Below are 106802 nucleotides of genomic sequence, written 5' to 3'. Positions count from 1 at the left end.
AAAAGCATCTATCTTTTTGACCCACATCCAAATTAGCACTCATATCTTCTTCTTCAACAATATATATCTTGTCATCCCCATTTTTATACATTAGCATCTCCGATTTTCATATTTTTGTACTCATTGAAAGGGGCTAAACTCTATAAACCTCAGAAAATCTTCATCTAGACTATTCGCATTTACGTCTATTGGGGGAGGCTTGACACCCCCTTGTCTCCGTCACTGTCGATAGATATACTATATATTAGTCCTGTTGACTAAATCAATCATTAGATTTAATTTAGAGAAAAATACATTTTTCATCCCTCAACTTGACAGCTTTTGTAAATAATGTACTAAAGTGAAGAAATAACACTCGTAGTCCCGGAACTTATCAATTATTCACATTTATTACTCTGCGAGAAATCGCTGTCTATTTGAACTGTTAAATGAGGGGCAAATTCGTCATTACACTATGTTCACCTTCTATAACACATTCTTCTTTTTCTTAGTTTTCCTTTTCAAATTTAACACACTAAAACCAAAAACTAAAACAAAAAATTGTAACGGACTCTAATAATAATAACAAAACCAAACCAAATCATATCTATTCATGTATATAACATGACTAAAAAAAAACAAACACTTCAACCATCGAAATTGATCGATAGATGCACATATCTACAAATCAATATTTATATATTAATATTAATATCATGTATTTTACATATATTTGGAAAGAAATCAAAAGGAAAAAATTTACCAAGTCTGTACAAAAAAACAAATCAAAATCTCTACAAAAGAAATCAAACTCAAATTCATATGATATTATTCGTTAAAAAACAGGGGTTACAAAAAGTCTAGATCATCAGACTCCAACAACCATCATCGTGATTCGTAACCATTCGACCACTACGCTAGGAACCTTCATCCGACCAGCACGCAACCACCACACCGGCAACCACCATCTCACCACTGTGACCATCGAACTCTTTCTCCAACAACTGTTTTTTCCAAAATTCGACCATCGAACTCAGATCTATATACATGAACACACGAATTGTAGATCTTTGTTACTGCAGATGTCAAAATGGAAAAATACCTTTTTGATCTCACCCAAAGGGTGATATATAACATTAGGAGCATCGATAAGTTTTATCGGCATGTATTCCGGCAATAGAAGCCAAGAAAAACTTAGATCTAGCCTCAAAATCGAAAACCCCTAAATATTCCAGTTAGGTTTCCGGTGAAGACGAAAGATTGGCACAAGAAAAAAAAAACGGTCACAAGTACACGCTCCCAACGTTCACAAGGATCAGCCAAAACATGCCGATATATATAGTCAAAACTAGCCGATTAAACTTGCCAAAACTAGGCGATGCATGTGCTATAGGTTTACCAAAGAGCCGATGCAAACCGATGGTTTTTGCCGATATATCTAGTCGACTACACCCTTTCCCTAACATACACTACACTTCCATTTAGATGACACTGAAAAATCAAAATTTTGGAGGTAGATTTTTTTTTACAAATAGACTATCACTGAAACATCTTGTTTAGTTACAATCGATGGAATATTTGTCTATTTCTTGTTTTAAATTTTAAGGCCAATGTTTTGACTATGTCATCTTTTTGGTTTGGTCATTCTAGATTTAGATTTTTTGGTTTGTATGTTTTTTCTTTTTACCTTCTGTTAGCTTTCATTGAAAATTTCATTGTTGGTCTTAAACTTTTAAAGAAAACCTTATATTTTCTTTAAAGTTTTTTGCAATATTATTACTTTTTAAACGAGTAACTATTCTACCATTATATTATACGAATGCTTTGATGGAATTCAAGATTTCAAAAAAACTCTCCCAACAAGCGATCGATATAAATGTAGGAAATGAGACTTGAACTTTGATAGAATAAACTCAAGGTCAAAAAATAAATTATATATATTCTAAAAAGCAATATGCAATGTACAACTTTTGAAGCTTAATGTACGACATCTTTTTAACTTTTAACAACTTTCATTTTACACCCTAAACTTTTAACATTTTCAATTTTAAGGCTTTAACATCACCTTGGTCTATTTTCATTTGCACCCCCTAAAAAGTTTTTATTTCAAACTTTTGCCCACATCAAAGTTTTCGTTTTCAAACTTTTGACACAAAACTTTTGGGTTCTATATTTCTATCAAACAACTTTTACATATTTGCATTTTTACCTTTAAACATTTGGTTTTGATGATTTTTTTTTCGTTCCGCTATATATAATTGTATTTAATATATAACAATTTAATCATTGTTACGCTTTATGTTAATTTAACATTTAAAGTAAGATACTTTATTACATCACCGTCGTCATATTTTCATTATTTGCATTAACATAGTTATTTTGTGTGTGTTTTTTTTTCTTTAATACATCTTATTATTCATACTGTTTTTATATGTTTTATTTTCTTTATAACAACGATTACAAGTTATGTTTATTGATGACTTTATCATGTTTATATCCAACACTTTATCGTCAGAAAACCATGTCCCTAAGCAACGCGAGGGCAAATTTACTAATATATTCTATAAACCAATGTGGGTGAAATAAAAGATTTGGTTTTAATAACACACCATAAAATTGTTCATACATAAAAATAACCATTTCCTGAAATTAATTTTCCACTACAATTTCATAATTCACAAAGTCAAGCTACATGAAGTTATGTTAAATTAGTAGGTTCTCTACAACTTCATAATTCAAAAAAAAAAAAGATAATAATATTATTTTAGTAGATTCTTTACAACTTCATAATTCGAAAGGTCCAGCCACATGACAAACTTGTTCACCTGCAGTAGAAATTTTTGATGAAGATAAGACAACTTAGTAAAGCATTTTACACAATTTAGTCAAAAATACAGGGGAAATGCGTACCATTCATTAGCTAACTTTATTTTCCTATATAAATGTATGTTCTTTTGTTACATCTCTTTAATATCATATGCCCTGCTGCATCAGAAATTTCAGCGAACCACTTAGGTCTTCCGGATGACAACATCAGAAATCCAAATAGGGCTCCACATCTGTATCCTATCATCACCCATATCCATGTAAAGCCGCTCTCCTCCTCATCGCTATCAACTTCAACCTGTGGTTCATGTGGATTCGGGTTGCACATTTTGTGTTTGTGCACCGAATCCGAGGTTAGAGTGGTGGTTGATTTAAGGTGAATAAGGTTGTTTATTGGCGATTCCCAAGTGGTAGAGTTTTGCCTCTTTACGCCAAATGAGCTTATTCGTGATTTGTGTATGGTCTTTTATGCCTTTAGTGGGCTCCGTAACCCTCTTTATATAGAGGAAGATATTCTTGGAAAACAAGTAGGCGACTTAGGGTTTCCTAAGTCTTAGGCTGGAGATATAATTTCCTTAGTTATTGACTGAAAATGATAAGGCCAAATCCCGAATTTGTAGAAGAATGATCCTTATCTTGTTATGTTATTTGTAAAAGCCTTCGTGACGGATAACCCTTCGTACCATACAGTTAGGTCCTCCATACCGCTGGGAGGGTACCATACAGGGTATGCACTATGGTCTTTTGTCTTCTGACACTCCATTATCTTCAAAAGCTCATTTAAGCACCATGAAGAGGATGCATAGTTGTTAGAAAAAACTATGAGGTACAATCTTGAGTCTTAGAATGGATTGTAAGAGTTCGTCATTGATCCTTTTTCCTTTCTCGAGTCTCTGGTCATCCTTAAAAGTGCGAATGCCTTGTCGGTCAAGAGCGACATAAAGATGATCAACAAAAGTCCGACGTGTGTCTTCACTGTAGAGTTTAATTTTTTTTTTTGACCTTTTTCGTTTTGAATGGCAAGAGACAGAGTTTAAATTATTTTTTTTTACTTTTCTTTAAAAGTAATTTTTCTTTTTTCTATTAACAAAACAAATACAACGGAACATGATAGTAACGCATACGAAAAATATAAACAAAATTTATAATTAGTTACTGTATTAAACACATGCAATAAATAATTGTTGTCATAAAATTTTGGTTAAAAATAAATAGTACATCGTCCAATTTGAAGTATAAAAATACAATATTATAATAATGTATTTTAATGTAAACTTATTTATTATAGGAATAAATGTATTTTAATCCTCTCTAATTAACAATTTTTAAATCATGGGGATTGTGACCTGAGAATGTACTTAACAATGTCAAAATGTCTATGTTTTGTAACTAACCAAAAAAACGTTTATGTAATGTAACAAACTAACCATTTGCGTCTATAGTGTGTAAGTTACCGGTTACAATTGAAAAGTAACCGGTTGTCCCTAATATTATCCATCTCAGCCGCCATGTAATACATAATATTGCTAATAAAATCAGTATTTCCCTCCTTTTTCACACAATTATTCTTCCGCATGTTTCTCTCTCTTTGCCCGCCCCCTTTCCCCTCCCTTCCCTCCATTTTCTACTTTCTCCCTCCTTCAATGGCTGCTTCATCTTCTTCCATTAACAAGGCTGTTTCGTATATGTATTGTAAATGTGGTGAGAAGATGCCCATCCTCACATCTTAGACTAGGAAAAATCCTGGTAGGATATTTGTAAAATGCCCTAAAGTAAGTATTTTCCTTTAATATTATGTTTTTGTAATCATAATTGAAAACACTAACTGGTTTTAGTATTACTAACCGATTCAGGTGAAAAGTGCGTCTTGTACAAGTTTTTTCTTTATTGATGAAGAGATAACAAGTGTATACTATAAGGATTTGTTGTTTAATCTCACTCACAAGGAAATCGGTTGGGTTTTGAAGAATCTGATTCAAGCAATGAAATGTTTCAAGTGAAGAATGAGTTGTTTGGTTACAAGAATGAGTTGTTTGGTTTGAAGTCAAAATTGAATGTCTTTGATAAAGTCTTTTATTTGTTGATTGGAGTTTTCGCATCGCTATGTGTAGTAATGATGGAAGAAAATTGTGTAGAAAAAAACCAATTGAAATTGACTTCTTTTTGTCACTTGTGGTCAATAATTGTTTTTAAACGTAAGATTTTGGTTGTAAAGTCTTTTCTAGTACCATTATTGGTTATCTTTAATTTCGTTTAAAGCCAAACCCCAATTGTTCAATTGATCAGCCAAGTCAAGACATCCATTTCAAAACCATCCACCGTGATGACACATTTAATAAAACGTTTATGCCTAAAATAACCTTCTTTTCAGAATAATTTTCCCCTGCAACTTCATAATTCAAAAGGTCTACTTACATGAAATTATTTTAATTCAGTAGGATCTCTACAACTTCATAATTCAAAAGAAAATAATAATATCAATTCAGTATGTTCTCTAAAACTTCATAATTCAAAAAGTCCATCCACATGACAAACTTGTTTACCTGCAGCATAAGTTTTTTAAGAAGATAAGACAACAGAGTAAGCATTCGGCGGTCTGCACAATTTAGTCAGAGATATAGGAAGAAATGCTTACCATTCGTCAGCAAATTTCATCTTCCTATATAAATGTATCTTTGTTTGCTACGCCTCTTCAAGATCATATGCTCTGCTGCATCAGAAATTTCAGTGAACCACTTTGGTCTTCCGAATGATAACATCAGAAATCCTGCTAGCAATCCGAATAGGGTTCCACATGCGTATCCTATCATCACCGACCTCCATGTAAAGCCACTCTCCTCCTCATCACTATCAACTTCAACGAGTGGTTCACGTGGATGCGGGTCGCACATTTTGGGCAATGGATGGCCACAAAGTCCCGAATTCCCTCCAAATGAGTTTTCAAACGACCCGAACTGTGTTCCTTCTGGAATACGTCCCACAAGATGGTTTTGTGAAAGGTTTAAAACTGAAAGAGCAGTTATTCCTGCAAGACTTTGAGGGATCTCTCCAGTGAGTTGGTTCCAAGATAGGTCTAATGATTCCATCTCCGAAAGATTTCCAAGAGAATACGGAATTCGACCGTTGAGGCTGTTGTGAGATAAGTTGAGTGTTATCAGTGACTTAAGAGTACCAATAACGTTCGGAATATCTCCTGTAAATTTGTTATTGGATAGATCAACAATCATGTAGTCATCCAAAATTTTTGTAAATTGGAGATCATAACCTTTCACTGTAACAATGATAGTGTAAAAATATAATCCATAGAAGCTCAAGTATTCCGGATATGTTTTCTCTTTTGGAACATCTTTCATGGAATTAAAATTCTGAAAATAAATATCGGGGAGATGACCTTCAAACGTGTTGTGAGATAAGTCAAAGACTATTAGACTTGGAAAAGGAAGTTTAACTTTCGAAGGGATTTCAATGCGACCATGAAAATTATTTGATTTCAATATAAGAACCTGGAGGTTCACAAGACCTCCTAACCAACCGGGGAATGTGCCATTTAGGTGGTTGTTTCCAACATCAAGTATTTCCAACGATTCACAGCTGGACAAAGAAGTGGGAAGCGCTCCTTGTAATCGATTTCCATTCAAGAATAGCCCACCTATAACATTGTGATTCTCACAAAAACTGGGAATGGTGCCATGAAAATGATTGGTCCTTAGATCTATGACCTGAAGACTGCTGATATCTCTCAAACAGTGCGGAATACTTCCACCAATGCTATTATTCGACATATCTAAGCAATGTAAATGACTCATGTTGCAAACTGATAGAGGGAATGTTCCTTGAATCATGTTGGACTGTAGGTATAGATCTTCTAATCGATTCCACTGAAATTGGGGTAAGCTTGTTATGGAGTTATGTGAAAGATTTAAATGAGACAGTGCATTTCCTCCTATCTCTCCTGCCCAATCAGGAACGTCGCCATGGATCTCGTTATTAGATAAATCTAGATATGCAACATTTATCATGGCTCGTAAGGACTTTGGAAATATTGTAAGGTTGCAAGATGCCAAACCTAAGTGGGTAAAAGCAGGGTTCGCGTACCAATTAGAATTATTGGACATTACAGATAAGCCACTGTACGAGAGATCGAGATATCTAAGGTTTGGTATGCTTAAAAACAACGTATCCAAATCCCATATACCTATGAACTTGTTATATGAAAGGTCAAGGACAGAGAGGTTGATGAGTTGGGTAAAGGATGGTGGTATAGTGGAGCCTTGATTAACCTCGCCATCAAACTGATTTCCACTAAGGGTTAATGTCCGTAATGATTGAAGGTAGAGCCAATTTGATGGCAAGCCTCCAGTAAACATGTTGTAATGAAGGTGAATGTTTTCTAGTGAGGGAAAGGTAAACAACCATGAAGGCAAGGTTCCGCTAAGCATGTTATAACTTAAATCTATCGTAATAAGGTGTGTTAGGTTTGCTAGGGATTCCGGAAGGGATCCCACCAAGGAAAAGTTAGACAAAGCCAAGTAATTTATAGACTTGAGATGACGAGTTGAATTGAAGATCTCTCCTGACAATCCTGTGGACGACAGATCTAACCACTTGAGAGGGTTGTTGTCGGTGCTCGTCATTATGGGTAATTGACCAGTGAGGTTATAGTTATTTGACAAGTCAAGTTTTTCCAAACGTGGAAGATTAAAGATGTTATCAGGTAATTTCCCTAGTAAACCCGTTGTACTAAGATCGAGTGATTCTAGAGAAGAAGATATATTAAGGTAAGCCGGTAAAACCAAAGAGATATTAACATACCACATCACGAGCTCTCTCAAACGACTACAGTTTTGTAGTAGATTATTGAAAGCATTAGGTTGAATTTGGAAACCAGGCAAATTGTTAGAGAGATCAATGGAAACCAGTTTAGAGAGAAATGAGATCTCTGACGGCATCTGGCCCGTAAATATACAATCAGAGATGTTGAGATGTGTTAGACTATGAGAAAACCTCGGGATTTCACTTGGAAATTGGGAAGCAACAAAAGCATTGTGCGCTATGTTAAGTGTTTGGAGGCGAGGAAGATTAAAAAGGGTAGTGTTAGGGTGTATGATACCTTGTAGCATGCCACAGCTAAGATCAAGACCTATTATGTCACCTGTGGAGTGGTCGCATTCGACACCGTCCCAGTTGCAGCAATCTATATCTTTGTTCCAGTTCTTCGTAATCGGATCATATCCAGAACCGGGACACATGTCACGATAATAACTATAGTATGTGTTATTGATGGCGAGGACGGAAATGTTTTGTTTGAAGAGAAGCAAATCAAGGGTCTGTTGAGCTGAGCATTTGTGAGTAGTTAAGCTGGTATTTGAATAAAAGGATGAAGAAACAAAAGAGATTTGAAAAGATAAGAAAAGAGAAACAAAGTAAACCATCTTTGAATTACTCATTTTCTTTATCTGCATTGTACCGAGTCTGTTTAATAATGATCTGGATATATATATATAGAGAGAGAACTCACTATATATGCAATATATATTACAAGAATTTGCTTTTGCAACTTTACTTCTTTCTCATTAATTTGTGGTCAATACTCAATAATCGTTTCTAAACGTAACATTTGGGTTCCATGTAAAGTCATAGTCCAACTGTGCAAAATTTCCAACTTTTAATTGACATGTACCAATAAAGTTTCAATATTTCTGTGTGGAACATTAAAACATTAAAGTTCCAATAATGCCAATCTCCAATTGTCGAACTGCTCAGCCAAGTGATCGATACATCCATTTCAAAACCCCACCGTGCCATTCACCGTATAAGTTTATGAGCTTTGTTATGATCGATATTCCTATTCCAAAACCAATACGCTAAACGCCTTTTGATCTGTTGATCATGACAGAATTTGACGTATTTGATTACATTCAATTTGATGTTTTCTTACAATCGTCCCTAATAAAAAAAAAACTTCATGTGAATTTGCATTTTGCATCCTTATTTTAAGTTTGTTCCGAATGTAACACACATTCATAACTTTAGCAGTAATCTCTAGACATTCAAAAATGACCCTTATGCCTTTGAACACAATCTTTATGCTTGCAAAACCTTAAGAATATCAACTGAAATATATATATAAATACATCGTGATTTGTTTAAGTTTTGTATTTGAAATAGTGAAATCAAACTAAAAAGCCATCATTGAATAGAGCTAATAATAATAATAATCATCTCTTAATATGCACACAAATACTGAAATTGTCAAATATCTAAATTCTAATCCTATAATGTGAGTCGTAAACGAATTCCAAAAGAAAACAAAACCACACGCTTAATATTAAAGTAGTGTTCTAAAATATAGAACAAAAAACGTGGTCCACCAAAATGCGTAAATACTTATTTTGATGGTGATAAAGTAGTGTATATATATTTTTAATTTAAAAAAATGATCTTGCGTTCTGCGTCGTTCTGTAACCATAACGGCACAAAACTGATAAAATGGTGAAAGCTGATGTGGCTTTGAAATAATATTCTGGATGGTTCTGTGTGAGGCAACCATACCTAATGCTCTAATATTCCACCTCAAATTAGATGATATGGAAAATTTGAAATAGGTGGATTTTTGATATATGTTTATCTATTTATTGGTTGTTTTATTGTTTAAGTTTTAAGGTTTTATTTGGTTATGTGATGTTTTTTGTTTTGGTAGTTCAGATTAAATTTCTTGATTTGTATAAAATCTTGAATGAAGATCCTCTAAAGTTGTTTTTCAACTTAATAGGTAAAGTTGAACTGAATTTTGGATTAAAATCAAAGGTCAAGATTTAAATATCATTTTTGAATTTTGGCTCTTGATTTTAATCCAATGGTCAAGATACCAACTTTACCAATAAAGTTGAGTTTTAACTTTAGAGAATCTCAATCTTAAAATTTCATGTTAGTTCTGAGTTAGCTTTCAAGGAAAAATTTCATTTTTGATGTGTAAAAAAAATGTAAATAATTATTATTTGTAAGGAAAATTTCATTGATGATGTTACAAAAATTTAATGTAAATTAAAACATTTTGTTATTGAAATACTAACTCAATCAAATATAACCAACTACTATTAAACCTTTTCCGTAAAATAATTTTGATTTATTTAATAGTATTAACTAATTTAATTAGTAAAAAAATAATACTCGTAATGGCATAAACCAACGTGGTCCAGCAAAGATGATATAACTCGATAATAAATTACTACGGAGTACTAATAATAATCGATAATATGAACAACAGGTAATCAGGTATCATTATCATCATCATCTTCATCATCATATACACATATAATATTTCAATTCAATTCAATTCTTGTAAGCACAATTCTTGTGTCTTCTTATCCTCATTTTAGCTCTTTTTGGTTTATCTCTCATATCAAAAACAATCCCAAAACTAACATTCATTCATTCACTCAATTAATTAATTAGTTGAACATTTTGATCAGTTAAAATAATCTAATAATTTACTGTTAATCATTCTTAAAAATACTTCCTAAGTAATTATAAAAATAGCAAAATTAAAAAATGGGGGAAGCAGCACCAAAGAAGATAATCATAGACACTGATCCTGGTATTGGTATACTCTCTCCCTATCTCTTTTTATTATTATTTTTTTTTAATTTGATCTTAGTGATATTCATAGATGTAAAACTATTTGATCCTTTATATACCCAACATTTTATTTTATTTTATTTTATTTTATTTTTTTTGAGTTTTCGCAAAATACCCATGAAAATTGCAAACCATGGCTTTTGCAATTTTGATGGGTATCTTGTGAAAAATGAAAAACGTTGGATATTATCGTATTTATTTACGATGAATTTTGGTTATTTTGGTCTTTTTAATGAGCTATAGAAAATGATGAACAGATGATGCAATGGCAATATTTCTGGCTTTAAGGTCACCAGAAGTTAATGTTATTGGTCTTACTACTATTTTCGGCAATGTTTACACCACTCTTTCCACCCGAAATGCTTTACATTTGGTAACTCCAATTTTCTTTCTTTCTTTCTTTCTTTTGTTTAGTACATGTTACTGGTGAATTTTTGTTGGTTTTCGGCTTTTTTATACCTCTTAAAGTATGTTTTGTGAACTTATATATAGTTGGAGTTTGCTGGAAGATCAGATATTCCTGTTGCTGAAGGATCTCATGTTAGTTATACGGTACAACATTCGTTCTTCTATCTATTTTACGCCTACTTTCCCTTTGAAGCTCTGAATAACTCGCGAACAAGACAACATTAAAAATCATTATTAAAATTTACAAAGGGAATTAATCCAAGAGGGATGGGATCCCTGTTTAGACTATCCGGGAAAGTCGGGCTTTTGGTTCTCATAGCTTTTGGTTCTCATGTATGCCGCCTAACTGGTATGCCAGTGGCCGTTTCCATCACTTTTTACTTGGTGAACCTTAATCTCTTCCGAGACCTTCAGGATCCCTTGGAGATGGTATGAACATTTAAGCAAAAGAAATTTCACCGCTTTCTTATTATACTATATTAAACATTTAACCCAATTAAATACAAACTGTTGAACTCTTTATTATGCTTCACAAGTATCTCATACCAACTTTTTCGTGTCCAATGAATATATATGAATCAATGATATATGTGTCCAAATTGCGTAACATTGATGTCTTTTGGATTTTGTGGTCATAAAAGAAGTCCCCCTTTTACTCTTCATGCCTGTTTGCATTTTTCTTTTTGGAGGAAATATTTTAGCTTATCCCTGCGTGTTTCTTCTATTTATTTCTTTTTTTCTCTCTTTGCCAAGAAAGCAACAAAGCTTCGAGTTGCAGACTTTGTCCATGGGGTGGACGGGCTTGGAAACCAGAACTTCCCTCAGCCAAATTCAAAACCAATAGATAAGTCAGCAGCCGAATATTTGGTTGAGCAGGCCAATCTTTATCCTGGAGAAGTTACTGTGGTAGCATTGGGTCCCCTTACCAACATTGCCTTGGTCGCGTCTCTAACCTTTGTTATTTTTCGTATATGGATGTATCAGTTTATGGAAACGCCTGTAATTTGACTTCTGATTGATGTAGGCTATTGAACTAGACCCTGCATTCATCAAAAACGTAGCACAAATTGTTCTTCTAGGTGGTGCTTTTGCAGTGAACGGGAATGTGAATCCAGCTTCCGAGGCTAATGTAAGCAACTCACTTTGAAAACCATATAGGCTCCTGTCCACTGTATATATCTAACTTCTAAGAACGATACCTATAACTAAAAAATGTACTAGTATTGCAGTTTGACATATCATGTTCAATTAGTAGATGGATGTGTATATTCCATGTCTCGAAGTCATTTGGTGGATCTGATTACGTATCTGTATCTTCTGTTGGACTGGAATGCAGATTTTTGGTGACCCAGAAGCTGCTGACGTTGTGTTTACTAGTGGAGCTGATGTTTTGGCTGTTGGGCTTAATGTTACTCATCAAGTTATTTTGACAGGTTATTTTTGTTTTCATGTTCTCAATGCTGTTGTAAAATTGTAAATATAATATATACATGTATGCATCCTGTATCATGCTAATATTCCGATACATATATTCTTGTCACATAGATACCAAGCAGAGAAGTAGTGCTTTAGGAAGTGTCCTCTGCATGCATAAGCTACCCAAGAGGTTAAGTTGTGTAGGCACTATTTTGTTTGTGTGTGGGTGTGTGAAAGGTGGAGGTGGTTCCTTAGCTGATAATGCACAACTTTGCTAGGATTAGTCTAACATCTCAGCTCAAGTACAAAAATCGTCCTTTAAGATGGAGTTCAGTTTTTGTGTTTATATTTGAACTGAGACAAAGAATTTCACTAACAAAGGCATAAGTGATTATGATACAGTAGTATTGGGATAAAGTTTGTGGAGATAACAAATGCACCCAAGATTTTAGAATTAATCGAAAGTAGTAGGGTGTCAGGGAAAAAGATTTGGTGAATGTTTATTTGAAACAGGGATGACCTGACGTTCATGCGAAAGATGACACGTAAATCATGATACCTTATGTGATAAGCTCTATAGCAACAGATTTATTCAGTTTTTTCAAATAATTATATAGACCAAGTCTCAGTTAATTTTATTCCAAAAGTATAAGTTTCAAATTCGACTTACAGCATATAATAGAGGCATTTGGTGGAATGAGACAAATTTTGCAGTGATATATATGCTTTGAAAAGGATACAGTTGCTTCTCTGCTTGTTTAAATGACTTATAATTGTTCCATCAGCACTATTACATAGAAATAATTGGTACCCCCGAAGTTGAGATAGATCAGTTGGCTAAAATAAGTAAAATTTGAGAAATTGGACTTGTGATTTTTTAGTTCTTCTACATTTTAGTTGGTAAGTTGATGCGACAAGTTTAGAGTTGTTGATGTACCAAGTATATAACATTAGGGGTATATGATTCAGTTCAAAGCCAAAATACTATTTCTCTTTAGTTGATTAGGTCAACAATAAAGCTCATTAATTTAGGAAAACTATTGTCATTTAGGATGGTCTAACAAGTGCTGGGGTACTTACATCAATCTTTAAGTTATAAGGTAAACCTGGCTATTTTCACGTAATTGGGAATCTATATCTGCTTTCTTAGGTATTGAGTTTATTGGATAAAAAAGCTTCTCAGATTGATTAGCAATAAATTACATCTAGGTGTTCATATATTCCACTCCATCAAAGGCCAATTGTGTATATCCTGTATATCCTAGAGCATACGATTGTTATTTATATTTGTTCCATGCTTTTTTTATGCTACCGAAGATTTATTGGACAATCTTTTAGCTTTAATCTTTGGATGATTTCATTTCACATTCTTAACTCAAGCAACGATAATAGACTATCTGATAGAATCTATATTAGGTATATTTTCTGTTAAATATGTCTTCATAGTTTTGATATCCATACACCCATTTACAGTAGCTAATATGTTTGTAGATCATCAGCGTGACATCTTGGCAGAGTCAGATGGAATATTTGCGAAGTATTTAAGCAAGATCCTGGAATTCTACTTTTCTTATCATCGTGATGCATACAGCATGAAAGGTATATGTTTGAGATAACCAGATTGTTAAACTCTGGTCTCTGGGTTGCTCATGTCATCTATTAATCTTGTTAATGATTGAAAGAAAGCCATTTCTTGGTCATCTGCTTCTGATGCTAGTGCTGGGACATTTTTATAGGTGTTTACCTTCATGATCCAACAACGATTCTTGCAGCTGTTAATCCTTCACTTATGACATACACTGAAGGTGTTGTCAGAGTCCAGACATCTGGCATCACAAGGGGCCTAACATTGTTTTACAACAAACAGAAAAGGTACACAAGTTTTATTTCATGCCTCAGTAATTCATTTTCGTAGTTCCCATTTAAAAAACTACCCGACAGGGCAGCATGATCAGTACTGAATTTGTTATTAGGTTGTTTTTATTGAAAGTAAAAGTTTTTAGACAGAGCGAGGATTACATCTGTTGACATAGGCTTGTTCAGATTAGGACTCAATTACAAAGAATACATACACACTTGTTGGGTATGGCTTAAAAGATAGAATTAGGATTAGAGTAGTTGGGTAAATATTTAGTCTGTTTTCCTGGAGACTACTAAATATTACTTTGTTATTATATTAGTTCAATAGTTATATAATGTTCTGAACAAGCTGGATTAAGAGGTTTTATGCATTAAATATACAATCGTATGGCATCTCCTATGACCTATTTTTTTCAAGTTATACTCTTATGTAACCCATTTGACCCGCCAGAGAATAAACATAACCTGAATCAACCCATTTTGTAAGATAACGTCTGGAAATTGTATGATAATGGCTTCGCTTCTCATTTTGTCACTTTTTCCAGTTTTGAAAATGTTTTGCTTGTGTAATTGAAATGACTGATCTTTTTTTTTTCCATGTTGAGGAGTTATGTAATATTAATATTGGTTATAAGCAATTAATGGTACATTTGACTATTCAACTATAGTTGTATGTTGGCCACATAATTGTATGCCTTTCAAAAAAACAGTATAGCGGCCATTATGAATTTCATGATGGGGATCCAATGTGGTTCCAGGGACAGGGTGCCCTACTTTACCTTTTTTCTTCTCCATATTTTCCAATTCCAAAAATTTACATCATATAATTATGTAGCCAACATACAGGTAAAATGGAAGTTGCAAAATGCACAGCCAGACAGTTGGGTAAATAGGTGGGGTCAGGTCGAGTTAACCTGAAGCCACTTTTTGTTAATTTTTAAATAATACTCGTAGAAATTTAGAGTGTGTCAAATATGATTACAAAAACTTTATCATTAATTAAATTTTCAAATCTCTTTGGAGAAAGTGATGTATGGTTTAAACACCCGTTGGTCGACTTTTAATCCATTTAATCTTTTCCTTTTCGCCTATTTTTTGAGTTATTAATTTGACCCTTTAGAGATAAAACATAACATAGAATGACACATTCATGATAAAATGTTTGGAAACTGCCTCGTCTTAGAAAAACATAAATGTCGTCCCCGTAAGATTTGCCAGTCTTCCTAAAATTACGTTTAGAAACATTAACACAGTTGTTCAAATACTTCAAACCAATTTTTGACTGAGGTACGACGATTTTTGACCGAGTTTGAGTGAATTTTGGCGAATACTGGTTTTTTGGCTGGTTCGCACAACTCTCCTAGGTCACTGACCTTCTAGCGAGTAATCTCCTATTACCAACTCGGCGGAGTCTCTCAGTGTTTTTTTAAAAACATTTATTGTGCATTGTTTGCTTTGTAGATTTCACAAATTTGACGGTATCTGGTCTTGTATTTTTACTCCACTTATTTTTTCAAGGCATGCATGTTTTTGACATGTATATTGGATTTTTATATTGCAAGGTTTCATGAGGAGACCGAATGGTGTAACAAGCCAACGGTTAAAGTAGCAGTTACTGTGGATGCTCCTGCGATGGTGAAACTGGTGATGGAACGCCTCATGTATTGACAACCTGCTTGTTAATTTGTTACATTGTTTACTTAATGTGAAATAACAAACAATTCTATTTCAATGGCGAATGATTTATCTGTCCTAAAACTTTGTTTCGTGTATCTTGGTTATTCAGGTTTTGGGCAACCACCAAAATATGAATAGGGGTTTGGGTTATTTTGGCAGGTTTCTCTTTACTATATAAGAGGGGTTTGAAAATGGAGCGTTTTGTACTCTTGTTGGTTGATTGATATTGGGTAATGGGGTTTCTGGTTGAACAAGAAGTTGATGGACTAACAAGAAATATTTGCATCAATTGTTGCTCGATCATACCGATTCAACACTTCAATATAAGTTACATTCAAGATAACCACCATTTGGTTTCAGAATAAAACTAAAATCATGTAACCAGGCCAACAATTATAGACAACACCAAAGATTTTAGAACCAATCCATATTCGTTGATGCTCACAATAGAAGCGGTTATGGTTCAAGGTTTAAATGTTTACAAAGGTGTTTGGTTCTTGGTAGTTGTTTTCTCTCTAAATTCAAATAATTATGCCATATTCTCCGAGGTCATATTCCTTCAAATATAACGCGACTTTGATGCTACGACCGATAGCAATAAGGGAAACCTGAATCAACATAAATTTTGTTAGCACATGTTACATAAATAATGCATTTTAGTCAATAAATGTCATAATTCATAGCTGAGGGACTAGTATTATAAAATAGGGAGCGGTTATTTTTCTTATTTGAATAGTCAAAGGCTATATAAGCCTAATGTTAGTGATGTATCATATATCAAATATCAATTTCTCTCCCAAATTCTCTCTATTCTGAATTCCAGTCGTATCAATGGTATCAGAGACATTGCTGCTCTCTCTCTCTCTTCAATCGGCGAGCTCATGATTCCGGTTATCAATTCCGGTGAATCCTTCTTCTCCGGCATCAATTTCATATAAAAAAACCCTAAAATCAACAAAATCATCAAGTTTCTTTCAAATCCACTTCAATTCAATGACTACTACTCGCAATCAAGCTTCTGATATGGAACGTATGCAGAAGGAATTAGCATCAGCTCAAGAGACGATTATCAATTTGAAAGCATTTGTGGATACTTTGACAAAGAATATGGCGACATTTGATAAGCAGAAACAGTTAATTACTCGTGGAGAAGATGAATACATCCATACACATCGTCTAGCTAAGCTTGATTTCCCTAAATTCGACGGTGATGACATGGAGGGCTGGAACTATCGATGTGATCATTTTTTCACCATTGATGATACTCCAGAGCATAAGAAGGTTCGCTATGCAGCAATTCACATGGAAGGAAGAGCACTCGAGTGGCATTTGGCATATCTTCGATCCAGTGGTTCTACAATTGATGATATCGGCTGGCCAGAATACTCACGCGCCATCACGGCCAGATTTGCACAAACTCTGGTTGAGGACGCCATGGGAGCACCGAAAGCTCTTACGCAAACAGGTGATCTCCATGCTTATTGTGATAACTTTGATGCATTATTAAATAAGGTCACTATTCCAGAAAAATATTCTATTAGTTTATTCATACAAGGCTTGAAGCCAGAAATTAAGTGTGTGATCCGTATGTTTAGGCCTAAGACATTGAAAGACACATATACTTTAGCTAAATTGCAAAATCGGGCCAATCAAGCTATAGGATGAGCACTAGTTTTACTAGTTACACTGGATATAAACCTGCCAGTAGTAGAACTAATACTCTTACGAGCAATGCTAAGCAACCTCTATTATCTAATCCTGTGAACTCAAACACTTCTGCATTAGTACCTAAGAGAGTGACAAATAGGTTCATGGAGGAGAAAAGAGCAAAGGAAGAATATTTCTATTGTAATGAAAATTTTGTGGCTGGGCATAATAAGGTGTGTAAAGGTAAAAGGCAATTGTTTTTGGTAGAAATTGAGGACTGTACAGAAGAGGAGGAGAATAAGGAGAATATAGAGGTGGTTGAAAGAGCACCAGAATTGTTGACTGTGCAAGGAGCTCCATCGTATCATACTATGCAAATTGTAGGAACTTTTGGTACTAGAACCTTGCACATTCTGATAGAGAGTGGTTCTACTCATAATTTTATGAGTAGAAGATGGCAGAAAAGCTCAACTGTGCAATTGTTCATATACCAAATGTACTAGTCATTGTGGCAGATGGAAATAGCATGGATTGTGCTAATATTTGTAGAGCATTTCAGTGGAGTATGCAGGGCAACCACTATAAGGCAGATATGTTAGTCATTGATCTAAACAACTATGACATTGTCTTGGGAGTGTAGTGGTTAGCTCCATTGGGGGATATCAATTGGAATTTCACAAATCTCACAATGAAATTCACATTAGAAGGGCAAGAGTGTGTTGAAAGGTGCTCAGCAACAAGGTGTGAGTGTTTGTTCTATGGAGAAGATGAATTCTTTGTTAGGAGTCCAAAAAGAAGTAGTTCAAGCTCAGTTATTTGCTATTCAGGACTAATCACATAATCATAGTGTATTTCACCCCATAGTTGACACTCCTGCATCTAATGTAGAGCAAAAAAAGGATTTGGAGATATTATTAGAGTTGTTTTCTGATGTTTTTGAGTTACCAAAGGGTCTGCCTCCCAAAAGAACTATTGATCATAGGATTCATTTGAAAGAAGGCACCAAAGATTTAAACCTCAAACCTTATAGATATCCCATGGTGCAGAAAGATGTTATTGAGAAAATGACCCAAGAATTATTAGATTCTGGAGTAATCAGAAATAGAACAAGTTCTTTTGCTTCCCCAGTGGTTTTGGTGAAAAAGAAGGATGGAAGTTGGAGGTTATGCATTGATTACAGAAAACTGAATGATGCTACCATCACAGATGTATTTCCTATACCACTCATTAAGGAACTCTTGGATGAGCTACAAGGTTTTGTGGTTTTTTCTAAATTTGATTTGAGATCTGGATATCATCAAATCAGAATGCATGAGGAAGATATATACAAGACTGCCTTTAAAACTCATCAGGGGCACTTTGAGTTTCTAGTTTTACCATTTGGTCTTACTAATGCCCCTGCAACTTTCCAATCACTCATGAATCACACATTTAAAGAAGTATCAAGGAGATGTGCACTTGTTTTCTTTGATGATATCTTGGTGTACAGCACTAGTTTTTTGGTGTACAGCACTAGTTGGAATCAACACCTGTTGGACTTGCAAATTGTCTTACAACTGATGAGAACCAACTCATTGAAAGCCAAAAAGTCTAAATGCTCATTTGCAGGAGAGAGTGTAGAATATTTAGGTCACATTATTACCAAAGATGGTGTTGCTACTGATCCTGCCAAGGTGCAATCCATTCAAGAATAGCCAGTTCCTGTCACAATTAAGCAACTGAAGGGTTTCTTAGGCCTAGCAGGCTATTATAGAAGGTTTGTGAGGAATGGCATTATTGCTAAGCCTCTCACTGAATTGTTAGAAAAGGATAGTTTTAAATGGAGGCAAGAGGCACAAACTGCTTTTGAACAGTTGAAACAAGTATTGAGTTCTCCTCCAGTGCTTAAATTGCCTAATTTTGACAAAATATTTGTCATTGAGACTGATGCTTCATCTAAAGGAATGGGAGTTGTATTAATGCAAGAAGGTCATCCCCTGGCCTATATCAGTAAGGCCTAGTCTCCTAGGCAACAAGGGTGGTCTGTTTATGAGAAGGAGTTACTAGCCATTATCTTTGCAGTCAAACAGTGGCACCATTATCTAGCATCTACTCATTTTATGATCAAAACTGACCATAAAAGCTTGAAGTTCTTACTTGAACAGAAGATAGTCACTCCTCTGCAACAAAAGTGGCTTTCCAAATTACTTGGGTATGATTATAAAATTAGTTACAAGAAGGGGGTAGACAACATTGTGGTTGTGTCAAGAGTACCTAGTGTAGAAGTTTTGCAGATGGGAGTTAGCTCTATTAATGATTTGTTGTGGGGCAGAATTCAAGATTCGTGGCAGGCAGATAAAGATACTCAATCTTTGATCACTAGGTTGACACAAGGTGAGATAATTCCCCATAGATCATGGGATGGCAAATCCTTAAAAAGGAAAAATAAACTTCTTATAGCAAAAGATATGCAATTAAGAAATGATATCATTTCTTATTTCCACTCATCTCCGACGATTGGCCGAGCGAATAAGTCAACTTCTATATTTTCTTTTTCAAGGAAGGCGCGACAAAGCAGAATAGAAAAGCACGGACGAGCCACATGTAGGGAAACTTGCATGTATGGTTCTGGCCGGGGACCGCCTTACCCGTCATTGAAACACAAGCTGGAGACGTATCAACCTATACTTGGTTACCCAGAGCTTTCGATCAAGATGTTCTCGCCTCCCCCGTTTGGGATCATGGAGGAGGGCATTCTTGGGTCATTCCAACATTGGCTAAGTTAAAGGAATTATTTTATTAGAAGCGGTGTCATAAACATGTCCATAAATTCATCAAAGAGTGTTCAATATGTCAGAGGGCAAAGTATGAAACTGTACCATACCCTGGGTTGTTGCAGCCTTTGCCAGTGCCACAGTCACTATTTTCTGATATATCCATGGATTTTGTGTCTGGTTTGCCAAAAGTAAGTGGTAAGGATACTGTTCTGGTGGTGGTGGACAACTTATCAAAATATTGGCATTTTATTCCACTTAGTCACCCATATACTGCAGTCACGGTGGCTAAAGTTGTGCTTGATAATATCTTTAAGTTGCATGGATGTCCTTCTATAATTGTGAGTGATAGGGATCCTATTTTCTTGAGTCATTTTTGGAAAGAATATATGAGGCTACAAGGTGTGGATTTAGCCATCTCTTCTGCCTATCATCCCCAAACTGATGGGCAGACTGAAGTGCTCAATAGATGCTTGGAATCTTACCTAAGAACCATGTGCATGGACAACCCTTTGCAGTAGATAAAGTGGATTCCTTTAGCACAATGGTGGTATAATACTTCTTGGCACTCTGCCATTAAGATGTCACCTCATGAGGCACTGTATAGGGTTAAACCCAATATCCATATTCCATACATTCCTGGAGATACTGCTGTGATGGTTGTGGAGGAGATTCATAGAAATAGAGAAGCAATGATAAGGAAGCTGAAAGCTAATTTGGAAGCAAATAGAAGTAGAATGAAGCAATTGGCAGATGGGAAGAGGAGTGATAGAGAATTTAAGAAAGGAGATTGGGTCTATGTGAAGTTGCATCCCTTTGCACAACATTCACTCAGAGCTCATCATAATAGGAAGCTATCCCCAAAGTATTTTGGTCCTTTTCTGGTTTTAAAGAAAATTGGACATGTGGCTTATCAATTGGATTTGCTAGATTCTGCACAGATTCATCATACATTCCATGTGTCACTCTTTAAGAAGGCTAATGGTTCTCTGCAATAGAGTGTTCCCCTGCCAACTGGACCTCGTTTTTTGTTGCAACCCAGAGCTGTGATTGACAAGAACATTGTGAAGAGGAAGGGTAAGGTTGTTGTTCAAGTGCTTGTTCATTGGGAGGGACTACCATTAGAAGACGCTTCATGGGAGTTCCTGGATGACATGAAATGCAGATTTCCTACTTATGATTTTTGAGGCAAAAATCTTACAAGGGGGAAGTATTGTTACATAAATAATGCATTTTAGTCAATAAGTGTCATAATTCATAGCTGAGGGACTAGTATTGTAAAATAAGGAGCGGTTATTTTTCTTATTTGAATAGTCAAAGGCTTATAAGCCTAATGTTAGTGATGTATCATATATCATATATCAAATATCAATTTCTCTCCCAAATTCTCTCTATTTTGAATTCCGATTATATCAGCACATAACAGTATAAAAAGTGCAACATAGATTGACAATTAAAAACATGCTTGGATGCTAAATCAAATATCAAACCCTTAGGCCCTATCTAACAAATCAAACCAGAAACCTACTTGACATTAATTACTTCGGATCCATATCTTAAGTGCTGATCCATCTGGTTTTGGAAGATCAACTCCGTCTACCATATAAGTTTGATTCGGAAACAGATCACTTCCCTCTACCTGGACTTGCAGTTCCACAACCAGCAGTCTGAGCCTGTAGAAACAGCAAATGATCCTTAGCAAACAGCAATCAGAACAAGTAAAAAAGATTAACTATTTCACTTAAAGATACTCTTAAATAACTTGGACTTGACCTAGTGGATACTCTTGACAACAAATATGCACGCATGACTTGTAATAACATCAAGTAGAACAAAAATGTACCGGAGAAATTGGTGTGTGCATATCTCCACTAAACAGTAAACACGGAAAATAGGTTCAGTTCATAGAGACACCCAAATTCTCAAATATGATGCATATTGTAATAAGTAAAAACTCAATCGATTCGACATTGTCATTATGTGTGAGTTTGTTTTGAGTTTGTGTTAGAAATTTATTAATTTTAGTGTCATTGTCCGTTTTATGTATTTGTCATTGACTAAGGGATTGTTTGTTTTTTTAACCAATAATTGAACGAATTGATAAATAACCTCTGTACGGATTAAATCAATACAGTTGCTTTTTTGTTTATTAAGTAAAAAACAAACACTTTTGATGACTTAATGAATTAAGATTTTTTAACTAAATCATAATTGAGTTTATTAAGTCGTAAATAAACACTACCTAAAAGACCAGGGGATTTTGGGTTAAGCATAATTACGAATTATGAGTTAGGAGGGTGTGGAGTACACACTCATTTAACTAGACGCACTAAAATAAAATGAAGCGTTTATGACTCTGATTTTTCACTAAAAGACACAGCTCATCATGAAAAGACACAATTATTCATGTATAAACATTTTTTCTTTATAATTATTATGTAAATAAAATCTTATTCAATTTCATGGAACTCTATTTAAAAAATATGTTTACCCAATTCAGCGGTGAAGCTAGTTTTCCAAACTTATAACCAGCACAATATTGGCTATTTTAGTAGTATCAAATTGAAAGTTTAAATTCGATGTTGGTCTTAATTCCAGTTTAGTAGTTAATTATTTCAAAATTTAAGGTCTGTCTACATCTTAACCTCCCTCATACACCGTTGAGGTATTGAGGTTCAAAAACCTACAAAAATAGTGAGCAGTCCTTTCTTTCTTTCCTTTCAAAATTAGAAGGAAAAAAAAAAGAATCCTTTTACAATTTTCTTCTATCTTTTTAACGGCAGAATCCTTTTAATTCAATGTTTCTAACCACTCTAATAAGTAATAACCCTTGTGTTGTCTTGATATATAAATGCTGGCATAGTATTCGTATTATTATTTAGTGAATTATTGACTATTGGTCTTGAGTTTGGACCTCACATGATTATAATAATCTAAATACTCGTAATAAGATCCTTAAAGTATTGATACTGGTATTCTTTAATCAAAACGTTTTGTGTGCATATGGTGATATGGATGAATGCGTGTATCAAAACAAGCTAGAAAGATAATTTTTTAATGGAGTCACTTAACTTTTTATATGGTTGGTGGATTGTGTTATATACATATGGTCAAAACTTTTGAGAGATTGATTCTTATGAACACAATAATAAATGATAGTATTGAATTAAATAAATTTGTATTCCAAAAAACTGAGAACAATTCTTCTAATTGAATACAACCTTACACCCGGTACCTATTTTTACAACATAGAAACAACGAACATATTACCCAAAAAAAATAAATAAAATTAAAGAGCATAGAGTTTTAGATCTTTTTTTGAGAAACTACATAAAGTAATAATATAATAACTATAGAATTTTTTAACTGTTTATTAATTTATAAATTTATGCTTATTTTTTGTCTAGATAATGTTGATAAGCCCTAAAAGTGTTATTACATTGTCAATCTAGAATTTTCCTATATAAATATATTTTTTTTTCAGAATTTACTACATAATGTATATGTCATATTTGTATGCAGTTAATTTTACCTTAGTCCCTTAGTTTTTTTATAATTATAATGTTAAATACATTTAAATCCACAAATTTTAAAATATTATTTGAAAGATATAATCCACACAGTGTTACGGTGGTGTTGGAGGCGACGGTGTAGTGATGGAGTTGTCACCCGGTGGTGGTGGGATGACTAGTAATGGCAATACCGGCGACGAGTAATTAAGTAATTTACGTTAAATAAATTAATGTTAAAGGAGTTTCACATTAAAGGTATAGGTTAAAATATGATAGTGGTATTAAGTAAAAATATTATACTATACGTGTTTAAAACTTTTAAAAGTAAAAACGCAAGAAATCATTATAAAGGTCTATAAAGGAGTGGTTAACACTTCAATAATTCACTCCATATAAAAGTTGGAGATCATTTTCTACCATTTAGATAAAAGTTGAGACAGCCTCACTATCTTAGTAAAACTGTCTACATTTTAACTCTCTTTATATACCGTCAAGGTATTAAGACCCAAAACCCATAAAAAACGAAAACTGTGTTACATTTCATTACATTTAATCACTAATCATCATGTATTTTCTTTAAATACTGTTTCATTTGTGTTGGATATGATCCACACAAATCTACATTGAATCAGTATTACTTGTGGCTTGACCAAGTTGCAAACTCAGTCAACATTCTGCTTTAATATTCTCTAGCCACATGCCTTCCAATCATTTCTAGTTGTAATATTCATATTCATCCCACTCTTATTATAGCTAGACTAATAATCTAAATAAAGACAAGTGAACCAGAAGCAGTTGGTAACATTTTCTAAACAGTCCAAAAATGGACACATTGTAAATTACAAATCTTAAAGTCATAATCATCGATCTGAAAACAGTTTGGCTAATACTAAATTGAACAAATTAGTTAAAGAAGGTAGCCATGTGCTTTAGGAATCAAACCTACTCTAATTATGTATTACCAATATATATACTTATGGGACTATTCTATATATATATAAGCATGTTTCAACAAGACTAGAGTATAGTATATGCTATTGTAGTTGAAAAATATGGGCTTTCATGAATTGGTCGAAAAATATCAAAACAATGGCTACAAGAAGCTAACTATGGGTAAGAAGCCCGCGGGGACGCCTAAAAAGGGTGGAACGATGAAGAAAGTGAATAGAAGATTTAAGGGGTTTAGGTTAATGACGTCACGAAAACTCAAGTGGAGGAGTTTTTGGATGGCAATGATGCCGATAAGGAGAACGTTGAGCATATGTTGTGACATGTTGAATAGGCTGAAGGTGGATGGTTCGTATCCGGCCATTGTGTTCACTTCTCAATGGGGACTTCCTGTGCTAGCTCATCCTGCTCCAAACAGAAGTAATTCTAATGTTTCCTTTTATAGAAAGCCTGGTAATATCAGCCATAATGTTGTATTTGCTTAATTAGTACTCTTATAATATATAAATACACAACTTTGCAAGATGAACACACCATCAACCTTGTATAGCATTGGAATGTTTCTTGATCAAATTATAATCTATTTACCAGAATTGTTTTGTTCACCATATGATATGTTAATTAGTGGTTGTTTATTCAATTTAATATAGTGTATTAGTGTATACACTTGAATCATCTTATAAATATATATCAAATAAATTGTATCTCAAAGCTTGGTTTGTTATTTGTTCTGAAATATACAAATAAAGCTTGTTCATCTCCAATTCTGGTCAATTCATTAGAAGACGTATGAATATATGTTTCCTTAGACATGGGGAAAGAAAGGCAATAAAAAAACTTATTTTGAAAGAATTGTAAATATTGGACGACCCAAAGCTCCTCTCGATACACCCAAACCTCCGACGTCAATACACCCATACGACGTTGATGCACCCATACCTGATGGACGACCCCAAAGTTGAATGCCGGCCTTGTAATGGTTAACACCACCACCGACATCATAAGCTTCGACGATGACTACCCCAGCACCAATACAAACGCTCTAACTTTATTATAAATTTTAGTCTCGTGTATACACACTATTAGCTCACCAGCCTCCGGTTCCTAAGAGATTTTCTGGGTTCAAGTTTTACTAAACGCAAACTTGAAATATCAGGAGATTATTGAGTTGCTGAGATTCATCTATACACTAGTGAGATTAAAGGGTACAAAATGGTCCATGAGATCAAAGGGTTCTCATCCAATTACTTTTTTAGAATAATTTTATACTACTCCCTCCGTCCCAATTTAAATGTCCAAGTCAATCTTTCGCAATTTTGACCATTAATATTATTATGTGTGTTTAATAATACTTGGTGAAAATTATATGATTATAAAATACATTTAAAACCTAATTGATTCATATATATTATATCAAGTATACATAATATAAATAAAAATCTAGACGGTCACAGTAAAACAAGAAAGACCCAAAATGTCAAACTATGACATTTAAATTGGGACGGAGTAGTATTTATGCGTATACGTTCTATGATGACTTACATTTCGATGACATTTATAGATTAAGAATATCATTGGCAACATAAATCATTTGATGTTTAAAATAATTTATTATTATTTTTTTCCTTGCTTGGTTGAGTCCTCTTCAAGCATTTGTGGTATTTTGATATGATATAAAATCTATTGTTCCAAAAAATTAATTGTAATTATCAATAAATAAAATAAAATATATAAGATGAGGAAATAAAAAACTTATGTTCCCCTAGTTAAAAAATGGAAGAAGCTTTGATGAAAGTGAGAAAATATATATTTTATTTATTAAAAAAAAATTGAAAACGAAAAGCTAGTGTTGAAATAATAATTGTTGAGCCCATTTGAAGGGGCATCCAAAAATTGACGGGCAAGCCCACCTAAAGTAGAGCAGGCTTACTCGCCTTATTAGGTTTTGTGTTCGTTAGTCTTGGTGTTGGCACGACCCACCGTCTCTATTCGATCATTGACAGGTCGCCCCTCACCCTGACAGGACGGGTTAATCTCTATTACATTACTCACCCATCCTTATTTATTCTTCACACTCCCCACCCACTTTTCCTACGCTGGCCGATGTGGGAACAAAATCCAGCCTACAACAAACTTACAATTAAATATATGAAATGATTGATTTTTCACCCTCTCACCATACATGTAAACAAACAAATTGTCTTTTAACTTTCGTTTTAGTTCTTCTTTTTCTCTTTTGTTAATACTTTTTGTTTCATCGGAAAAAATGTAACAATAGTGAATACAATTTGTAATGCGATTTTTTTTTATTCGAAAAGAATAACACCACAAATCAAACTGAAAGATGAGTTTTTGTAAAATTGTCTAACTATTAGGAATACTAAAATTATAATGAATGCTAAAATCAATTTAATCTATGTATTTTTGAACGTCAAATTGAAATCACTAACTGACCCTTAACCTATCTGATCATCTCCACTCCCGACAAGTAAGAAACCTACTTCATGTTAGAGGAAACCACATGAACCGAGGACAAATGTAAAACCACATGATCCAACACAAACTCTCAAGTTTTTCATAACCATAATCTCCTCAAATATTAAAGCCAATTGGTAACTCATATCATTATATCAACCACTTGGATTGAGGTGTTAATATTTTGAGACGGTAAGGAATCCCCTAGAAAAAAACTCTCTGTTCTCTATCCGGAAGTTTATTACACGTACAAGGATTTGTAAGGAGGGAGACCTAACATAGGTGTTGCTACTAGCACACATGTTATTTCCTAATATAGATCCAAACAATTCCATAAACATTTACGGAATGTCCACCATAAAACTACAACCCACAACTTATAGGTAGGAAAAAAAATTGCATTCTTTTGGTTCAACATAAGCACAAGACACATTGAAAATGGAAACTCTTCGAGGCCTGGTTGTTGAGACTATAACATCCAACATTCCAACTCCACATACTGTTCCTTCATGAGTACTTCAAATCAATTTATTTGTAATTACCATTAACATCTAAGGATAGGCTATTTTAGAAAAAAAGGAGATCATAGACATGATATAACCTTTGAGAACATCATGTTGCAAAAAGCCATGAAAAGAAAAACAACATCAATTACAGATTAACTTCAAATAAGTTGACATGGATTCTCTTGGTAGGCAGAAAAAAAGCCAATATCTCCCCTCGTTCAAGGCTCAAAGGTCATATTCTCAGCCTCTTTTCGCACTGACTCAAACAGTACAGAAGACAAGTATCGCTCTCCAAAACTTGGGAAGATGACCTGCAATTAATTGCACATAAGATCTTGTCAGCTGATTAGATAGCGAAGATAGCATAACTAGCCGACAATACAGAACTTGATGGAACAAAAAAACTGATTTCTCATTCTGTGTTTCATTGATTGTTATATATTCCTAAGCCAAGTCAGATGAGCTTTACCTTACATTCATGACGGTGAAATAAATGTAACACATTTTTTTCAACCATGTCAAAAGACTTTCCAGTGGTATTTACACTTGTGACATCATCATCTAGATGATACTTAAATAAATCTACGTAAAATAAATCACTAGTAACATATAAGACTATTATTTCATTTCTGGCTTACTTCTTCCCTTCACACAATTCGCTTAGATTGACCATTTATGTTTATTCAATTAAAAGGGGATAAATGATATAACTTATATTATAATGAGAGCATATATATGTAACCGGTAATCTTCTGTATGAGCATGGTGTTACATTTCTATTTTTACGTCTACAAATAGTTAACTTCTGTAATAACCTTAAGAAGGAGCCCATTCCAAATTCAAGACCCATGAAGAAACATTGCAACAAAAGGGCATTTGGTCTACTGGTATTGGATGAACAACAATCAAGAGTTTGTGTTTTCAAGTCTTAGTTGAGACATAAAGTAAATAATAGCCTAATAGGTGGCTACGCCTTAGTGGTTCAGCGGTCGTCATTCAAAGAAAGCAAACTAATTACATAAGAAACATTCCAAATATTTCAAGTAGAAGCTAACTGCACGTTTAATACGGAGCTGAAAGATCCATTGGCATATCATGCATTTAGCCCTGAAAACAATCTAGAGAAGTGGGAGAAAATAAGAGAACAAACTTACCACAATCAGCTTCCCAGCATTCTCCGGCCTCTTAGCAATCTTGATTGCAGCTGCAGCTGCAGCACCAGATGATATTCCTACCTGCAACAGATGAGGCAGATATCAAAACATCAATTATAAAATGGGTTAGTAATTATCAACACCATGAATCATATATGTGATCCCATATATTAAAGATGGCAAAAGAAGCAGGCTGGTTAACAGGTTTGGCTAGAGACTTTGTTTTAACCTTTTGATCCAGGTTACCCTGACTCGAGATACTTCGTTTTAACCTTTTGATTATCTTATATAAAATATTAGTGGTAGATACAAGAACCGGATTATTATAACATTAATCTAATCTTTAGCATAAACTTACGAGGTTGTATACATTAAAAGTACACTTTCAGCGACTTTCAACCTGCCTAATTTGACTTCATGCCCATTATAGATATTCTTAGCTTTGACCCCGTGTGAGAGATAAAACATTAGGGCAAATAAACATGTTCCGAGATGCATATGATGAAAAACTTTACAACTTACCAGTAATCCTTCTTTAAGGGCAAGAAGCTTTGCTGTTTCGATGGCTTCATCACTTGATACCTGAACGGGAGACATATAAATATCACTTTGATTAGAACAAGCAATGGTGGACAAGATATGCCCAGATATGAGTTGTGGAACATGATAAAACCCACAAGGGAACCCTTACAAGACAGATGGAGAAGGAAAGAGGGATTGCGCTTACCTGAACAACTTCATCAATAAGATCAACTTCCAAAACACCGGGAATAAAGCCAGCACCAATCCCTTGGATTTTATGAGGGCCTAAGGCAATAAACATGATCAGTAAAGCAGAAATTCTGAACAAGAAGTTTAGCTTATGTATGTATCCATTGAATAAGCCTCATCTAGATGGTGCCTCTTGCTTTTGAAATTCCTGTAGCCTGTGATAATTACCTTTAGGTATTCGGGCTGATTTTGTGGGCTAGTTTATAATGCAAGCATAATACTAAATGTCTGATAGTCAATTATTATATATTTAGATTTATTCCAGAAGATGATAGAATCCTAGGATAGATGACAGAGATGAAATAGATAATGGACCATAGTCTCTGAAAACAAGATGTTGGGAGTGCATTTATAATGATTTTGGAAGGCAATAAGTTATAAAGTTGGAGCTAATCACCACAAGCAAGCATAGTGGGAAAAGACTTTCTTCATCTTAAACTGTTCTATAACAGTTCCAAAATGCATGTCTGATATGTTTCTTTCAAGGTTAGGAATGATAATGTGCATATATCCTTAGTATAAAAGCGTAAACCATCAATGCAAGGGCAAAAATTTAACTAAACTTAATACACATGTAGCTTACCGGGCTTTCCTCCAGATAGAATAGGACTTTCAGTAGGCTCAACACCAATAAGCTGACGCCAAGAAATAAACAAATTAATTAGAGGTATCCACAACAGGAGGAGAAACACATGCATTAAGCAACAAACGTGTAGTGTTACAAAAGTCCGGGCAATGCCAAGTGAGAAGGTCGGCCATTTGCATGGGTAAGTAGAATTGATAAACCCAGCTTCTATTTTATTGGTAAAGGGTCAAATCAGTAGCGCAAATAGTTGGGGTAGGTGTGGGTCTGTGTGGGTGTTTGGGGGGGTAATACATTATTATTTAAACAAAAAAAATTTAATACTAAAAGTTTACATAAAAGGAATACACCAAAGGGTGTTGGGTCAGCCCAAAACTCGTTTTGACTCACATATCATAGTAACCCATTTTGACCCTTTATGCAACCTGACCCAACTCATATTTCCACCTCTAATGCTGAAGCTCAAATTATCAAATTAGGTCTAACGAAGTAAAAGTAATCAAACCTTTATGTTAGGGTTTTGCTCTTTAAGATATTTCCCTGCACCTGTGATCGTACCGCCAGTGCCAATGCCAGAAACAAAAGCATCAATTTTCCCATCTGAACCTTTCCAAAGTTCTGGTCCAGTTGTTTCGTAATGGATCTAGGAAGTACAATAAGCAAAATTAGAGTTGTAACATAAGTTGAGACAACCAAAAAAGTTAAAGAAAGCTACCTTTGGATTGGCAGGGTTCTCAAATTGCTGAAGAATGTAAGAATTTGGTGTTTTGGCCATTATTTCCTCGGCCTTTGCAACAGCACCTTTCATTCCTTTGGCAGGGTCAGTAAGGACCAGCTCAGCACCAAAAGCACGGAGAATGATTCGTCTCTCCAGACTCATGGAAGCAGGCATGGTGATGATCAGCTTGTAACCCTTTGCTGCAGCCATGAAGGCTAGTCCAATGCCGGTGTTACCACTTGTTGGTTCGATAAGGACACTCTTTACCAACGAGACAACAACAGAATGTAAGAAGAAGTTGAATTTTGACACTTACTATGATAAAACAGCATTAAACAAATATCACAGCTATTATCACTAAAGTTCATAAATAGCAAAAGACTAAATAAAAAGTTGTAAATATGGAATTATAGATGCCTGAGAAGTAACTATTTAAAACAAAAACAGACAATCACACTACTCGGAAAATAAGATAAGATTTTCTTGAACCATTTTTTTTCAAATCTCATTTCCACTTTATGCTGCTTATTCTATATTGCAAAAATTGTGTACATCAGTATCAGTAAGTGTCATATACAAAAAGGATTTGCAAAATGGAACAACATGTGGTTAGCAAATCAACTACTAGTCTGCACCAGTCTAAAATTTCATCATCAATATCTAGTGTGTCAGCTAAATCATGTCGATATAACGTTTGGCCACGGAATATAGAATGCTTACTTATGGCTGCTTGAGTGGACGGCCATCCATTAAGCATCAAAAGAAACATGGACAACCGAGAAGCTAATTCTACCTATTATTTCCTTCACTAACTGTTGACTTAAAAATATTCAAAACAGTATAAAAGAGCTAATAAGTTTTCTGTCCATTAATCAAATTCTCCAAGGGATATAAACAATCCAACACTAGGCGTGTTTGATATGCTTATGTAGACTACTTACATGCCTGGTCCCAGTAAACATAGATACACAATTTATAGTAACACCATGAATCGCCCTTGAATAATCAACCATTGATGGTAACGAACCTGTCCTGGTGTAATGAGCCCCTTAGCCTCGGCATCTGTGATCATACTATAACCAATCCTGCACACCGTAATCAAACACAACATCCATAAACCCAACTATATATATATATATATATTCATATACGCACAAACAATGCTATAAACAAATCACTTTCTAAAGAGAAACAAACATCAAGATTATATATTATTAGAAATATATACATAAATCCAGAATATAAAACTCTGATCAAGTAGCATAACAAAAACAAAAACAACACCTGTCTTTAACACTAGAACAAGGTTCCATCATTTCGAGTTTAGCCGCAACACGCCCAGCACATCCTTCCACAACACTGTTCAGATACACCAAAGGTGTGTTTCCAATCAACTGCACACACACATACATACATACATACATACATCACATACATACATCAGATTACTAATAAACCACCTCCAAGTTAGTTTAAGATTTATCAAAAGATAAAAAAGTAAGTAAGTTCTAGTTTCTAAAAGGCCCTCCAACCTTTGCATGAGATGAGGATCGAACCCATGACGGCAAGGGTGTTTACCACTGATCCAACCATGCTGCTTATAAAAGATACCCGAGTCAAAATCTTTTGACTCGGGCATATTGATCATGTTCAAAAATGATCATTTGCTTGAACACTAAAAAAACCTCCCCCTTTTACCCATTTGCTTCTAATTATAAGTTAAAAAACCATAAAAAAATAAAAAAAAAATAAAAAAAAAGAAACATAAAAACTTACTTCAGTAACATCTTTAGCAATTGCAATCTTTCCTTCAGCCATAATTTACAACTGTAATTCAAATACACACTTTCTTTTAACTTTATATATATATATAATTCTTCAAAATATAAAAAGAAAAAAACAGCACACAGTAAAATATTTATGCAGGGGCCTGCATAATATCTGTACAAGTGATCATTGGAAAATATATATATATATATATATATATATAATATTAGCCACGGGTTCCTTGACATTAATGATATCTTTATTTTTTTAATTATTACTTTCAAAGATAACGATCTTCATATATTTTATTTTATTAAAAATTAAAATATAAAATTAAGATTAGAAATGATACCTCCGCCCACTGTACTGTAATTACAAGAACTTGCTTCGTTATATAAAGGTATATATAGATATAGATATATATATAGATATAGATATATAGATATAGATATATTTGAGGAAATGAAAATGGAATTTGGTGAGCTTGAAGAGTCAAACCTTGTTGGAACAGTCTAGAATGTTACATAAATGGTCTTTCAAGTTTTATTAGAGATATATTTGGTCCTTTAGAAAGAAGAAAACAAATGTGTGTTGAAAGAGACTTATTTGTGAATGTAGACTTAGATTAGGAAAGCGTACATATTTTGCATAGTCAAGCTTGACAAAGCCTTTGAAAATGACGATATTTTGGTATTATACTAGGTTCTTTAAGATCGTTGATGGTGGCGGAAAGAGGGAGGTTGTAGACAAAGAAAGTAGTGGTGGTAGAGGTGTTTAAATTTGTATTGATAATGTATTATGATTGATAGATAATTCAGTTGATAGATTAGCACGTGAATTTTAATTAATATCAATCATTGTCACTATAACGCCCAAAATTATTATAACAAAAGTATCACAAAAATATACCTTTAAAATCGAATATTTTGGATCAACCTTATACTTAGAAAAATTTTACAAATTTTCAACAAAAATAAAAGTAATCAAATTTGAATTAAAAATAACAATTGGAACCTTTAATATAAACATATTTTAGAAGTATCGGACCTTAGAAACGTCAAACGAAGCTCGAAATTTTTTTGCTCGAGAACAGAAGAACTGCGGCCGCAAGCACAGTCGACCATGCTTTGCGCCCGTGCTCTCAGAAATCTGAACATTAAAACAAAATACTGCAGACGCTGAGCACGGTCAGCCGTGTCTGCGTTTGTACTCTTACTGCACAAACTAAATCATAAATTCACTATCATTTGAATTCAAACACTTATACCATTTCAAAACATAACCATCTTCAAACCAAAAATCACCAAAACACTTACATTTAAATCATTAATCCATGTAGAACAAAATGACCATAACAAATGTTTAGTATTACCCATATTACATCAAAATGACATATGAAGCGTTTGACTATTTACCATACCATACTACCCACTTGAGTTTTAAAAATCGAACAACCCAATTACAATACATTTGAACAACAAATGCTTATGACAACAAGAGACATGTTTAAGGATAAATTTGGGCACTTGGGAGCATGTGGGTCATTGGGTCAACTAAACACCAAAGATAACTACATAGCAACATATCATACTCAAAAGCTTTGCACTATAGCCAACTTCTACTTAGCCGTTTCCTTTCCTCGAGAACTGCCTTCACCTATAAAATGTTAAACTACTAAAATATAAGCAAAACGCGCTTAGTGAATGCATATACATATAATCAAAATCAAGTTACCAAAATATCAAAGCAACATATATAGCCTATCTTTTGATAGTCATTTCATTCATACCTATCAAAAACACAAAATCATCACAAATCATTTTCAACATGGTCATGGATAGTGCTAGTAGAACTCTACTCACCTGCTAGTCTTTATCAAACAACTATGCTAGTAGGAATTTAACCACCTACTAACTTTCATAATCAAACATCAAATATGCTAATAGGAATTTACCCACCTACTAGCTTTCTTAATCAACAAACATATGGGTCATAGGAATTTACCCACCTATGACCTCTATTAACAAGAACATGATCATATGCATATACACTTACCTTAATTTTTGGCTATTAGGCTCTACTTGACTACTAGGTACAATTACACAATCTTCTCCACCACCTAAACAAATTCATATATCACGTAAGTTCTATAACTCTAACTCTTTATCTTTTAATAAACCCAATTCACAAATAACCAAGCCATTAGAGTGTTTAGATACATAATGCATTTCAAAACCTTTTTTATAATAAAATTTTATATCAACAATCATTAGCCAAACATCAAAATACAGTATTATGATCATGGGGTTTTTTCATCATCAAAATACTCATTTGCATTAACCCCCAATTTCTCATTTAAATTCACTAGGGTTCTTCATTATAATTCCTCAAATAACAAAACTCTCAAATTTCATAGGTAAGAACCATAATTAATTATAACAATGATTTCTAGGTTAAATTCTTACCTTCAAGTAATGACAAGACTAAATGAATTGAAACTCCAAATTCCTCTCTTTTCTTCTTGTGGAATTAAACCCACACCAAGCCACATTCAAAACCCTTGATTTGATTTTTAATTAGATGAATTAAATTGGGTGAATTTTATGGATTGAGATCCTCTAAAGTTAAAACCCAACTTCATAGGTAAAGTTGGTATCTAGACCATTGAATTAAAATCAAAGGTCAATATTCAGAAACCATATTTGAATCTTGACCTTTGGTTTTAATCCAAAGGTCAAGATATTCTCAACTTCACCTATGAAAATGAAAACAACTTTAGAGAATCTCTATCCGAATTTTATGGAGGAAGATCACACACAAAACTTTGCTAGAAGAATTTGGAAGATTTGAGAAGCAAGGATTGAAATTTGGAAATGGATTTGTGTTAGTGGAGTTGATGACAGGAATACACATGGCTGGCTTCCCTTATATTGCCACGTTTTTCTTCCAAAACAAAAGGGTATTATACCCGCTAGCCACTAAAGTTCAAACTAAATTAACCCTATATCTCAAAACAAAATACTAGGAAACTATTTTAATGTCAAACTACAATAAGGGTTAATTTTATTTACCTTTAAAATATTGGGGTGTTACAATCATCATCATTAGGATAAAATTTAGGATTTAATATGTCACATGGAAGATAATAAAAAAAAAACGATACATACATAATATACGATGATTGATAGTTAAAACAATTAAGTTGATGTAAAACAATATTATATTAATTTTGGCGTTGAGGTTGTGGTTGTGGGATAATATGATGTCTGTGTGTATTTAACTGGGAAAAATTCATAAAAAGGTAACCTATTTACATGAATTTCCTATTAAAGGTAACCTATTTTGTTTTCGTCTATTTAAAGGATCCTATTTTCAAAAGAATAAAGGGTATCTCGTTAGTTTTTGATAGACGGAGCTCGTTAAGAGCCACGTCATCGATGTCACGTCATCAGTTTGCTGACGTGACACTTTGACTTTTACGTGGCACTTGACTTGACTTGACTTTGACCAATCAAAGTCAAGTGTCACGTCAGCAAAACTGATGATGTGGCATCGATGATGTGGCACTTAACGAGTTCCGTCTGTCAAAAACTAACGAGATACCCTTTATTAGGATTTTTCTGAAAATTGGATCCTTTAAATAGACGTAAACAAAATAGGTTACCTTTAATAGAAAATTCGTGTAAATAGGTTACCTTTTTATGGATTTAACCCTATTTAATTAAATGTTTGCAAGAAAAATGGATATGTTATTATTGTGAATATAATTATAAGTTATTCATATCAATAAAATTTCTTTTTTAGTGTTAAAAAAAAATTATAAGTAATTTGTAAGAAAAGTGTATCGATGTTAATATGACATGGTGATTAGATATAACAACCAAAATTGGTTCAAAATCACATATGGACTAAGAGATCTGCGATGAAATTAGCTTTGAGTCCAATCTAAGTAGCTAGATCATTTTCCCAGCTAAGAAATAAGTAGAACACATAAACTAAATTTCTTATTTAACCATAAAAATGAGGTTATGGGAAGGGATTCTGATCTGAGTTTCCAAAAACTCCTGACTCTCCTACTCTCTTCTGAAACTAAGTCACGAGTTTCTCAACCTCAATTTTTGTAACATTCATACCTTTTCAAAATCAAGCGATTCTCTTCAAGTCGAGACATGACATATTTATATAAAAAAATGTAAGACATACCATAGTTATAAATTTTCTGATATACATTTGCTTCCAAATATTTCATACACAAACAATATATACTAGTTATTGATTCCGCACGTTGCCGCGGAGAACATTTTTTATACAATAATGTTTTGGCAAATTTATGTCAAACATTCGAAACCAAACTTTAATAATGACAACTAACTATCTAGCAATAACATTAAAAATATAGTAAAGGAATAATAAGTCGTACAAAAACATAAACAACAATTATATTAATGCTTTAAATTTTTCATGAATGTAACGTAAGCATAATGAAAATTATTATATTTTTAAAACGTTATATATATGTATAAAAACGAAAGAAAGTAATCAAAAAATCGAATTTTTAAAAGTAAAACAATAATTGTGTGCAAATTGTATAATGAAAACATGAGAACCCAAAAATTTAGTGTCAATAAAAATGAAAACGGAAATTTTAATTTGGGATACAAGTTAAAAGATGAAAACTTTCATTAAAAAAATAGCTAAACATGTAGCAATACAATAAAAATAATGTAAAAGAGTATTAAGATGTGTAAAAACATAAACAATAACTATATTAATGAATTAAATGTAACATGAACGTAAGACGTACACGAAAATGAAAATGAAAACTTTGATGTGGAGTAAAAGTTAAATAATAGAAATATTAAGGGGTTAAAAAGAAATTTGGTTAAAATTTAGGGGTTAAAACGAAACTTGGTTAAAATTAATATATGTTTTAAAAGCTTGTACATTACACGCATAAAATACTTATACATTTACATAAGTTTTTGAGTATATATATAATGTGTGATGAGAATACGAGGGTTTTGATTGTATAATTGATAGAGTGAAAATCACTGAAGGAAGAATTTAGAGGAGAAGAAGGAATTTTATCAATTTCATATCCTTTACATACGTATCTATATATGTTGTGTATAACCGACTCCAACACACCTAGTTTCTAACTTGACTTATGTAAAGGAATATAGGCGGATATGAAATTGATAAAAAAAAAAAAAAAATTGATACGAACCCATCCAACAATAGGCTCGCATCATACCATAAGCTAAGTGTAGAACTCACTCCCAAAAGCTAGCTCAAAGGAGGAGGGACACCTAGGCTTATAAACCACCAACCAATCCCATACGTGGTCGATGTGGGATCATATCAATACCCCATCCTTTGAGAAGCCAACGTCCTCGTTGGTTACGGCTATGTTGGTCACAGTTGACACCCTTCTCCTTGGGTCCAAGCCACCACTCCAAGTGTTAGAACCTCAAAAGGTAGGGCTGACTCTGATACCAATTGATAAAATGAAAATCTCTCAAGGAAGAATTTCGAGAAGAAAAAGGAATTTTATCAATTTCATATCTGCCTATATTCCTTTACATACGTATCTATATATGTTGTGTATAACCGACTCCAACACACCTAGTTTCTTACTAGACACTTTAAGCCGTCCTAAGATTGATTATTACATTTATAGACTATTACTATTCTTATTCATAACGATAATGTTTAAATTTTTAAAGTTATATATGTTGTGATCGAAACAACATAGCTTAATAGGTTGAAAATCAGAGAACATATGTAAGCTTTTGGATGTACTATTATGTAAGGTTAACATTGTAAAAATAAAATACACAGATGGTTATATAGTCACCTGACATATTATGAAATGAAACACACATAAAAAACTGATAGCTCATTCGTTCTCCCTCATAATTAGAAAACCACCACCAACAATGTGTACAAATCAAAATCGTCACTTTTCTACCTCATCTTCATCATGAATCAAGAGTTTTCAACCATGGAACCCTAAAATATTAACAGCAAATATATGAAGTTAATGAAAATGAATCTATGACTTTTGCTATGTTAATTCTAAATTTAGTACATGATAATCGAATATATATATATATAGAGAGAGATAAAAACGTGATTATATCTATAATAACATTTGAAATGGTGCGATTTTATTGCTATCCAACTAAATTTGTTTTTTTTATACAATTTGCCTACATGTTTGATGAAATATTTAAACCATAGTTTATGTAATGCATCACATTGTAATTGTAGATTTCTATCACAAACGGAATGAATGACCACAATCGTCTAATCTACTCCAGCGAATCATAAGTCGTAGTCCAACTCTTTTTGTTACATGAAGGATTTGTTTAATTTCTTTTTCTTTCATATTTAGCCTTGTATTCCTTCCAAAGTTGTTCCACGGATTTCCCTGTTATTTATTTAAAGAAAGAAACATCATATTTCGTCCTAATCTTTTTGTTAAGCTTTGCCACAAAACCTGGAACGACCCCGTCACAATATTCTAGAAACCGACAATTGATACTAGACCCTTGGTCCCAACTATTACCTTCTCCGGGCTTTGTATAGTTCGGCACTACATAGTTTGCTTTTAATTCCGTATATTCCGCAATGCCTTGTTTCAGACTACCGGGTAATATATCCTTGTTCCATTGAAGAAGGTGGGTCACTTCGTGATACATAGCGCCTGTGAAGTGCCATTTCAGGTCATCCCCTTTAAACTCTTGTATATATTTAGAGTTAATATTAATTTTGTTGTTTCCCCATGGTATACCTAGTGATCCTCCAACTTTCATTTGATCACTTATGAACACTTCTATAGCATCTAAGGGCTTTCGATCTGACAGATTGTTTTGTTGGAAGATAATGGACCATATGAAGTTTGTGATTTTAGGTAATAATTCTTGTGTATAGGAAATTCCAATTTCTTCTGTGAACTTGATGCCACCGGGAGTTTTTGGAACACCATTAATCACTTTGTACTTGATGCTGTCACTCGAGGAGATTCCATGGAAAGATAATAACAAGGTATACATAAACAAGAATAATTTAGGAGCCATGAAAACGTTTATCGATTTAAGAAGAATGAGTGTATGCATAGATACATTATCATTTCCTAATCTTATACATATAAGCCAAATTTACTTACGTGTAACTTTCTAACTCTTATTACTACGTGTGCGTATGTAATCCTAAAAAAATTATAAATTGTAAAGAACTTATCATATGCCCCAACACATGTGCATATATAGTTTATTACTAAAAAAATAAATGGGAGTATGAAAGATACACCTACAACCTATCACATTGGGGAATTCAAGTAAAAAATAGTTGGGAGAACAAAACTATAAATGTACACAATCACCGATTTTGAAGTGTATTGCTAGTTTTTCTGTTTTCCAAATACTTTTTTTTTTTTGATTATTGACGTGTTAAACTAGTATGTTAGGTAAGCCAAACATTTTTTTAACAACTAAACCAAACATGGAGCTTAGGCATATATAGGACGAGGTGGGCGACCGCGCAGGTTCCGGTTTTTTAAGGGCTCCGTGTTTTATAAAATTATATGTATATATATGTAAATTATATATATACACATTATTATATTAGCATAGGGCCTTTTTCTTTCGACTCGTCCCAGACCCAAAATTCGTTAGGTATGGCCCTGTAACCAAACATATTTAATCAGTAAACTATTGGATTGTGATTTCGTATATCACTATTTACCATATATATATACATATACATATATATATATATATATATATGGAAATAAGTGAATATAAAGTCGTCATACATCTAACTTAATTTATGAAACCCCTTATATGTTCTTGTTTTAATATATTTACAAAATAAATAAATGGTTTTTGGTTTTTTGTTTTCAATTGATTTTAATAGTAACATATGAGGGGTTTTTAATCCAAATCACATTCTCACTTGTTCATATAAATATATATGGAAAAAGTGAAGGTGGGGTTGCCTTGTAACACCCCAACTTAGCGGAATCATAGGATGTCACGAGAAAAGTATAGCGCGACATAGAAAATTAAGTACAGACAATACTACATGCAAATAAGGATTTGGGCAATCCATAAATTAGGTTCAAATACGAGTACAAGTACAACAAGGGATCACAAGATGCATAAGGAGCACATAACCATCAAATGTTACAAAAGACACAATCCAAAATGATGGCCATTAATCCTAAGCATAACCCGTCAAAAAAGGATTAATGAATCACGGATCCAATAGTCAAGCCCAAATCCTAGCAAAGTCATGCAATCATCCATTTCGTCTGTGATTAACTTGATTACCTAAAAAGTGTACTAAAACGCATCAACATAATGTTGGTGAGTTCGTAGGTTTTAACGTTAAAGTCGTAGTGTCGGGATAACAACCGTTACATTACAACCAATCATTCATACACAATATACACGTTAAACAATATCGTTATCAGCAATGTTATGCCACAAATGTGGACTTACTCGTTATGCCATCAACATGGACTTTACGTTATGCCACTAATCGTTGGCTTACTCGTTATTACAATCATTCATCACAACAAGCATTCAATAGCACCTTTATGGAAAACAAGCATTTATGTTCAACAAATCATTACTAGTATCAACCATTTCAAATAAATCATCAAAATGTTTAAGTAAACCGAGTACACTTTTCACCCCAAAATGTAAGAGAAAATAGGGCTACGAAACTCACCTTGTTTTCCAAGCAAAACGACAAGTAAAAATCGGGTTATAAATGTTCAACGATCACCACGTGTCCAAAACCTATCAATGTACATCACATTACAATCAATTTCAACTCTAATAACCTTCCCGAGTATAAACAAGACACTTAGACTCAATATTTTTAGAAATCTAGGAAGATTTATCCCACATGAATATTATCACAAGAAACTAGACTCTCTTACGATTCCAACAATAGGTCATATGACTCACTTGGACTTACGGATCAAAAGTTATAAGTATATATATGTATATAGTTTGAGTTAAAATCTCAAGTTTGGTTCCAAAAGTGACTCATGACTTTGAACGAATCGTTTGTCATGTTTAGGGCACCAATAAGGTCATAAAAGTACATTCTGGAAAGGTCGGGACAGTCCTAGGACGTTAGAAATGAAGCTAGGAAAATATCCGGGCTGAAGGGGTCCCACTGCGTCGCATCAATAAGACTGCGCCGCAGTTTCAAAACAGGAACTTTAACTGCTTCGCAGCTAGTTTTGCTGTGTCACAGCCCAATTCAGCTAAGCCCCACTGCGTAGCAGCCTCCATGACTGCGTCGCAGTCAGCCCAGATCAGCTTCAGCAACAAGGACGAGCCAAACACACCTCAACTCCGACCCAAAACACAATTTTGACTTGTAAAATCAATTATGGAAGCTACAATACTCATTTTTAAGTGTAACAAACATGTGAAAACAAAACCCACAACAAAAATCCATCCATAACATCATACAAATCCGAATTCACCTCAAATTCAACCAAAAACCTAATCGAAACCCTAATTCGACTCAAATCCGGTTTTGACTCGATTCATGGCACAAAAACGTTTAGATTTGAGTAGAGACACGTTCAACAACATAAAGTTGGTTAATATGAGATAATTTTAACTTACCAAATATTCCAAAAGCCTTTAAATCCGAAATTGAACTAGAAATGGAGATTTCTTGCACTTGGAAACTTGATCTTTCGATATGATGTTTAGTTGATGATGAAGAAGAATTTATTACAACTCTAGCTTAGATGACATTAATTAACTCAAGAATTTAAAGAGAGTGAGGAGATGTGTTGGGTGCATTTAGTGAGAGAGAGGATAAGAGAGTAAATGTGGGTGAGAGTGTAAGAGTTTTGGGGGAAATGGGTAGGGTTGTGTCATATGGATCAAATGGGTCGAGCAAATGGATCAACGGGTCGACCCAAATTTCGTTTCTAGCCAAAAAGCAAGTCGTCTTATGTCACCAATAAACTCACACGACAATCAAGTCTCGTCAAGCATATTGCACGTTATTAAACCGTCAAATAAAACAGCAAGTAAGTTGACTAACTAAATTGGCTAGTCATCATCACGAAATAGTCAACGAGTCAAAGTAAATGGAATTTCATAAATCGTGAAATTAATATAGCATTTAGTCACGTTTAAACACGTCAAATACAAGTCAAATTAACTAGTTAAAGATCGCGAATGTTACATGCCTCACACCCAACTTAGGTGAAAAACCCCTCATCTTGATTTTTTATTCATTAAAAACTATGGAGGTCTAATCATTTACTCATTAAAAAAAAAAAAGAAGAATAGTATATGAGAGATTTTCAACCACATATGTACACTTTGGAGATAAGTAGGTTAATGTTTCTTTTATGATGTAAATTCCGTAAATTTAGAATTTTTCAACCAAGATCCAAGTAGCACCACAATGCACCAAAAAAAATACGAATTTCACATGGTTTCGGTTTTTTTCCAGAAAAAGTCAAGAATAAAGAGATTAACACAATTCTGAAACTTTTTAATCTTGTTCTTTAATTGATGGAAGGATGTGGTTTAATGGGTGAAAGAACAGAGAAAATGGTGGATTTTAATTATATTTTGTTTAGAATTTGCAAAAGGGTGGATGATATTGGTGTTTCGAGGGAAGAGAAAGAAAAAATGATGGGTCGGGTGGAGACAAGTCGAATGTACAGGGGATAAGTACATGATGAGCTCTGATTAGTTGCATTAATCCATGGGGTATATAGTCAAAACAGTGTCGGCTTAAGCTTTTTTAAAGCGAGATTAATGTTCGAGACCTAGATGAAAATATACAAATTAAAGTAAACCAAAAAAGAAGAAAAAAAATGGTAATTCATCTTATATACCTACTGTTGCTATGTGAAAAGAAAGGGAAAAAAAACAAAATTCTGAGAGAGTCTTTCATAGATTTAACCACTAACTCGTTGGAAATCTTTTTTTGAGAGCAAAAAATTGGCTGTCAAACTTTTCGATTTGCTAACGGGTTGTTTTTTTACTAGTAACATCTAACCTAAAAGTTTAAAGTCTAAAACACTAAATTCAAAATGAGAGATGCTAGAGTTACTAACAAATTACAAACAAAAACTTACAAACTCATGTATAACCAATAGAACATGGAGAGAGAAACATTAAAGAGAAAAAACAAATTATTTTTATTGGTTCATATCATTTGACAAGTTAGTTTGTAAATATTTGTTTGTAATTTATTTGTATCTTTAGCATTTTTCATTTAGAATATAAAAATTAGAGACCTTTGTATTTTGGGGGTCTTAGGCCCATGCCTAACCCATATATATGATAAAGCCGTCTCTGAGTAAAAAAGACACGATATTGTGTCTAAATTTGAAAGTTTGAAAAATTATGTTTGTTTTGTAAAGTACCCTTTTTTTTATATATATTCAAGTAATAAACTTTTTCTATATGCCATAAATTTATTTTGCTATCATAAAGAACAAAGGAGTGAAAAAAGAAAAGGTGTAGGGAATTCAAAGTAAGCCGTCAAAAAATGATATCATAAAGATTGTGGCCAACCATTTTAGATTCAGTTTGTTTAATGTGGTCAAGGACCACGGACAAAAAAATCGACCAACATGTGCATGTCTTTGTCTTTAGAGCATCCTTGTGCGTAACAGAAAAAGCACGTTAAGCTCCAGTTATGGTTCATCAGGGAGGCCGCCGTGGTTCCATGTGGTTAAAAGCAACTATTTTGATTAGTAAATATCAATGCGATTTATAAGAGAGATACGTGCTTTTTAAATTTTAATGTCGTATTCAAATAGGATAGTTATCTCTGTATGGGCTTTTCCCATTGTTAAGAATGCGCTATTAGATGTATACACCTTTTCAATGCTAATTAGGTCACCCTTGATCTTCACATTGAACTACATTGAACTTGGTTGTAAAGCTCAATTTTTCATAACTTTTCATACATAACATTTTACCTCCAAAAACCTAATTTTTAAATCATCATTAGTTATTATTTAAATAAGACTCTTTAAACTAAATTAAAAAACACATTTCATTAATAAAAATACATTGATAAAACTAAAAATATAATATTAATTTATTTTTTGTTGGAAAAAACATAAATTTGGACTAAATATAAATATATGAAATGTTCATTTGAAAACTAAATTTTTTTTAAAAGCTATAAAACTGACAAAAACATATTGTGATATGAATTTAACACAATGTGTTTTTGATAGCGCGTGAAAATCAGATAACTGTTCAAACACACTGTGATATGAACATAACACAATGTATTTTTTAAAAACACATTATGTTAAATTCAAATCACAGTGTGTTTTGATCAGTTTTCCAGTTTTCAAAAAAAATTTAATTTTCAAATGAACAATATAAATATATAAACTAATTAATATGTCGTCTATGTAACTTTCAAAAAAATATATGTTATGTATGTTTATATAGGAAGAAGAAGATATCCCAATCCATATACAGCATCATCATGTATATTTCAGTATTTCACCACGAACCCATTCACTTCTACTTCCGCGCCTACCCTCCAATGGCATTCACACCAGCCATAGCGCAAAGGGCATTCACGCCATTTTCGTGGTGACCACTTGAGACGGGTACAAGTTACAACAGTCAGACCTGGCACTTGATGTTACATAAATCCACGCTCTATAGATCATGATGGGAATTTGATGTATTTTGTATATTATTAGAAAGGGAGAGAGAAAGCTCTAATACAATGTGTACAAGGTATGATAACTTAGAACAAAATGAAATAAAAGAGGGGTTAGCTCCCCTTTTAGAAGCTCATTTGTTAACTGGTCGTTGACTCCGATAACCATGTGTTGACCTCAGTGCTATCCATGATATGATACATTCATCCTCAGCTATCAACCTCCCCTATCTAAAGGAGACTACACGGATAATGCTGTCGTCATACATGGTTTAAAAAAATGTTGCTAAAAAGAATGAGAAAATTTTCAGACATCAATGGCGTCTACCGGAAGGGAAGTAGCCCTGTGAAGATGTTGAGGAAGCAATTCCTTTGTGCATAAACTCTTTTCAGTGGACATACGACCACTTAATGTCTCCCTATCGTTTTTATCTTCAACATGTAGTTTTTTATCCAAAGAGAAACCGATGGATGACTTTGATCCATGTCCTAGCTGTTGATCTCTAAGCTCCCTTAGCTGCATCTGATATTTTGCCTTAAGCCATCTCAATTCCTGGGTAATCTCGTTTTCATAATCATCTTTTAAATCATGACCTTCTATTTGGTCAGATTCATGTTCCGGACGATGATGGTGCACCCAAATATCAGAATAGTGTAAGCCATCTGATTGGCTTGACCCTGCTGGCGGACCATCTGTGATACATTGGTCTGAAACATCAATTTGATACGTTATGTCTTCAAAACGGCCATGAATGGCAGGAGAATGGTGTCTTGATAGGCTAAGTGCTTCAAACTTCTTTTCTAAGTGATGACTTTCTTCTAAATTGCCTAATCCTCTTTGCCATTCTGGCACCAAGCAAGAGATTTCACCATCAATCATGTCGGCTATCTTATGGACATCTTGATTTGCTATATCCAAGTCCGAGACCATTTCATTTGCAACACTAAATGCTGTGTCAGCTTCAATGTCGAACCGAAAGTAAATGTTGCGAACACGACCTGCAATATTTATTGATTCATAAACACCTTTTTTTTTCCATAAGAACAATTCGTTGGTAATTACTCCACGCAGCACAAAACTATTAATATACAAAAAAATAATCTAAATTTGTTGATAAAATAATTTCAGAAGGTGTAGAAATGAAAATACTATTCGGGCATATTTCAACCTGTTTGATTCAGTTGACCCATTCCTTTTTAAGTCGCCCAAACATCTGTCATCCATTTCTTAAGAATACAATGATTTATTTTTTAATTATTACACATAACTGCATTAGTACTTTAATAATTTAAATTTTAGAATAAAACGACGAAGGAGATATTATACGTTAAAAATACACAGTAGGCAACTTTCAACACAGTCATTCTATTTCTCCTTCTAGCTAAACTTTATTTGTATGACCCGTATGAGATATAACATAACCCAAATCAGCCATAATTGGTCCAAATTGCCTAAACTAGTTGTAAAAAATAAACCTAGAAAAAAGGCAATACCTTCTTTATCGGCAATTCGTAGCCTCAATACTATATCATCATCATCACTTCTCCTTCCCTTGATAGAAATGTTGATATCTCTAAGATGGTCGTCTTCATGACTTGTAGATAGTACATTTTCATTTGCTTCAAATCTAATTTGATGATTATCCAAGTCTGTTTCCCATTCATACCCAAAATCATTTGAATCGTTGTCAATGTGATAGCCATTACTATGATGATTATTTGTAAGTTCCATTCCATCGAACTCTCTCCAATAATCTATTGATCTCAGATCATAGCCGTAACCATCAGTACGGAGAAAAGGGTCTTTAAGTAACTCTATTGCCGGAAGTCTGCGAGAAACTGTAACAAGACATTTCTCGACAAATTGTCGCACCTCAGGATCTTTAACTTTATAAAGAGCATCTGGCTTTTTCCCCTATTTAGGAGAAAATAATGTCAGTGGAATCTACGTACCGTAGAGGTGGCAGTTTCAAGTTTTCAACCGACTATGATTTACCTAAAACTGTGTGAATTCGGTCTGTTTTCTTTCCTATGGGTGATCAGTAACTTTTAATAAATTTGCTAGATATGTAAACATGATAAATGGGTTGAAAATTTCTCAAAGTGACAAAGTGTATGCAAATGCTTACAACCTTATAATCCTCTATATTTCGTAAGAATTCCTTGTAAATCGATAGACTAAAAAGTGTTGGTGGGTCAACACTACCCAAACCATATCAAACTTTTTAACTATTTTGACCAACCCCTCCACTTTAACACCTCAGATATCTTGACTTCGTATCGAGTTATTACAAAAAGGAAGCTACAAGTTCATACCGAAATAACTTTCTTGTATATCTGAGCAGGATGGGTGCATTCACTATAAGGATATTCAAAGGTAACCATTTCGAGAATGCACATTCCAAATGCATAAATATCAACCAGTTCATTATATTCCTCGGCATAAACCTCAGGAGCCATAAACTCTGGTGTTCCTGGCAGGAAACAAGATAATCAGTATCTAGCGAATTATTACAAGTATGAACCAATATCAGCACTAGCTTCTATAACTTGCAATCTTGCCAAATGTGTCGATTCCTAATGAAACATGCTAATAAAGGCAATTTTAAAACCATAAACGAAATTTAGGGAAAGTTGATGCATCTCCATAGTAGCGTTAGTATTTCCATAATTAATTAACCTCATAATAGGGTTTTATGTTTGGTTCCTACTGGTAGACTTGTTTGGTTCCATAACAACCTTATCATAATATTCCAGGTTAGAACATAATTCATTTATGTCCAAAAGAGACAAGGTGTCATGTGAGAGCGGGTGGGTGTATCAACATCAGGGTGCACATAACTTTTTGCAACAATTAAAGGTGGCAAAATATGGTGGATCTGTGGATATTAAAACAGTTAGCTTTTAGAACGAGATGCTTTGAACTAACCCTCAAACATTGTTCTCTTTTCCTAATGTTATAGAGTAAATAATAAACAGTGGATATATAAAAAAAATGATTCCGTAATTTTCTAATCAAATTAATTTAGAAGGTTGTAAACACATTTTGTCATGAGTGGTTTTAACGAATTGGCCGTTTAACCAACTTACCTTCTAGCTGTTTTATAGTTTACCCACTTTACCCGTCAGCAATTATAGTAGATATAACTGATATGACCAGCACAAACATTCTAGCTACACTTAACACATGTCCGATACTCCGATACTTGTTACAAGGTTGAAATACTATACCACTAAAAATGCTATACAAAACAGCATTAAACAATCTAATTTAAAGATATAATGAAACATAACCAGCTATATATTGGATCATTGAAATCTAAGTGCAAACCTTAAAAAGATTTAAGTTATGTCTAGGGTGCAAATTTCATAAATGTAGCACAGGTAAGAGACGTACCAACACAGCGAGCGGCATGAGATTTGTGAAGGATAGCTGCTAGACCCAAATCACCTATCTTGACTTCTCCTTGATTTCCATTAACAAAAATATTATCACACTTAAGATCTCTGTGAATCACAGGTGGATCATGGCTATGAAGGTAGAGTAAGCCTTTCAAGATCTGCCTACACCAATGCTTGATTGCATTTATATTAACCCTCTTGTGCTTTTGCCTATACCTAATGAGATCATTAAAGTTAAGCAGCATTAGAACATAAGATGTGGCAATCAGGTATCAAGCAATTAACCAGTATGGATTCCATCATTTAGATAATAGGTGCCGTTTGGTATAAAGGAATGGAAGAGGGTAAATAGAATAGCAGAATTTTCACTAGTTAGTATGAAAGCAATTATGGAGATAAAATCTCCATTTTCTTTCCCACTTACCCATTCTAGGCAAAATGTGATTACATTCTCCTAAAGCATAGCCTGATTAAACAGGCAAAGCATAGCGTTATTAAATTCTCTCTATTCCACATGTATGATTCTATGTTAGTATCTCCTAAGGAAATATTAGGGTATAATAGACAAAGGTTTGTGTATCCAAAAGAAGTTCTCTAGCTATTGAAAGTATTCTAGCCGTCCTTTAAACTTATTTAGTCTCCACCGCTCTCTTTAGCTATCGGATGTCTTCTAGTCGCCCTCTCAGTCACTGTCTCGCCGGAAGCCTTTCTACATTTCCTTACAGAATACATAAATTGGAAAGAGCACGGGAATCCAATTATTCATTTCCATTCTTGGAAATTAAAATCTAGCGCTCCGTTTCTTCCCTTTCCAATCCATTGTACCAAACAACTCAGAAATGTAAATATACGTATGCATCTCTAACTTTAATTGACTGGTTATCCAAAACTTAGATTTTCTAAAGCACAATAATCACTTTGCAAAAACACACATCCAAACATCCCGTGCATTTAGCCGTAAAAAAATATTGATTCATCGAATGCACAATCCACGTCCTCACAAAATGAATAACCGACCCATTATCAGTCCCACGAATTAACTTTCTCATAGTTGAATACCCGAAGGACAGGCAAGTATCTACTTGGAAAAAAAAAAACATTACCAAAAACGAGAAAAGCGGCAAAAAAGAGAACTTACTGTCTAAGAGTACCAGAAGTAAACATCTCGGTTACAAAATTGATGTTCCTATTGGTAGTATCAACCCACCAAGTATAGAATTTCATAATATTGGTATGTTTTAAAGTCTTGAGCAGATGTATTTCACTATACAACCTTTCAAGATCTTCAGGACTTTGTAAAAAATCATACAGCTTTACTTGATTCCAAGCTACTTCTATTCCTTCATACTCATCAAAACCCCTATATCTACACATAACAAAAATGACCCATTATTATATACATAATTTCCACATCAAAAAATCAAAACTTTTTAAAACCCCATCAAAAATAAAGCAGTAAAAACAAAGAATGCATACACTGTTTTTGAAGCTCCTTTACCCAAGATTTCATTATACTGTAAAAAAAGCATATAAAATGTAAGCTATATATATAATACATATAACATATATATAATGAAATGAAATGAAAAAAAGATTAAAAATTTACCCTTCCATATCTTCCAGTAGGATCTACTTCAACAAATTCAGTTTGATCTGAATCATCATCATCAACACAAGTATTGTTCATCATTTGGGGTTCAGCAATATAGATACAGATATAGATACAGATACAGGTACAGATATAAATACAGATACAGATACAGATACAGATAGATACAGAAAGATATAGATACAGAGGGGTTAGATAAATGATGATATGAGTGAAATGATAAATTAAACGGTAACAAGAAGAAGTTGGTGTTCTGGTTTTTTTCTAAACTGATTTGTAGATTTGCATATCATAAATATAAATAATTTTTTATATATTTATTAATAAATTTTTTTGTGGGTGATTGATATAGATATGAGTGTGATTATTGTTTTGTTTGTTTGGATATATGGACATGAAATGAAATATAGGTGTAAGGTCATCCTCGATGTTATCAATTATTGTTGTTGATCACATAAGTCATATGTACCATTTTTTTTTTTAGCTAGAAGACATGTTTCTTTCTTGTTTTTCTTTTTTATTTACTTCTATATAACTTTATGCACCACCTCACATTTCTTTCATTTTCTTGCAGAAAAGAAAACGTTAGTTAAAAATGTGATTTGATATCTTAAAACTTTGTAAAATAGCAAACACGCAGTCCTGGATTGCAATTTCGACTTAAATCGTAGCTCAAGATTTGCAATTTGACAAAAAAAAAAATATTTGGTAAAATCATATCTTTTAAATGATTAGATTTCTAACAAGATTTTAAATTATTTGGTGAAATCTTAGTTTCGATATATAAAAAGGTGGCAGCACATGTTGATCATTTGCCTTTAAAATCTATGTAAATTACTAAGTTTAAATGCGATCACCTAGCGAGCTTTTTAATTAGAAGGTAATTCGTCAAAGCGTATCATCGGATACGAAGGAAGGAACTCATTTGTCAGGATTTTTCTAGCTAAAAAAAGTAAAGAATCAGCGACCATTAAAAATCCAATCTCGCCTATAACGATGTATGAGAGAGACAAGATGTAAGCAGTTAAAGAGCTGTCAATCATTCGTAAATAATTCGAGTTTATGAGTTTTCATTTCTAAAATGAAGATTAATTTTTATTAAAAAAAATGTCTTTTATGTCGAGAGACAATCTAATGACAGAAAACATTCATTGATAAATAACATGCTTGAGCTCTAACAGACAAATATTTGATCACCACGAAATTGATATATAGATGGTTTTAAAGACGGAAAAGGATTCCTTAAAGTTGTTTCAACTTTATAGGTAAAGTTGTTTCAACTTTATAGGTAAAGTTGAAGCAACTTGAACCATTGGATTAATATCAAAGATCAAAAGTTCAAGTTTGAATCTCAACTATTGATTTTAATCCTATAGTTCAAGTTGCTTCAACTTTATTTATAAAGTTGAAGCAACTTTAGGGAATCTTTATCTTTTAAGGACATCATTAGTTTGTTGCTATAGTTTGTTAAAGAGCCACTTATATAATTGGAACAAAGTCAATTGCTTAATTTACTCTCCTATGAGTAAACTTTTCATAGTATATATAGTTTTAAGTAGGGCTAATAGGTTCTAAAGGTATCTTACTCGTCGACTTTTACTATGTAAAGTATCTTCCCAAAAATCCTCATAATCTAATGATAAACAGTGTAATATATTCTCAATTAGAGGATTAAGAATACCACTTAAAAAAATTTAAGCGGTTTTGTCTGCCAGAAAACTTCAAATGCAGATCACGGCTTCAATACTTCGAATTAGAACACGAACGTTTCACCAAAATACTCAAAATCATACCGTGAACAAACCCTCGGCAACAGAAATCGAAAAAAAGGTTGCCGAAAAAAATGGTGATTCGCCGAAAAAGTTCAAATGCATATAATAAGTTTGGTTATCCTGTATCCTGTAAATTAAAAATCTAATACTAAAACTAGGTAGAAGAGTGATCGAAGTGCAGCATGGAAATTTAAAAGTAACCCTCAGTTGACTTTACAAGTCAACGAAACATGTAGAAAATGTTTTCGCGGAGCAACTTTGAGATCAAATAACTTATAACCGAAACGAGATCTAATGAATCCGTTGCCACATGTGGATTCTTTGTAACCCAATCTATCAATCTACTTTTTTTAACAACGTTTTTACCTTAACAATTATCCTAAAAACTAACCCGAAAATAGCAATAAACATAAACTTTGTATCAAAGTGGCAACTTTGATCGCTTTTAACTAGTAACTGCTTTGATCTACAACCAAACGGTTTTCACACATGTATTCTCTAGACCTCAATCTATATAAAGCAACTAAGTAACAACCTTATAACCTTCACAATTGACCCGAAAACTAACCTGAAAACCTTACGAAAAACTCGTAACTAACTTGCATCGCTTGAAAATAAACAGTAACCAATTGCCACGAAACTTCACACACAGCTTGACTATAGCATAATCTAGATACCTAACCAAAGAAACAGGCTGTAATCCTCTCCAATCAAAGGTCAACGGGATCGAAAATCTTGTGAGAAACTAATAACTAGATTATATCTTAAAAAATAAACGGTAATCAAATGCTTCGAAACTTAACACACTACTAAATATGACAATAACGAATCAACCCATGCCTTCAAAACGAAAAGTTAACTTGTATATTTCATGCTACACGGATCTAAAATTTCAAGACTCTAAAATGGTAACTCGAGCTATACTAAACCAAATCACAAACCGTAACTTGCAAATAACTTTAATAACATTAACTAAGAGAAACACAGTGAATTTAAGCAATAATGATCGGAAATCTGAACGAAAAATGAAACACAAGTTTAACTGGGTCACATATGAACCTTACCAACTATAAAACTTAACAACTAGAAACTATGAGTGAGTGATCTGGTGATGATTATGAAGTGATTGGTGATGTGAAACGAAATGTTTGATCGAAAATGTTTGCGTTGCGGGAGCTTTTTATTCGATCCGGCGAATCACCATTTTTTCCGGCGACCTTTTTATTCGATTTCTGTTGCTGAGGGTTTGTTCACGGTGTGATTATGAATATTTTGGTGAAACGTTCGTGTTCTAATTCGAAGTATTGAAGCCGTAATCTGCATTTGAAGTTTTCCGACAAATTTTTCGGCGAATCACCATTTTTTTCGGCGACCTTTGTATTCGATTTCCGTTGCTGAGGGTTTGTTCACGGTGTGATTATGAGTATTTTGGTGAAACGTTCGTGTTCTAATTCGAAGTATTGAAGCCGTAATCTGCATTTGAAGTTTTCCGACAAATTTTTCAGCCAAACACACACAAAACAGCTTTTGGAAAACTGGATAGTGGTTTTGATACCCACATTAGATCGCATTTACACACACTTGGTTTACATTAGGAGGTTTTTTGGGACGATACTTTACATAGTAAAAGTCGACGAGTAAGATACCTTTAAAACTTATTAGCCCTTTTAAGTAATGTTATCAATCCGTCAACATTTTGTTTTTGAGAGCTTGAAAAATTTGGTTCGATCTTCAACAATGTTGTTTTTATTAGCAACTTTTTTCACACTAATCTTAAGGGGAGGGGATTTGTTCAAGTTAATTCTCATGTTAGAGTAATCTTGGCCCTTAGATGAAAATCAAGAGCCAAGATTCAAAGATGATATATGAATATTGGTCATTGATTTTCATTCAAGGGTTAAGATTAGGGGTGTAAACGAGTCAAACCTACTCGCGAAATACTCGAACTCAATTCGTAAAAAGCTCGTTTCGACCCGAGTGTAAACGAGCTCGAGCCGAATTCGAGCTTAACTGTTGGCTCATTTATTAAACGAGCTCGAGCTTGAGCTTTGAATCCATAACTCGATTAAGCTCGCGAGCCTAAACGAGCTTTCATATACTAATTGAGTCGAGCACTATCGAGCTTAGTTTTGATCACTTACCGAGCTAGATCTCGAGCCAAACTCGAACTTATTGATCAGTGTCGTTGGACCGATCAAAAATAAAACTAATTACCACTAATTAGCTAGGGTAAGTCAAGTATCGTATCTACAGGGAATCAAGGGAAAGTGTTAAACAATTTTATAAAGTTAATTAAACTAGACATAAACTTAAAATCGATTGATTGATTGGTTTTGATTAAAACTACAATTGATCATAAACTTAACAAAATACTTCAATTAACAAAGTAGACCATTCTCATGCTCCCAATTATGCTTTCAAATATGTAACCTAACTTATATTCGTTGAAAACCACATAGACATGATTCGTTATAATGTTTGGAATGAATGAACTTAAGAACTAAAGTAATCGGTTGTGATGATTCACGATAATGAAAAACCGAAGAATTGACACAACTAGATTTTCAATTCATTAAAATAGAATTACAAGTTCATGAGAGATTCTTTCAATAATCCATGATTAACAATAATTTGGAACCAAAGGATGGATGAATTTCATTCAAAGTCATAAATATGTAATCATTCATTCAAATCCAAACAATATTAGATGCAAAATTCAATTAAGAATTAAACATCTAATCCAACATGAATATGAGAAAGGTTGAACATAAAAGTCTTACATAATTGTTCACATGAGAATGATCAAAGAAAACCTAGCCTATAATCTTCATCATTGATTCTTCAATTAAGGCTTTGATCTCCATGAAAATATGAATTGATGATGAAATTGGGGTGTTGTGTGTGTTAGGAAACTGCCCAGGGATGAGAAAATATGAAGTGATAACTTCCAAATTCGTGTATGAAGGTTATATAAACTGAAAATTAATAAAACCCTTTAAATTCGGAATTTTGGTGCAGCTATGGCCGTCCCAGATGGTCACCAGGGCATCCCAGACTGCCCTCCAGAAATGGCAGTTTTCCAGATTTTTGCCTTGACACTTCTTGACTTGATTTTCGACTTTGCTTGACTTCTTAATGATCCATTTAACTTCAATTTGTCACGAAAGACCTGAAACACTTAAACAAACATAAAAACGCCCTAATCGTCTATTAACATTCACAAAACATGTTCGTTTTCATACTTTAAGATTAGACGAATTAAGCGTTTATCACTTATTTAGTTTTTTTGACAAACGAGCCGAGTTCGAGCTTTCTTAACAGATCACGAGCCGAGCTCGAGTTTATATACTAAGGCTCGAACGAGCTCGAGCCCGAGCTCCTTAAACGATCTCGAGCTCGAGCACTATCGAGATCGGGCTCGGCTCGTTTACACCCCTAGTTAAAATCTCCTCAACTTAACTCAAGTTAGGAAATTAACTTGAGAGAATCCTCACCCAATTTTAAAAGTTGGATAAGAATTACATGTGCCCACAAAACACATGTTTAGAAATATTAAATGAACTAAAAAATTCTATAAATAACGATAAATGCAGTTTATAGGAATTAATAAAGTATAATATTACAATATTAGGATAAAATATTTCATATTTTAGGAATTACTGGTTTTCACTCCATGTTATTAAATATAAACCTAATACTAATAATAATAATAATAATAATAATGGATTAGATAAGTAGTGAAAGTTGTTCTCTTTATTTCAAATAAAAAAGTTTGAATCTTTCCAATTTTGGTGCGGGTTGTATTGACAGGAGAATCAGAAATCACAAGCCGTAAGAATCAAACAAAAAATTGATTGCATTATAAAGTATTAAAGGGTTTGCGATATCTTTATGCCTTGTAGAGTTGTAGTTGTCTTTTTTTCTTTGTATGCCTTTTTTTTCAAGATTTAGTCCATTACACTTCAAAAGTAATTTTAATCTTTTTGCTTGTAGATAGAAGACTTAGTATAATACATATTTGTATCTTTTAACATTTTGATTTTGTTAACTTTTTCAATAGGGATAAGTATCCTGAAATGTAACAAACTTTGGACGAATGTTCTTAGTAGGAAATAACTAAAGTTTTGTGTATTGTATGTAAACAACTTTAAAAAATGTTTATTGTATGTAAGAAAACATACGTGGCAACCATATAGAGGTGCCACTTGTCTGATTTTAATTGGTTGAATACACTTTCTTACATACAATACACATTATTTTTGAGTTGTTTACTTACAATACACAACTTTAGTTATTTCTTACTATAGACATTCATTCAAAGTTTGTTACATTACAAGATACTCATCCCTTTTCAATATTATCACACCACATCTTTGTTTTGACGGATATAAATAAAATAATACTAATAATAGTAATTACTATATACGAGTAATAGTAAACCTCTTGGAAGTTTTCTAGTCATATATAGTATGATTTTTGTATCTTTGTAATACTAATGGCGTGTTTAGTTGTGGAAAAAGTATTCTAATTTTTCTTTTTTAATTTTTTAAAAAATGAAATGAGTTATTCATATTTAGAAAACAAATGAATATTCTGAAAACACGTTCCAAACCAAAAAATGAAAAACAACTCGAGTTTTCCAAGATTTAAAAAATGGAAAACGAAAAGTGGAAAACAATAAAAAAAAAATGTTTTCTAATTTTTCATAGAAAAGCGGAAACATGTATTTTCTGTTTTCATGGAAAACATTTTTAGAAAACTATAATTTGAACGCATTTCCTGTTTCCCATATTTTCTTTGAAAACAAAAATGGAAAATATATGTGTTTTCTCCAACTAAACGCACCCTAATATACTATAAAGTTTTTCATGTCATTTTTCTAGATCCCACTTGTTATCATCAATTACCTTTTTTAAAAAGGTTGTTTTTCTTATTCACTTTTTATACAAACAATTGCGTTGAGGTTTTTGATGCAACTAGAAATGTATCGATGGAACTAGATTGGGTTGGAAACTTTTTGATGTTCTTTCAAAGGTTTTTGATGAAACTTTTTGATGTTCTTTCAAAGTTCGAAATCAAACTATTACAAAAATAACCCAATTATATCCCAGTAAACCAATAAAATTGAATAAGTAGTTGATAAATTTTTTTCTGAGTCGAGGTCAAAGGTTTTATCTACATGTTTTATAAAGCTGAAGATCATTTTCTATTTTAAATAGAATCTTGAAACAACTTCTCTACATTGTTGTAGTAGATGTAAGACTATTTACATATTTACCTCTTCATATACCGTCAAAAGTATTAAGAGCTAAAGACATTGGTTACTTACTATATCAGGTAAGTTCGTTCCACGTGAACAAATGAACCTTATTCTAATTTAAATAAAACGGGCCGATCATATAATAAACATGGCTATAAAAAAAAAATTATAATCTGGGCTAACTATATTCAGGCTCATATATAACAGAACAAATAATAACACAGTCCCAACAGCATGAACAAGCAGAAGAAGAGTGAAGAACAGTTCATTAAATCAGAAAAGATACAAATTTTTTTCAATCTGTATCTATCTTACTATCTATCTATCGAAGGTATGTATATACAGTATATTATACGGAAATCATACATTATTTATAATATCCATTTACTGTAGCTTTATTTTGTTTAAATTAGTGTATGTAAATAGCTGTGTAGTATATCTATTGATTGAGTTTTTTGTGCTACAGTTATTGGGTATTAATTACTTTTATGATTGTTTCTAAATGGAAATATGTTGTTGGGTTGATTATGTAGGTTTATGGGTGTGATTGATTGAGATAGTTAGTGAAGTAGTTAAGTTCTGTGAATTTGTGGCTTTATTATAGTAAGAATAAGTGAGATATATTATCGATATAGTTAGTAAAGACGTAAAGTAGTTAAGTTCTGTGAATCGGTGAATTTGTGTTGATCCGGTCGTATTTAGAAAGCAATCCATTTAGGTGTATGAATGAATTTTGGTACCGGTCCTACCGGACAGATTACACACGTCTCATAATTGTTTCGGTGGGTTAATTAGAGCCAAATTGCTCAAACATTTGCTAGTATATATGGTTTTATGTAGTGTACATTTTAATTTTGTGTGCTTGAAAAACTTGATCCTTATGTTTCGACGTTTTCCAGGAGTGTTGCTTTCGTTAGCTGTTTTTTTCACACTAATTTTAGAAAGTGGAAGAAACAATAGAAGCTAGTTGTTTTATGCCCAACTTTTAAGCAACCGCATCAAAATTTTAACAAACTGGTAATCATCAATCCCTGCAGATGAGCGGAGGCACTATGATTGAAGCTCTGCCTTTAGTCTCGTCTCTTTCTCCTTCGGTTCTTTCTTTGCTTGACACTGAACTACACACTGCTGATGATCTCTAACAAGCTCCAAGGCTTGTTTCGGAGTTGCAGAATGGTTGTCATCTCTTGGATAAGAGCCTCACAGATTTGAACCGAAGGCTTGGTACCTCTTTGCTTGCTTATTCTAAGTACTCTGATGAAGTTGGTGCCCTCTTTGATGACATCAATGCCAAGTTAAGCAGTTTTCAATCTTCTTTATCGTGTAAGTTTTTCTTATATAACTGCCGAATTTTCAGCAAACTATAGTATTGTTTTTGCTAATAATTTAGTTGTAACGGGCTGTTTAGACGGAGAGGGTGGAAAGCAAAGGGAAAGATCAGAAACCTTCTTGGGGAAGGAGTTGCCCGCACTTGCTCGTGAAGTGGCTAGGGTTGAGGCAGTTAGAGTATACGTTGGTAAGTTATTCAGAACATTCTTCTTATAGAAATCAATGCATGCTGCTGACACTGTATGAGTTGCTTCATTTAATGCTAAAGTTTTGTTAAATTGGTTATGAGTTTACTATGCTGATAAAGTTAAATGTATATTTGAGTATTTGACCCATTGTCATTTATTTTGTACTTTGTATAGAAAAGTAGTTAAAATTGCCTCAAAGAAGGGTGTTTCTGGTAATGAGAATCATATGGAAATTAAATGAAACAGAGAAATAAAATGTAGAGAAATGAAATTGGCCAAGGAATTTAATGTATTACACTTTTTGGTAATGGCAGAGAACTGACCTGATATTACTAAAGACTTCAATTTTTCTGTTTAGTAACAAAAAAGCATAGAAATGGAAAGAAATTTCTTTTAGAAATACAGTATTATTTCTGATATTCCTTGTGCAATTAAAATCTAGCAAAACTAAAATTTTGATTACGCAATATTAAACACATTTGCTTGTCATGTCTTCTATAACATATATTTTTTTTTATCATAAGTGTAAGTCCCAACCAAACACATAATAGAGATGTCAACTAACTGACCAAGATTAAAACAACAATGTTGCTGTCGTTTTACACAGATCCAACCCATCTATATCCTCAGCACTTTCATCATCAAGTTTTATTCAAAATTACCGCATAAAAGTTCACTAGTCCTTCAAATTCGAGTTTGTCGTAGTCTGCTATTAATTTTCATGTGTCAACCATCTTAAACCCACCTACCTCTACTTTTCATTGCAAGATTTTTTAGTCACAACTTGAATCTGACTATCACTGTTTCATATTCATACTAATTCCTCAGCAATTAAATAAACAGTAGCATGCCGAAACATCTTTATTAGTTCAAAAGAGCTATGCAAAATGATGAATCACCTAAGTGATCTTGTCTGCACTTGAAATGCTTGTCTAGAGTTTTAGAATGATTGTCTAAACCAAAGTACTATGTACATATTCATGATACTCGGGACTGCTATTTAGTTTCTTTTGAAGTCTTTCAACAACTGCTTGTCTAATCTCCGAATTCCATACCAGTATCATTGTCCGAACTAGTGGTAATGTGTGTGTATTGACCAAACTTTGGATGATTTAAACTTGGCTATTGTGTAGATATGGCATCGATAAGGTATGTCACCAGTTCAAACATATGCAGCAACAACAACAAGGTTTGCTAGTTCAATAAAACTATAACTTTGTGCAAAGCAATATGATAGATTGATAGCTTCTTCTATCTTTTTGTGCAAAGCGATATGATGATATATAAATAAAATAAGTTAATAGCTCATGACACCCTACCCTTATAAGATCTTGAATATGTATATTGTCACATGAATGGGAAATAAATAAAATTACTAGGAATTTTCACATTGGATACATGTGATTGAGTTGTTATAAAAAAGCTTAGAGTGACTATCGATTTGCAATAATTAACACCGAATTTTACTTCATGAAAACCATCCAACAAGTTCATGTTTATATTGTATAATAATCCCAAATATGACAGATTGCTACGCTGAATACGGTTTTGGTTGAGCTGATATATAAGGTTAAACTAATAAAGTTTGAAAATATAACACATAGTCAGTCATCTTTGACCTGAGTTTGATTTACAAATAAGAAGTTGATAAAAGAGAGCAAACCTATGGTTTGCTACAGTGGAGATAGTGTGGCAGAGATAAGAGTTGCTTATCAATGGAGAAGAAAGATCGGCTGTGTGGAAGAAAAGTAGTGGAACTCGGAAACTCACCAAATGTAGGGTAGGATATTTTTGCTGTATCTTGAGAAGGATTTGCGTGTGATAGTATCCATTTATATCCCTTTTTTTTAGTCTGGCTCCATTTCTCAAAGATAGAACATAGAGAAATTTGTCTGAAAGAATTTAATTTCTCCCCTGATTAGGTGGAAATCAAAATGTATAGTATAAAATTTTTTGAGCAATCCAACTCTTTGTGTTCTTTATTTCTTTGATCTACCAAACAAAGAACTTTTTATTTATTTTCATTTCTCTATGCTCATTTTTCTGTACCGAACACACCCTAAAGTTATTTAGATTTTAGAATACTAGTTTTTATCTCTTTCCAAGTTTCACTTTGCATGATAGTGTCTACGAGTTTAGTAAGAAATGGGAGGGCAGGCAGAGAGAGTTAATTTCTGTTTTGAATTTGTAATCCAAAAGTTGAACGTGATTTTCATGTATTGTGAGGTCCATTTGTAGTCACCTACGTATATACTGAAAACAATGTCTTTCAATGCTAAATATTCCCTTTTTTTTTTTTTTTTTTTTTTGTCTTGCAGAAACAGCATTGAAACTTGACACCTTGGTTGGAGACATTGAAGATGCGGTCTCTTCCAGTGTAAACAGAAAGTTAAGGAAGCAGACCACTTCCCAGAATCTAGAGGTGAGCAAGTTAATTAAAATAGGACTGGTATCTGTATCGTTATGATGAAGAGGCGACAGCTTTAACCTCAACCAAATATTGATATGAATATCTCGATTTATATTTTATTATACTTTAAACTAGTCAATTAAGTTAGTTTAAAAAGGAAATGAGTTTGATGGGCTAAACAAAAAACAGGTTGAAAGTCGCTTGAAGTTTTTTCTTAATGCATATTACCTTCCATACTGTTTTATTTCATATGTTCTAATATCCTATTTGCTGTCATATACTTATGCATTGAATATTTATTAAGAAGGGGATAAAAACTTAAAAAGTCTTTCTGGCCCAACCCAAACCTGTTTACAGCTAAGTAGCTAACCCACCTATCTTACGACCTTTACTATGAAGTAATACTTTATAAATCTTCTGATTTGTGGCAGGAAGCGCCCTTTGCTGCTATTTATGCTATCCAACTAGCAGAAGATGTTCTAACTAAAGTTTCACGAACACGCCCTCAATGGTCCCGCCTCGTTTCAGCCGTTGATCACAGAGTGGATCGAGCATTAGCCATTTTACGACCTCAAGCAGTTGCTGACTATCGATCCCTTCTTACCTCGCTTAACTGGCTACCACCTCTGTCCACTTTAACCTACTCTAATCCAGAAGAAAAAACTTCTGCTGAATTTACTAATTCCCTTTACACAATGCGTGGTGACCTCAAGCGACAATATTGTGACAGTTTTCTTGCACTTTGCAAACTACAGGAATTGCAAACCCAAAGCAAATATAGACAACTCCAAGGGCATAACCATGAATTTACTTTACATCAGCCACTTTGGGCCATTGAAGAGCTTGTGAATCCTATATCGATTGCATCTCGACACCATTTTTCAAAGTGGTCTGACAAGCCGGAGCTTATTTTTGCTATAGTTTATAAAATAACTCGGGATTATGTCGATTCTCTGGACTGGTTATTGCAGCCACTCGTTGATGAAGCACTATTGTCGGGTTATTCGTGCAGGGAAGAATGGATTTCAGCCATTGTATCATCCTTGTCTACTTATATGGCAAAGGAAATATTCCCTATTTATATAAGTCAGCTCGATGAAGAAGGTACTACTGAAAATCGATCACTAGCTAAAGTATCATGGTTAAATTTCATTGACTTGATGATTTCTTTTGATAAAAAAGTGAAAAGTCTTGTAGCACAGTCTGGAATTACACTATCCCTCGAGTAATATGGGAATATACAAAAGATTTCTTCTCTATCTGTTTTCTGTGATCGACCCGACTGGCTTGATTTTTGGGCTAAAATAGAACTCAGTGATGCAATTGATAAACTGAGGCCCGAAATCGAGGACGAGAAAAATTGGTTGATGGAAGTTCAAAAATCAGGTCTCTTTTCTGGTTCAGAATCATATGGGTCACCTGCAGTCTCGGGTGCTTTTCTCAGGAGTTTATCATCTATCATTGAACGGTGCCGATTACTACCATGTGTTTCTTTGAGAGCACGGTTCATTAGATTGACAGGTGTACCAATTATAAATCATTTTTTGTATTTCTTACTGTTAAGATGCCAAGAAGCCAAAGGTTTGACTTCTCTGACTGACGATCATGCTTTGATTAAAGTGACAATGTCTATCAATGTTTCCCGGTTTTTTGAGTCTACTGTGAAGGAATGGTGTGAGGAAGTGTTCTTTCTTGAAATGGAAATGGATTCTGTTGGTATAATTGATGAGGAAATTAGTAAGCTGGAGAAGTTTAGAATTGAATGGGTCGAGAAGTTATCAACGGTTACTTTAAGGGGGTTTGATGCTTGCTGTCGTGAATATATAAAAAACACGAAGCAATGGATGGAAAAGACTGAAGAAGGTTGGGCTGTGTCAAAATCATTCATTGGGGCACTTGATTATTTGCAGGCAAAAATGACAATATTAAAATTGAATTTAAATAAGATGGATTTTGTTGGAGTTTGGAGAAACCTGGGAACTGATATTGATTCACTTCTTTTCTGTGGCATTTTTATGAGCTATGCAAATTTTAGTGATGGTGGTGTAGAAAAACTTGCTAATGATTTAACAGTTCTATTTGGTGTTTTCAAAGCATGTTGTTTAAGACCTGAAGGGTTCTTCCCGAAATTAAGTGAAGGTTGAAGGTTATTGAAAATGGAGGATAAACAACTGTGTGGCAGCGTAGAAGAAGGGGATAGGTGGCTCGATAAAAGCTTGATAAGGCATTTGACTGTGAGTGAGGTGGAAAGAATCGTGAAAAATAGGGTATTTGGATAAACATTTCAATTTTTCCAGGTGCTTCTAACTTAGGATGGTTACCCGATATACTTGAGTATGTGCTTTGTTTTAATTTTAGGAATTGAAGGATTATGGGTATGTTTGGCAAAAGTAGTTGTAGCTTGTAGCGATAGCTTTTAGTTGGAGCTGTAAGCGGTAGCTTTTAGTTGTAGCTGTAAGCTGTAGCTCTTATTTTTTAAAAGTGTTTGGTATGGTAGCTGTAGCTGCAACTTTAAGAGGCATTTGTGTAACTTTTAAAGAGTAAAAGCTCCATCGAAAAGCTAAAGCTCCTGAAACGCTACTTCAACCAGCATTTCATTTTGGAGCTTTTTCTTTCAAATAAAAGCTAAAGCTAGTTGCATCCAAACAAAGCTTTTAGTATTTTAGGAGCTTTTAGTTTAAAATAAAAAGCTAAAGTTCTTGAAAAGCTTATGTCAAACATAGCCTATGTTGTACAGTTATATTATATTATAAGAACTACTTTGTTTTAATTTTAAAAATTGAAGGATTATGTTGTACAGTTATATTATATTATAAGAACTACTTTGCTTGTTTCTTTAATGCCTAGAACCATTTCCATCTTTTTTTTTTTTTTGAGCGGCAATCTATTCTACACCTACTCCTAAACTACACAAATACATAGGATGCAGCCTAGGACTTCCGAAAATCCCCTCAATAATCCACCCCCACAAAAATGTGGAGAGCAGGACTCGAATCTTGTGAATCCTCTATTTCGTTGCTATCTAATCTAATTGTAGTCGAATGACTTGTCTTTGCATTGGTCTGGAATTAGAATGCAAAGCTGAAACTAACTATGGTGATCAAGATCTATTAATTAAACTTGTTCAAGAGGCCCATCAAATGTGTAGAGGTTAAAGCAGTAATTATTAGTTTCGAATATATATTTTTTGAGTTGCAGTAAGGTTCATTGTTTGCTGGGAGATTACACACAGGCCAAGTTTAGAATTTGGCATAGTTTGGGATTCGAGGAGCCCAAGAAATGCAGCCAAGTCTGAAAGAAAGTATCAATACAAATTTCAAGAGATGATGTTTGAGGAAAACTCTACAACAGCTCAAGAATTTCATATTTGGATATTTTTAGTTTTATGTGTTTAAAAGTTTACTAGATGACAATCACATGATGGGTTTAAGATTATCTGGGTAACTTAACACCTATAGCAAATCAGATAATTTGCAAGAATTTCATATTCGGATATTTTTAGTTTTAAAGCTAAACCTGATCAAATTCTCGTGTGCAAATGTGCAATATATCAATCTTTACACCAAATGTGCAGGAATGCAATTTTACTGGATATATAGTATTTGAGATGATCATGTTTACTCTAGATGGAATATCATGTATTAACATGATTTGTCTCTTGAACTGAGGAGAAACAATATGTTGAAAATGTTATTGTCATAAAATCACTTTACTGTAGTTCTGAGATTTTATCCTACATTAGTTGCACGAGATTTAAGTTCCTTTATTAAATCCTTTGAAGCGAGCTACTAATAACTTCCCATTTACTAACACCACAAGTAATTTATTCATTTATCTGCGTTTACGTACTATTCGTAATAATCTGAAAATCTTTATCAAAGCGCAATCCCAAACACCACTTAATGTAGTTGCTGATTAGTTTAGAAAGTTGAAGAAGTCTTTGTCAGCTATATCTCTTTATTCCTTTTAGTACCAAATATCAATATTCTTTAGGCACTCCTTCCCTTGAGAAAGACACAAGAAACACCACAAGATATTATAATAGTAACTGTTGTATTTAATTAGCTTAATATCTGTCTGATTGAGTCGAACAACCTAGAAACACAGTTTTTATACATGCTACAAGCAGATAATAAGGCGTATACTTTGTGTGGTCCTGTGACATCCACACACACAGACACACATTATTGCTGCAGAAGATCCCTGATGATGTTCCCATCATCAACGCTGGATAAAATCTAGTAGTTAAGATAGTCTTTCTCCCAAATTGTCACCTTACGCTCTGAGGCTTCTAATTTAATTGCATGTCTCTTGAAGAATCTTTGATGCTGTTACCTATTCATCATATCAATATAGATCAGTTTAATATATAACTTGCATACTATACGCTCTACTACTGAGCCATGGTCAAGACCATGAGGCTCGGGTGATCATGCTCTGGCAACATGGTCGTGGTTCATCAACCAGACATGGGTTTCTGCCTTGATAGGAATTAAGGATACAGAGGTACGAGCCTGTAAAACAGATCCTGTTCAAGTAAGGTCATTATACTATACCGTCTATGATTATGATATATATTTATCATATTGGTACAGATCAGCTTAACATATAATTCTCCCATTGACTTGCTACAAGACCAAATATGGGAGTCTGTACCCTGGAAGATGCTGCAGGTTGGGGATATCATTAGACTAAGTAAGCTTCATATCCTTGTTACCCTTTATTTATTTTTATCTTAGCCACCAGTACGGTGAGAAGCCATATTTTTGTTACATTCATAAGTTATAAGATGGAAGTTATAATTTATTTACGTATAGGAATAAATAGCACCCATGATTTATAGTTTACAAATGATACGACTTACATGATTATTGTTAACACTGCTACTATAGCTAGCGTCACTGGCTTCCTTGAAGTTCAATGCAAATTTTAATGTTCATCTGGTTTTATGTGAAGTAAGACGCGTTCTTTCCAGCAGATTTAGTAATCCTTGCAGCAACAAATCCTGATGGTGTTTGTTAACCGAGGTCTGTTTTAAGTTTTGGATATATAAACTTATATTTTAGCATCTTCCTTTCTTAGTGAATTATATAAATTTTGCAACATTTATTTTCTTGTATTGCAGAGTTGCGGCAACAAAACTCCGGTCATTTTTATTGGTACTGAAAAACATTTGGATGAATCTAAGGGTTTTAATGTTTTGCATCCTTCATCTTAGTGTTAGAATTTCTGAGATAAGTAGTTCCCGTATATTAAAAAGGATGCTCTCCCGATATCTGATTATTTGCATGAACGATTTTAATCAGGAATGCGTGACTGGTCTGGAATCATGGACAAGATTCATGAAGTGGTTCATATGGATCAGCAGCCTGAGCTTCTGCTAAAGCTCTGTGAGGGAATTTCACATTGAGAATTATGTATGAGCAATTTCATAATATACTCAAGATCCTATTGGCAAGGTTCACCTCCATTATTATCACATAGATTATGATTACAACTTTAACAGCATAAGCACTTTTCGCTCACATTTTATTACAACGAATGTTCTAATCTGATTTCACATGATAACTTTCAGAATGAACATCCATAAACCCTTTAAATCATCACCGCCCTACTGTTGAATGGGAAATTAGCCAAAAATATCAAGTAGGATGGTCTTTCTAAGGTTATGGCTTTTTCTAGAAATTCATTTTGGACCAAACTAGGCAACAAATGGTGGTATATTTTCATAAATATTACTGTCGCATTACTTAGATAATTAGTCTTGGTACAAAAATTTCGGGGCATTACCTTTTTACAACTCTCCCTAGATTTATATCCCCAACATGTGTATACTTTTCATTTAATTACACCAATTAAGTCATACAAACAACACTGCATGCTAACCATGTAACATAACAATAATTACAAAACACAAACCTCATTACATTACATCCAGTTTCACATTAATACATCCATGAACATCATTAAAATATTCCCAGTTATCTCGATGCAAATGTTACGTTGAACGGAACACAGATCCGAAGGCTATAACTCTATCCGGATTGATCTAATGACGAAAAAGTCACTGCTAGCTGGCCCAACGTACACTATATGGAGCCTAGACCTAATAAATAATAATAACTATATGTTAATTCCACATAGCTGAAATTCGTACCTTCACCTCGGTAATAAAACTCGTTAACTCGCCACGTAAGCCATGGATCAATATTGTCATCTCAATGCAAAGTTAGCCCAAATTTACCAAATATATTATCCATGTTATTAAGAATAGCCAAACAATTACTCAACATTTCACTAGATCTCCCAATCTTCATTTTCACTTCTTCAACGTACATCGATCCCATTTCTTCTAACCCATCTACACATGTTTCTTGATCCGTCATCGCACCACTTACCCACGTCATCATATCCTTCACTTTCCCTTCATCCAACAACCCCACGCGCTTACCTTTCTTCCTTTCCGCGCGTGGGTCTACGCGCATCACCTCAACACATTTCACTAGTTGACTAACCGCATCTTCAAATAATACAACACAATCTCTGACCGCAGACCTCGTCGCTAAATCTGTCGTCGTTTTTGAGAGCAAGATTTTAGGTAAGGAAGAAATGTTTGCTAACGAATTTAAGGTTAATTGTAACGTTAGCTTAAAAATCATTTCTGGGACTATGTAGTTGTCGGGATCTACCGACGAAATGTCGGTGTAACATAACTCTGGATTCTTAGTGACGGAGCATACGGCTTTTATCGACGTTGATTCTTTGACTGACTGATTTTCTTGGTTGGGATGGTTGTTGAAGACGGTGGACGTGAGGATTGTTCCGATGATGACGGTGAAGAGAGTTAAGATGACGATGATAGCGACGGTACGACTGCGTTTGGGTGGTGTGGGTGATTCGTCGTCTGATGACGATGTGGAATTGACGTTGTGGTAAGGTTTAGCGACGAAATTAATTGTATATTCTTCATCATCATGCATCATGCACGCACAGCTGCTTATTAATTCGTAATGTGGTTTATGAGAATTGGCTTTAAATATGTGTTTGCATGAAAAAGGTGTATAGTTTCTCATACAAGAGAATATATAGTTGTGGTTGTGGTGGGCTACAATGTTCCTTAACATCTATTTTATTTATTTATTTGATGATAAAAACAAAAACAAGTTATTAGTTAAATAGAATGAACGGTGTTGGAACAAGTCCAAAATAACTTATGTTATTTTTCCCTTTTTCTTTTACTTTTATGTCGACTAACTCAATAGTCACTACAACAACATATCGGGTAGCCCACGAACCAAATTACTTTTATGTATGTGACATGTTTTTCTTGACTTTTATGTCGACGACTAATTTATAATTTTTTATTTTAAAAAATATCATAGATGAGAATCTTCTAAAGTTGCTTTAAACTTTAAACTTTACTAGTAAAGTTCAAAACAACTTGACTTTTGGATTGAAATCACAGGTCAAGATTCAAATATCATTTTTGAATCTCGACTCTTGATTTTAATTTAAAGGTTATGATTAACAACTTTACCAATAAAATTATAAATAACTTTTAGAAGATATCAATCCAAAAAGGATACATCCTCTTAATATCAAATTACAAATTTACTATACTTATGTCCGCACAATGAGTCGTCGTTGGGGTAGTGGTGGCAGTGACGTGTGGCGGAGGTGGTGGCGACAAGTGGCAACAGTAGTGTCGGCAACGGTGGCGGTGATGTGGTGGGGGCGACGGTGATGGTGATTGTAAAAATACTTAATGTTAAAAGTAGTGTGTATTTATTTTTCAAAGAATAAAGTTCAAGAAAAAGAGAGTCATTTGCTTTATTATATAGTAAAGTTAATTAATATGCCTTTTATCTCATTATCTTTGACCATACATGTAAAAATTATATATTACATTTGATTATTATATCTATTATACTAAAGAAGTAGCCAATAAACGTGGCGAGTTACTATTCATTTATGTCACGTGCTATACCACTATTTGTATTTTGTCATGTCGTATCTCGTTTGAATTTTTACTATAGGTTAATTTTTGGTTTTTTCATATATTTTTCCCGTTCCAAGTAAAACTTTCATTCTTACTTTCTTTTTTCCACACCTCGTACCATTATCGTTTATCACATTTAAACTTTTCAGTCTGTTTGGCTTTTTTAACTATGAGTTACTTCTTGGTTTCTTACATACTTTTTTTCCTTTTAGTTTTCCAACTAATATTTTGATATTTCAATCTATTTTTTTTTCATACGCCATAACAATATAATGAGATGTTAATTTTGATCCTTGTTAGTTTATATATCACAACTTTCATCTTTGTTATTCTCATTGTTGTATTTCAAAAATTATTATTAGCTATGTTAATTATTCTCATTGTTGTATTTCAAAAATTATTATTAGCTATTCTCTTTGTTATTCTCATTGTTAGTATTTCATACGACATAACAATATTATTAGATGTTAATTATTATTATACTATGTGAAATCTGTGCGTTGCACAAGATTATTATAAATGATATTAAAAAAAAATAATGTTAACAATAATGTATTTCATTCGTTGAATATCTAATTAGTTACAATAAAATAATACATCATGAGAACGGATAAAGTGAAATTTATTTCTAGAATTTCTTATTAAAGTGAAGTTTTATTTCTAGGTGATACCTCTACATTGCACAGATTATCGTATTTCTAGCATCTCACTTGATGGGTTTTCCACTCATATGTAGTGTACATGAGCATTAAGCATAATACTAATTAATATCTAATTAAACAAAATTAAAAATCAATTATAGTCCAGCCACATAAAACCATTGTCTAAAATAATAAAACCAAAAGAGTATCTAATAAAAAAAAAAAAGTGAGACAGAAATCCAAGGTAATTAAAAAATCTAGTCTAAATGGATAACATATCCATTATTTAATAAACCGACTACTCGTCATCTGCTTACTACATGAGTCTCTTTTCCACCTTGGTCATTGAAGCCTTATTGGAAGCAGGATCATTGTCTTGTCTGAATTAGGAGCAAGGTACTTAAGTACCAAGGGCACTTTCGGTTGTTCTTGCAATATCAGCCAGAAGAAATGCAGAATAGATGTAGTGAAAATACTAAAGCTTGTTTAGAGACCACTAAAACATACAAAGAGTTTATTAATTTATAAGGTCTAAAAGGAGATGAGTAGGTTCACCAGCGATTCTTTTTCATAAAATTTTAATGTGGAAACTATTGATACAACAAACAACGATCTTAAGCTTCTAAAAATGATTTAGAAAGTTACATGTGTTTTTACATGACCGAGGAGACTCTTAACCTGATTGCTATTTACCCTCCTTGATATTTAATTTTTATCGGACTTGTTTGAAATAAAAAGCACAACCCAAACCAACATATTGTCAAAATTTCCAACTCTAAAAGCCTATATGTGAGAACGGCTAAACTTTTCATCTAATCAACGGCATGAATTATGTTATGCAACCCAACCTGCCTACCACCATTAAAACATAATGCGATTTATCCATTGATTTATCTTATTCTTACTTCAACAATAACCTTTTAACTATATAAAACATGGTTTCATTATCAACAATTTGGATCTTTCATTCTTTTTAGAGCAAAACCCCAAATATACTTCAAAATTTAATAAAAAAAATTTACATGGTATCAAATTTGGAGTGGGGGCAGTTGCCCACATTGCCCCCAAGCTAAATCCGTCCTTGCCCACAGTCCGAACAATATTTGACCATCTTGAGCGACTGTAGCCAGATACCCAAACTGCAGCTTGAGAAGTGGCCTGAACTTATCAAACCGGAAGCGAAATGCCAAGCAAGTGATTTACTCCTCTAACTTCATGTTCACACCTCAGATAATGTCCCCAAAAGATAATATCCTTTTTGGTGTATTCTTTCATTCCTTTAATAAAAATCAATATAACAAAAAAATAATCCATAAAGATATAAATTAGTAATATGGCATAACTATAGTCTTGAAACTTCTTAGTTAGCTCCAGTGGTTGAGCACCTACCTTACAAGCAGGACGTTTTGGGTTCAAGACTTGGGAAGTACATAGGAAGTCTTTCTATGAAGGTTTGGCTTGGGTATACCAAGATTCAAGTCTGAGGAGGCAGGGTTTACCCCTATTGATCGTCATGCCTTCGGGCGGATTAGTAGGGGGTTTTCCCCCCATCAGGTATTTGAAATAGGCATTTCTACTTCGAGGGAGCTCTCTAACGCGGACCCGGTTAAGACAACGTATGTTAGACCTCCCGCTGTCGAATCACGATACGAATTTCTCAAGCGAAATTCACCTTTCAAAAAATAAAAAATAAAAAAAAATTATAGACTTGAAAGGTTCTAACTTTATATAACTAATAATTGAATGCATGTTGGCAGGAGCAAAATGGGATTCAGTTGAACCAATGCGCCTATGTTATCAATTTCAGTGGTATTTTGGTGGTATACCGGTTTTCGGTGATGGGACATAATTTCGGTATTGAATTTCGGTTTTGAGATCGTTACTGAAATTTTCGGTAGTTTTGACCAAAATTCAAAACATAATAAATGAGAACCTTTCAAGTATTCATCTTTATACCTTTCTCTCTCTCTCTCTCTCTCTCTCTCTCTGTATATATATATATATATATATAGAAAAGTTATTTATAGTACATGTACTTTTTATAATACATGTGTAATAACTTAACAACAGAAAAGTAAATTTCAGTTTTCGTCCCTGAACTTGTAATTTTGTTGCAGTTTCAGTCCCTCACGTGTGTTGCACGTGCTCGACTTAACGCCTGAAACTTAACAACGTTTGGCGAAGGACGATGATTGAAAAAATCTGCCAACTTTAAGGTGAAAATTGTAATTTTTTCACTTAAGGGACGAAAAGTTAAAAACGTGACAACTTCAGGGACGAAAAGTGTAATTTACTCTATTTATTATTGTATAAACTGAATACATATATATATATATATATATATAGGAGTTGAGTTATTTGTAGTACATGTACTTTTTATAGTACATGTGTAACATGTGTAACTTAACTTACACACTTCTTCTTCCTTCTTTCTTCCATCTCCGACCACCACCATGATCATCTCTGATCACCAACATGATACTCCGACGACGGCGACCATCTCCGGCGAAATTTACACATGTGTAAGTACAACTTACACATGTGTAAGTTAACTTTCCGGCGAGAATCAGGTTCGTTTTTGGGTGTTTATGGTACGGGCCAGAGGCCCTTATCCGTTCTAAACTTAACCGTCAAGGGAAGCATATGGGAATCGTATGGATTTGATGGGCGGCATAAAAACTAACCACATGGGTATGAACAACTCCGACGATTTTCACCTTAAAGTTGGCAGATTTTTTCAATCATCGTCCCTCGCCAAACGTCGTTAAGTTTCAGGCGTTAAGTCGAGCACGTGCAACACACGCGAGGGACTGAAACTGCAATAAAATTACAAGTTCAGGGACGAAATCTGAAATTTACTTTTTTGTTGTTAAGTTACACATGTACTATAAAAAGTACATGTACTACAAATAACTCAACCCTATATATATATATATATATATATGTATTCAGTTCATACAATAATAAATAGAGTAAATTACACTTTTCGTCCCTGAAGTTGTCACGTTTTTAACTTTTCGTCCCTTAAGTGAAAAAATTACAATTTTCACCTTAAAGTTGGCAGATTTTTCAATCATCGTCCCTCGCCAAATGTCGTTAAGTTTCAGCCATTAAGACGGACACGTGCAACACACGTGAGGGACTGAAACTGCAACAAAATTACAAGTTTGGGGACGAAAACTGAAATTTACTTTTCTGTTGTCATCATCTTCTTCTTCTCCGGCTGACTTTCGTCGGAAAACTTAAATGCCGATATCTCACTCGTTTCTTCGAATTAGACCATGAAACCACCACCAAACTTTTCAAAATTAATTTCCGCAAGAATCCTAACAAAAAAAAATCTTAAAATGTCAATATTTCATGAAATGTAAATGAAAAGCATCGTAAATGAAATTGTAACCAAGACCCAGTTGACCAAACAAATCAACAAACTAGCATGAAACTTGTACGAACCAACAACTTTGAGTGCAAATAACTTATAAACGAAACGAGATCCAATGAATCAGTTGTCACGCCCGAATTCTTTGTACTTCAATCTACTAATCTAACTATTGTAACAACTTAATAACCTTAATGATTGACCAGTAAACTATATCGAAAACCTTACGATGATACTAACATCTAACTAAATCGCCAAAAATGAAAGGTAACGGATCGCTATGAAACTTAACACAATACTAGATGAATCAATAGTAAACTTGTAACAACTTTCAGAATGAGATGTCGACGTAAGGATTTCATGAACAATGGATTTAAAGTTTCTATACAAAATATAGAACAAGAGCTATAATCAACCAAATGACGAACTGTAAATTGGTTTGAACTTCTATTACATAAACTAAGAATCAGGTGATGATGATCGGAATTTTTGATCTGAAATATTTGAGTTTTAGGGGCTTGTCAGGCCTCCTGGTCCTTTCGTCCCTTTTTGCTTCCTCTTTATATATAATTCTAATTTTTCGATCTTATGTCTTTGTCTCATTGACAAAAATCGAACCCACATGAAGGTCTCTCCCCATTTTGTACTTTTCTTTTAGATGCAGAGTTTATGGAATAATAAATGAGGCACACCATTGGTGTCTTAGTGAGTAGCACGTACACTTAATCCAACATGGACTTATTTGAGAAAACAGAAATATTGCATTCTTGAAACAAGCTAAATCGTACAGAATTATTGCTCAAAATCCATGTTATGGGTATTTTGAGTTTTCCGGCAAGTGTTGAATCTGAAATATTTTGATTAGGATTCGTGCGGAAATTAACTTTGAAAAGTTTGATGGTGGTTTCGTGGTTTAATTCAAAGAATCAAGTGAGTTATCGGCATTTTAAGTTTTCCGGTGAATTTCCGACGAAAGTCAGCCGGAGAAGAAGAAGATGATGACAACAGAAAAATAAATTTCAGTTTTCATCCCTGAACTTGTCATTTTTTACGGTTTCAGTCCCTCACGTGTGTTGCACGTGTCCGTCTTAATGGCTGAAACTTAACGACATTTGGCGAGGGACGATGATTGAAAAAATCTGCCAACTTTAAGGTCAAAATTGTAATTTTTTCACTTGAGGGACGAAAAGTAAAAAACGTGTCAACTTCAGGGACGAAAAGAGTAATTTACTCTTATAAATATTTTACTAAAATAATAATTTTACTAAAGGCTCATGACTACATCCATAAACAAAGGTCTCCCTCCAAACTTATTCTTATTAAATATATTTAATTCATTCCTTAAAGATATATTTGATACTATACAACCACAAGAAGCATTGAAATTAAGACATATGCATACATATTGGACAATAGATAGAACGAAATCTATAATTCAGTTAGGATTTGCCTTATGTACTCGTCCAAGGTTAGTCCTTGAACTCCTCCTCCCTTGTGCACCACGGGGTTGGATTCATTCTTGGACTCATCGCTCCCCATTCGTCTCCCATGGACATGTGATGTTTTTTTTAAAAATTTTTTGAGTTAAAAAAAAGGTAATTGGATGGAAACTCCCTGATCCCATGTATAATTAAATAAAAAGTGGGTCTAAGACTAATTTATGGGGGATCAGTCCTTGGATAACTTTTTGTTCATGTGACTCTGATTAGGACTAATCCTCTTGGGGATGAGGCCACGCATTAGGTATCCTCTTATGTAAATCTTTCCACTTCTTGCAGAGTATTATTAAGCCAAGCTCGGGAGTTGATAACTATGTCTCTTTCATGCATTATTAAGCAATCTACACTGTTGGAGATTTTATGTATTGACATGAACTAATGAGCAATGTTCTATTTTGTAATGAATTTTGTATTTGTAACTACTAAACTGTTATTCACTTTTTTCTAATGGGACAATATATATATATATTAAAAATAATCACTAGCAAAATAAATGCTAGCACTAAAAAAAAAGTTAACTAATTCACATTGATAATACAAAGTGTGAAAAAATTTATGAATTTAATCACATATAAACTGTGTAGAAAAAAATTACATTTAAAAGTGTGAAGAAATTTTAAAAGTTTTAATTTTTTCACACCTATAAATGTATAAACAAAATGTTAACACTTAAAGATGTGAACAAATGTCAAGTATTTCCAGTTAATTTATAACACATGATTTTTTCCCACTCTCCATGTGTGAAGAAAATATGTGTTACAAATTAACGTTCACACTCTTGAGTGTGAGCAATTAATATCATTTTACACACTTGAAAATGTAAAGTTTTTTTTTCCACATGTATAAGTGTGTACATATTGTGATTTTTTAAATTTTTTCACACTTTTAAATGTGATTAAATTAACAAAAATTTTCACACTTTTTGTAAGCATGGAAAAACAAGTATGAGGAAATGACATAATTATTGTAGTGTAGAAGCCAAATATGTGTTGATTGTTAACCTAAACTTGGGGTTAATTATGACAAGTTAGAAAGTATGTATGTATTAGTATAAATAGGTCGGCAGTTAAATTCCTAAGGGATGTGCGTGTTAATATGAACCAGTACCAATGTTGATAGTTATACTGGTTAGAAAACTATATATATGTGTGTGTGTGTGTGTAACGTAGGTACACAAAAGTGTGTGTGTCTGGACGATCAAAGGGTATAACATACGCAAATACGCAATGATAAGTCCGTAAGATTGTATGAACAATATTGCAAGTTTCAATCGAATAACAAGTTTATTCATACATACTTGTGATTTTATTCACATAGTAAGATTAATTCCAACAATACGTACCTAGTACAATTACAAATCCCTAATTAGGAGAAAAACCCCAAGGTATTGGTACAAAAGAACAACAATAATGATCCAAATCGTTGATGGAATATTGTTCAATAAGCTCGGACCACTTATCTAATCGCAGCTCTTCTCAACTGATGTCTTATGTGGAGTTTGTTTAGGAAGAAGGCCCTTCTTTGGTAGTTGATGAAACGCCAGCATTTGTGTTCGTCTCTGTTGGGTAATCTTGACATATATGAATTGTCTTATGAGTTTATCCTTATTTAGAGTCCTTAGTATGTTGAATTAAGAGTCTAGTATGTCATGTTACCTGTTATGTTCTCATCATGTTGTTTAAGTTTTATGTTAGTTTATTGGTATGGTAAGTAAATGAGTCTAGCATTGTATATCAATAGGATATACAATAGTCAGTAAGTCTAGTGGAAATCTCTGCACGTTTGTTTATTAGTAAGTTAGTATTTGACCAAGTCACAAAAGGGGTACGTTGGGTGGAGAAGTGGTCCTCCATGTACCAGTTATGTAGGCAGACTTGGCAGTTTGTTTGGAGTCAGTTTTAAAGTTACACGTGATATAGTATGTATGCCTATATAAGGCTTCTTTATGCTATTGAATGAAAGACATCACAAAGCAGTTTTCCTTTTGCAATATAAAACAATACTCTCTGCATATTTCAGTTTCCTTTTCATATCATAAAATCAGAAAGTTACAACTTAAATAAGAGCCTAGAACCGTTAGTCTCTTCTTCTTCATGTTTTCGGCATCCTTGTAAGCTTGATGCAGTTTCCTTTTCACAGCTTCGAGTTTTTCTTCACTCATCTTTTCAATCCTTTTGGGTATCCTTGCTGCATCTATTATTGGTTTACTTTGTTGATGATGAGGAATCACTAAACTCTCTTTACTCTTTAGACTTTGTTGATGTGTCATTATTATTATTATTAGGGCTAATTGCTTGGAAAGTGCTCCAACTTTGACACTTTTGTTATTCTGGGGCTCCAACAAAAGAAAGTTCTATTGTAGGGATTGAAACCGGATAAAACGACTTTTGTGGGAATGTGGGAATGTGACCTGTTAATGCTAACGTGGACTATATTTAGCCGGTTGTAGCTTGTTTTTTCCACCTAATCTGCAACGTCTTATGCCATGTGAATTTCTTTTCCTATTTTTTCAGTTAGCAATCCCAATCTTTTTAATTAAAAACTACTTACAAAATATCCAAATTTTGGACAAACCCCAAACACAATCTAAGAAAAAAAAATATGTATCTATACACCTATCCATTACTGAATTACATCACTTCAAATACAAAACAAAGGATTGATCAACCCTAATCACTCTTTCACAAATCATCGTTGGAGCTGCGTTTCCCCGCCATCCGAATTTTATTTATATTTTTTTATCGTTTTGCCTCTCCGACAGCCACCATCGGTGCCGCCACCAATGGCTTCAATACCCTTGATTCCAGATCTGATTCCAGTGGATAGAGGCATTGATTATGAACTTTGTAAAGATTTAAGTGGCCATTGGCCAACCGACATGAACATTGTAGCGATGGCAAAGGAATCCATGATTTGAAGAACTTTACGGCGGTGGCAAAGGATTCCGGCAAACAATAAATTTGATGGGTCACTTATCAAATATACGATAGTAAGGTGGTAGGCCCATGGTGATGGTGGTTTATGGTGGTCGGAGAAATGGAGTTTCGTTTGGTAATTTGTGTGACTTTTATATCCAAAGTAAGGCTAAATGACAATAAATATATACAATCAATATGCATCCCACTTTCCTTTCTTTTAATTGACGCACACTCATAAATTTGGTAATGGGTTTGGAATTTGGATCTTGAAAGTGAGTATATTCTATATTTTATCTATAACAATAAATATATTATATAATATTCTATATAAAGTGTTAACTTCATACTCAGTCACAAAGGCATCCAAGAAAGAAATAGAATATAAAAGGTGTTAAATGGATATTGGAATGTATACATGGAATATGAAGATATATGATTAATTATCTGTAATATCCACATAGGAAATATATGGGTTAAAAATAAATCAAAATGATTTTCTAATTAAATTTTAAATGTCAACTTGTAAGGAACCTCACAAAAGTCGTTTTATCCGGTTTCAATCCCTACAATATATATATATATATATCTACCAATATATATATAACAAGGTGGTAAATTCATTCCTAAACAAACAAGAACCCTTGGATGAATTCCATTTTTGATTTAGAGCCATTAGATCAAATTTAATTATTTTATCTTTCTTAAATGACAATATTAATACTTATACTTTTTATGATTATACAAACAAATACCCGATTTAATTTACACTTTTTGGTTTTCCATCAAAAATTTACACTTTTTACCCAATAATTTAAATTTAATTTACACCTTTTGGTTTTCCATCAAAAATTTACACTTTTTACCCAATAGTTTTAATCAAGAAATCAAAAATAATAGCTAATATATATACCCCTTTAAGTTAATTTACATTTTTTGGTTTTTCATCACAAATTTACACTTTTTATTCATTAATTATAATCAAGAAATCAAAAATAGTAGCTAATATGTATATATATTTATATATATACTAGGTCGTTTACCCGTACGATGTGCAATTATTTAAAAATGTTGTTTTAGTTGTATGAATATTTATAATAACTTTTAATAACTATACATTATTTAGGCATGTACATATAAATTTATATTATCATTAAATGGAAATTTTTACATTTATTGAAATAGATAAATTTAAAATATAACTCTTATTATTTATGAAAATCTTTGCATTTATATAAAAACATACGTTATCAAATATTCATATTAACTATCACATATTATACTTCATGCAATACTAATGAACATAAAATGAAGTTAAAATGTAAATATAATGTAAAATCATAACGATCTTTTATTTTTTGCAAAGTGATATGTGACTTATTAGAATTTCATCACACTCTTTTAAAGAAAATAGTTTCATAAAACTTACTTCATCAAATAATAAAATTCGTAAAAGTTGAAAAGCTTTAATTAGATATAGTTAGAAACCAAATTCAAATCATAATTAGATTACAAAGAACAAACCTATGATTCAAATTACGTTGAATTCACCTAGTAATAAATAATAGTTTTTATAAAACGTAAAATCACCACCACGAAAATGATAAAAAACTATATTACAATGTGATATATAATATTGGTTATATTGGATAGTAAAATTAAGAAATAAATAATTTGAAAACCAAATATTTTCCAATTTTAAAAATAGATTTTAAATTCATACGGTTTCTATTATGATATAGAATGTGATTTTTTACTTTTATTTTTGTAAGATTTTGTTTATATATAGATTTTAGTTTTATTTAATTTAGAAGTTGTAGATAATATAATTTTGATTTATATATTGTAAAAAAATATAGAGATGTCACATAAGTTAAAGACCTATGTGGCAATTTTTAAAAATAACTTTAAATTGTAGAAGACTTTAAAATGCTAGGATAACTATTGTTTTAATATTTATATATATATATATATATATATATATCTAATAGAATAATAGTTAATAGTATTTTATTAATATATTATTATATTAACTGCTAATATATATCCTAACTAGATTAATACTCGCGTAATACGCGAGAAACATATATAATTAATAATATGTTAAATTTTTATAATATCATAAGTTGACAAATATTTAACCAGGTAAGAATTAAGCCACTAGAAAACATGAAGTTACATTAGTCGTCGATTAGATTCTGCTTAATAGTGTCCAGACAGTTCACTTTTAGGCATGATGTTCGCTTTTTTAACAAACCTTAGTCATATATATTTGTGTGTTATTTAACCACAATTTTAAAAAATGGATACATCATCTATTAGAGGTCTCGCTAAGTAAGATTTTCGTTTCTTTGGATGTCTTTCATTCATCCAGATATGTCTGCATTGTCATTGCACTTGTGTTTTAATGTTTTGGTCGAATAATCTAGTTATACTCTAAAATTTCTAAGCATATAACTTAATATAAACGTATTACATTAAAAAAAGAAAATTTTATTGTAATAACATTAAAAACTAATTTTATAGATAAAAAAATAATGCAAAATATAAAAATATTAGTTTTCATAATTATATCATTTAAAACATTAATTATTAATGTAAACAAATTTAAATAAGGAAGTAATAATAACTTAAATTTAATAAAATTAGATGAAAATCGCTCAGGTCAGCAAGGACTCACGCACCTACTCCTTATCTAATACCTTTCTCGCGACCCCTACTCTAATCAAAAGACTGAAGGCTTAAATTTAATCCAAAAATGTTAAATAAGGTATATGACATCATCATTTGATCTAAAGGCTCTAAATAAAAGTTAAAACTCATCTAAGGGTTCATACTTTTTCAATTATAAATTAAGGTTTCTCTTTAATATATATTTAATGATAATAAAATAATACTCTTTATCTTTTGTTTTATCCAATAGAATAATTTTTAATATCATATAAAAAAAACACAACATATTTTAATTAAAATATTTGAGATATGCTTCATTTAAAATATGTAGATCAATTTTCTATTGATAAAAATAGTAAGTTATATTTTAAACCATAAAAAGAAAATTGAATATTAATAATGTCATAATGCCCCATATATATATATATATATATATTTATATAATGTCCGGTTTAGTCAAATTATCAACGACAGTTTTGAGAAAGGTCGAGTTTAGCTTAGGTGAGTGACAACTTTGGGAACATCAACCTTTAACATTGATCTGCAATTTTGGAGCATGTCGTGACAAAGAAGTTGCGCTCTATTTAACAAAATAAAATAAATTATCGAAATTAATGATATATAATTTAACTTGTAAATATGCGTGACTATTGTGATTACTATTATAAAAGAATTTTAAAAAAATAATGTTTTTACATACAACTATATTATCAATGTACTGTACCTTTACCCAAACAAAAAAAAAAACATTTTTCCAACCTCTTTTTTGTCTTTTGCCTATTTTATTAAAAATCAAAATAACTCAAAATTTTTACTCTACCAATAGAGAGGTTTATCTCAAGACTAATATTTCCAACCAAGTGATGTAGATTTAAAGAAGCAACTTATGACAACAAAGTCAATGTCTGTATGTATTTTTTATTTATTAATATTTTGCATGAACAAAATTACAAATATACCCTTAAAAAAGTTTACATTGTACAAAAATTGGAGTCCGACTCCATCCATGGTTATATTTCATAAATTTTGTAAAGTTATTATAGAATTAAATCTAAACTTAATATTAATGCGTTGCCTATGATGAATTCTAACTCGGCAATTTAAAGTATTTAGGATATATTATTTTTCTTTATTTCGATTGATAAAGATCACAATTTCATTTTATTTAATTTTTGTGTGGAAGGGGCAAGGGAGGAAGGGGAGGGGGTCGAACTCAGAAAATGAAATGTAATGGATTGACCGGAAGGTAATTGTCAGGTAAAAAAGTGGGTGGTTTAGGTTTTGGTGGTTTGGAGACTCAAAATTTAGCATTGATAAGTACAAATGGATATGACATGTGGTTCAAAACTTGGATGTCGTGAGGTTTAAAATAATCCATGTGATTCATGGTTATGAGTTTGCATTCCTATGTAAAACAAATTTTAATAATATATGGGCAAATATATGTTCCTTATTCTGTGAGGCACACTCGATTGCTAGCCCCTTAAGATGTTATTAAAGATCATCTGGGAGTGAAAATAAGACAAGATTCTGGAATGATCATTGGCTTAATGATGGCAATCTTGCAACTCGGTTTAAAAGGTTGTATGCCTTGACACCATCTAAAGAACGTGTCATGTGTGATATTTTTTATGATATGACATGGAAATCCGAATGACATCGAGATATTTGTGATGACATGGATAAACAATAACTTTTGACATTGAATAATTTATTGAATCAGTAAGACTTAATGAACAACATAATATTAAGGTCAAAAACACAAATGTTAATAAAGTGAAATTGAATATTTTAATTCGTTAATTATTACTAATTCGTTAACTATTACTTAAGAAAATTATATTTTTGATATATAAAATTAAAAAAATATACTTACTCGCGTATTACGCGGGACAATAATCTAGTATATATATATACAGCGGTACCAGGAAAAAATTCCAAAGGGGGCAAACTTTAAAAACTTATGAAAAATATATCTAAAAGGGGGCAAAATGTTAAAAACCTATAGAAAATTTTTAAAATTTTATGAAAAATTTAAAAATACATGACAAAATTTAAATTTGGAGGGGGGCATTAGACCCCCTTGCCCCCCCCCTTTAGTAACGCCCCTGTATATATATATATATATATAGATATATAGATGCAGATATATGAAACTTGGGAGACACGCATATTACAGCCGCATATCAGGAGTTTTTTTTCTAAATTGGTGTAATAGTAAAACTTATTTACCAACCTAGTATGATTTTAATAATATTTACCATTTTAGTACAAAAGTCAATTAAACATCATATTTAATGATTTATTGGAACTTTATAAAATTTTATAGCATGCCTATAAAAGCAACATATGTTTTGGCCTAATTGTTTTACAAATACTACGTAATACATATGGAAATCAACATCATGACATATTGGTTAAATTAATTTATATTTATTATATTAAAAATAACTAAAAAATCCTTCACACTGATTAAAAGATTATCGTGTTTACTCTAATGTAATCCTATTTTTATAGGAGCAATATATTATTTTGCTTAACTTATTATACAGAGAGAGGGTTGTTATTATATTTTTTTTGTTATTGTATGGTTTAACTTTGGATGGTTAAGTTCATCAAATTACAGTCAAACTGAACAAATCGTTTGTTTATATTTTATATATACATATTTTTTTTATTCATATTTCAATATATATTAATTGTTATTTATCACATTTTGAAGTTAATAATCACTAATAAGTAAATTTTTGTGTATAGCTGAAAGACTTACATCAAATAATGTTAATGCTAACACTAATAAGCTTGGAATATGGGGATACCAACATGGAAATGTTACGAATGTTCATTTAACAAACAACATTCTCACTAGTTATTAGACCCGACATTATTTATGGTTACAAATTTGTATGGAAAAAAATTTGTGATTTGGAATATATTTTTTTAATGTTTCAATTTAATAAGTATAACATTATTAAATTAAATATTAACCATAAAATTTTTGAAATTATACTAATTTTGGTAAATAATGTTATCCACTATACTAATTTGAATAAAAAAACTCAAGATAGATTTGAAATTTATACTAATTTAGTAAATATTTTTGAAACTATACTAATTTGGTAAATAAAATTTTCTATTACACTAGTTTAGTAAAAAAAATCCGCATTTTAGTATATGATTTTAGGTATGTTGTGTCTTTATTTTGATATATTTCCATATATATATATGATGCATGTACAACGGATTAAAAAAATATCATTTATCCTTTTTTAATAAAAAAAGCATTTATGTAAAGATCTTAACATATTTATATTCTAACAATCTAAAGGTCGTTAGAAATTTTTTTTTTGTAACTCTAACTTCGCTAGTAATTTCTTAAATAAAGAAACTAAAGGTCGTTAGAAAAACAAACACCGGCCTGTGCTATTTGGAGGAGGATTTTCTCAAGTTTCTCCAACTAGACTAGTCAAGTTGGGAGGATCTTGACCCTTGTATGAAAATCAAGGGCTAAGATTCAATAATAATTATTTAATTTTAGCCCTTGATTTTCAATCATGGTCAAGATCATCCCAACTTGATTAGTCAAGTTGGGAAAACTTGAGAGAATCTCATTCCGTACTATCTTGAGTTTATTTTTATATTAGACTAGATCAGTAGTTACGGAAAGGCTTTGACCTTTAAGTTTTGGGTAAAGATATTGTTACAATAATTATTTAATCATTTATAATAATATCTGCATTATATACTTGTACAATAAAATTTATATATTTGATGTAGATGATTAAGTGTTGTAACAAAATATCACTATCCTTAAGTATTAATGGCCCCAAATTTATGTGTCTACATACGTGTTTTTCTTTTTGAGCCCAATTAAAAAATGATTACAAAATTTTCTACAATATATGCGTACGCTATATCATTTGTGAACAAAATCTAAATCTATGAATTAATTCAGAAGTCAACACAAGTTAATCAAACTAAATTAATTAACTCAAACACAAATACAATTGTTTAAGCAAGGATTCTCGCTTAAGGTCTAGGGGTTAATCTTGTAAGGAAAAAGGGGTTTGAGAGATGTTTTAGACTTGTTGGCGATTCCCAGTTGGTATGAAATCAAGGTGTTGATCTCACGCCACCAAGTGTAATGTGTGTGTGTTTTTGTGTGTTGTTCATTAGTCTTAGAAGTAAGCCAATGAAGGGGTATTTATAGGGGTTGAGGATAGGTCAGCACATTGGTCCCCAGCCGTGACGTTCGTCCTGCAGGTGGACGTATGCGTTGGTCCCAAGTTGTGACGTTCGTCTTGCAGGTAGACGTATACATTGGTCCCAAGTTGTGACGTTCGTCTTGCAGAGAGACGTTATTCGGTGTGTCGTTTTGTACGTAAGCATTTGTCCCTTGCGAGGAAGAGACAAATGTTGTTGCAGGGTTTGTTAGATGTCGCTATAACCGACGTCATGAAGTTCCAACCTAGAGCTTTAGTAGTGGCCATATTCAAGTAGCGAGCAGGTTGCGGCCAGGAGGAGGAGGGCTGCGACCTAGATAGCTGGCCATAGCTATTCCAAGCAACCAACATGGTTGCGACCTGGCAGCTATGGTTGCGACCTGGCAGCAACCTGGTTTCGACCTGGCAGCGACCTGCACTAGGTTAACTAGCATTAGTGAACTTTGACTTATTTACTAGCATTAATAGTGTTTAAGCTAGGTACGTCATCAAGCCCCCCAACCTAGCGGTACATGCTTATTTAGCGCTAGGTTAAATTAGGAGGCAAAATTTTTTGAAACAAACAACTTGTTCATTTTAGCCGCATCTCATTACTACTTTGGATATTATTATATATTATCATTCCCTTTTCTTTTTTTTTTCTTTTTAAAAAGAAGAAGCGCTCTAATCCCAAGTCCTTGAAGCAGACACGTGTCGCGATCTAGATTGGGCTTCAGCACGGGTTCTTATATGGTCTTGGCCCGACCCATTTGCTCTTCTATAAATAAGGAAAAATTAGGTCATTTGATTTTTTGTTCCCATTTTCTCCATTCCTCTTTTCCTTTTTGTGTGTGTGAGCCGCAACCGGCCGGAGCCTCTCGTATCCCGGCCGCAGCCTATCATAGCCCGACTTGTTTGTTTAAAATCGACTGTAGCCGCAGACAATCATTGCCCGGGCGCTTCCTTGTGTTTGCTTCTTCTCTCGAGTGCACGTATCTGTGTGTGTCGCGGCGTAGCCGCAGCGATCCGCTGCGTGGTCGCAGCCTCACGCTGCTTGACCGCTGCCTTATCGTAGCCACGCCCTAGCATTTTTTGGCCAGATCCGTCCATAGGCTTGCCTTAGGGTTTAATTTGATTGCCGCAGCCTTCTACTTGTTGCTTCCATCTTCACTGCGGCCCGTATATAAGGTTGGTTTTTGCCTCTTTATCTTATTTTGATGCTTGTAAGATGGGTGATAGGAAAGATTCACATGTTCGCTTTTGTTCTCTTAATAAAGATGATTTTGCCGCATTTCTTTCGAAGCATAGGTTTCCCCGCCATAAGGGTTATACCCTGCCGCGGCCTTCGGACACCGTAAAGAGTGTTCCGGAAGGGAAAGTTGTTCTTTATTGTGCTACCTTTGAGAGGGCAAATGTTCGGCTTCCCTTTACTTCATTTTTCCTAGATGTGCTCCATTATTATAGTTGCCATATCTCTAAGCTTACTCCTTTCGGTGCCTTACGGATTTCCATGTTTGAGGCGTATTGTCGTGCCTGCGGGGGCGAACCTACTGTTGCTCTTTTTCGTTTGTTCTTTAAGTTGAATGTTTCCGGTGATTGGTATACTATCGAGAAAAGGGCTAAGTCTCCTATGGGTAGTTGTATGCATGTTGTCAAGGATTCCATCAAGGGATGGAAGACTAGGTTTTTTTATGTGAATTCTGATGTTATTGATCCCGACCATTATCTAGCTTTAAGTAAGCGGGACGTTGGGAGTTTGCCAGCGGATTCTTTACCCACTACTGGGTATGATGCCGCGCTGGCCGCTAGGTTAGTTGCTCCGCCTGTACGATGTCGTACCCTTCCCGATGGAGCCTTATATCTTGCCAAATTTAGCAACACATGGAGTTTTCATCCTGCTACTCCCCGCGTTATTAGTGCTGATGGGAAGGGTAGGGAGGCTTAAAACTTGTTCTCATGATTTTTATTATTTGTATTATATATGTTTCTATATACTCCACTTGTCATAAGCTTTGTTATATTTGTCTTACTTGTTTTTCATTTTGTAGTTATGGATTTTGCTGCTCTCATGGCATCACCGGAGGTTCAAAGTGTAAGAATGGATAGAGAGATCACTGTGCTTCCAGATGATCCTAAAGCAAATGAGTTAAAGGAAAGAACCCTTAAAGCGCATTCTGAACACCTCAAGGCTAAGAAGAGTAAGAAAGGGGACAAAGATGCTCTGGTTGAGGCTGCATCTGACAACATAGTTGTTCGTAAGAAAGCTCCAGCTAAAAGAAAAATGAAAAGTGTGGGTGTTATTGGGAGTTCAAAAAAGAAGAAGTTTTTTGATGGGATTGAGTTGACTGAGCCTAGTGGTGGTATCTCGTATAGGTTGCGGAGTGCTGATGTTGATACTAGTGGGAGTGGACTAGTTCCGGGTAAGGGTAAGGATCTTGGGGCTTATCAGAAGGATCAAGAGAAAGAAAAGAAAAAACTACAAGAGAAGAAGAAGGTTGTAGATGTCCATTTAAGTGATGAAGGGGAATTTTAGAATGAGGAGGAAAGAGATGGAGACGTAGCTGGGATGGAGGATAATGGTATTGGGATGGAGGGAGATGGTAGCGAGGCGGATCCTGACTCCGAGTCTGCTAGTGGTTTTTATGCTCCAGATATGGATGCCACTATCTATGTTCCTTTACCCCGTCCTTTGACGGCTATGCACACTAGTGATGATCCTTTCTCCATTGAGTTTACTGGTATTTCTTTTATGAGCCTGCTCCGGTCTGTTGAGGAGCGGCGCGAGTATGTTGATAACATTATGGTTCCCGCTCGCTTGCGTGAGGCTTCTAGATTGCCTTTGCCTTCATTTCGTGACCTTACCAGGCAGGCTGTCATTAGCCACATCATTGCTCAGGTTTGCTCAAGCTTTCCCTTTTTTTTTTCTTTTTTTTTTTATGATGTTATCTATTTTCTAGGTATGAACTTTTTGCTTTGTCTTATTTCTTTCCTTTAGGTTGAATCTGATAAAAAGTTGGAGCATTTTGCCAAGGAGATCTCTCGACAACGAGGTTTCATTGAGGCCTTGCAACGCCAAGTGAAGAAGCATGAGTTAGATACTTCTCGGGAGATTGTGGAGGCAAAGTATGATGAGCTCCGATCTGCTACTGCCTTCGAGAAGCAGAAGTCCGCTTCCCTCGAAGAAGACCTTCATAGGACTCAAGAAAGGTTGTATCAGTCTGAGAGTGAAAAAGAAAGTTTGAGGAAGGAATCAGAGGATTTGAAGAGCAGGTTGGACAGAGTTATGTTGAAGATGGATGGTTTCAAGGATAAGGATAAGTCATCACAAGAGAAAATCAAGTTACTCGAGGGAGAAGTTGAGAAGCTCCATTCTGACCGCAGTGAGCTCATAAGAGGTATGCCCGAGGTGGTGCGCAAACTGTTGCGCAGTTATGAGTTTATGAAGAGGATACTCGAGGGAGAAGTTGAGAAGCTCCATTCTGACCGCAGTGAGCTCATAAGAGGTATGCCCGAGGTGGTGCGCAAACTGTTGCGCAGTTATGAGTTTATGAAGAGGATGGCTGATCTTCAGAAAATAGCGGCGGGTCATGGTGGGCATAAAGTATTGGAGAAGCTTCAGCGTAGGAACCCATCTTTGGACATTGCAAAGCTTCCCGGGTACAATTCGGAGGCTTTGATGGATCTTGATCGAGCAGCCAAGTGTTTTGGTGATGCAGATTTTGACTTCATTCGTTTCATTGCCACGAGTACCGACCTTTTCGCAGGGGAGATCTTAGCTCTGGACCTCGCCCTGGCTCCGTCCACTGGGTCGCAGCCTTCCAGCTCTGCCACCACTGCTGTTCCTTGATTTATGTCATTTTTCTTTATTTACTTTGGATGATTGTATTGCCTTTGTTGGCATTCTGGAACTTTTATTTGAGTACTTAACTTTTATTTGGCCCTTCATGGGCTTGGCTTGTAAGATCCTTCGGGGTCAAGACATCATTATGCTTTTTGCACTTTATGTTGTGTGAAGTGCGTGTTTGATATGTTCTTACTCTTTTATTCTTGTTGCACATTATAACATTGTTTGTTGCTATGATAGTTTGTATGTGTTTAGACCCCTGCCAAACATGTTTTTGGGCTTATTGTTTATGCCAAGTTGTTTGGGCTTGTGCGGTTATATATTTTTTTCTCTTCCTGGCCGGAGCGCATGGGAAGGTTACCGCAAGGTATCTAGGGAGCTTGTCCCCTTTCATACCAGCAGACTTAAGTCTGCGGCACCAGGTTGCGAGCCTTTGTGCCTATGTTATAGTGACCTGAGTGTCGGCTATAACTTTTTATTTTATTTTATTTTTATTTTTAAGAGCTCTCTTTTATATATACATATAGATATGCATATAATATGTAGTCACAAAATAATGTTTGTAAGGAAAGAGGAATGAAAATTTTTCAAAAGGGGCTTTCAGTTGTTGCCCTTTCATTAATTAATTAAGTGTTAGGCTAGTGTTAAGCTTTGAACATTAGCTACTAGAGTTTACAATGAGCGTATACTATGATTGCTTGCCTTTAGATATAACATTTCTTCAATTGGTTGCTGTTCCATGTTCTAGGTAAATCTTCTCCTTGGAGCGTCGCGAGCTTGTATGCTCCATTTCCATATGCTTCCACGACTTCGTATGGTCCTTCCCACTGGGGACCTAATTTTCCTTGCTTCTATGCTTTGCTTGCATCGTTGTTGCGGAAGACATAATCTCCTGGTAGGAATGTTTCTCTTATGGCTGCCAACTCTCTCCTTTCTTCTAACAGATCCAAGTTACTTCTGAGTTGGTTTTCGTTTTCTTCTTCAATGACGGCTCGACGGAGTATGTGAACACTTGCTTCTGCTGGTATCATTGCTTCTGAACCGTACACCAAGCTGAATGGTGTTTCTCTGTTGCTTACCTTAGGTGTTGTTCGAATACCCCAGAGGACTTGGTGTAATTCATCTAACCACCCGTCTTGGCATCTCCCTAGCCTTGCTTTGATTCCGTTCACAATCTCCCTATTGGTCACTTCTACTTGCCCGTTAGCCTGCGGATGGGCTACAGAAGTAAAAGATTGTTGGATTTCTAAATTTTCACAAAAGGTTCTGAAAACTCCTTCACAAAACTGTTTGCCATTGTCGCTCACGATTACTCTTGGTATCCCAATCTTGTCACTATTTGCTCCCAAACAAATTTCTCCATCTATTTTCCTGAGATTGTCGCCAAGGGCTTTGCTTCCACCCACTTGGTAAAGTAGTCTACTGCCACTACTAAGAACTTGAGCTTTCCGGGAGCCTTTGGGAAAGGACCCACGATATCGATTCCCCATTTTAAAAATGGCCATGCTGAGGTGACAGGAATCATTTCATTCTTGGGGGCTTTGGGAACTGGAGCATGTATTTGGCATGAGTCACAGCTTTGAATTTCTTCTACTGCATCTTTGTGCATCGACGGCCAGTAATAACCTAGAGTTGTGATTTTTGCCACCACTGTTCTTGGTCCAGAGTGTAGTCCACAAGCTCCGTGATGTATTTCCCTTATGACTTCCTTTGCTTGCCTCGGCCCTACGCATCTAAGAAGGGGCCCAAGGTATGACTTCCGGTACAGCACTCCATCCTTTAGCGTATACTGAGGGGCTTTGATTCTTATTTTTCTTGCCTGGTCCCTATCTGTTGGGAGTGTTCCTTCTGCTAGGTATGTCATCATTGGAGTCATCCAAGTTTCACCCTCTTCTTCAATCGGAGCTGCTACAATCTCTTCTTCAATGGAGCTTTTCTCAAGCATCTCTACTAAGACTTGCTTAGTAAGGTGTGCAAATGAGGTAGATGCTAGCTTGCTCAGGGCAACGGCTATTTTGTTCTTGTTTCTGCTAATGTTTTGTATTCGAAAGGACTTGAATTGTTGTCTCACTTCTCTTACTTTCTTTAAGTATTTCTTCATTATGGGCTCTTTTGCTTCATACGTTCCATTCACCTGGAAGGCTACAATTTGTGAATCTACAAATGCATGGATGTGCTCTACCTTCACCTTTTTCGCGATCCGGAGACCTGCAAGAAGGGCCTCATATTCTGCTACGTTATTTGAGGCTTTGAATTTGAAGCGTAAAGCATAAGTAAATTCTTGCCCTTCCGGGTTTGTGAGTATCAGACCAGCTCCGGAAGCATCCGCGCTGGAGGCTCCATCAGTGAATAACTTCCACGATTCTGCTCCAGATTCTTCTTTTGCTTCTTCAACCTTTTCTTCTTCGAAGATAATCTTCCTTTTAGCCTTTGGCTCTTTCGAGGGTGTTTCTGCCAAGAAATCTGCAAGTACTTGTCCCTTAACAGCGTTCCTTGGTTGGAACTCAATTTCATGCTCCCCCAACTCTACAGCCCATTTCGTCAATCTCCCGGATACCTCCGGCCTGGTAAGTACTTGCTTTATTGGTCTATCTATTAGCACCATGACTGGGTGTGCTTGAAAATACCGACGGAGTCTTCGTGCTGCATGAACGAGAGCTAGAGCTAGCTTTTCAATTTCTGGGTATCTAGTTTCAGGGCCTTGCAAGACTCTACTTACGTAGTACACTGGCACTTGCCCCTCTTTTTTGTTTGTCATTAAGACAGCACTGATTGTCTCTTCTGAGGTTGCCAGGTATAGCACCAAGGTTTCCCCGGGCGTTGGTGCGGTGATGGTGGGGAGATTTGACAAGTAGTCCTTCAACTCTGTAAAAGCTTTCTGAGCCTCTTCCGTCCAGCTGAAGTTGTGCTTTCCCAAACACCCTTTCAATGTTTTGAAAAAGGGTAGGGAGCGCTCCGCTGAGTTGGAAAGAAACCGATGGAGGGCTGCAAGCTTTCCATTGAGACTTTGTATTTCTTTCAGGCTACTTGGTGGTTTTAGATTGAGGATGTCTTTTACTTTCTCCGGATCTGCTTTGAATCCTTCCTTTGTGATAATGTGGCCTAAGAATTGGCCTTCCTCCGCTCCGAAGGTGCATTTTTTTGGATTCAGCTTCATGTTTATGGCTCGGAGTGTCTTGAAGGTTTCCTCAATGTCCATCAACATGTCTTCTTCGCTTCTACTCTTGATAACCATATCATCTACATAAGCCTCCAGATTACGCCCGATTTGCTTTCCGAATGCCTTGTCTACTAGCCTCTGATACGTTGCACCTGCATTCTTTAACCCAAAGGGCATCTTCTTATAGCAGTAAATGCCCCCAGCAGTGTAAAATGTTGTCTTGTCTTCATCATCGGGGTACATCTGTATTTGGTGATACCCTTTGTAAGCATCAAGAAAACACTTCAACTTGAAACCCACCAATGACTCTACTTTCCAATCGATTTCTGGTAGTGGGTAGCAGTCTTTAGGGCAAGCCTTGTTAATGTCAGTAAAGTCGACACACATTCTCCAGCCTCCGTCATGTTTTTTCACCATAACTGGGTTGGCTACCCAGCTTTGATATTTGACTTCCCTCGAGATACCTGCTTTGACCAAGTCTGCTACTTGCTCTTGCGCGGCCTTGCATCTATCCGGGGCTAGACTTCTTCTTTTTTGTTTTATTGGCTCAATGTGCGGTCGCGCATTTAGCTTGTGTTGGGTATCAAATACTTCACTTCCTATCTTTAGCTGCCTTGGGACACCGGTCATGTCAGATGGTGTCCATGCGAATACATCTTTATTCCTTTCAAGTAATTCCTTTAGCTTTCTTTTGTACTCTGTTGGGAGTTGGCGGCCTATCAAAATGTGCTGGTCTGGATACTTGTCATTGATGAACACTTTCTCTTCTGATTCTCCAGATAATACAAGTTTTTCCTGCTCCGGAGTCATCTCTTGCGGCTCTACTTTAGCACAATATCGGTTGAAAAGTGTCTCTGACTTCACATATCCGATGCCTAGCGGCGTTGGGAATTTAATTGCAGCATGAGTTGAGGAGGGGATTATCCCCATTTTCCTCATGGCCACTCTTCCCAAGATGACATTATACGGGGAGTCGGCCCGGATGATGGTGAACGTTAACACTTCCGTACGTTGCCTCGGCCATTCTCCCACAGTTACCTGTAGAGCTACTTCTCCTTGTGACCATGCTCTTTCCCCCGAGAATCTAATTAAGGAACTTGCTGAGCCTTTCCTTAACTTTTGGAGAGTTGGCGATAATCTTTGGAAGCAATGGTCGTACATAATTTCACACCCGCTTCCGGTGTCTACATGCACTCTTTTCACTTGGTGTTTCCCTATGATCGCTTGGATCACAATTGGGTCATCTGATGCATCTTTCTCTTCAATGGGCGGGAAGCTGATCGCCACCGACTTCCATGGCTCACTTTTGTCTGGTATCTGCTCTTCTCGTCGAACTTCACCAATTATCATGGTTATGGGTGCTTCCATTACCTCCGGCCTTGCTGCTTGAGCTTCAGTGTTATCTTGCCTTCCTTGATTATCTTTTGGCCCTTGCTTTTTCAAGCCTTTTAAGAACTGGGCCAGCCTTCCAGTTTTGGCTGCTTCCTCTACCTTGGTTTTGAATACTTTACAATCATTTGTGTCATGACCGCGAACATTATGATAATCACAGAATTTGCTCATGTCTTTCCCCCGCTGTTGTGACCTTGGCTTTGGTGGTGATCTTTCTTCAGCTAATACATCCCGTGGGGGTCTTTGTGTATTATTCGGGGTGCCATGATTGGCAGGAGCATGATCTTGCGTTCGCTGATATGGAGAGAAGTGATGTCCTCTACCTCCACGACCCCTCTGGCCTCGTCCCCCGCCCCTTCCATAAGGTTGCGGATTGAAATACGGACTTCCTTCTACTGGCTCCACCCCTCCCAAGTTACCAGCCGTGTCCTTTGCAAGCAAGAAACTGTGTGTCTTGTCAGTTAGAGCTGTATATGTCTGTGGGAGGTCGGTAGATAAAAATTCGACCAATGGCTTGAATCTCAGTCCGTGCACAAAACCGGATATCTTTTGACTTTCAGCCAGACCTTTGATGAGTGATATTTCATCCGTGTATCGCGTAATGAAATTGTGTATGCTTTCACCTTCTCTTCTTTTTATGTTGTGTGCTTCCAAATGGATCTTCTGGTATATCCTCTGCTGGCTGAAGTGGGATCTGAACTTTCTCTTAAGATCTTCAAAGTTTACTACACTCCCGACCGGTAGTCTGTCTACCCAAGCGCGGGCTACGTCCTTCATAGTAAGAGCAAACATATGGCAAGCAACCGGAACATTCCAACGTTGCATCTTGATCATGCCATTGAAGTGCTTCAGGTGATTGTCGGGATCACCCTTGCCATCATACATTTCTATTCCCTTCGGCAATCCTCCGGGTGGCAACGGGTAGTCTTCAATCCATTGTACGAACGGTCCCGACTCTGTTTGGATCATCATGTCTTGCTCGCTTGGAACCCATGAGGGTTGAGACTGCCCACTGGCTGGATTGGTAAACATTGTCTGTTGTTGGTATTGGTTGAAGTTTTGCATGTAAGTTGGAGGGTGAGGATGTGTACTGGTTGTATGCATCGGTTGTGGTCCGGTAGGTTACGGAGTGAATGGCTGGCTATAAGCATACCGGGAGCTGTGTGTAGGCTGCGGCGTGAAATATTGACTCTGGGGAGTGAAGTGTTCATTATGTGTGAGGTATGGTTGGCCGTAGCCATGGTAGGTGGGATTGTACGTCTGCCCCAGGTTGTGTACTTGCTCAGCTGCCATAGGTGGTAAGTTTGGACCTTGTGGCCGGAAGTTTCTAGCATTACCATTGACACGTCTCCACGGTCTGTCGTCAAAGTGTACTCTGGCTCCGGACCTGTTTCCACGGGGTCCCGGAGGAGGTGTTTCCATTTCTATTTCTTCATCCAAGTCTTCACTCTCGTCTGAGTAGGTCAGGCGAGTACGTACACTATCCATATTCATCCTCCGGAGATATTCTCTCATCAACGGGGCTAACTCTTCCATCTGCCTAGCCGTTGGTGTTATGCGAGGGAGTTTCTGTTTACAGATGACTCGTTTTAAGGAGGGTTGCAGCCCGGAGGCTCCGTTGGGCCCTCCGCTGACATTTTTTTTTTTTGTTTTTCGTTACAAGATTATGTAGATATTGCGGATGGCACCACTTGTTTAAGCAAGGATTCTCGCTTAAGGTCTAGGGGTTAATCTTGTAAGGAAAAAGGGGTTCGAGAGATGTTTTGGACTTGTTGGCGATTCCCAGTTGGTATGAAATCAAGGTGTTAATTTTGTGTGTTGTTCATTAGTCCTAGAAGTAAGCCAATGAAGGGGTATTAATTTATAGAGGTTGAGGATAGGTCAGCACGTTGGTCCCCAGCCGTGACGTTCGTCCTGCAGGTGGACGTATGCGTTGGTCCCAAGTTGTGACGTTCGTCTTGCAGGTAGACGTATACATTGGTCCCAAGTTGTGACGTTCGTCTTGCAGAGAGACGTTATTCGGTGTGTCGTTTTGTATGTAAGCATTTGTCCCTTGCGAGGAAGAAACAAATGTTGTTGCAGGGTTTGTTAGATGTCACTATAACCGACGTCGTGAAGTTCCAACCTTGAGCTTTAGTAGTGGCCACATTCAAGTAGCGAGCAGGCTGCGGCCAGGAGGAGGAGGGTTGCGACCTAAATAGCTGGCCATAGCTATTCCAAGCAACCAACATGGCTGCGACCTGGCAGCGACATGGCTGCGACCTGGCAGCGACATGGCAGCGACCTGCACTAGGTTAACTAACATTAGTGAACTTTGACTTATTTACTAGCATTAAAAGTGTTTAAGCTAGGTACGTCATCAACAATTATCCACCACGGCTAATCAGGTGTAGATCACTAAACTAAATTGTTGAATATTCTATTACAGTCTCAATTTTAATCCTAAAAAATGAATCGATCGAAAGAGAGAGAATGATTTACAAAAAAATATAGGATATGTGTTATGAACCCAAATCGGTTTATAACCAACTATATACACTCAACATCTTTCAAGAAAGTCATAAAAGACCTCTTTACTTCTCTTTTTTCTTCTTGTACATGTTTAGTCTCAGAAAATTGCACTTCTAGTCCAGAAACTCTTTAACACTTTTTAATCTTTCTTAATTAGCTTAAACACCTGAAATAAGCTAATCACACAATAAGTAACTATCTTATACAACGTACTCCCCCCGTCCCACTAAACTTGTCCACTTTTGAATTTTCAAAGTCAAATTCTATGAGCTTTGACTATATATGTTTTAAGTTGTGTTATATAATAGTCGATGAAAGTTATACCAATGAAATACACTAATAAAACATAATCAATTCATATAACTTTCATCAAATATTATATAACACAAACAAAAATACTTATGGTCAAACTTTGTAAAATTTGACTTTGAAAATTTAAAAGTGGACAAGTTTAGTGAGACGGAGTGAATAAATTTGAGAATAAGATTATATTTCTCAAACAATTTGACCTACATTGATAATTGTACTTAAAAAACTGTTTGGTACATATTACTTAAGTTAAGGTTATTATCCAATTTAAGTCACTAGATAATCCAATGAACGACTGATTAATTATCAATTCGATTGAATGATATGGATAATGTGGCACATATATGATATATGTAGGGAAAAGATAAATTGAATCCAAGTCTTAATTTGAGTTCAAAGGGTCCATTGATTTTTTTTTCTCTCCTCAAATCCCAACCACCTTCTCCCACCACCACCATCATCCCTGACAACCACCATGATCCTCCGGTGACGGCGACCACCGCCACCACGACTTACACATGTGTAAGTTATACAACCACCATCACCACCACCACCATCTCCTAGCACCACCATGATCTTCCGGCGACGGCGACCACCGCCACCACGACTTACGCATGTGTAAGTTACAACTTACACGCACTACAAAAAAATACCATCTAGTGACACACAAAAAGTGTCACTAAATATTGAAAAAGTGTTACTAAAGTCCCCCAAGGTAATGGGTGACAGCAAAAAAAAGGTCACTAGAGACGCTGTCATTATAAGGCCTGTGCTTATAAGCACCAACTTCTTGGAACTTCTTCAATGCCATATCAACATCATATAACCCAAGACTCTCTTCAGGACTTTCACTGTGTATAAAGACAGCTTTTTCAGAACTTCTTTGCCACATCATCATTTCTTTTATTTTTTTTACCTAAGCATAAAACTAAATAACTGTTTTTTCAATATTAAAAAACATATTTAGATTACTAAAATCTAAAAAGTATAAAGTAAAAATAATAAATTAATTTTAGGGACTAAATTGATAACTTCTAAAACTCAAAAGTTATTTCATACATACATTATACTATGGGGGTAAAAATGAAAATTGTTTATTAATATATTTATTTACATGTATGCATCTATCGTCTTCCTCACCTGCAAATTACACATATCCACACACTAAAACTACATATATATGAATGTATCTATATCAGGTTATATATGTATATGAACCAAAAAAGAAAAAGAAAAGTGGAAGAAAATACTGCTGCCCCACACTTACATCGTCTTCCAACTTCTTAGTGGAGAATTACTATGGCAAATTTAATATTGCTACACCTGTTTTAAGATGGAATTATTGGATCTTTGTATTTATGATGATCATTACATAATAAGCTGAAATAAGACCAAATTTAGAACATCATTTTTGGACGAGGTTGTTGCATTTGAAGTTGTGATACTTGGATAATCATATATTCAGATTGAGATTCAGGTTATATGAGCTGATGGTTTTGGATAAAAGGTGATAGTGAAATGCAAAATTTGTGTTCATCATTCTTAGCGTTGCTGGTTATATATGATATATTACAAAGCTAAAAGCCTTTAGATTTAACTTAAATTTTCAATATTGATTTTAAATACTTTTTCAAAATGCCCCTCATATCTATTTAATATTTACCTAGAATAATTATAATACTATTTTCTTCTTCTCAAATCTCAACCAATCAATTTTTTTTTCTCTCCTTCATAAATCATTTATTCCTCTAATTCATTCAAAATTTTTTATCTCAAAAACCGTACATCGATAAATTATAAAAATTATATGGGTGTTCTTAAAATTTCATGCTCTTTCATTATAGATGTCATTCGATATATTTTCAACGGATTTTTAAATCCGTGGACGGAGCCCGTACGACTAAGGCATTTGACTATCATATTCTATGACATATCAACTCCTATGACCCATCACACTTTATGACATATCACACTCTATAACCTAGTTATAACCCCATCATCTCACCGCCGCAACACACAGGTAGTTACTCTCGTTGTTTCTTTATGTATACAAAACTTATAATTGTCCGTTCTAATGACTAAATTGTTTATCAAATTTAGAAGCCGATTTTCATATATATTACAGTCGCATTACTTAGATAATTAGTCTTGGTACAAAAATTCCGAGGCATTACCTTTTTACAACTCTCCTAGATTTATATCCCCAACATGTGTATACTTTTCATTTAATTACACCAAGTCATACAAACAATACTACTAAGTGCTAACCATGTAACATTACAATAATTACAAAACACTATTGGATATTTTAGTATAGTTGGGTTAATTGGTAATTTAATCATAATACATCATATAAGTATGATGGTACGGAGTGCACGCTTATATGAATTTATTATGATTTTAGGGGTGAAGCCCCTAAAGAACAGGGTCCGGGGGTAGCGGCCCCGGGAGCGGGGTCCAAGGGGCAAAGCCCCTGGCAAGGGTCGAGTTGTATGATTTTTTATTTCTATTAAAATAGCTATGGCAAAATCATTTCAGAAAACTAATTTTCGAAACTTGAGGGACTTATTTTGCCAATTTTGCAAAGTCGAATTTTACTGTCATAAAGGTAGTTATGGGCCTGGCTACATTCATTCTGTTATTACGAATTCAGATTGAATTCTCTCCCGTTTTCACACACTTCTCTCAAACAGAAAATCATACAGAACATTCTTAATCACTGATTGTATCCGGTTGAATAATTTGGGGTGAACCACCGAACTGATTCAATCTGAAAGCGTATCGTGCTTTCATTGATTGTATAATATCCGGTTTTATTCGTTGTTTATTGCACATCCCCAACAAACACAAACCTCATTACATTACATTCAGCTTCACATTAATACATCCATGAACTGTTAGAATAATTATGATTCATATTGTAAATATTATGAAAATATGATAATAATAAACCCACCTGACAAACCTATGGAACCTGTAAGATAATCAAGCATATTTGCTAGTTGTGTCGGGTTCCCAAAACGAGATGATTGTTGTTAGATGGGAGAAAGAATTCAGGAGAGAGAATGCACACACAATATAGGTGAAAGATTAGGGTTAGTATTCTTGTACATGTCTCTCTATTTATAGAGAGAACATTTACAACATTAGCCCCTTGGTGTTTAGTATGTGCAATATAAGTCCCTGTGGTTCCAATCATCTAATGGGAAACCCTATAATATGTCTTTTAGAGTAAATACGCCCATCGTATAGTTACTAGACATAGGAATTTCAGTTATCGTCAATTATTATATCACGAATGATAAACAATCAGTGATGGTCACATTTAATGTGGTTCCAACATGAACATCATAACGTTCCAAGTTATCTTTTCTTGAACGCAACACAGATCCGAAGGTTAAAAATCTATCGGTTTTCGCTTACTACCTTTTAACCCTTAGACTTTTAAGTAGTTTATCAACATGTGTATTCAAATATTTAATATTTGCCAAAAAAAAAAAAAATGTTCTAACATACTTGGGATTTTGCATCGTTCAAAGTTTTTTATCATTTAATTCTTTTTTTTTTTTGGTTATTTTACGGACCCAATATATTTATGTTATTGCATAATGCTTCTAAAATCCAAGAAACGAGCTTAGATAACATTATGTTAACAAGATTAGTTTGAGTAGTTTTCACCAGTAGTTTTATTATTTTTGGCTATATCTCTACTCCCTTATAAAGCAAAACACCCTTTTTATTTTTAGTAATTTCTGTCTTTTTAATATTAAAATTGCCTTTGGACATTTCTTTTTCTGTTCGCTAATTACACTCTAAACCTTTATTTTAATAATTAACACTTTAAACCCTTATCTTCTAAAAAACTCTACTATCACAATAACATAAACCTACACCACTTGACACCGCCGCCACCACCCATCACTGAAACCACTAGACCGCCTTCCCCACCACCGCCACCGCATTGCGCATGCATCATTGACAATAATAAAACTGTTCCCGCATTTAATTGATCATGTTATGCGTATGCATTAGTGACCTGAAAGGTTGCTCAACCCATTTGATTTTTTTCCTCTACCTCAATGAAGTCGTCAAGTCAAAGTCATGGACGAAGCCAGTAGGGGCATGCTTTCCATTGCAAGGTTAGCTCATACCGACTAGTATAAAGGTTATTTCGAATCCAGTCACCTCCAACTCATAAATTTTTTATTTCCAGCCATAACAGTGCAACTAAAATCTTTACATTGGGCCCATAAAAGTAAAGCATCGTCATATAATTCTATTTTACTAACACCTTAATAATTAGTTATATCTTTAACGTTATATTGTATACAACAATCGAGAAAAAAAAAAACGGTTGAGCCCCCCCCCCCCCCCCCCCCCCCCCCCCCCAACTTTAAATCCTGGCTACGCCTCTGGCAAAGTCAAGGACCTACATAAGTTGAAATCCTGGATCCACCACTGTATGCACTTGTTCTTTTCATTTTCTAGTGACATGAGGGCAATCTGAGCCTAAAAATTCATATATCTAGCTTTATAGTTATCATCAGGCCTATTAAAATTGGGGACAGGGGACCAGTTTTTTTTTTTTTTTTAGAACAACATTATATTATAAAATAGAAACAGGGGCCAGTTTGATCCAGTTTGATTGTTTGACTGACTAGATCTGCAATCCTTCATAAAATGACCCTTCTTACCACAATTATAGCATGTAAGATTGGCCTTGTCAAGTGAGTTGGATCTGGAAGCATTGTCGGGGCCATTAAATCGATTAAATTTATGCTTAAACCTGTTAAAAATTTTAGCAATCATGGCTAGCAGATCATCATCGTCAGTTTCATGACAATCATCACTGATTTCAGTGGTCAGGACAGAGTTCAAGAAACTATTTAACATCTCCTTCATTGAGTGTGATTAGACAATCTGCTCCTTATCCACCAATGGTCAGTATAAATCAAGAAACTTCCTAGTCCACCAATCTGCTCCTTATCAGACCAATGGTCTTCTGACTTTTTAGTTGAGCCTCTTCTAGATCCAGTTGGATCAAGAAAAGGGCTGACCCAGGAGAAACCGGCACATGTGGACCATCCTTAAGGATTTTCAAGATGTACCTTTCAATCCCACCAAAATGCAACAGCATTCTGGCCTTCCATGTGCCAAATGTCTCACTAGTTCCAACGAATTTTGGAATTAGAGTATTGGAATAATGGACATTGACATGGGGTGAAGGAGGAGGAGGAGGGTTGGCAGTAGTATTAATATTTTGTACAGGTGGATTATTATTGACATATTCATCTTGACCAACACCATTCTCACCTTCGGTGGTAGACATCGTAGCAAACCTAGGTTATAGAATTTATCCAATTCAACCTGACTGCTCTGATACCACTTGTAAGTCCTAACTCAAGAGATGGTACCACTGAAGACACCTCTATGTCAATGGTGAGATAACCTTGCAGCGAGTTCATTGATCTGGAGACTACCATTTGCAGTGAACTAGTTCCAGGTTAACTGGCGGATTACTTATAAGGTGACAAAAGTAAATAGCTAAATCATAATGCAATAAGTAAATGCAATAAAGTAAATCTGGTGAGACCAAGTTGTAATTTTTTAAGTGTAATTTATTTATTAACTTAAATAAATTACAAAGTTATTGCGGAACCAAGATAATACAAATGTGTAAATATCCTAACAACCTATGAAATACAATTGATCTAATACTTGGAAATTCTCTTTAACAATCGAAACACTTAAAGTTGTGAAATGTTGTTTTTTGCGATTGAGAGAATATTTCACAATTTCACCAAGAATGTGCAAAGTTTGATTATGCAAACTTGTTTCTTGGTTAATTGTGCAAAGACCTCTATTTATAGGTAAAGGTTGGGATCCCAACTTTGCCGTACAAATATGGTTGAGAGCATTGAAGGAAGTGTCTTGAATTCATTTGACATGCTTGATAAAGTAAGACATAAAGTCACTTTATCCAAACTGCTTTATGATTTTTGTACTTTAATCATAGACAAATGTTACTGTCTGGATAATAGTACATAAAACAAAAAGGTCTTACTCATAATCAGTGTAAAGCTTTGTAAGTACTTTACACCAATGGATCTCCAGTTCTCGATCTGGACAGAATGTCCACTAGGCTTCGCTGTCATGGGCATTCTTTTTCATCCACTTGTTGTCTTCGACTTCAACTGAAATGTCTTCAGATGTATGAAACGAAGTCTCCAGTGGCATCAACTGTACATTGGCCACTGGAACTTCACATATTTCTGGACAATTCTTCAGGTTTCCACATGCAGCTGGAGACTTTCTAGTTTATCAGTAATAACTGGACCTAACAGTAACAAACCAAAAAAATTTTCTAATGCTCATATCTTGGTAAAGAACTTTCCATAAATCAAAATCAAAGAAAACAATTAAAAAATAATGAGGATTCTTGAAAGTTTTTTTTTTTTTATGTTAATCGGTAACATATAAAAAGAAACCCAAAAGATGGAGAATATGTATTAGGATGTACAATATTTGAAGATATAAAATCATCCTTATAAAATATCAAGAAACATATAATGCCAAAACATTAAGTGAAATTGAAGATTGGGAGATCTAAGTGAAATGTTGGAGTAATTGTTAGGTTATACTTAATGGATAATATACTTGGTAAGTTTGGGCTACGTTTGCATTGAGATGCCAATGCTCCATGGTTTGCATGACGAGACAACCAAGTTTTACTTACAGGTAAAGGTTTGAATGTTGGTTTGGCCTATTGTGGGATTTTTTGTTACTATCGTACAACTAGTTTGGGTTAGCTAGCGGTGATTTTTTTGTTACTGGATCACCCGAATAGAGTTTTGATTTTCGGATCTGTGTCAAGAAAAACGTTTGCATTTAGATGACTGGAATATATGTCGACATGTTGTTTATTGGATGCAACAATGTGAAAACACTACTAACCATGTAATATATTTGATGTTCGTTGGAACTCGCCATGATAGCTTTGATATGGTTGTTGGCTCGTATATACGACTTTTTTAATATTTTTTAAGAAGTGTTTTAGAACGATCATTTCTTTTAACTAGGAAACATTTTAAAACATTACATAATACTAGTGGAGAAATCATGTGTTGCGGCGGTAATGATAAATTGCGGGTCTTAAGATCATATAATCTAATTTCAAGTCAGATGGGTTCAAGTTAATGAGCGAAACAGGTTATTTTCTAATTATATAAATGAACCAAAAGCCGAGAAAAATGACTTGTGGGATGGGCTCAAAAGCCGAAGCACAACTTTTTTGAACTTCCGAACTCAAGCCCATTATGTTTTTTTCTTCTTTTTGAACAATTAAAAATTACATTTACACCAAATTTATTATACTCCTAAATTACGTGAAATATTCTTATATCAAAGGTTGAACTTTGCTCTTCTCTCCAAGAGGCATAAGCCTCTACCAAATGGGCTAGTCCCACATTGACATCAAGCCCATTCTTTAGAATCAACTTTTTATAAGTGTTTTACGGTGAATTTAACATAAATTGTTGCGAGTAGTAGGGTTGAAAGTCGGATATCCAAAACTTCCGATAGTAGTGAATTTTGATATCCGAATCGGATATCCTAAAATTTTGGGTATCGGATTTCGAATATCCGAAATATAGAAATTCATATATTAAAAATTAATTTTGATGAAACTTAGTTACCGTGAAAGTTAAATTTATTTCCTTAAAAATATAAAACTAATGTTTCCACATCCACAATTCTATAACAAAAAAAATTCAAACACAGTTAAATGATCATGGACATATTGACACGAGATTTCATGTTAAAATCCAAACACACTTGAATGATCATGAACATATTGAAACGAGATTTCATTAAGTAATTCATTTCTTTGAATAGTTTTTCTTTCAAGTGCTAATAAATTTCAAGAATATATACATTTTTTAGATATTTCGGATATCCAAAGTATCCAAAAATTTGGAAAATCACTTTCCGAATCTGAATTATAGAATATCCAATTTTTTGGATTGGATTTTCGGATATTTGGATATCAGATTCGGATATAGATATCTTTGAACACTCATTGTTGTGAGGATCAATTTCGCTGATAATTTGAACATCCCTACTACTCGTAATAGGAATACAATTACTTTATCATTAATGTGGATCGTGCATTACTGAACAAAAGATTTTTTTTTTTAAAAGGGTTGTATACGCACCCGACCGAGTCTAAGAACTAGTAAGTAAGACATTTGTTATTATACGAAGTTCAAAAATAGGTAATATATGTTTGCAAGTCAACCCAAGCTCTGTCAATCTTTAAACCTCTGCTATAAAGCTTGAAGATTAAACTTAATCATAAGATGCCCTCACCAAGCATATATTTTTCAGAACCTTATGGTGGCAGGAAAAATATATGCTTGGTGATAAAGATTAAACTATCTTTAACTATCGTTGTTTTGTCTTTGAACTGTTTAATTAAAGATGCCACATGATACAGGTATAAAGCAGATTTTAACGATAGTATCTCAAAGATAAAACAATGTAGCTTACGTTGTAGAAATATACCTGACAGCCCGGCCTTTTTAACTTTTCATCTGCTTGTAATCATTCTTTTGTGTTGTGTAATTCATTCATCAAAGCCTCTACTTTCTGTTTTGCCTCACTGTCTATCAACTGCCATGTTGTTCGCCATATTATAGAAACATAACTATTTATTAAAAAAACATCCAAAATAATAGAAATTCAATATTCGACAATCGAACATTTGACTCCGATATAGCTATCTTTGATCGGAAACGATCATCCTCCCTCTCTAATGACTTTATTCTTATTGAGTCACTATTAATTAAGCCTCTTTAGCAACTTTATTTCATTGTTAATGTCTTCTTTCTCGACTATGGAGATCTCCGGTTTCTTTATATAATCTTCCTTCTTTGAAATGGATGACTTAAGTCCTAATCCATGCAAAAAAATCTTCATTAGCCCAAACACACCAACTAGATGAAACTTAAGAGCATGACGTCTCTGGTCCTGAGCTTCTCCATCAGTCGTATCTACCCATGCTTTGGCATTCGTCTGCTGCTTTGGCCAACAATAGTTTTCAAATGATTTTTCTCCTCAGTGACTGAAAAAAGCTACAAACATACAAAGCAATACCGTTGACACTTAAAACAGGAATGCATATAATTTGCAAGGGTAACGATCAGTATTACCTTTATATATTAGATGAACAATAAACGTAATCAAGACTTGTGTAAAAAATAGTGAGCTGGGTCACCATTATTCTTGGGCTTTCATTGGCTTATATACAGACTTGGAGGTCATTAATTCCCTTCTTTCTCCATCTATCATCCACGATACCAATCCACCTTGAAGTCCTCGATCATAATCTATCGCCCTAGATTTTCCAATATAATAGGTCATGTGAGTGTGAACATAATCAGATATATCTATAAACATTCGATCAGTCCATCTTATTACTATTTCATCATCATTGACTTCCTTTCTTTCCGCCCAGTCGTCGTCATCATCATCATCATCATCATCATCATATATAAGGTTTACACGACATTCCTCTACTTGCCTACAAAACTTTTCTCTATAACGTATGCTTATGAAGATTTGATCTCCTTCTTGTAACATATTGCCACACCTCCAAACACTTAACCACCACCCTTTTAACGTTGCCTTTTCAAAAAATCCAGGATAGTAGATCCACAACAAATCTTTGGTCATATTATATACTTCAATCCTCGATTCATGCAAGGAAACATAGCATATCGGAGGAACGACTATACACAAGTTGAAGCCACTTATTATTCTATGAGTATCATTACAAGGAACTTTAAATGATATTTGTGGGCCCCTTTCTTTATATGTGAAAAAAAAAGGTATTTGTTCCTTTCTAATGAGTGTGCTAAATATACCGTACTCAAATACCACCTGCATGCATTATCATGTAAAACAAACCACCATCAGCATTTGTAAATTATTAAAAAGCTATAAGTAACTATAAAGCAGAACATAGCCAGATGGCACCTTTTGTTTAGAATAATGAAGACCCATTTCCGTTCCTAACCCTAACTTTTTTAGGATTTTCTTCTCAACTTTGTCTATAGATTGCCACTTGAAATTCCCCTGCATGTAACATAAATTTGGACATTCCAAACTGCTGACCAAGATGCCTTGCTTTTTGAGTAGCACCTCTAGTGAAACCTCTATTTTCTTCAACGATATATTCCCCTCGATATCTAATTCTCTAAGTGTTTTTGGGACTCCTTGAATTGATTGCATCTGTGAACATCTTACTGCAAAGAGATGTGCAAGTCTAGGTAGGCTTTGTATACATTTTGGTAAGTGAGTAACATTATTTCCGTCAATTCTCAACTCAGAAAGTGAGACTAGATTACTCCAGTCATTCGGAAAAGAAGTGTCAAACAAATTGCAATATGAGATATTCAAATGTACCAAAAGAGAAGGTAATGAAGTTATACCATACCATTCAAAACGTCCAACAGCCTCAATGTTTGGGCAACTGGACATTTGAATTGACTCAAGGGATCTAGGTAGACATGGAACATTTCTTAGGCTTCTACAATCTGTTAGATCTATCAAGACAAGTCCTTCAAGGTTTGCAATCGATTCATGTACCTTGATTAAACTTGTACATCCTTTCAAAATCAAACTCTCTAGACCAGGGAGTCCACCAAAATCCGGGGTTTTGATTAGCTTAACAGAGTGGCTAAGATTAAGGATCTTCAATGATCGAATTATCTATGATATGAAAAAACAAAAGTATGATGAGTATATATTATAACTAGAGTTTTTCAATCAATACTCAGGGTATTAAAAGGAAATGCCATAACATATACCTTTAAGTCATCCCAAACATGCTCTAATTTGCTGTAACTCATGTCAAGAACAACCAACTTCTCCAAAGGAATATTGCATGGTATGCATTTTAAAGGAAAACCATGC

The 106802-nt window shown here is 34.2% G+C and overlaps 9 protein-coding genes, 1 non-coding gene and 1 pseudogene across 10 annotated transcripts in view; 3 read left to right on the top strand and 8 right to left on the bottom strand.

The window, feature by feature from the left end:
- Positions 1–5169: 5169 nt before the first annotated feature.
- Positions 5170–8054, bottom strand: LOC122596848 (receptor-like protein 7). Its single transcript, XM_043769497.1, has 2 exons — positions 5441–8054; positions 5170–5348 (listed from the first exon to the last, which is right to left on the bottom strand). The coding sequence occupies exon 1, from the start codon at positions 8052–8054 to the stop codon at positions 5457–5459; it is 2598 nt and encodes an 865-aa protein (XP_043625432.1). The 3' UTR covers positions 5170–5348; positions 5441–5456.
- Positions 8055–10179: 2125 nt separating this feature from the next.
- Positions 10180–15885, top strand: LOC122595651 (probable uridine nucleosidase 2). Its single transcript, XM_043768063.1, has 9 exons — positions 10180–10408; positions 10701–10816; positions 10936–10995; positions 11605–11790; positions 11876–11980; positions 12188–12284; positions 13759–13866; positions 14004–14139; positions 15690–15885. Exons 1-9 carry the CDS (start codon positions 10357–10359, stop codon positions 15793–15795), a joined length of 966 nt encoding a protein of 321 aa, XP_043623998.1. The 5' UTR covers positions 10180–10356; the 3' UTR covers positions 15796–15885.
- Positions 15886–24768: 8883 nt separating this feature from the next.
- LOC122596847 lies at positions 24769–25149 on the top strand. The gene has a single exon (XM_043769496.1). The coding sequence runs from the start codon at positions 24769–24771 to the stop codon at positions 25147–25149; it is 381 nt and encodes a 126-aa protein (XP_043625431.1).
- A 2555-nt stretch (positions 25150–27704) lies between these two features.
- Positions 27705–33034, bottom strand: LOC122596088 (cysteine synthase). Its single transcript, XM_043768604.1, has 11 exons — positions 32991–33034; positions 32648–32698; positions 32156–32265; positions 31899–31956; positions 30869–31132; positions 30659–30796; positions 30154–30205; positions 29527–29606; positions 29322–29381; positions 28800–28880; positions 27705–27956 (listed from the first exon to the last, which is right to left on the bottom strand). Exons 2-11 carry the CDS (start codon positions 32687–32689, stop codon positions 27864–27866), a joined length of 978 nt encoding a protein of 325 aa, XP_043624539.1. The 5' UTR covers positions 32690–32698; positions 32991–33034; the 3' UTR covers positions 27705–27863.
- Positions 33035–39078: 6044 nt separating this feature from the next.
- Positions 39079–39720, bottom strand: LOC122596846. The gene has a single exon (XM_043769495.1). The coding sequence runs from the start codon at positions 39718–39720 to the stop codon at positions 39079–39081; it is 642 nt and encodes a 213-aa protein (XP_043625430.1).
- Positions 39721–45340: 5620 nt separating this feature from the next.
- Positions 45341–50611, bottom strand: LOC122595430 (probable serine/threonine-protein kinase WNK9). Its single transcript, XM_043767787.1, has 7 exons — positions 50343–50611; positions 50213–50250; positions 49875–50102; positions 48732–48952; positions 47651–47808; positions 46829–47249; positions 45341–46333 (listed from the first exon to the last, which is right to left on the bottom strand). Exons 1-7 carry the CDS (start codon positions 50424–50426, stop codon positions 45642–45644), a joined length of 1842 nt encoding a protein of 613 aa, XP_043623722.1. The 5' UTR covers positions 50427–50611; the 3' UTR covers positions 45341–45641.
- A 7818-nt stretch (positions 50612–58429) lies between these two features.
- On the top strand, positions 58430–64030 carry LOC122598163 (annotated as a pseudogene).
- Positions 64031–65636: 1606 nt separating this feature from the next.
- LOC122598732 lies at positions 65637–65850 on the bottom strand. Its single transcript, XR_006323721.1, has one exon. It is a non-coding gene; the product is annotated as a small nucleolar RNA U3 (small nucleolar RNA).
- A 1200-nt stretch (positions 65851–67050) lies between these two features.
- On the bottom strand, positions 67051–68336 carry LOC122598664 (pectinesterase 1-like). Its single transcript, XM_043771249.1, has one exon. It carries the CDS (start codon positions 68285–68287, stop codon positions 67523–67525), a length of 765 nt encoding a protein of 254 aa, XP_043627184.1. The 5' UTR covers positions 68288–68336; the 3' UTR covers positions 67051–67522.
- Positions 68337–89307: 20971 nt separating this feature from the next.
- LOC122596845 lies at positions 89308–94040 on the bottom strand. Its single transcript, XM_043769493.1, has 2 exons — positions 90032–94040; positions 89308–89912 (listed from the first exon to the last, which is right to left on the bottom strand). Exons 1-2 carry the CDS (start codon positions 94038–94040, stop codon positions 89308–89310), a joined length of 4614 nt encoding a protein of 1537 aa, XP_043625428.1.
- Positions 94041–105104: 11064 nt separating this feature from the next.
- Positions 105105–106802, bottom strand: part of LOC122596844 (disease resistance protein RUN1-like) — a 17051-nt gene continuing 15353 nt past the window's right edge. The window contains exons 3-5 of the mRNA XM_043769492.1: positions 106697–106802; positions 105864–106598; positions 105105–105767 (exon numbers count right to left, since the gene is read on the bottom strand). The exon at positions 106697–106802 is cut by the window's right edge and continues 212 nt beyond it. Of these exons, the coding sequence (XP_043625427.1) occupies positions 105105–105767; positions 105864–106598; positions 106697–106802 (1504 nt within the window). The remainder of the gene's footprint in view (positions 105768–105863; positions 106599–106696) is intronic.

This window comes from Erigeron canadensis, chromosome 4 (genome assembly GCF_010389155.1).
Source record: "Erigeron canadensis isolate Cc75 chromosome 4, C_canadensis_v1, whole genome shotgun sequence".
In the NCBI taxonomy this organism is placed as follows: Eukaryota; Viridiplantae; Streptophyta; class Magnoliopsida; order Asterales; family Asteraceae; genus Erigeron; species Erigeron canadensis.
The sequence above is the reverse complement of the archived record's forward strand: the minus strand, read 5'-3'. Positions and strand labels throughout refer to the sequence as shown.

Excerpts from the sequence above, each read along its gene's own strand:
- LOC122596847 (XM_043769496.1), top strand. The coding sequence starts at position 24,769 with ATGGGCTTTCATGAATTGGTCGAAAAATATCAAAACAATGGCTACAAG.
- LOC122596845 (XM_043769493.1), bottom strand. The coding sequence starts at position 94,040 with ATGTTTACCAATCCAGCCAGTGGGCAGTCTCAACCCTCATGGGTTCCA. Across the intron at positions 89,913-90,031 it reads AGTAGAAGAAATTCAAAGCT|GCTCCCGGAAAGCTCAAGTT; the intron begins GTGACTCATGCC and ends CCTTTCCCAAAG.
- LOC122598664 (XM_043771249.1), bottom strand. The coding sequence starts at position 68,287 with ATGATGCATGATGATGAAGAATATACAATTAATTTCGTCGCTAAACCT.
- LOC122596846 (XM_043769495.1), bottom strand. The coding sequence starts at position 39,720 with ATGGCTCCTAAATTATTCTTGTTTATGTATACCTTGTTATTATCTTTC.
- LOC122596848 (XM_043769497.1), bottom strand. The coding sequence starts at position 8,054 with ATGTGTCCCGGTTCTGGATATGATCCGATTACGAAGAACTGGAACAAA.
- LOC122595651 (XM_043768063.1), top strand. The coding sequence starts at position 10,357 with ATGGGGGAAGCAGCACCAAAGAAGATAATCATAGACACTGATCCTGGT. Across the intron at positions 11,791-11,875 it reads CCCTTACCAACATTGCCTTG|GCTATTGAACTAGACCCTGC; the intron begins GTCGCGTCTCTA and ends TGATTGATGTAG. Across the intron at positions 14,140-15,689 it reads TTTTACAACAAACAGAAAAG|GTTTCATGAGGAGACCGAAT; the intron begins GTACACAAGTTT and ends TTATATTGCAAG.
- LOC122596088 (XM_043768604.1), bottom strand. The coding sequence starts at position 32,689 with ATGGCTGAAGGAAAGATTGCAATTGCTAAAGATGTTACTGAA. Across the intron at positions 31,133-31,898 it reads GGCTCATTACACCAGGACAG|AGTGTCCTTATCGAACCAAC; the intron begins GTTCGTTACCAT and ends TCGTTGGTAAAG. Across the intron at positions 30,797-30,868 it reads AGAACCCTGCCAATCCAAAG|ATCCATTACGAAACAACTGG; the intron begins GTAGCTTTCTTT and ends TGTACTTCCTAG.
- LOC122595430 (XM_043767787.1), bottom strand. The coding sequence starts at position 50,426 with ATGATGAACAATACTTGTGTTGATGATGATGATTCAGATCAAACTGAA. Across the intron at positions 50,103-50,212 it reads AAAGGAGCTTCAAAAACAGT|ATATAGGGGTTTTGATGAGT; the intron begins GTATGCATTCTT and ends TGTTATGTGTAG. Across the intron at positions 47,809-48,731 it reads TCATGCCGCTCGCTGTGTTG|GAACACCAGAGTTTATGGCT; the intron begins GTACGTCTCTTA and ends GTTTCCTGCCAG.